Source organism: Puma concolor, chromosome A1 (genome assembly GCF_028749965.1).
Source record: "Puma concolor isolate L17-30 chromosome A1, mPumCon1.1.hap2, whole genome shotgun sequence".
Taxonomy (NCBI): domain Eukaryota; kingdom Metazoa; phylum Chordata; class Mammalia; order Carnivora; family Felidae; genus Puma; species Puma concolor.
This window is the reverse complement of record NC_141667.1, coordinates 33,149,604-33,284,955: the sequence shown is the minus strand read 5'-3', so window position 1 is coordinate 33,284,955 and position 135,352 is coordinate 33,149,604. Positions and strand designations below refer to the sequence as shown.

The window sequence follows — 135,352 nt, the reverse complement described above, 5'->3', positions numbered from 1 at the left end:
GGGAAAATCACTTTCAATACATAGTAAAAAAAAAAAAGCCCTGGGGTAACGTCTTCCACAAACGTTCAAAGGCTGTCTAGTGAATGGGGAATGAGATTTTCTAGGGCTAAGGTGCAAACCAAATAATGCTTGCCTAAGTGAAAGCTATAGGGGAAAGGAGTGCATCTCTACTAGAAAGAAATTGCTAGCAGTCAGAGCTGCTTGTACAGAGGTTTCCTCAGTAAGCTTCCTCTCCCTGAAGAGATAGCCAGAGTGAGGCTGGAGGACTTCTGCTCGCTCAAGTCTTTGGTGGGGGCCTGAAATAGGACACTTGTAGGATGTTTTCTATTTGGGATACCATGACCCAAAGTGATTATTTCAGTCTAAATTAACAGACATATGCATATATGCCCCATACAAGCCATGTGATTAATCTCTTCTTCATTTATGCCATTACACATATGTTTGTATTATCTAAGCACTGACTTTGAATTCTCTTGTTTCATTTTATGTGTAAAGCCACAGTCACCCTTTCTATATATATAAGTTTGAACATGCAAGCACAGTTTAGCAGCTATGAAATTTGCGCTAACTCCTCATGTGTTTATTAATATTACTTTCTATTTCCTCAGTGTCATTTCTGAACTATCATTTGATTGTGAGAATGAATGGACGCTGGATGCTTCAAACACACACACACACACACACACACACACACACACACACAGTTCTCATGAAAAATAACCTATAAATTACTTATTTTTAAAAACATACAGAACTTAATTTTCTTAATGACTTTGCATCTTTTTCCTGAGACCTGTCTTGATTTCATTTAGTTCCTGGTAGTATGGCCTATGTTAATTTACATAATTCTATAAAATATTGCCAGAGATTGTTGAAGAAACCAACTAGATTATAACATAGCAGTCTTTTGATTCCTAGATTATATAGCGCTTGAAAATGAAAAAGGTGATTGACATGGTATCTTTTACTTCCTACATATTTTCTGGGATCTGGCTGGCCATCTTGGCTTTAAGAAGACTGAACTTGATCTTAAATGGTTAGGAATCAGGGGTAAAGTTTATTAGGTTTGCCTTAATTAAACTGGTGCCATGCAGGAGGGAGCAAGGATATCACTGCCCTGTTGTTACTCTTGGCAGTCTTCCAATTTCTCTTTTGTGATAAATTACCCACCCTTTGGCCTGTGATCAACCACCAGGGAAACAGGTTATTGCTTTGTGGAGCAGAGGGGGAAGTATATTATCGTTTAATTTTCAACGACAAGGGCTGACATATTGTGTCAGGAACAAATAAATCTTAACAGTTACTCATCTAATGTTTAAACAATTCTAGGATTCTTTTATTAGGACTTGATAGAAGCCTTTCTGTAAAGGTTGACATTCTTCTCTGGCTGGCAGATACCCAGGTTATGAAGCCATGGCTGGGTCTCTGTCTCTAGAAACGAAGGAGGAGGTATCTTTCTGGGCCGAGAGTGAGACATCTTGCAGAAGAGTCTGTGGAGAAATCTGTAGAGTATTGCAAATGTGATTTTAAAAAAGCCGCCCTATTTAAAGCAGTTTTACACACCATGTTGTCAACAGTGGGTATTTCTTTGGAGAAGGATTTGTTCAGCAAATAGGAGTTGTTTCCATTTTCAACTTTATATACGCTCATATTGTTTGATTTTTAAAAACATAATTAATATAAATTACATTTGTAATAAAAATGATTCGTACAAAACTAGTAGCTTCCCAAATGCTTTTAGTTTTGGAGAGACACTCTGACCTAGTATACCGTTCTTGTTGAAAACAAAAAAGCTGTCGGCATTTCTGCCCGTGGTTCAGAAGTGATCCTCTTACCAGAACTATAGCTTGTATTTTAAAATTAGGCATGACTGAGTAAAGAAGTGGAGAGGAAGCATGACATGGAGGGAAGGCAGAGCCCGAGGTGATACGGACAAAGCAGAACACATGAAGTTGACTCTAAGGAACTGACTTGGGAAAGGAGAGTACGCTCCTCCGTGGGTGTAGGAGTTTGCTAGGCTGCCATCCAAAATACCACAGTCTCGGGGGCTTAAACAGAAATTATTTCCTCCCAGTTCTGGAGGCTGCAAGTCTAAGATCAAGGTGCTGGCAGGTTCATTTACTGGTGAGAGCTCTCTGCCTGGCTTGCAGATGGCCGCCTTCTCACTGTGTCCTCCCCCGGTCTTTCCTCTGTGGGTGCTCTTCCGGGTGTGTCCTGATTTCCTCTTATAAGGACACCAATCAGATTGGATTAGGGCAGCCCTAAATTGCCTCATTTTAGCTTAATTATCTCTTCGCAGATCTTCTCTCCAAATACAGTCAGACCCTGAGGTTTAGGTTTTAGCATGAATTTGGCGGAGGGGTGGGTGGTGGTATACAATTCAGTCTGTATCACTGGATACATTTTCTTAGAGCTTTTTATTCTTACAGACTAAAGTGAAAATGAGTTGGGAATGAAAATGACTATAAACATTCAGACTCAAAGTAACCATAGTTCACTGAAGAATAACACGTTAATCATGAACCCACTGTGCAAAATAAAATTAAAACTGAATATCATCTTGAGATGTAAGCAAAGTTATGTGACACATTTAATGCATGAAGAATAATCAAGAAATTGTACATTTACAGAGGAAGGAAGGTAACTTGTTAAGAATCCTGGCATTTTTGGTGTTTGTGTGATTTATTTGGAAATATATATATATATATATATATATATATATATATATATTTTTTTTTTTTTTTTTTTTTAATTTTTAAAAGTTTTTATTTTCAAGAGAGAAAGTGTGTGAGTAGCAGAGAGGGGCAGGGGGGGAGGGGGAGAGAGAGAGAAAGAGAATCCCAAGCAGGCTCCACACTCAGTACAGAGCCCGACATGGTGCTCAATCCCATGACCCTGGTACCATGACCTGAGCTGAAATTGAGTCAGACGCTCAACAGATGGAGCCATCCAGGCGCCCCATCTTTATTATATTTTAAAGAAAAGCAGACATGGCAAGAAGGTATAAACATTAAACACACCGAAGCTTTTATAGAATATGTTGTTCAGTTACAAAGGAAATATTTACCTGGTATCCAATTCAAAATCTTTTTAAAAGCATAATCCAACTATTTAAATCAGAGTATATATTTAATAAAATGTTTATTTGATTATACCAAGATTTGAAAAGTAATAGCACCACAATTATAATAGAAAATACAAAACTTTCCACAATTTTATAAATTTGAGTTATTCCAAGAGGTTTTTATATTTCTTAGTGTTTAGAATGCTCAATGCCCAGATTATTTCTAGAAGAATTTCTTTTTTACACTTACTGTCAGCCTCCCAATTTGACACGTACCATGCATTGCCTGTGTTGTTGCCTTTTTTTCCCCCCCTATGTTCAAATATTGTCTTCACCAGGAAGACAGTGAGCATCTTGGGAAAGGCCATGACTAATTTATGATTATTGCTCCAGAGCCTGACACATAGTAGGTAGCTAGTGAAATATTTAAAGTATCAAGGTCAAGTAGTATACAAAATTTCTTATACATATGATTATTTTGTAAAACTGAAAATGTGAACTAAATTATGATTAAAACAAAAGTCAGATAAATGCATGGTTGAGTCTTTAGCTGTTGGGTCAGTTGTCCAAATAATTATCTCAGATCCCCATGTACTTTTAACTTGAAATGCTTAGAAAATGGAGATTGAAAGGTTTTCATTTCTTTTTTCAAATTACCTCCGGTAGGTGTGGCATAATGGTAAAAATAGGAACTGCTGAGTTCATAATCCTGGCCTTGACACTTACTAGCTGTGTGACGAGGGGCAAGTTACCTACTTTATCTGTGCCTGAGTTTCCCATCTATAAAATGGCATGGTATTAATACTTGCCTGTCAGGGGTTTTCTTCAAGATTTAATGAGTTAATCAGTGAAAAGCTCTTAGAAGAGTGTCTGATGCATCATAAGTGCTCCAAGGGTCTGCTTTTTAAGGTGTCTTTATCAGTTCACTGAAATAGGTGTAGACCCCTGACTGCCAAGCCAGCTACTTTATTGGTGTCCTATACTTGTGATGTTACTCAGTTAAGCAAACAAAACAAAATCATTTCACTGGTAAATGCGTTCCATAAGCAAAGTAGATTTTAACCTGTGAAATTAAGACATGCTTCCCACACCAAATTTGAGACTGTTTACCAGCTGAGCACTAATGGCACAATCCTTCTTCAGAAACGGTGGCTCCCTCGGATCTTGTACAGTGAGTGCTATGCAGTGAGTGCATGCCCCCAAAACGAGCTGATTAAAATGAAGTACAGACAGTATTGATCATAGTTCCCTACAAAGGAGTCACTTCAGAAATTTGAATAGAACACAGAATGAGCTTTTCTCAGAACTCCACAGATGTGGATTCAATGTGGTGAGTTACTTAACAGAATGATGAAGGACACAGTAGACCAAGAACACTCACTTGACAGCCTTTGTAGGGCCATCAGGTTAATGCCCAGCAGTTGGGAATTTAGCTCTAGCAAATAAGTCAGGATGGAATCACAAGGAAGCTGTGTGTGTGGTGCTTGGTTTGTAGCAACTGAGAGCTACTGCTAGCCTGTTGGAGGTTGCCTCCTCCAACAACTAGGATACCTTTGGTTACACTCCTAAAATTAACTTAACCATCACGATGTTATGAGAGGTTCTAACGCTACCTGGCTATATGGCTTCCGGCTTGTCACTTAACTTCTTTGGATCTTAGTTCCCTCATGTGTGAGGGAATAGAACAAGGTGTTCTTTAATTTCCCATCTAAATTCAGTGGTCTGTGATGATTCTGCAGTGCAAGTAGAAGTACAGTCAATAAAGATCTACTTCATTAACTCATTACATGTCTTCATAAGGGCAAAATCTAAGTGTTTGCAATAATACAGTTAATCCTATATTTGAAAAAAAGCCCCTCTGTTTTGTGATTATAAAATGATGACTGGAAATGCACTAATTTGGACTTCTAATTTAATGAACTGTTTAAGCATTGGACTTTTAGGAGAAACAAGCAAATCTAAAGAAGACAGTTTATTATAAAAACCAAATATCCCCAAGTCAATTGTCATCAGCAATTCAGTTCTATCTCCTACAATTTTTACATCTTTAATATGCTGCTGACATAATTGATGCTCAGTAATATTTCCCTAAAATATCAAAGACAGATTAAATTACTTAAATAGGCTATACTTAGAAGTAATATGCCCCAATATTTTTTTATATCCTTGCAGATATATTTTAGAAAGCTTTTTTGATCACAGCTACAAATCAAATGGATGTCTTGTACAACTTTAATGAGAAAATTCAATTTACTAGACAAGAGTTTGATCAGCAGTATTTCATTATATTTCACTAATAATCTGTGTGCATTTAGGCAAGTCACTTCACTTTGTAATCCTCACTTTTCTCAGATAAACGCAGGGTAAGAGAAGAGGCAACGTCTAGGATACTTCTTTATTTCTAGAATTCCATGTGAAGTCACGTTCTCTACTTTTTTCTCCTATTTAAAAGATCCTTCCAGTTATTTTTATTTTGATTCTCCCAAAAAACTCCCTTGGCACCCACTGTACTCTCTGTATTACCAGGAGATACTGGATGCTTTCACTGACAGTAATGGGCAAAGGAAATGTTTGACTACTTTTTTCCTTTGCTGCTTGCAGAGACTTGGGTGTGGGTGGTTTCTTGGGCGGTTTCATCATCCTTGCAAGCCCTGGCCAGAGAACAGATGTAGAGATTAACAGATAAGAGGTGCAGATGACTGAAACCTGAGTTTGTTGCCTAACACAAAGCAAAAAATGTTTCCTAAATTTAATCAGCCAAATACCTAATAAATGTGTGACAGATGAGGTCTCAGTGATAGCCTTGGCCTTGAGAAATGTAAACTCTTACCCAAACAAGTTAGTGCTGCTATATCTGAAATATTCAGATAATTCTGAAATGCTAACCTGTATGAAACTAACTGTAATTGTATTAGAAGTTCACAGAAGGGAGAGTTTTGGGTTTGGAGTGGTCAGCAGAGTCTGATGGAGGAAATTTGACTTGCAGAGCATCTTTAGGGAAGAATAGTATGCATGATACTTCAATATATCAGTTCATTCAACAAATATTTGTTTAGTGGCCATGATGCTTTGAACTTCTCTAAGTGCTGGAAGTATACAGCAGTGAACAAAATGGGAAGAAGTCTTTGCCCACACAACTTGCATTCTAATGGAGGGATGTAAGAAAAAAATGAGTAAAATATATATTATGTCAAATGATAAGTACTACGGAATTAAACGAATATTTAGGTTAAATTAGAGAAAGCTCTAAGAAGTGACATAGTCAGACAATATCAAGCTAACCCTCTCATCTTATAAATGAAGAAACCGAGACTCAGGAAGGTTAAACAACATAGCTAAGGTCACCCAGTTTATTAGCAAGAAAGGAATAAGATCCGGGCTTACTATCTCCTAATCTGGTGTCTTTCCCATATGCACACACCCCCTGGATGGTCAAGTCACCCTGTGCCAAAGGTGCGGGGGAGGGGCTGGCACTTTGCGTTGGGGGGAAACGAAAGGTCTATGTAAAGGGTAAGTGCCAAATCTGCTAAACCAGAGAGAAGTTGACGTTAGGTGTGCTGTCAGGAAAGACATGCATGAAATGATCCCCAGAAAATTCTGAAACTAGTTGTACTAATTCGTCAGATTAAAAAATGCTTCTGTGATTGCCTTCCTCTCTCTTTCCTTCTCACCCCCTCAGTTCCCTGAGAAGGAATTCCTTTGCCTCACGCTGTTTACCGTCAGGTAGAGCGCTAATGTTCTCTGTGAATATCAAAGGCCTCTGCTGTGGTTTGTCTTGAAACTAGAAATAGGGGTTTTAGCTAAACCCAGATATTCTACAGTAGCTCCACTTTTAGGGATTCAGCTGCTGGCGAAATGCGTGCTGAGAACTAAATCTAGACATTCGATTTGGATAAAATGAGCAAGTTGAATCAAATTGAGAGCTGCTGTTACTCATACTTTCTTCATAAATTAGGAGTTAAATACATTCCTTCGGGAGTCGGTGCATAAATTATAAAGCAGATCATACATTTCCTTAAGTGCAGCATTCGCTGTTGCTGATTCATTTTCATGTTAAGTTTCCAACAATTAGGTGGGAGGGAGGGGCAGAAAGAGAGAGAGAGAGAGAAACCAACCAAATGCGCACAGGAAGATTTATTTGCAGGTATAAAGATGCCATAACAACAATGTAGGTACAGAAATAGCTTTAGTTTTCACTTTTCTTTAAGAAAAGCAGGAGCTTAAAGTAGGAAGAAAATATATGCATTAAAATACTACTATAAGTTCAGTAGCCAGAGAGTTATCAATAGGGCAAAATCTTACCACGGTAGCTGCTGATGACATGATAGATATGAGTGCTTACTTTGTCCTAAATCTTATGTTAGACATGAGAAGTAGTTTGGAAAGGCTTCAGATGCTTTTGTATAAGGTTATAATCAGGAGATTGTGAGCCTTTATTGTTAGGGGGGTCATGGAATACATTCAAGGACCTAACTACATTTTGAGGCCCAAGTAAACTTTTAGGAAATGGTCTAAGTCCATGACTGTCTAATTCCAAACATATATTTAATGCAATACAAAGGCTACTTAGGTTTTTACGTCTTATGATTGGGATGGGGATGGGGATATTAACTCTTAACACTCACCTATAGGTCATTCATTGCCTATTGCAATCTTCCCACCAAAAGACCAGAATCACTTGCATAAGTAATACAGAGTTACTCAACAAGAGGGTCTCTCCTACATACTTTATCTCAAGCTTCTGGCCGCCTTGGGGTTAATGATCCGTGGCACTAATAGACCTCTAAGTAGTGAGAAAAATATCCATCACTGAATTTTGAATATGCTGTTGGAGGTCAGGAGAGGAGTCACCCTCAGGTCTTCATCCAGAATACACAGAATACATACAGCAAGAGTGCAAGGTAGAAGAAGGTCTCAAAAGTTGAAGCACTAGATTATGTATCTTGAGCACAATAGGTACTTAAGATTTGTGGGATAAATGTATGGAAAGGGCTAAGGGAGAAAAGTGCCAAAGAGGACATCAAAATATGAGGGTCAGCAAAATAATACCATGACAAGAAATGGGGAAAACAGGAGGGGAAGGGTCACTTTTGCAGAAAGATAGATTCCATTTTGGATATGTGACATTTGTGGGGAGAATAATCATGTCAACAGCTAACCTTTTGCACCTCGTCTACCTGCATGATGGAACCCCTCCTGCACTCAGGATCTCCCGTCATGGCCGCTCCTTCCAGCTCTAGGGTTTTCTCATAAGCCCTTCCTTAACCTTGCTTGGGATCTTGTTCCTACTCTTTCCTTGACCCCATTTTACTCAGACCGAGTTTCCTCATGGAAGATTTTTTTGCCGTGCCACCACCAAAATTAACTTCCCTGTTACAATCCTCAGTATCCTATCTCCAGATGGTTCCTTCATAACAGACCACTCTTGTACTTTTGCAGTGATTTGTTCAAGAGCTTGTTCCCCCGCTATATAACCTCTCTATGGTGCGGCATTCCCCGGTTCTAGGACTGTGCCTGTCACATGGTCAGTGCTTGAATCATTGAATGAAAATGTGTCAAGCATATATATACACATAAGTAATTGACATATAGCATAATAGTGTCGGGTGTACAACATAATGATTATCGAATAATGATTCGATATTTATACATACTGTGAAATGATCACCACAGTAAGTCTACATGTCAAGCACTTTGCATGCTGTATCTCATTTAATCCTCACAACAAGCCCATGAGGTAGATACTATTATTAATCTCATTTTACAGATAAGGCACAATAACTTACCCAAAGTCGCACAGCTGGTGTGTCGTAGGATTGGACCTTGAATTCTGATTTCTCTGCTGCCAGAGCTCTGTACTTTTTAATCTCTGGTCTCTCCTGCCTCTGCCAGTTGATTAAATATATAGGAGCTCAGGAGCACAAGCACAACTGTAAGAAGTCAGAAGGGAGGGGGTGGAAAGAAACAGGAGTGAGGAGTTTTAGGAAATTGCAGATATTTGAGTAGGAGGAGATCTTAAATTTCATGGAGCCCATGCCCTTGATTGCACGGGTGAAGAAAATCAGTCTAGGGAGTTAAGTTCCTGTGCCAGGGCCACACCACTGGTTGTTGTTTGGAGCGTGCTGGATGCCAGGTTTCCAAAGTCTAGCTGTGTGCCCTTTCTATGGGCAGGACAGATGGGGATAATGAGAATGCCAGTCATTTTGACTAAGTTAAAGACAGAGGGAAAAGAAAGTAGGAAGGAAGTGAGATGAGTATCTGATTATGCTCTAACCATCCTTTGTTATAGCAACAGAATTGGCTTTCCTTTGCTGTTGGTGCCTCAGGTTCCTTTCACTTCGGTCCCCACACTTGGCCAGCATGACTGGGGAAGGGAGATGATAGCTATGCCTTTGCCTCTTGAAGGAATATGGGGGTTTCTCTAATACTCTGGGATTGTCATTGCCTAAATGTAATCCATACCCGCTCCCAACTGCCCCGCCAATTTTGGTGATGAGGAAACTAAAATACAGGGAGGTTAAATGATTTGTCACTTTTAGGTACGAAAGTGGGGGTAACCAAGAAGTAACAGGGAAAGAGGAAGAAGGGGAGGTAAGTTAATCTGTTACCAGAATTAAATTTGGGCTATGTGTCCTGTCTTATACATGTCCAGGGTGACATAAACCAGTCAAGTCAACATACATTTCTAATTTTCTTGTCCTCAAGAATACCTGAGTGGGTACCTACCTTCAGACTTCCCCTTGCATCAGACCCAGAACTCTTTTCTCTAATTTGAACTTCTAGGACTGGGCAGGAATTAACCTCACCTTGGAAAGAAGGGCAATGGTGCTCCCTTTCTAGGACCTTCTCAGAGTGTCCAGTATGGTGCTGTGGCTGCCACAGAACTGCCTTTATCACTGCCAGGCCCAGGACAGAGGGGGATTAGAAATCAGAAGGCAATGGCTCGGCGCCCCGATCTGAGCTTTATTTATATTAATACAAATGATGCAGACTGCTTTTACTTTATTTCTTTTCAAGGCTATTCTCTTCGTTCAAAGCTTGGCTACTCAATGTAGGCATTTCCCTGACATAAACGTTGGCTGCTGTATTCCCCACGGTGTTACCTCCCCATCTACTTTCACAGGGTTTTTGTGTGAGAGCAGGTAGGTAAGAGTCAAATAGATGCTGCTGTATTCTTCTTCTTCTTCTTCTTCTTCTTCTTCTTCTTCTTCTTCTTCTTCCTATGCATGTTTGATGAAAGCTGAAGTTTGGTTAAGATAATTTCCCTGAAGTTATGACTAGTGAAAATTTCTACAGTCTGGCCTTTGTAACGTTCTTCTAACAATGCCAGGAATTTATCTGGCATCCGTTTATATGGACCTCAAAGTGATTACCAGATGTGATCCAGTTATCCTCCTAAATCCCCGGGTGTAGCAGGCAGCAGGGCATATCCGCCGAATAGCAATGTTGGATCACCAGGATTGAGGTGAAAGGTTCTTTCAGCCAGGCCTTGTCTTCATAGAGCAAGGTGTGCTTGTGGTTTAGCTCAGTTTCCCAAAGATAGACCTTTCCCCTGAGGGACTGTACTTCTCCATACCGTAATGAAAGAGGAACAGAAATACAGTTCTCAAGATCTGCACTTACTCTGCTTGCTCATAGAGTAGAATAAAATCAGAACCTGAGCCAGAATGTTCTAGATAGAGTTCTTTACCTTAAAAACAACTGAAAAACAGGATGCATGTGATTGAGGCTTATGATTAGAGCAAGCATATGATTATCTTGCTAAACCCGACACTGTTACCTTACAGCAGCAGGCTTGAACTGCGGCTGGCCTGGCTAAATTAGTGTCATGTATTCACCCTAACAATGGTGATGGCAGCATGTTGTAATTTCCCAGAGTTGAGTGTTTGGCATGTTTCGTTCCTGAAGCTAATATGTAATAAAGTCCTATTGTAGGTGCTGTGAGAGAAATAGATGTACATCTCCTACCGTCAAGGAGTTTACAGTGTTGAGAAAGAGATGGCTATTACTGAGTCAAAACAATGCTGGTATGTTCTTATTTATTTTAGTCTCTATTCTCCTGATGTTAATCTCACAGATTACCTCTACTTCCTTATTTGAAAGGAAATGCCATATTAATAGCATTTCTTCGTTAACATCATTAAGTGAGATATATTTTACAGAAATTCATTTCTCCTTATAAAATGTTTCTCTTTTCTAGTTGATTTTAGAGATTTTTTTTTCAACTATATTCTTATGGACCATAACAAATACGAGGTCTGACAAAATATTTTAACAATAAAATAAGGAGTTATTTTTTACAAAATTGTATTCACTTACGTAAGCAAACATATTGTCTTGTGTAGTGCTTTCAAGGTTACAAATTACTTTAACATGAATAGTCACTCAAATATCTACCACATAGGGAACTTCTCTGTCTTGTTCACAAGGAAAACTCTAGCACCTAGAACAATGTCTGGTACATAGTCCCTACTCAACAAATGCTTGACATGAATAAATTTCCTAGAATATTTTTATTTATTTTGTCCAGGGAATTATTTATTCAAATAAAATCTTACTTAGATTTAGAAAAGAAAACTGATTATAGTAAAATTTTTATGGCTAAAAGGAGGGCATGGTTGTGAGGTCCATACTCCCATCTTTTATATACCCCATTCTTTGGAGCAGATATGAAGACAACTCATCAAAGATATGGAACCATGGAGAATAGAACATTAGATCACATAAAGGCAGGGAACTCATTTTTGTCTATAGATGAAGAAAATGAAGCTCAGTGAATCTAAATAAAATACTGCAGGTTCTTTGTTATATGACATGACCAGGATAGGCACTCAAATCAGCTGGCCCCAGGGCAGAGATTTTCCTGTTATAGCCAGAGCTAGATTAAGAGGAGTAAAAGGTAGGTTAGTCAGGCAGCTCTGGAGGAAGCCAGTTTGCCTAGGAACTGGACATTACTGAGAAAGTAACAGAAAGTAACAGGGAAGAAATGATATGTACCAGAACTCTTCCCTGAAAGACTACTGACTTTGTTGGAAGATATATTTTGATAAGTCATGTGCATGAGATGTGAGGTACCCTCAAGTATTGTGTTTGAGAAGCTCAAATAAATTAGTCCTGGAACTGCTTTCAAGGGCTGGTGGATCAGGTCTTTGTATCTATCATTGGTTTGAGTTTGCAGATTTGGGGCCAGTCTTGCTGATCAAATTGCCTCTTTAGGACTCAAAAGTCTAGATCCAGTCCAGATGACTGAACTCTGATTTTCTCATTTGCAAGTTGGAATTGAGACTCTTACCTTTAGAAACAGAAATATGTTAGTTTGTGATATTGTAATCATAAAGATAAACAGAGAGATTGAAAGGGTATTCTAATATTCCTTTAAAGAAGATAAAAGTATATCAACCTGATAATAACTTTTAAGGAAATAAACCAAAATTTTGGACCACTCAAAAACGTTTAAAATAGGCTTCAGTCTGCAAAAATCAATTAATCAATATTATTGAATGCTTCTTATGCTATTATAGTAATATTTTTCAAACATTTTTTATTATGGCATACTATAAGAAATATATTAGATATCACAACCAGTATACACATTATAAATATAATTGAAAAAACCCAAAAGTATTATGTAATGGTTCTTACCTTTATTATGTATTGCACCTATCACTCTAGAGTGATATCATAACTCTCAAATGGGTCATTACACAAAATGTAAAAAGTAATGATGCAAACAGTATGAGAGGAATAAAAAAGGTAAAGTTCCTGAGGGAGACAGACTTGTATAGTCTACTTGGGGAGAGAAAACTAACTTACAAACTATTGGACCATATTTTTTCTCTTTATTAAGTTTTTAATTTTAATTCTAGTATAGTTAACGTACAGCATTATATTAGTTTCAGGTGTGCAATAGAGTGATTCAACATTTTTATACATTGCTCAGTGCTCACCATGATAAGTGTACTCTTAATCCCCTTTTCCTATTTCACCCATCCTCCCACCCCCCCTCCAGCCCCCCCCCCCTCTGGTAACCATCAGTTAATTCTCTATAGTTAAGAGTCTGTTTCTTGGTTTGTCTCCTTTTGTTTTTCCTTTGCTTGTTTGTTTTGTTTCTTACATTCCACATATGAGTGAAATCATACGGTATTTGTCTTTCTCTGACTGAACTATTTTGCTTAGTATTATACTCTCCAGCTTCATCTGTCTTGTTGCAAATGGCAAGATTTCATTCTTTTTATGGCTGAATAATATTCCAAGTTGTGTGTGTGTGCGCGTGTGTGTGTGTGTACACACACCACATCTTCTTTATCCATCCATCTATTGATGGACCCATGGACTGCTTCCACAGTTCGGCTACTGCAAATAATGCTGTAATAAACATAGGGGTGCATATATCCTTTCAAATTGGTATTCTTTGGGTAAATACCCAGTAGTGCAATTACTGGATCATACAAAATTAATTTTTTGAAGAACCTCTATATTACTTTCCAGAGTGGCTGCACCAGTTTGCATTCCCATCAACAGTGCACGAGGGTTCCTTTTTCTCCATATCCTTGCTAACACTTGTTTCTTGTGTTTTTTATTTTAGCCATTCTGATGGGTATGAGGTGATACCTCATTTAGTTTTTGTTTGCATTTCTCTGATAATGAGTGATGTTGAGCATCTTCTCATGTGTCTGTTGGCCATCTGTATGTCTTCTTTGGAGAAGTGTCTGCTCATATCTTCTGCCCTATTTAATTGGATTATTTATTTTTTTGGTGTTGAGTTGTATCAGTTCTTTATATATTTTGGATACTAACCCTTTATCAGACAAGTCATTTGCAAGTATCTTCTTCCATTCAGTAGGTTGCCTTTTAGTTTTGTTGTTTCCTTCACTGTGCAGAAGCTTTTTATTTTGATATAGTCCCAAAAGTTTATTGTTGCTTTTATTTCCCTTGCCCCAGGAGACATATCTAGAAAAATGTTGCTATGGCCGATGTCAGAGAAATTACTGCCATTGGAGTATATTTTAAGACAGTGATTAATTGGTTGCTAAATTGCATGATGTAGTTTAAGAATGATAGACGTTCAGCTTTTATTTGTATATTTTTTGTATTGAAATAGACAAATCTAAGATAAAGAAGACCACTTTTAAAAAGTATGTTTGCTTTATACCGTATTTTGTGTTTCCTAGATGCACCTATTTATATATTTTTACATCTCTAAAAGTGGGGTGTATCTTATAATTGATGACATTTTACAATAACTACTTTTGGGCAGTTAATTCAGCAAACAAAAAGTTGATGGTATCTTAGATTTTATGAAATATGGATTTTTCTTTAAGACAATATTTAAAATGTAGAAAATAACAAAAACAGAAAGAGGGAGCAATTACTTATATTTGCACCACACAAAAATAATCATTTAAAAATGTTAGATATTTTCCTCCTTTAGTCTTTTTCATTTCCCCTTATGTATGGTTGTATCACAAATGGCATTCCTAACTACCTTCCTTGTGGAGTTGATGTTAGAAACTATACAAACTGAATGAGAGATTTCATGGTGTTCCTGGTTGTTGATCTTGTTTATGCTGATGTATCCAAAAAGTTCATGTTTGGGTTCTGTAACATCTCTATGCAGTGTGAATCAAAGAATTGGAAATATTTATAGTAATTATTTTAAATCATGTGTCCCTTGGCACCTGGGTGGCTCAGTCGGTTAAGTGTCCAACTTTGGCTCAGGTCATGATGTCACTGTTCGTGGATTCAAGCCCCGTGTTGGGCTCTGTGCTGACAGCTCAGAGCCTGGAGCCTGCTTCAGATTCTGTGTCTTCCTTTCTCTGTGCCCCTTCCCCGCTCATCTTCTGTCTCTCTCTCTCTCTTAAAAATAAATAAACATTAAATCATGTGTTCCAAAGACATTGGATTTCATCACTGAGAAGAACTCTAGTACAGAACTAAACTATATTATTTAGAGGAAATGTTAGAACCAAGCCCTAAAGATAGGAATCGTTAGATACTGAGATATATATAATACTTGGTAATGTGAGTGAACCTTGTTGAGGTGCAGATTAATTTTTTTATAGGCTTAGAAAATGTGCATAAGTGATTCTGTAAGCTTTCCTCAGTAATAAAGGGATTTGTATTGACATAAACTGAACCATTCCCCATGTGCCTACTTTATAAAGTTAGATAAGGGGAGATGGGTTAGCATGTCTGCTTATTGCTTTGTGGTTATAAACTCAAGCTTAGCAGTGGTTGGGGTGAGGAGGTTTTAAGGGAGAAGGTCTAGACCCTAGCCTTGGGACATAGACTATTCTGACACTGAAGTTTTCATGCACCTTGCTTTGTTTTTTTATATTTTATTTATTCTCAAGTTAGATAACATACAGTGTATGCTATGAGGGAGGCAAACCATAAGAGACTCTTAAATACAGAGAACAAACTGAGGGTTGATGAGGGGAATGGGTGATGAGCATTAAGTAGGGCACTTGTTGAGATGAGCACTGTGTGTTATATGTAAGAGATGAATCACTGGTTCCACTCCTAAAGCCAAGATGACAAGATATCATTCTTTTTCATCTCTGAGTAGTATTCCAGTGTGTGTGTGTGTGTGTGTGTGTGTGTGTGTGTGTGTATACTGCATCTTCTTAATCCATTCATCAATTGATGGACATTTGGGCTCTTTCTGTAATTTGACTATGGTTGATAGCGCTGCTGTAAACGTTGCGGTGCGCGTGCCCCTTTGAATCAGCACTCCTGTATCCTTTGGATAAATTACTAGTAGTTTTTTGCTGGGTCATAGGGTAATTCTATTTTTTTTTTTTTTTTTTTTAAATTTTTTTTTTCAACGTTTATTTATTTTTGGGACAGAGAGAGACAGAGCATGAACGGGGGAGGGGCAGAGAGAGAGGGAGACACAGAATCGGAAACAGGCTCCAGGCTCTGAGCCATCAGCCCAGAGCCTGACGTGGGGCTCGAACTCACGGACCGCGAGATCGTGACCTGGCTGAAGTCGGACGCTTAACCGACTGCGCCACCCAGGCGCCCCTCTATTTTTAATTTTTTGAGGAACCTCCACACCATTTTCCAGATCAGCTGCACCAGTTTGCATTCCCACCAACAGATACAACTTGCTTTGTATAATAAACTGTGTTTCACAGATGTCCTTGTGGCTGTGAATGGAGTGAAAGGAAGACCTCCTTGGAATCAGGTGACCTGTCCTAAGAGCCAGGTGGAGGCCAGTGTTCCTGAGGGCAGGGTAGCGGTAGGAGATAGTGGCTTCCACATATGATCCCCTTCTGATGCTGACAGAGGCCAGTATTTTCTGAATATAGAGACACTTACTCCAAGTCTACCAACTTCTGAACTCCATTTCCTGAACCCTGGGTCTTTATGTCTTCCAGTGAGAACTTAGTGTAAGTTTCTTTCTTGAGTGATTACTACATACCAGGGGCTTTTCATAGGTCACCTCATTTAACCCATACAGCTACCACAAGAGGCAAGTCTTTCTCATTTCCATTTCTCAGTCCATCCTAAGGAGGCTGAGGATCTTGCCTAAGGCCACACAGCTAGTCGGTGAAACTTGGGCTCCCTTTACCATCACATGGGGAATTTCTTTCTGTTTGGATTTGAGAAAACAAGCCAGTACTTTTGAACTCGGATATGAGAAAGGAATCTGATATCACCCATGCTTCCATGTAAATTTATATTGTCAGCCTCATTTTCTTTAAAATTTTAAAGAGTTCTAGTCCCTTATGGGTATTCTTATGGTATTAGACCTTGGACAAGTTCCCCTTTTCCCTTTTCTTGTAAGAAAGAAAAAAGTTACCCAAAGAAATTTTAGCAAGTTGCTTTACTTCTCTAAGCCTTAGTTTCTTTATCTGTAAAGTGCAGATAACAACCATACTGATCTCATATGGCTGTGATGGAAGTTGGGTGGAGATAGTGTGTGTAAAGCTGTGAACAAAGTCAGAATTCCAGATTGTTGTTATTATCACTACTGTTTTCAGATAGTTTTTTTTTTTTTTCACATGCAAAGGGAAGTGGGGACAGAAGCCTGTATGTGGAAATATTTTCCCCTTCTTGTACTTAACCTAGATGAACAGAGAACTTAAGGTATGATATTTCTGACCTGAGAAATTCTAACTCCCTTGCTTTCTGTTTTGAGAGTGGGGAAATGAATTTAGAGAAAATTCAGTGGCCATGAAGATGATTGACTGAAGATGCTGTAGGAGATATGTTCATTTTTTTCTCAATCTGGTTTGGTTAAACTGTAAGGAAAACCTTTTTCTGTCATTCAGTGGTAGAATAGAAAATATAACCAGGGTTTTGGGGCACCCAGTTGGCTCAGTCAGTTAAACATTTGACTTCAGCTCAGGTCATGATCTCGCGGTTCGTGGGGTCAAGCCCTGCATTGGGCTCTGTGCTAACAGCTCGGAGCCTGGAACCTGCTTTGGATTCTGTGTCTCCCTCTCTCTCTGCCCCTCCCCTGCTCACGCTCTATCTTTCTGTCTCTCAAAAAAATAAACACTAAAAAAATTAAAAAGAGAAAATATAACCAGGGTTTTCAAATATGAAACATGTTAATATTTCTATGTATCTAATTTAATTTTGTGTGTGTGTGTGTGTGTGTGTGTAGAAGAGGCCTAAATTCCCTCTTGTCCCTCGTTTTTTATTTTGTTTTGTTTTTTCTTGTATTAGGATAAAAAGGAAAGAAAGGCTGTGACAGTTAAATGTCACCGCATAGAATATAACAAGTTTAAACTTTTTTTTGAACGTTTATTCCTTTTTGAGAGACAGAGACAGAGAACAAGCAGGGGTGGGGCAGAGAAAGAGGGAGACACAGAATCTAAAGCAGGCTCCAGGCTCTGAGCTGTCAGCAGCCTGATGCAGGCCTTGAACCCATGAACTGTGAGATCATGACCTGAGCCGAAGTCGACTGCTCAATCGACTGAGCCACCCAGATACCCCATAAAATACAAGTTTAAAGACTAATATTCAAAATATTGACAACTGGTATTTGAATGCTATATACAAAACGTTATGCTTAAGACATGGCATCCTGATGATCAATTTGACACAGGAAATCCTTCATAGTAGTCATGGAGAACTGGTCTGTATGTATAGAAATAGATCTTCCCATTGGTGCACTTGTAATTAAAAGACCTGCATTAATAGCACAACCTCAATTTGGAAGTTTTTAATTCAACAAGAATTTATTGCAGAGCATTGTATTGCTGGGAAAAGAAGATGACTAAAGCCCCAGTCTCTGCAAAGCAGTAATTTAAGGAAGGAAAATGGGAAAGGAAGAACACCATGTGTGTACAACAGACAGGAAGATCTGCCTTGTCTGCTGGGCAAAGAGCTTTTGTATGCTATGGAATGCTGATGGCAGGAGCTCTGCTCTGCCTCTTCTGGGTAGTAATGGGTGTATGACCATTGATACCCTCATGTGAGATGCCTTCTGGCCTGGCCTCCGTTCCAAAAATACTTTCCTTTCAATGAACCGAACTTAGAAGACTTCTCCTCTCTTGGTAGTGTTTTTGTCCGACGGGGGGTTTGGTGGTTTTACTGTAGCAACTTGTTTTATGGTTTGAGTTCCGCCTTTGATTATGTAATCTTTGAACTATTTTATCATCCTCCACTTCCCTTTTTCTTTCACTTTGAAATGCAGAATATGACACAGAGTATATAGTGATGAGAAGTGTAGAGAGTGAAAATGGGAAGAAGTGGAATTTACAGCTACTGTGTAATGTGACAGCCTGTGTCCCCAACAGGGAAGACCTCTGTGTCTCCTCTAGACATCCCTGCCCAAGGAAGGCCTTTATCTTTTTCAGAGCAGCCCTCATAAGCTGGCCTATGGAGAAGCTCCAATCTTACATCTGATGAATTAGAAAGGCCCTTCCACCTTCCAAAAGGGTCCTTCCAGGTAATTCAGGAGATCCAGAGAGTAAGCTTTCTTGCGAGAGGGTAGTAGGTTAGTCCTAAAGATAGCTCATGGAAGTTTCTAGATAATGCTATTTTCTTACTTCCAGAGCAATTCAGACACTGTCACAAGAGCCAAAATGAAGCCAAATGAAACCTCCAATTAGAACCTTGAAGTTTTGATGCCAATTAAAAATAAATGATGCTGTTTATGATAGAGTCATACATGGATCTGAGGGAGGAGGAACAAACCACAGAGAGGGACATTAAAAGCTTGATATTTAAAAATATGAGCAAACTTCATTAATAAATGAATGAATATTTCAGAGAGTATAGTTGCTGAGCTTGAGCCTAAAATGCTAATAGGGAATTCAAGGTTTTCAAGGGAGAAGATCATTAATGTAAAAAGGAGATAGAATGAGAAATGTGTAAAGGTTATGATTTTTGAGTTTACACAGTTAAAGTGTTTTAGGGACAGAAGAAAAATTCAACTGTGTTTCCAGTTGGCGATATATTGCAAATTGTTGTTCAGGTAAATTGACTTTGGTTATACCCAAACACAGAGTTTCTCAAAAGATCTAGTTTCTGGTTTCCCCAAGAAATCACAGAGCGGTTAATGTGCTTAAGTTTATATTGATATTACTGTATGCTAATAGGATGGTTTCCCATTTTCCTTCTTAAGAAAGCTAAGTTTTTCTTTTAGCAATTGAGGGCTTCTACTTACCCTTAAGCAGAGAGATACTACCTAAAATGTCCTCAATTTTACTTTTTTTTTTTTTTTTTAACAAATTTACTGTTTTGAGTGGCTGGTTCTCTTGTAGTTCCCAGTGTAAAGTCATCCAAAGCAGTGTTTTAATGTCAATCACAATCTTTAACACATGAGTGTGAGAAACCCTCCTCAGTTTACTAATTTCTTATTTCTACGGACATATAATCCTGCTGTTCTACATAATACATGGCATCAGGTAGAGTGGAAACATTTCTTTTCAGACAAGCTTTGAAAGGATGAAAGGAAAAATTTTCCTTAAATTGAACAGAGAAACAATAGATGGTGAACAATTTCCCCTAAATTATAAAGCAATTATATTTCCTATTTCAAAACAGACTGCACTGGGGCATGGTTTCTTTCTTATTATATTTCTAATAAAGTCCTATGTGAGAAGAGACAGAGCAATAGAAATTATTTTCCAGAAACACCAGATGTTGACCCACCTGTCTGATTACTGTTAAGAGGTCTAATCTTGTAGTTAGGTAAATACCTTAATTAAATCACATGCCATTTCTGCATCGTTAGAATAAGTCAAAAGCTGAAGCTCTGTTCAGAAATTTGAGCTTGTGTTGGTTTGTATACTGTATACTGTTTGTATACTGCTCATATACATGTAGGCATCCACCAGGAAGAACTACTATGTCATTTTTGTAAAGCCAGATTCCAGCTTTGCTGTTCATCAACACTGAATCCCCGTAGGCCTCCATTCCCTAATTTGGGATAACAATGTCCACTTAATAGGCTGGTTCTAAGTATGAACCAGCCTGATACGTAGGGAACACTCAGTGGATGTTAGCTGTTGTCTATCTCTTCTTTCTTCTGTTATAATATTGAAGCAATCTCCCTTAACCATTATCATCATCTCTATTGACTGAATTGCCTAAGGTAATTATTCATTCATTTATTCAACGTTTCATTCAAAAATACAAATTTGATATTATGTTTATTTTAAAATGAACAAAAACATGATTTCTGCTTCTAAGAAGTTCACAGTCTAACACACCAAATTAATTCCAGAATTTAAAGCTGTCTTTTAACTAAGTTGCAAATATCTGTTTCCCATTTCAAGTACATCATCTTTCCTTACTGAGTTACATGGTCCGTTTACTCAGGGATTCTCAACATTGGTGAACACCAGAACCACGTGGGGAATTCTCTTTTTTTTTTTTTTTTTAAATTTTTTTTTTAACGTTTATTTATTTTTGGGACAGAGAGAGACAGAGTATGAACGGGGGAGGGGCAGAGAGAGAGGGAGACACAGAATCGGAAACAGGCTCCAGGCTCTGAGCCAGCAGCCCAGAGCCTGACGCGGGGCTCGAACTCACGGACCGCGAGATCGTGACCTGGCTGAAGTCGGACGCTTAACCGACTGCGCCACCCAGGCGCCCCAAGGAATTCTCTTAAAAATACTCATGCCTGGGCACTACATGGATCAGTGAAGTTAGAACTCTGGGTGTGGGTGTGTTTAAAAAGTTTGCAGGTGCAATTAAAGACAGAAATCATTGATAGCCCAAGCCAAACTTGACCTCCAGGCCTTATTCTGCATAACACTCTTTTGTTCCCCTTCCATTGAGTGCGCCATTCCTTTCTCTTTTCTCTGTCAGTGTCCCCATGACCTTCAGAATACAACTTCAGTGAGCAATTGCACTTCTAGGAATTTATCCAAAGGATACAAAAATGCTGATTCAAAGGGGACATGTACCCCAATGTTTGACTATCAACAATAGTCAAATTATGGAAAGACACACACACACACACACACACACACACACACACACACACACACACACTGGAATACTACTCAGAGATGAAAAAGAATGAAATCTTGCCATTTGCAACAATGTGGATGAAACTAGAGGGTATTATACTAAGGGAAACAAGTTAGTCAGAGAAAGACAGATACCATATGATTTCACTCATATGTGGTATTTGGGAAACTTGACAAATGAACGTAAGGGAAAGGAAGGAAAAATAAGATAAAAACAGAGAGGGAGGCAAACCATAAGAGACTCTTAAATACAGAGAATAAACTGAGGGTCACTCAAGAGGTGTTGGGTAGAGGGTAGGTTAAATGGGTAATGGGCATTAAGGAGGGCACCTTTGGGATGGGCACTGGGCGTCATATGTAAGAGCCAAGTCACTGGGTTCTACTCCTGAAGCCAAGACTACATTGTATGTTAACTAACTTGAACTAAAAAAAACCCAAAAACCAAAAAACAACTTCAAATACTTTGTACTACAATTTTCACCCTAGATTATGGTCCCTGTTCCTGTGGTGCCCTCTTTACTTCTATGCACTATTTTTCCCTTTTGGATGTATTGACAAATGAAATTTATAAAATTTTTCTTTGACTATTTCTTTTGTGTTTTGTTACCCAGGTCAGCATGGAAGCTTCTTGTGGAAGAGATAGAATGTTCTATTTTTTGGACACTGTTTCACAGTATCTTTACACTGCTTGAGGCTGCTGTGGCACTCAACAAATGGTTTTGGCCAACTGACTCACTTCTGGTAAGCTGACTTCTTCCTCCAGCCTATTTTGGTGTTAGCAGCTGTGGAATCACAACATGAATTATTGGACTTTTAGCCTGATTTTCTAACTCCAAATTTTAATGTCTTTCATCAGTCAGTTCTTTGGAATTTAATCTTCCTTCTTTCCCACCAGTGGAAATAAAGTATTCAAAAATTTCTTATCTTTGGTCAGTTTTTGGGAAGCTACCTGCATTAATTAAGTCCAAATATAATAAAAGCTATAGCATTGAGGGGCGCCTGGGTGGCGCAGTCGGTTAAGCGTCCGACTTCAGCCAGGTCACGATCTCGCGGTCCGTGAGTTCGAGCCCCGCGTCGGGCTCTGGGCTGATGGCTCAGAGCCTGGAGCCTGTTTCCGATTCTGTGTCTCCCTCTCTCTCTGCCCCTCCCCCGTTCATGCTCTGTCTCCCTCTGTCCCAAAAATAAATAAACGTTGAAAAAAAAATTAAAAAAAAAGCTATAGCATTGAACTATGTTCTGCTAAGCGTCTTGAATGCAGGGACGATGTCATATTTATCTTTGTGTCCCAGACACATGGACAAGTGCCTGGCATACATCAGGTTCTCAGTAAAGATTTGTTGAATTAATTGAATTAGTTTTTTGGTCAAATTTAACTTCATTACCAGAGACATTCTGAATTCATTTGTCTTGCAGATTATTTGGAAAATCAGATGCATTTCTAATAGCAATTTTTCTCTGTATTTATCTTCTTATTACTCATAAGTTCTGGGAATCTAACTTTCCTGTTTTATATTACTGTGTCTCCTTTAGCTTTTCAGTTTGCTGACATTCTTTCAGATTTTGTGTTTGTTCATGTTGGTCATTGGTCTGTCTGGCTGTCTGTGGATCTATGAATATGTAATACCATACCTAAACAGGGCTATTCTGAGTTCTTGCATTTAATGCACTTAATTTATTTCTTGAAGCTTATTAGAGAAAACAGGGAAAATATGAAAAAGTAAAATAATATGTCAGTCAGTTATTTCACTCAAAGACCATCATTGAGGATCTTTTTTTTTTTTTTTTTTTTTTTTTTTAAATTTTTTTTTTTCAACGTTTATTTATTTTTGGGACAGAGAGAGACAGAGCATGAACGGGGGAGGGGCAGAGAGAGAGGGAGACAGAATCAGAAACAGGCTCCAGGCTCTGAGCCATCAGCCCAGAGCCTGACGCGGGGCTCGAACTCACGGACCGCGAGATCGTGACCTGGCTGAAGTCGGACGCTTAACCGACTGCGCCACCCAGGCGCCCCAGAGGATCTTTTGATATATTTCTTGTGTCTGTGCCTTTTTAAAGCAGGGTTGTGATCTAAACTCCAACTGTTTACTTGATTTTATATTTTGGTTTATTTCTTAATATTTTAAATTAAGTGATTTTCAAGGGTTTATAAACTTTTTGTTAAGTTCTACTTAATGGATCTATTGTATACTAATACATAGATGTATAATCCTTTAAAAAAATCATTGTCTTGTTGAACTTCTGGATTGTACCGTTTTTTAATTACTGTAAATAATCCTGTGATGACCACCTTCATACATAAAGAATTTTCTCTAAATAGCATTATGTTCTAGAAGCTGGGTCCAAAGATATGAACATTTTCAAGTTCTTGATACAGGTGAATAAATTGCTTCCCAAAAGATTATAATCTCCCACAGCCCTGACTATGTGCATCAATATTTCCCTTTTTAATGAACTCTTGTCAGACTTGAGGACCTATTTTTATTTTTGTTAAAAAAAATTTTTATTAATGTTTCTGAGAGAGAAAGAGAGAGAATGCATAGGAGGGGGAGAGAGAGAGAGAGACACAGACTCTGAAGCAAGCTCCAGGCTCTGAGCTGTCAGCACAGAGCCCGACGTGGGACTCAAACTCACGAACTGTGAGATCGTGACCTGAGCCGAAGTTGAATGCTTAACCTACTGAGCCACCCAAGGCGCACCTTGAGGACTTATTTTTAATATAAAAATGATAATTTTTATTATATTTAAGATCCCCCTACAGAGTCCCACTGTGCACATGTCTTTATGATTTTACTCCATTCACTATGGTATATTGCCTCACCTATGTGTGAATCTTTCCACACCAATACTGTCCTGATGCAGTTGCTGATAGGAAGAAACAGGTTACTTGGGTTGGTTTGAAAGAGCTGCTCTGTGTGTGTGATAGAGGCTGGTTGGAGTGTGCAGCTGTGGATGTCCTAATAGAGATGTGTGCGTGAGCCAGCATGTCATGTGTGATAGTATATGTCTTTGTAGGTTGAGGATATCCCCAAAGAGAAATTGAAGCTTAATTCTTTGGCTGGAATTCTTGATACAGGAGTTTGGGTATTTAAGCTAGAGAAAGCTATGATACAGTCACAGGGCATCTACAGACCTCTAAAAATGGAGTTGAATGTTTTCTAATGATAAAAGGCAATGTGGGCTCTTTGGAAGGCTTCAGTTGACTCCGTCTATATCCTCAGGCCACTTCCATATTTCATTGTAATTTTTTGGGTCCATTATCACACCAAAAGAGATGAAATGTGGTCTTTATTTTGGCAATGGGGTTGCCCATCCCCCCTTATCAGAAAGAAATTTTATTTAGGACCATGTTCAAGTTGGCTGGAGCACTGTGTCTTTTTTTTTAATGTTTATTTTTATTTTTGAAAGAGAGAGCACATGAGCAGGGGAGGGGCAGAGAGAGGGGGAGACAGAGGATCCAAAGCAGGCTCCGCACTATCAGTGCAGAGTCTGATGTAGGGCTCGAACCCACGACCCGTGAGGATCATTATCTGTGCTGAAGTCAAACACTTAACTGAGCCAACCAGGTACCCCTGGAGCACTGGTTTTTAACGTGTCATGAAAGTAGACCAAAGTCTACTAAAGTCTATTTAAATGGTGCTACATGGAGAGAGAGATTTTATAGAAAAATCTGAAATATTCATTTTTCAAGGTACTAATCAAATGTCACATCTTCTCTGAAGTGTTACCTGAATACCCTAACTCGTTTGCTCTCTTATAGCACTGGGACCGTACCTCTTTTGTAGCAGTAACACTGAATTAGAGTTATTTGTTTACATGACTATTCCCCTCTACCCAATTATGGTCTTGTAGAAGGCAAAGATAATGTTTTACATATTGTATCCCTAAAACATTATAGACCCATGTAGTACCTCATAGGGTCTGACATATGGGTCTGACATATGATCATTGGTTAGTGGATGATGGAAACATGGAGATGTAGGAAGAAATGCAAACTATTCTTAAATGGATGTATCCTAAACAGCATGTATCTTAAATTAGCTTCTTTCAGTCAAAACAGACAATATGGAAATGTGCTCTTCAGTTTATAGATGAGGAAGTGGGTCATAGGAGAGGTGAAGTGACTTCCTCAAGTGGCACAGCTGACTGAGACACAAAGCCAGGTTCAACATGCACATGTTCCAGTTCTCAGTTCCATGTTCTTTTCAGTCTATCTCAGTGTAATTCACTTTCAAACAGTGGATGAATAGAAGTTATTTTCTGATTATGTGGAGGAAAACATCCAGCAAAATAAGCTTCCTTCATTATGGTGCAAGTTGATTCCTTCTGGTGTATTTGAGACTAATGCAAATGGAGGAACACTCTTAGTCAACATAAGGTTCATGGTATTTTTGGACTTCATAAAGAAGATTAAAGAACTGAATCTTCTCAGTGGAAGAATTTATAAAAATTGTAGGGGTGCCTCAGTGGCTCAGTTGGTTGAGCGTCTGACTTTGGCTCAGGTCATGATCTCAGGGCTCATGAGTTCGAGCCCTGCATTGGGCTGTCTGCTGACAGCTCAGAGCCTGGAGCCTGCTTCGGATTCTGTGTGTGTGTCTCTCTCTCTCTGGCCCTCCCTGCTCATGCTCTGTCTCTCTCTGTCTCTCAAAAGAAATAAACATTAAAACATTTTTAAAAAATTTTCATGTTTTAGTAGTCACATACTGATGACTTCTAACTAAGCTTTATATTTGAGTAATTGTCATACCTGTATTTATACTTCATAACTTTTTGTGAGTTGAATAGTTGAGTAAACTTACATAATATAAATAAAACTGTGTTTGGCCCCTAGTGCAGCAAGTGCTCAATATTTTTGTTCTTCTTTTGCTTTATTTTTGAGAGAGAGAGAATGAGGAAGAGAGCGTGCATAAGTTGGGGAGGGGCAGAGAGAGGGAGACAGAGGATCTGAAGCAGGCTCTTCGCTGACAGCAGAGAGCCCGATTTGGGGCTCGACCTCACGAACTGTGAGGTCATGAATATAGCCGAAGTTGGACACTTACCCAACTGAGCCACCCAGGTGCCCTTCTTCTTTTTCTTAATATAACGTTTTTTTTTAAACATATTTCCAAGCTTATCTGTAGTTCTTTCTTCTTTTAATTTAATTTAATTTAATTTAATTTAATTTAATTTAATTTGTAAATTTACATCCAAGTTAGTTAGCATATAGTGCAACAATGATTTTAGGAGTAGATTCCTTAATGCCCCTACCCATTTAGCCCATCCCCCCCTTCCATAATCCCTCCAGTAACCCTTTGTTTGTTCTCCATATTTAAGTCTCTTATGTTTTGTCCCCCTCCCTGTTTTTATATTATTTTTGCTTCCCTTCCCTTGTGTTCATTTGTTCTGTATCTTTAATGTAATATTCTTTAACCAGATTTTTTTTTCTGTCCTGAGACATTCAGGAGAAGCTCTGAGAAGCTTTTTTTATGGTAGCTAGAAGAAGCAGTTGACAATTTAAAAGAGGTTATTTTGGGCAAAGGGAGGTTCCAGAAGAGACAGTTGACCTAATATACACCAGTCAGTTCATACTCTTGACAGGTTGCCATGTCAGTCTTTGATAATTAGGATTCTACTGGACCTTAGAGGGGGCCAATCCATGAAGTAAATCATTCTCTTTCTTTCTCTCTTTTCCTTTCAAAAGTGGACACTGGAGGAAGCTGGTGGAGGAGGGTCATATGAGAACCAGGCAGTGTCCTGGTTTTCTAAGAACACAAAGGCATCGGGTAGACACCATGAAAGTAAAAAAAAGACAAAATCAAAACAACAAAAATAAACTTTGTATCTTCTGAAAACTGGAAAGTGACATCTGAGAATGGTAGAGAAGAGGGACAAAGGGACAGAGCATGGGGGTTGTGAGGGAGCACAGGCCCATAAGTAAAGTCAGTGTTCCACATGGGTTTCTGTCTGGTCTTTCTGCCATGCTTTCCAGCCAGGTGGCCTCCATGTCCTTCGATTTCTCCATTAGTGAAAACAAGATGGATGACAAAAGGTTTTTTGCTGGGTCTTTTGGAATAAGATAAGGGAATGTACCATTAGCTAGGATGTCCATTTAATCTAACCATCACCATAGTCTAGCTTACGGTTTTAATTAGCACTATTTTCTTTGATTATATTTAATTACCCTTATAAGCCCTAAGCATTTTGGCAGGGATGCAGTAGAGAAAGTTACTATAAACCAAATTATGAATTTTATTGCTATAATTGCAGTTGAAACCCATGGCATCAATTAAATCCTCATTTCTTATTTACTTGGTTCATGCGATCATCATTCTAGGTATGTATAAAATCTCCATGTGACATAATTATGTAATTCCTTAAGCAAAGGAGCTCCAGCACATTAGTAATACCCTGCTTAGGAGAGGCAGGAGTCTAAAACCTTGCTGGTAATAAAACTGGGAGCGTTGTGAGAGCCTAAACCATGTCTTTTTCTTTCTTTTCACTCCACATCATGTAGCTCAGATCAAGGAACATAGAAGAAGTTTAATAAGTGGTTCCTATGGAGACACTGATGCTTCATCTCCCCAGTTACCTCCATGTTCAATTGCTTATGGTCTGTCACAACTTGACAGGTAGGTTTAAGTCTATGTTCAAGTTTCAAATAGCATTGAAGTCCCAAAATCTTCTGCAGAATCAGAGTTCCAAGATATATTATGTTAACTACTCTTAGTTGCCACAACAAATAAAACCTTGAAATCTCCCGGGCTTACCAAATAAATGCTTAGTTCTTACTTATTTCCTATTTTGCTGGTATGGAATTTGGAACGTGTGGTTTTCTGGGGTGGTTGTGGGTGGGAAAATGGAGACAGTTGAGGTGCATTGGCTCTCGCCTGCCTTGGCCTGGATGTGACATGCATCCGCTCAGAGTCCTTGGGCTAGAATTAGTTACATGATCCCAAATGTACTGTGAAATATAGGGGAGTTCATGGAATATTCATTCGATGAGCACTGTCTATGACACATCAGGATTTCTGTAGAGCCCTGGGGATTCTACCTGTAGCTTTAGATATTGACCTCTGAATGCCAAATAATGTAAACATACAGATGAGTTCACCTGTCAGTTCTATGGGAAATTTTTTTTTTTTTAACTTAAAAAAGTAATTTATTTTTTATCAAAGTATAATTGACATGTAACAGTATATTAGTTTCAGATGTACACATGATTTGATATTTGTATATGTTGTGAAATGACCACCACAGTAAGTCTAATTAGTATCTGTCATCATAGTCATATTTATTTCCAATGAGAACTTTTAAGATTGCTCGATATGCAATACTGTAATTCTTACTGTAGTCACCATGTTGTACATTATATCCCCATGACTTATTTATTTATAACTGGAAGTTTGTACCTTTTGATGCCTTTCACCTGTTTTGTCTACCCACACCCTCAGCCTCTGGCAACCACCAATTTGTTGTCTGTATCTATAAGTTCAATTTTTTTTTTTTTTTTTTTTTAGATTCTACATGTGAGTGAGATCATCTAGTATTTGTCTTTCTCTGTTTGACTAGTTTCACTAACATAATGCCCTCAGTGCCTGTCCCAGTTGTGGTAAATGACAAGATTTCATTCTTTTAGTGGCTGACTAGTCCTCTATCTCGTGTGTGTATGTGTATGTGAGTGTGCATGTATATACATTTTCATCATCCATTCATTCATCAGTGGACACTTAGGCTACTTCCATATCTTGGCTATTGTAAATAATGCTACAATGTAATGAAGCTGTATATCCATTTGAGTTATTGTTTTCATTTTCTTTGAGTAATATGCAGAAGTGTAATTGCTAGATCATGTGGTAGTTCTATTTTTAATTTTTTGAGGAACCTCCATACTGTTTTCCACAGTAGCTGCACCTATTTACATTCCCACCAGTAGTGCACAAGGGTTCTCTGCACATCCTTGACCACGCTTGTTATTTTTGTCTTTTTTTAAATATTTATTTTTGAGAGAGAGAGAGAGAGAGAGAGAGAGTGAGCAAGAGAGAGAGAGAGCATGTGCACCCATGTACATGGGGAAGGAGCCTACTGAGGAAGACAGAAAAATCTAAAGTAGGCTTCGCATGGGCAGTACAAAGCCCAACATGGGGCTTGAACCCTGAACCATGAGATCATGACCTGAGCTGAAGTTGGACACTCAACACACTGAGCCACCCACGTACCCCCTTGTCTTTTTGATGATAGCCATTCTGACTGGTGTGAGGTGATATTCTCATTGTGGTTTTTTGTTTTTGTTTTGAGAGAGAGAGAGAGAGAGAGAGAGAGAGAGAGAGAGAGAGAGAGAGAAAGAAAGTGCCGGCAAGGGAGGGTCAGAGGGGGAGGGAGAGAATCTTTTTTTTTTTTTTTTTTTAGGGAATTTCTTTTTTTTATTTTTAAAATTTATTTATTTATTTTGAGAGAGACAGCTAGCATGAGTGGGGGAGGGACAGAGAGAGAATCCCAAGCAGGCTCTGTGCTGCCTGCTGTGGAGCCCAACTCAGGGCTCAAACCCATGAACCGTGAGATCATGACCTGAGCTGAAATCAAGAGTCAGTCGCTTAACCAACTGAGGCACCCAGGCACCCCTCATTGTGGTTTTGATTTGCATTTTCCTCATGATTAGTGATGTTGAGCATCTTTTCATGCACCTGTTGGCCATTTGTATGTCTTCAATTTTTAAATGGATTTTTTGTTGTTGTTGTTATTGACTTTTTGCTTTTGAGGTCTTTGACCTCTTTGCTTAAATTTATTTCTAGGTATTTTATTCTCGTTGTTGCAGAAATTCTTTTATTAAAATAAGGTAAACATGCAAGATAATTAAAGTCAGGTTATCCTTTTACCATGCCCTGGTTCTGCAAGATGTTTAACTGGACTCTTCCGTGGAAGCCCAACTGAAAAAAATTATACAAGCAAGTTCCATTATAGATTTTCAGTTGCAAATATTCTTTTGTTATATAGTTCTCATCCAACCTGTAGAATATTTTCTTTTTAATTGGTATCTGTATTAGTCTGCTAGGGCTGTCATAACAAAATACTGTAAACCGGGGGCTTAAGTAACAGAGATTTATTATGTCCACAATTTTGGAGGCTGGGAACTCCAAAATCGAGGTGCTGGCCAATTTGGTTCCTATGAAAGCAGACAGCCACCTTCTCACTGTGTCTGCACATGAGAGAGAGAATGAGCTGAACTCTGTTGTTTCTTCTTATAAGGACTCTATTGCTATCAGATCAAGGCTCTACATTTATGATCTCATTTAATCTTCATTACTTCCATAAAGGCCCTTTCTCCAAATATAGTCACATTGAGGGTTAGGCATTCAGCATGTGCATTTTGAGGGGACATAAACATTAAGCCTATAATAGTGTTTAAGGATTTCTTATAAGAGATGAGTTCCTCTTGCCTAAGGGAACAAAAAGAATGCAGGAAACTTTGCCAAAATACCAAGCATCCTCCTTAAACCAAAAGAGAACCAAGGTTTCATATTAAAGATTAATCTGGATTTTTTTGGTTGTTGTTCAGGATATTGAAATAAGCCTTAAGGAAGCTGGTTTAGGTTGTTGTTTTTGCAATTTTTTAAAGCTCATCTGTCAAGAATTTTGTCTCTTTTTTCCTTACTGACCCCAAGAGCTGGTTTCTTGAATGTTGCATGTGGTCACATTTCTGTACAGAATAGTTTGAATTACAGTTGTGTATCTTGCAGCTCTAGGAACCCAAGAAGGGTCCCATGTATTTCTCTAGATTTAGTTTTGAAGTTGTGCTCCTGAGAGACCCATGTTTCCATGTAAATAATTGTTATTTGGGAATCCTTAAAGAAAGTCTTTAAATAATATAAAAAATTAATAGAAAAGTGTTATGTTATTTAACTATTACAACAAATTACAATAAAATAGTAGATGAAACTGGCCACAGTTCTATAGAACAACTCCAGTGTCCATATATAGATGAATGGATAAAGATGTGGCACACACAGACACACACACACACACACACACACACACACACACACACACACACACACAGTGGAATAGTACTCAACCATAAAAAGAATGAAATCTTGCCATTTGCAACAACATGAATGGATGTAGAGGATATAATCGTAAATGAAATAAGTCAGAGAAAGACAAATACCAAATGATTTCATTCATATGTGGAATTTAAGAAACACAACAGGGATGCCTGTGTGGCTCAGTCCGTTAGTCTTCCAACTTTGGCTCTGATCATGATCTCACCACTTGTGGGTTTGAGCCCTGTGTCGGGCTCTGTGCTGACAGCTCAGAGCCTGGAGCCTGCTTCAGATTCTGTGTCACCCTCTCTCCCTGCCCCTCCCCCACTCATGCTCTGTCTCTCTCTGTCTCTCTCTCTCTCAAAAATGAATAAACATTAAAAAAAAGAAAGAAAGAAACAGAACAAAGAAAAAAAAGAGATGTGCAAAAAAAACCCAGACTCTTAAATACAGGGAACTGGTTGTTGCCAGAGGAAATGTGGGTGAGGGGATGAAGAACACATTGTAGAATCATTATATTGGACACCTGAAACTTTTATAACACTGTATGTTAATTATACTTGAATAAAAATATATAAAAATAAATTAAAACTAAGAAAGCAATAAACTGTATATTAATATTTTTAAAAGCCAGTACAGAACCAGGGAAGTATTATTTGATCTTCTGAATAATATTCTGAGGTGGCAAAGGGTTGTTTGACAGCAACCTCATGTGTGTTCATTCTTAACTCAGTCTTAGCCAGTGTGAGGTCAGCTATTGTATAATATAGTTCACTGGGATTTCAACTTTTTCCTTACATCATATACCACATTATCATAATTGATGGAAGCCACCTTTTAAAATACTAAATTATATGGCTGAAGGAACATCTTATCTAAACAAGTGCCTTGTGAGCTGCGTGGCTAATAGATGGGAAGATTTCCATTAATTTCCAGCCTTTGTTCTCACTACTTTCTGCTCTGTCTTCCTCATGTTCAAGAGGCTGTACTCCCCAAAATGAGAGTCAGAACCCCCTGTGCTGTCAGGCAAGAGTCAGAATTGCTTTACCCTAAGACACTTTTGCTTCCGTGGGTTAAAAGATATTTCGTATTATATTAAAGCACCAATTAGTTGATAGTTGTAAAGTTCTTTGAAAAGAAAGAGCACCCATTGTATGAATTTAAGGAGATACTATCTTTTTATTATTTATAAAACACCTTGAAGAGTAATTATCCTTGTTTTTAAAAAAACATTTTGTTTGAACTCAACAGGATGTTGTGATTATTGTCTGAATTAGCAAATCTTCTAAGAGCTATAATTAGACTAGAGAAACCACAGGGGGATGGGACAGATTGGAGGCTTGGCTAAGGACTAGAACTTGAGAAGAGGCCCACACGGAAGGACTGGATTGTGAGTGATTGCAATGGCTTTCTTTCTGCCACTGGCTCTGGATGGCAACAATATGGCAGAGAAAAGGAATTTTTCATCACAAATAGCTAACTCTAAAAATTTGTCATAGCTATAGCATTCTCTTGCCTTCAAGTATTATAAAGCACAGTATATAGAAGGAACATGGGCTTTGGCATCAGACAGTTCTGGTTGGAATCTTGACTTTGTTTCTTTTTTAAAAAATATTAAATATTTAATGGGCACCTGAGTGGCTCAGTTGGTTAAGCATCCGACTTTAGCTCAAGTCATGATCTCACAGCTTGTGAGTTCAAGCTCCTTGTTGGGCTCTGTGCTGACAGCTCAGAGCCTGGAGCCTTCTTCGAATTCTGTGTCTTCTTCTTTCTCTGACTCTTCCTCTGCTCACGCTCTGTCTCTCTCTCCTTCAAAAATAAATAAATATTAAAAAATATTTTAAATATTTAATATATAAATATTAAACAACACACTACTGCACAAGCAGTGGGCCAAATAAAAAATCAAATGGCAAATCAAAATATGTCTCAAAACAAACAGAAAAAAGAAACCACAATATTCCAAAACGTATGGGATGCAGCAAAACCAAATGTTAGAATGAAGTTTATGCTATAAATGCTTGTATTAAGAAAAAAATTTCAAGTAAACAACTTAACATTACACAACAAGGAACTAGAAAAAGAAGAAACTTAGCTGAAATTTATTAGAGGAAAAACATAACAAAGAAATTTCAAAAATAAAATAGACTAGAAGAAACAATAACATAACATTGAAAGTAATGACCAGGTTTTCCAAAAAATAAACAAAATTGGTAATGTTTTAAACTACATTAACTAAGGAAAAAAAGAGAGAAAACTCAAAAATCAAAATGAGAAATGGAAGAGAAAACAATATAATAGATAACCACAGTAATAGTGTGATAACAGATAACAATAAACAATTATATACTAACAAATCAGATAACTTAGAAAAAAACACAGATAATTCCTAAAAATGCACAAGTTACCAAGATTGAGTCATGAATCTTGTATCCAAGAAATAGGAAGTCTTCTTAGACCAATAACAAGAAGGAAAGTTGAATTAGGAATAAAAAAAATATCTAATACAGAAAAGCCCAAAACCATTCATAAATGGTTTCATTGATGAATTGTACAAAACATTAAAAAAAATTAATGACAGTCTTTATCAAAATCTTATAAATAATGAAATAGAGGGAACATATTTAAAATCATTCCTTCAGGCTAGTAGTATCCTGATCAAAGCAGGATAAAAACAAGAACAAAAAAGTCTAGTTTGTCTAGTGTAAGTATTGCCACTATGACTTTCTTTTGACATCCATTTGCATAATAAATTTCACTTTAAATTTGCAGGTGTCTTTTGGTCTGAAAGGAGTCTCTTGTAGGCAGCATATAGGTTGGTCTTGTTTTTTATCCATTCTGATACCCTATGTCTTTTGATTGGAATGTTTAGTCCATTTACATTCAAAGTAATTATTAATAGATATGTATTTATTGCCATTTTATTACTTGTTTTGTCATTGTTTCTGGGGATTTTCTCCTGATCCTTTCTTATTTTTGTCTCCCCTTTGCCCTAGAAGAGTCCCCTTTAATATTCCTTGTGGGGCTGGTTTAGCGTTCACGAACTCCTTTAGTTTTTGTTTGTTTGGGGAACTCTATCTTTCCTTCTATTCTGAGTGATAGTCTTGCTGGGTAGAGCATTCTTGGCTGCAGATTTTTCCCATTCAGCACTTTGAATATATTACGCCACTTCTTCTGGCTTGCCAAGTTTCTGTTGAGAAATCTCCAGCTAGCCTTATGGGTTTTTCCTTGTAAGTTAAGGACTTCTTTTGTCTTACTGCTTTTAAGATTATTCCTTTATCACTATATGTTGCAAACTTAATTATAATATGTCTTGGTGTTGGCCTGCTTTTGTTGATTTTAGTGGGAGTTCTCTGTGCCTCCTGGATCTGGATGTCTGTTTCCTTCCCCAGATTATGGAAACTTTCTGCTATTATTTTTTGAAGTATATTTTCTGCTCCCCTTTCTCTCTCTTCTGGGATCCCTGTAATATGAATGTTACTATGTTTGATGGAGTCACTGAATTCCCTAAGTCTATCCTCTTATTCCATAATACTTCTTTCTCTTTTTTTCAGCTTCATTATTTTCCATTACTTTGTGTTCTATATCACTAATTCATTGTTCTGCTTCTTCCAACCTGCTGTTCATTGCATCAAACCTGTTTCCAATCTCATTTGTTGTATTCTTCATCTCTGACTGATTCTTTTTTAACTCTTTTATCTCTGTGGTAAGGGTCTCTTTGATGTTTTCCATTCTTTTCTCAAGGCCAGTGAGTATTCTTATGATTGTTGCTTTAAATTTTTCATCAGGCATGTTATTTATACCTATTTTGCTTATATCTCTGGCTGTGGCCTTATCTTCTTTCATTTGGGATAAATTCCTCTGTCTTGGCATTTTATCTGAGTCTCTGCCTTCGTCTGTGTGCTATAAAAGCCAAAAATGTCTCCTGTTCCTGAAAGTAATGGTCTTATCAAGAAGAGGTGCTGTAGTGCCCAAGGCCTGGCACTTCAAGGAGTGTCTCCAGGGTGTGCTGTGTGTGCTATGCTGTTGTCTATGCTGCTCTATCCTTCAGTCCAGTCATCTGCAGAGGTTCACCTTGCCTGCTGTGGACAGTGTTTGGTCCCAGGCACGATGTAGCAAGTTTTAACCAGGTGTGCTCTGGTCTGCTTGTGAAATGAGACCTGACACCAACTCCACCCGAACTGAGGCTCTGCAGAACTCTCTGGTCAGGAGATATGGTGTGAGTAGGGGTTTGTGCTGGTCTTCTGGGGAGTGGGAGGTGCTGCATTAGGACTGAAGCAAGCATGACTGAGAAGGGCAGTTCCACTGAAGTGCAGGAGAAGTGGGGCTTGATGTTAAACAAGTTAGACAGCCAGCGTTGGTGCTGTGCTGCTTCCCACATAAACACAGGTGGCTCTGTGTTTATGCTAAGGGGTGGGGGAAGGAAGTGCTGCTGGCCAGCTCCTTTGTTCTTGGAGAGGAGTCTCCAAGAATGCTGCCTCTCAGGGCTGCACTCAGAGAAGAGTGAATAATCTCCTTGTGTGCCACAGGCCCTCTTCAGATCACTGTTTCCACACTGTCTGTCCTTGATTTGTTTGCCTTCCTTCTCTCCAGGAGCTGGGCAGTGTCCTCCAGGCTCTATCACAGCCAAACCTGCTGACCTTTAAAATTCTAGACTTTAAGCCCCACTAGTTGCAAGAACTTACAAAATTCAGCCCTCTTCTTTTCCAAACCAGTGGCTTTAGGGAAGTGTTCTGTTTGTGCATTCTCCTGTATACTCCTCCCTCTCTCTCTCTCACTTGCCCTTCTCCATAACCACAGCTCCCTCCCCTCCTCAGCAGCCACAATCTGTTTCTCCCCTAAACCATGTCCCTGCACTTGCTACTTTCTTTGATGTGGCCTCTTCTCTCCCTTTAGTTGTGAAATTTGTTCTGTCAGTCCTCAGGCTGATTTCTGGGGGGTATTTAGGATGATTTGATAGTTAGCTAGATGTATTTATGGGATGAATAAATAGGGTCCTCCTACTCTGCCATCATCTTGGGGATTCCAACTTTGTTTCTTAGGGGCTGTTTGATCCTGACTGATCACCTAATTTCATTGATCTCAGTTTCCTAATCCATGAAATGGGAAAAGTAGTACGTAATATGTGGCAAGTACTAACTACTGGGCCCAATTCATTATGGGTGCTCAATAAATTGTACTGATAATAATGATCATTTTTATTAATATAACATGAGAAAAAGATGAAGAAGTTAAACCCAATCACCAATCAACAATGGATTTTTTTTTTTTCTGAGTTGAGCCTTGCATTGGTTTCATCATCTAAAACTTTTGGTTCTAACAGGTTAATTGGTTACTCCTTTAAGAAAACTACTACAGTATTTGTATTTTGAGAGATATTCTGTAGGCATTACAACAATCTAACCCAAAGAATGGGTTTAGTAGGAATTTCAAGCATAGAGTTAGGCTGGTGGAGAAAGATTTAGGGAGTATGACCTACTCTGGACTTTTATATGAGGACAGTTTACATAACAAACAGCCAGTGGCAGTTTACATTATTCAGAGTTTAAGAGTTTGGTGTGTGATATGGGGATTAATGCAGTGGACAGGAAAGGGCATAGTGCATTATAAGTCAATTGTTGCTACATTAAGATAAAGGATGACAATATTAGTCCTTTGTTGACGTATAAAATGGGCTTTTCTGCCTCTATTATTGCACCTCATAGTTTCCAGACTTATGCTATGACTATGCCAAAAAGAATGCAAAAAAAATTTATATGAATATTTCAGACACAATTTGATTGCCCTAGTATACTTATTTTTTAATTACTGAAATAATTCATATTTATTCAAAAAACATCTTAGCAATTCAGAAGTTTATAGAATAAAAATCGAATATTCTTAACCTTAAAGAAGTTTTAACTCTGAAAGTTTTTTGAAAAAATACTTCATCAGGGCACCTGGGCGGCTCAGTCGGTTAAGCGGCTGACTCTTGATCTTGGCTCAGGTCATGATCTCACGGTTCGTGGGTTTGAGCCCCACATCAGGCTCCACACCGACAGTGTGGAGCCTGCTTAGAATTCTTTCTCTTTCCCTCTCTCTCTGCCCCTCCCCCCCAAATAAATAAATAAAATTAAAAAAAAAGAAAAAAATATTTCATCAACATTTCAGTTTTCATTGTCATTTGAAACATGATGAGGGGCCCGGTTTTATTCTGGTAGAGGTTTACAAACTGTAAGCATTTTATGTGAGCACACTGTAGCCTCTTTTATTCACAGTTTCTTTCAGGATGACTCCTAGGCATAGTGGCAAGACAAGAACACAAGCTTCTGGCCTGGGTGCCTCCATACAAGTGTTAGGGGTTTGTCACACATGAATGCATGGCAGAGAGATATAAAATTTCCCTTTAGGAATAACCAACCTTATAACCACTGATTAAAATAATACACCTGACTCAGTTGGTTAAGCTTCTGACCCTTGATTTCAGCTCAGGTCATGATCTCATGGTTCATGAGATCGAGCCGTGCATCAGGCTCCATGCTGACAGTGCAGAGCCTGCTTGGAATTCTGTCTCTCCCCCTCTCTCTCTCTGCCCCTCCTTGACTCATGCTCGCTCGCTCTCTCTCAAAATAAATAAACTTAAAAAAAATACTCCTGTAGAATAAGCCTGTGGTCACCGTGTAATGTATTTTGTTGGTGGGAGGAGTGCAGGAGAGGGTCTTATGGTTTCAGTGTCAAAAGGATGGCATTAGGCTTTCAAAATGGAGTTTCTGTTTGAGGTTCCATTTCTAGACTTATCAGTATGGAGAAGTAGCAAGACTTCTAGGACATAGTGTTGATCATTGCTGAAGTCCTCTGAGGAAATTATTATTGCTAAAAAGCCTTTATAAAAGACCTGTTAAAATTCTTGGTTTCTGACCAGCAGGAGCTTACAAGTTCTCTCTGTTTGGATGGCAGCAGATATTGGGGACATATGTATAGCTGAGAAAGTATTGAATGAATTTATGGATATGCCATTGTATATGGGAAGGAGTAAGTCTGTGCTGGATGGTGGAATAACTGATAATAATTTAGGACTTCATTTAAAAAATTCTCTTATTTGTTACCCATTCCTTCTTTGTTCAAAGGAAAGATGAGGCCAGCTTTTAGGAATGTGTTTCAGTCATCTACTGCAGCATAACAAACCATTCTGAAACTTAATGGCTTAAAATAAGAATAGCTGTCTATGGACTGAACTCAATTCAGTGGTTCTTCTCCTGGTCTCATCTGGGGTTATGCATCTTCAGTTATCTGGAGCTGATCTAGGGCTGGAAGTCCAAAGTGGCTTTACTCATATGTCTGGTACCTCAGCTGAGATGTCTGGACCAGATAGGGACTGGCTGGGAATCAATTTCTCTCTCTACACAGTGTCTGCAGCAGAATAGCTGGACCTCTTTGCATTGGTTTAAGGCTCCAAAGAGGATGAAAGCAGAAGAAGCTTCCATACCTCTTATGGCCTAGGCTAGAACTGGCAAAATGTCACTTTCCTCAAATTCCCTTGATTAGAGAGAGTTACAAGACCAGCCTGGATTCCATGTCAGAGGGAAAGACTAATTTCTTGATGAGAGGAAAGCCAAGACTTTAGGTCATCTTCAGTTCACTAATATACAAGATGTACAATAATAATGTCTAAAAATTGCCATTAAACTTTTTGATTGAAGGGCAGCTATCAGATATGACGTGTTTACAACAACACAAATGGTCTAATTTCAAGGGCCTTAAAAGGTCAATTTGCCAACTAGTGGGGCCCAAGGTTTAAGAGTTTTTTTTTTTTGACCAGAGTCACTCATAAAATTTTACAATATTAGAGTTAGGAGAGAATATGAAGCTTACCTAGCCCAACTGAATGTCTTTTGATAAAAAACAAGATTAGACACATTAATCTGTGGCACATCAGTGTAGCATATGGGCTAGCTAATTTGTTTATATGACTAATTCACTGTGACTTCGATTAAGGACAGGATCTAAGGAGATTGAACATAGGACAAACACATTTTATATGGAAGAGAAAAGGTAGGAAAATGTTAAGAGTATGGGGTGTACCCTTACCCCAGCAAGGCCCTAGGAGTGGAGATGTGCATGATAGTCCTAGATAGCACAAAGTACTTAGAATGGAGGAGGGATCAGAAAATCTGTCAGATGTATTTTACTAAGCTTACAATTTTGCTCCGAGGAGGAACTCTAAAGTGATTTACTACAACCCTCTTCCCATTAGTCAGAGAGAAGACTTCTTGGAAGAAGTGTTTCAACATCATTGGAAATGAGAAGCAGCTTTCTCATGAACTGCTTGGTTAGTATAGAGAAATGCATAATTTTCCTCCCAGAGATTGTCATTTTTTCATATCCTTGTATGAGCTCAAGGTTTATCGAAAGCTAAATCTTGGCTGATTCTCATCTTTGTCTTTTTATAATTCCTCTTCCTTATCTTCTTAGAGGAGGAGGGTGTTCAATCAAGTGACCTGGGATTGTGTTGCTCGCTGGCCTGCTCTGATATTTTCAGAACATATGTTTCTGGTGTGGGCTAGTATCCTAGAGTGTGTGTTTATCCAAATAGAGCTAAGTGAAGCCCGGCCTGCTGGCCTTTGCCCCTGCGCTTATTGAAACACATTTCCATTTCATTTTGTAGTTTTCCTTGCTAGTTGGGCTTAGCAGCTTAGGTCTTCTCATTTTCTCAAAATACGGGGGTGCTTTGAGGTGTCAACATGCCTTAACATGTTCTCAAGGAAGCTTTAAGAGGACCTTTACAGTGAAGCTGATACATCTCAGCTGGAAAAGGACAACTCTGTAAAAGAGAAAAATGACAGGCAAGGGATTTCCCCCTGACAGTGGTAAGCCAGGGATTCCCTCCATCCCCCTTTCCCGCCCCTGAGCTGGCTGATGGCATTGCTATTTCCTCTTCCCAGCTTCTGGCCTCTGTTTCCTCACTGACCAGCCCCGTGTCCATAACAGGAGCTGTTCCCGTCTGCACTTTCTGAAAGGGGTAGAACTCCTTTTTGTAACACTTGTGAGGTTCTTTTTGGGTCTGAGTAGGTTTTTTTTTTTTTTTTTTTTTTCTCATCAGTGTACAAGCACTGCGATTCCCGAACTCTTTCAGAGAGAATCTGTGCATGTAAAAAACCTGATTCAATAAAATATTTTTTTCTTAGACACAGAATAATTTCATATGATTCTGAAGTACTTAAAATGTCTTAGTATTTTGGAACAAAATACTCAGGTCCTAGCCTGTTTCTCAACATGAAAGATTTATGGAACTTGGAACTAATTCATACCTCTAGGTTCTGCTTAACTTGGTGCCCTTATGATTGAATTAACTAAAATACTATTTAATGAGTTGAAAAGACAGATTTCCTGGTCCCACATGTAATATTTATAAAAACTTTAGATATCTTTCTTTAAAAAGCTTAAACAGAAATTCTTTCTTTTAAATTACAAAACATTTTTTGTAGCACCTGGGTGGCTCACGGTGATCTCGCGGTTCCTGAATTTGAGCCCTGCATCAGACTGTCTGCTCTCAGCGCAGAGCCTGCTTCAGATCCTCTGTCTCCCTCTTTCTGTCTCTCTCTCTCTCTCTCTCTCTCTCAAAAAGAAATAAACATTTAAAAATTAAATAAATAAAATTAAATTAAAACTTTTTTTAGAGAGAAAGAGAGCATGCCTGAGCAGGGGAGGGAGGAGGGGAAGAGAGAGAGAGAGAATCTTAAGCAGGCAGCACACTCAGTGAGGAGCCTGGCACGGGGCTCCATCCAACGACCCTGGGATCATCAAGACCCCAGCTGAAATCAAGAGTCAGATGTTTAACCGACTGAGCCACCCAGGTCCCCTAAACAGAAATTCTATGCAATTAATTCTGTGCAATTAATTTATAGGACTCTTGATTGATCAGGAAAGCTGGCCACTGTTGATGTGTGCCTCTGCTGGAGTATGATTTTTCTTTTGAAACTTCATTAAAGTATAGCAGGGGTAAATCAGTGTCTACTGATTCACAATTTTGTTTTCTCATTTGTTCTGCTGACCTGATGTGATGGCTTCTTGACTCATTTAGCAGTATTAGAAAGACGCTTGTGGCTGGAAAGGTCCCTGGCTGTTTGGAGTGCCACATTTGTCCTTCTGTCTTTACTCTCCCTTTTCCTGTGTGATTCCTGAAGGACAGGTTTTCTCGGAGACTTTCTAATCTGGTCAATATCAGAATATCTAGGTGGTCATCAGAAAAACAGTGTCTTAGGAGTCTGAGGCTGAGAGAGACGTCAGTGAGTCTAAGACAATTTAGCTGAAGGGGGAAACATCTGCTAAAGTCTGCCTTTCAGGTTCCTTGGGAATCTGTGCTAGCATGGGCCTGCTGTGAGTGTTTTCTGATGTTGCTTCACTTGCAGGAACCTATATAAGGCTTGGAAGGCAGGTGGGTGTGGCATTCATAAAATGACTGGGACCTCCCACACCTTTCCATGAGGGGAAACTGAGAGAAGAGGTAACCCCCACCTTGGCCTCCAGACCCAGAGTTTCTGCCCCATGTTAGCAGAAATCAGATTTCAGACAGCAGCCATCTTCCCATGGTTATGGAGTCTCTTGAAACAGGCTACAACAAGAAGAGAACAAGCTGTCAACCAATTTTGTGCAAAGTCAGGCTAGTTTAGCCTCAGAGAAAAAGAACAATTTTGCCTGAAGGCATTTCTGGAACTGATCACAGGCTGAGGGGTTCTGAGGGCCATGCAGCTCCTGACTTGGAATAGCTTGTTAGCTTCTGGGTGGTGGTTTGCAGAAGAGGGTGGGTGGTAAGGAGATATGCGATCAATCCTGTAATCAGAGGGCCTAGCTGAAGATACAGATAGGAGAGGAGGAAGGAGAAAGACTTGGGTTACAGAGGTTTTCCAAGGGAGTAGAAGTAGAAGGGATTGGGAGGCCAAAGACAAATCCTTGAGGGACTCCTGTCCCTAATGGCCTCTTTGTCAATCCACCTAGTAAGGTGTTATCTCCATAGGACAATCTGTAGAACAGTCTTCCCTTTTTTCAAAGTCATGAGACACATCTAGGTTTCTGGCATGCAGCATATTTTATTTCTTCTTGGAGATTTATTTTTTTGAGTAAACTCCTCAAAAGAATTAGCTGTATTGCCACCTCAACTCCTCATTTCCCAGCCTCTTTTGAACTCACTTCAGTTAGGCTTTCTTCCTTTCCATGCAGGTGAAACTCCTGTCAAGATCTCTAGAGTGCTCCAAACACCCACCCCAACCTCATCATCTACCAGTCTCCCCTCTATCCCACATTGGCCTTACTGTTCTTTCAATATCTGAAGAAATCTTGCACCCCAGGACTTTGTACTTGCTCTTTTCTCCTCTGGAATGCTTCTATTCTAGCTAGACTCAGTTTCATGTTTCATTCTGTTTCTCAGAGAGGCTTCCAAGATTACTCTGTCTTTTCTCTGTTTCCGTGTCTTGCATTCTTCATATTATTGCTCATGACATGACAATATCTACAATATTAGAATTTAAGCTTCATGAAGGCAGGTACTTTGCCATTTGCTGCGTTATCCTCAGAATCTAGAACAGAGCCTGGGACATAGTTGGTGCTGCTTCATGGATGACAAACCTGGATCAACCAGCTACAGTACCATATGACATTCACATAGCTCTCAGGATGAGACGGCTTGTTTTCTAATTCTCTTCTTCACGTAAAAAACTGCAGAAAGGCAGAGAACTATCAGACTTGGCATATGATGGCTGCAGCAGAAAATGCAAACACAAACGAATGAACAAAAGAACAACAACAACAGCCCACAACAACCCAGTAAAACTCAGGTCTCCTATTGAAAAACAATTCAGTTCAGCTAAATATTGACCATGTGTTTTGATGTAAGAAGTATGATAAGGCATTTGTTTTCATCTAGACTTAAACACAGAATTGTTGCACACTATGTATAGGTATTTAAATTTTATTTTTACTTTTTATACTTTTTCTGGTTTTATCTTAGTTTTGTCTTCAAGTGTACAGAATTGGACAAACCTCAGTCAATGTCTCATGATACAGTTTTATCATTGGCCTATGTATAGCCTGCATCTATCTATCTATCTATCTATCTATCTATCTATCTATCTATCATCTATCATTAATAATGTAATCATTCGTGAACCCATCACTAAAAAGAAGAGCTAATTCTTGTTAATAACTTACATCAAATTATATGGTTCCCCTCACCCTAGCCACCCCTTGCCTTTCACTTCCTGAAGAAGCATCACCCTTAACGCTGTGGTTTTCTTTTACTTGCTTTCTCACTTCTTTTAATATAGCTTTATTGCATCGATAGCTAAGATTTACCCATATTGGTGCGTATTGCTGTAGTTATTCCATGTTGACTTTAGGATAGTGTTTCATTGTATGGATAGACCACAGGGGTTTCCATCCGTTCTCCTGTTGATGGGCTTTTTAGTTATTCCTAGGTTTTGGCTTTTCTGCTGCTTTAGCCATTCTTGAGCGGGTCTCTTGGAGTAATAGCATAAGGGTTTCTTTTGGGTCTATACGTAGGAGTGAAAAAGAATATGTGAATATTCAACTACATGAGATAGTGCCAAATTATTTTCCAAAGTGATTGAGCCAATTTACACTTTCTTCAGCAGTGAATAAAAGATTCTGTGGATCCACATCCTCTCCAGCACTTGGCTTGGTCAGACTTTTTTTTTCTTTTCTTTTCTTTTCCCAATTCAGTGGGTTTAAGGTGGTATCTCATATGGTCGTTCCCTGATTACTAATGACGTTGAGCAGCTCTTCATATTGTTATTGACTATATTTGGTATATCCAGTGAAATACCTGCTTATGTTTGTTTTTCTACTAAGAATTTTAATTCCTTTTCTGTTTGCAAATAATAGTCATTCAACTTACAAAATGCCAGTAACTTCAGAAAGAGGTCAGTAGAAAGCAAAAAAAGCCTTTGTTATAAGCCAATCTAACTTAACATTAGTCATGCAAAACTTTTAGGTTCTTTCTTTTTGGTACATTTCAATAATTGCAAAAGGTATTTGAGGTGGTGATGATTGACTTCACAACCTCACTACCAGGTTATAAAGAATACTAAGATATGTGTATATCTCAGACGAAGTTCTCCTGTATATTCAAATGCATATTCAACAAACATTCATTAACAATTCATTAGCAGGCACAGAACCATTCACAGGTTTGATCTGTAGCCTCCTTGAAACCTCTGTAATCTGTTCTTTCAGAGCATCAGAGTACATATTGTCAAGCTTTAGTGTCTTCTAGTCAGTCAGATCAATGGCTGGATATCGGATGTATTAGGAATTAGGTTCCATCCCTTAAGGGGACAAGATATTCATATTCCTTGTGTGTGAAAGTGTGGACAGATTTTTAACAATGCTAGACAATCCACATTCTTTGAATGCTTTTAATTGTACCAATGGGAGAACATTTATAGCTTGCATTGTGCAAATAAATAACTCGTTAGTTTCACCAGTACCATCCATTTTAACATAATATGCTACTTAACAAACAATCAGTTGTCAATCAAGATATGGAGAGTAGAGAGACTTAGAATAATCACCCCTGGAAAGTGACCCTTCCTGATTTAATGCTAGCTGGCATCCCTGGACTATGCATTCTTGAAAGAATGTTGCTGAATACCCTGAGAATTAAAGTTTGAGCTAATCAGTACTTATATAATATCACAATATTGATACAGAAATATTTTAAGTAAAGTAATAGTCACTGTATTCTCTCTTGGTATAAGGGAGAGAATGTGGATCAAATATCCCTTTATTTGAATCCCACCTCTGCCTTTTATGTCTCTGTGACCTTGGGCAGGTTACTTAACTTGTCTAGGCCTCAGTTTTATTGTCTATTAAGTGGGGATATATATTAACAATTACATTGTAGGGTTCTTGTAAGAATTAAAGGTGTCTAAAAAAAGAAATAAAGGGGCACCTGGGTGGCTTAGTCAGTTAAACGTCTGACTTCAGCTCAGGTCATGACTTCACGGTTCGGTTTGTGGGTTCGAGCCCCACATCGAGCTCTGTGCTGATATGATAGCTCAGAGCCTGGAGTCTGCTTTAGATTCTGGGTCTCTCTCTCTCTCTCTGCCCCTCCCCCACTCATGCTCTGTCTCTCTCCTTCAAAAAGTAAAAATAAAACATTAAACAAAATATTTTTTTAAATAATTGAAGGGGTCTAGCACAGTGCTTGACCATACATACACATATATATCCCACAGATTTGCTTCTAAGCCCTGGACGGTTTTCAAGAATCGAGTACTTCTTTAAAAAAAAAGATACCATGATTTTTACAGAAGAGAATTACAGAATCTGAAGGTTGGAATGAACCTTCTAGATCACTGATTGAAGATTTCCAAAACTATCTATGTGTCAGTATAACTTGAAGAACTTTAGAACATGCACTTTCCCAAACTCTAATGCCAGAAGGTACTGATTTATTGGGTCTAAAGTGGAGAGAAGGAGGTCTAATCTTTAAAAAGTTCCATTGATAATGATGGATACGTGTCATTACACATTTGTCAAAACCCACAGAGAGTACAGTACTGAGGGTTAACTCTATGTGTTGAACTATGGACTTCAGGTGACAGTGATGTTTCAATGTAGGTTCAGTGACTGTAACAAATGTACCAATGTGGTTCAAATTGTTAACAGTAGGGGAGGCTTTGTATATGAGGAGACAAGGAGTATATGGATATTTTCTGTACTTACTGCTCAGTTTTGTGGTGAGCAGTGAATAAAGTCTATTAAAAATAGTTCTGTTGAGGATTCAGATAAACAGTCAGGTTTGGGAACCAGTGGTCTCGCTAGTTCACCATTCGGAGCAGAAACACCTGCAGCTGCAATGATCTCAGTCATGACTTCCTTCCTGTGCTGCCCCTGGAAGCTCGCTGTTCTCCCAAAGCCACCGTGGTTGGGTGGCACCAGGATTCGAAAGTTCTTCCTTATATGGAACTGACGTCAGCCTGCCTCATTGTTACTTCCAATCATTGTGTGTGATTCCTCCCACCCAAACTACAGAGACCAAATCTAACGTTTCTCACATGAGGCCATGCACGTATTTGAAGGCAACACTCCCATTCCTCCTGTCCCCACCCCATCTCATGTGTTCTCCTTTCAAGGCTAAAGATGCCAGAACTCTTCCTTGGATATAATTTCCAGGCAACTCCCTCTCCTGGTTAGTTGCTTTTCTAGGTATTTCCATTTTGAAAATATTAACAATGCATCTGGCAGCAGGTAACACCCAATCAGAGTGGAGACCTGTGTATGCCTCTCATTAACCTTTACATTGTTGGGGAGGGGCGAGGTCCTGGGAGAAGGGCTGAAATGACCTGGGGGCTCTAAGCAGCAGCTATTCACCAACTGGTACTGAAGCATTTCAGTGTTATAACAGTCACTCTGGCCATCCTGGTGCACACTTGCCAAATATCAGCCTAGTCAACCTCGCTCTTAAAACAACTCCAGAGGCGCCTGGGTGGCTCAGTCGGTTGAGCATCTGACTCTTGATTTTGGCATAAGTCACGACCTCAGGGTTGTGGGATCAAGCCCCACTTTGGGCTCTACACTGAGAAGCCTGCTTAAGATTCCCTCTCTCTCCCTCTGCCTCTCTCCCCTCCTCTCTCTCTCTCTCTCAAAACAAAAAGCCAAAAACCTCTCTAGTTTGGAACATGATGCCGTAGAGGTGGTCTGAGGCACAGAGTTGAGTGGGAAGGTGTCAGCTTGCAGACATCTGCATCACCCAGTAGGCTGTGTGTCTGGTGGTAAAACAAACCTAGGAAATATTTTCAACTGAAGAGCTGTGAAACATTTTTTATGGCACCTGTTTATTGCAATTTTACATTTGACTTCTGAATCTGAATGAAGGTTCATTTGTCATGAGATTTACAGTTTATTTTTTCCTGCATTTTTGGACTCTTGGGCTGGTCAGGCAGCATGTTGTCCTGTCTCATGACTTTGTCCTATCTGCAGTTGATAGCTTTTGACATCATTAAGGACAATAAGGTTGCAGAGGTGGGGCTGAACAGACCACACAGCCACACACCTCTAGAGATCTCTCTGTAGCAGTGTTCAGTCCATTCATTCTGACTGGTTGTAGTTGGAAATTACTGGGAGAATTTTTAAAAAATCAAAATGCCAGACTTTACCTCAGACTTTTTGAGTCATCTCCTCCAGGGTATCGATTTTTACAAAAGCTCCCCAGGTTAAGTGTGACACATGGTCAGGTTTAGGGATTGCCACTTTAATGCTCGCTAGGTATTATTTTTAAACTTTATGAATGCACTTGCTGGATAGGTTTTTAGTACTTTTCGTGAAATTTTTTCAAGCCTAATACCTTTAAAAATCCTCTTTATTCACGACTCCAAAAATAGTATTACTGTTAATATCTTTTCTAACTTGGAGTCATTACTTCCCCTGAGGAAAAATTTTCTCATGATAAAATGGAAGCAGTTACGTGACTGGTTCTCTTTAACATGTTCTAGAATTCCCCCCCACCCCCGCCCCGTCTCCCCCCTGCCCTCCTTCACGCTCTCTGTTCACCAGTTTACTTTATTTGGGGATATTCTGAATCCACAGCTTTCTTCTTTGAAAAATTCACTAACATAATCCCCTCCCCCCAAATTGTCTTCAGCATACATTGTCTTCCACTGCTCCAACTGAATGGAGCGGGCTGATAATATATTGATTTTGTTTATCTCATGTAGTTAGCAGAACTTAGAACTTCTCATGTGATAGACATTCTTCTGAGAGGTCTACACATATTCATTTATTTAATTTTTATAACATGTTATGAGGTAATATTATTGTCTTTATTTCTCAGATGAAATTGAAGCAAAAGAGGTGAAGTAATTTGCTGAATGTCATACATCTAGAGAGAACGGACCTGGTTCCAGATTCCATGCCCTTAGCTCTTAGCAAATACAAAAAAGGGTAGCAGTAAATTGCAAGCAGTTTTTAATTTGATGTTTTTCTGCTTTTGGCAGTGGTGGTGGTGGTGGGGAGTTTGATGTAAGTATGACAGGTGTCACATAAATGAACCCACACCAGAAGTGGCAGTGGTTGCCATCTGGACTGTTCGTTTTTCATTTACATACATTTATGAGTTCTATACATTGAATTCCACGTAGAAAATTCTCCTATTTTTTTAAAAATACCCTAGCTCTATAATGTTGAAAATGTGTTTTGGGGCGCCTGGGTGGCTTAGTCAGTTAAGCACCTGCCTTCAGCTCAGGTCATGATCTCATGGCTTGTGGGTTCAACACCCATGTTGGGCTCTGTGCTGCCAACTCAGAGCTTGGAGCCTGCTTCAGATTCTGTGGCTCCCACACTCTCTGTCTCTCTCTCTCTCTCTCTCTCTCTCTCAAAATTAGATAAACATTAAAGGGGCTCCTGGGTGGCTCAGTCAGTTAAGCATCTGCCTTTGGCTCAGGTCATGATCTCACGGTTGGTGAATCCTCAAATTGTCTGCCCTCAGCATAGAGCCTGCTTCGGATCCACTGTCCCCCCGCTCTCTCTGTCCTCTCCCACTTGCACTCTCTCTCAGTCTCTCTCAAAATAAATAAATACACTAAAAAAAAAAAAAGCCCATAATAAATAAATAAATAAATAAATAAATAATAAAATGTGTTTTGAAATGAATAAGAGGAATGCAACTGTACAAATTTTGTTCTTTCTATCTCCAATATAATGAAAAAACAACTGACAATGAATAATGTGGACCTTCAGGATGTAGCCTCTAACTTTGCCCTTAACTATACTGTTCTAGCAGACTTAGGTTCATTTCTTTTATGTCCCTGTGACTTGGCCATTCATTCATTCCTTTGTTAACTCGACAAATATTTTTTGAGAACTAATCATATGCCAGATTTTGGGGGAACAATGACCAGAAAAATATAAGTTCTTATCCTCATGGAGCTTAGACTCTAGTGGAAGAAAAGACATAATCAAACAATCAAAATGTCCTCCATAACTGTACTGTGTATAATTTGTTCCATCCTAGCAATTATCATAGTGAATTATAAACGTGGAGTTAACAGCCTGTCCCTGTTCTGATTCTAATAGGTTTGAGGGAATGCCCTAGGTTTGTTTCTTCTCTGTACTCCCTGTGTTTGCTAATTCACTTAGTACTTAATTATGTGTTAAATCAATATGTAGATTCATGTTTTTCTAAATATGGATCTGAAATAATTGGCCTATAGTGATTCCAATTTTATCTTTATAGTTCAGAATGTGGAAAGATAATGTCATTTTGGGAGCGGTTCAGGAGCGTTTTAGGGGCTTAGTTAATGAATGGGAAGATGATTTGGCTGACATCTTTGCTGAACCACTATTAGAAATTTCACCATTTTCTTAACATAAAGAATATAGAAGATAGATAATTTCTTAATAATCAGTCATTGAAGTATTTGGACTCATAGAGACATTAAAGATCACCTGACTCAACCTCCACATATTGTCAAAGAGGAACTTGAGGGCAGGGGCTAATGAATTTAACCAAGGCCACATAAATGTTAACAGAGCCACAGCTGGACACTGAGCTCTGCACAGTCATCTTTTTTTTTTTTTTAATGTTTTTATTTATTTTTGAGACAGAGAGAGACAGAGCATGAATGGGGAGGGGCGGAGAGAGAGGGAGACACAGAATCAGAAGCAGGCTCCAGGCTCTGAGCCATCAGCCCAGAGCCCGACGCGGGGCTTGAACTCAGATCGTGACCTGAGCTGAAGTCGGACGCTTAACCGACTGAGCCACCCAGGCGCCCCTGCACAGTTATCTTTAAAGCAAAACAAAATGAATACTAGATGGTGCTTGGTTTTTCATTTCATTTCATTTATTTATTTAAAAGTAGTTGCCTTTTTTTTTTTTTTAAATAGAATCAGTTCTCTGTGTGGTTGTATTTATTTTTGAGAGTAAGAGAAAGAGAGAGAGAGAGAACATGAGCTAGGGAGGGGTAGAGAGAGAGGGGGACAGAGGATCAGAAGCAGGTTCTGTTCTGACAACAGAGAGCCTGATGTGGGGCTCAAAGTCACAAACCATGAGATTATGACCTGAGCTGAAATCAAGAGTTGGATGCTTAACCGACTGAGCCACCCAGGTGCCCTGGTTTTTCATTAAAAAAAAAAAAAAAAAAAAGAGTATGTGAATTTATTTTCCCATCACGGTTTACTGAAATTTTAGAATTTATTGATTAATTGACTGAAATGGCCCCATATTGTTATTTACTGACAAAAGCAGATCTTGCTAGAACACACGTTATTCATGAAGATTAATTATCTTGTTCATTCTAGTCTTCTTTTTTTTTAAAAAAAACCTTTTTTTCAATGTTTATTTTTGAGAGAGGGAGAGAGACAGAGTACAAACTGAGGAGAGGCAGAGAGAGAGAGGAAGACGCAGAATCCAAAGCAGGCTCCAGGCTCTGAGCTGTCAGCGCAGAGCCTGACGCAGGGCTCCAGTTTATGAACTGCAAGGTCATGACCTGAGCTGAAGTCAGGCTCTTAACTGACTGAGCTTCCCAGGCACCACCCCTAGTCTTCCCTCTCGAATGGGTAGTGCAGAAGCTTATAGAGTAAGATATGGAGATTGTGGTCATAGGGAGGTTGCTGGATTCAAAGGCAGCTTGCACAGGGAAATTAAATATAGGCAGGTTCAGATCTGCTTAAAAAGGAACAGCAAAATAGCTAACTGACTGGGTTTTCCTAGAAAATACATTGATTGGGATTATACATATGCAAATTCCAAAATACATTTTTCTAGTCAATGGAAAAGTGAAACTAAACCATTCTGTTTCATTTTCTCTAATCTGTAGTTTCTATCTTTGCTGGAAATCCAGACAGGATCGATTCTTAGAACCCTGCAAGTAGCGATTTCTATACTTTAAATTATTTGTAGGATAGTGAAATTATTGAGCCCTGGACTTGGGTTTCTTTTCTTCCAGTTTCCATCTTTTCCATTCGTTGATTCATTGATTGATTGATTCATTTTTTATCCAAGAATATTTTAAATCTATGTGTTCCTCTGTATTATGCCTGATCAGAATACGACTGTGAGAATTAACATTGACAAGACTTACAGTTTATTTGGCTCAGCAGCACCAAGAAGTGTCAAGGCACAGAGACCTGTTATACTCTCTGATGTCACCCAAAAGCTTATGGCCTCTGCAGACACAATTCTTCTTTAAAACTTACTACAGAAATATCATCTAGTGACTTATGTAAACATTTTGGAAACCATTTCTGTATTTCATTTTATATTATTTAAGATGTTTATAAATCTTCCAAAAGACTACTGTGTTCTAGATACATGTCTTTCAAGTTTCGTGTTTTAATTGTAGTATTTGGATATTAGGCGATGAGATGCGTATTCATTCAATTCAGGGTTTTATAAACTAGGGACAGTGTTTCTCAGATATGTTCTGAGGGTCCTGGGCATGTGCAGGATGGTGGTTGATAGTTCAGAATTATCACAAGGGAGGTGCAATTTCATGTGTGCCCAAACATTGTCTCTGGGAGGATAAATACATAATGTCACACATAAATACACACATACCAAAAATGTGTAGGTAGTGCTGAGATTAATAAAATGCAAGTTAATTAAAAAATGATTCAATTTGTGAATGTTTTTTGTCATAATGTCTTTTCCCAGTCAATAATTATTAAGTGTTTAAACACTATCATGTGTATTCTCAAACTATTTTGGTATTTAAAAAAGGTTTTTATACTCAGAAAGACCAGAAGCCACTAACATAACATATGTCCCATAATAGGCTTTGTTTTTTTCTTGGTGAAAAGTTCACATCTTGTTCATTCTCCTGCGATCCACTTCAACACTTTAGTTTCTGTCTTCTATACTTTTTCTAATAGTTTTTTTATGTCTTTCCTTAGACGAGGTCATAGAAATTTCACACATATTTTTTGTCATACAGAGGTGAGATAACAATGTGTTGTTTTGTTTATACCACATTTTCTGATGATACTAAATATTTTCTGGGTTCTCCTGGTGGCACCTACTCACTGGGCCTATATTCTAAGAAAGTGCCTTCCAAGGAATGACTTTGTCATTTGAAGCTAAGGGATGATTTCCTGTGATGTCACCTGGCCCAACTGCAGGGTCCTCAGGCCTCCACTCCTGTTCTGGATTCCCCTTGCTTCCCCCACGTAGGAATATCAAACTGGCATCCACATCCTGTCATTCCTTTTCTTTCTTCTTCTTCTTTTTTTTTTTTTTTTTGTAAGTCAACCTCTCCTTTTATGTTGGCTCTTTCTCCTATTAACACCCTTCAGCTCTCCCATCTTAGAAAATAGAACCTTCTCTATAGCCCCATATCGAATCCCATGGCTCCTCTCTTTTCAGGGTTAGAACAGCACTTCCTGAATTAGTGCTCACCTTCACCCCCGCTTCCTTACCTCCTGTTCATTCCTTAGCCTGCGCTCATCTCTCTGGCTTCTGCCTTCACCTATTCCCTGACACTGTGCAGACTTAGGTCAAAATGGAACCCCCCCATTTCAAAATCTAGCAGGCACCTTTAGTTCTTATTTCAGTTGCCCTCTCCGGAGCCTGTGAACTACTTACTTTGACTGGGTCATGCTGTCACATTCCTCCAAGGCTTTCCCTCATTTTAGAGTGCTCTTTCTCTTTTCTTTAACTGGCTGACTGCCATGTAGCCTGGAAGATTTCGTGTTAGTGGCACTAATACGGGAGGCTGTCCCCAGTCTTCCTGTCAGCTTCAGACTATTAAGGGCGCCTAGAGCACCCTCAATTTATCTTTTTTTTAATTTTTTATTTGTATTTTTTAAATGTTTTTATTTATTTTTGAAAGAAAGAGAGAGACAGAGAGAGCACGAATGGGGGAGGGGCAGAGAGAGAGGGAGACCCAGAATCCGAAGCAGGCTCCAGGCTCTGAGCTGTGAGCACAGAGCCCGACGTGGGGCTTGAACTCACGAGCCCTGAGATCGTGACCTGAGCCGAAGTCAGATGCTCAACCGACTGAGCTACCCAGGTGCCCCATATATATATGTATATAATATATATATATATATATTATATATATATATATAAAATATTTATAAATATAAAATATTGCCATATATATATATATATATATATATATATATATATATATATAAGCGTTTTTCTATTGAGAGAGAGACAAGTCCTGGCAGTGTGGAGCATGCTTCAGATTCTCTCTTTCCCCCTCTGTCTCTGCCACTCTCTGCCTAGCTCTCTCTCCCTCTCTCTCTTTCAAAGTAAATAAAAAATCATAAGAAAAAAATGTTCATGTCAGTTTCTCCTTTGGGTAAGTAGTGTGTGTTCATTATATCTAAATTAGAAAATCTGGTGAACATGAAGGAGAGCCTCTAAGAAACTTGTAACCCAGAGAGAACCACTACTAGTATTTTGAGTTTTATCTTTCTGTTGCACACATACACACATGTTGATGTAGCCTATTTTTTATTTTTATTTATATTTATGTATTTATTTTTTTAATGTTTATTTACTTTTTAGAGAGAGAGAGAGAGAGAGTGAGCAGAGGAGGGGAAGAGAGGGAAGGAGACACAGAATCGGAAGCAGGCTCCAGGCTCAGCTCAGCACAGAGCCTGATGTGGTGCTCAAACTCACAAGTTATGAAATCATGACCTGAGCCAAAGTCAGACGCTTAACCAACTGGGCCACCCAGGCACTCCTTGATGTAGCCTGTTTTTTAAAAACATAATCATATATCTTGAATATTGTTCCATAATCTGTATCAACATTAAAAAAATTTTTTTTTAATGTTTATTTCTTTTTGAGACGCAGAGAGACAGAGTGTGAGCTGGGGAAGGGTCAGAGAGAGGGAGACACAGAATCCGAAGTAGGCTCCAGGCTGTGAGCACGGAGCCCGACGCAGGGCTTGAACTCAAGAACTGCGAGATCGTGACCTGAGCCAAAGTCAGACGTCCAGCCCACTGAGCCAGGCAGGCGCCCCTGCATCATCATTTTTAAGGCTTCTGTGTATTTGCTTTGATTATATCCTAATTTATTTAAACTGTTCTCTTTTCCCCTCTTTCTCGCTATTGTTTAACATATTGTCTTGTATAGACGTCTTTGAAACTTATCTCATTATAAACTAAGGATACATTTCTAGGAGGGGAGTTGTTGGGGCAAATGGTATTTACAGTTTTAGGAATTTTTTATATGTTCAGCCAAATTAATCTCTAGAAAAATCTTGTTTCAATTGGTAAGAGTGGCTGACCACACACCGTTGTAGTTGCTGGCTTATTTGATGTCCCTTCCTAAATTTTTGGTGCTTGAGTGTGCTGATGCTGTCTTTCATGGAGATTCCTATCAGAGTGGCAATTATTTGTTGAAGGAATCAATCTATATTGATTTTTTTTTTTCAAGGAAGCATATTCATGCCTGGCTTTGGGGAAGAGATTTTCAAACACAAGTAAGTTAGGATAGATTTATAAGTGGAGTACATTACAGCCATTGCACATGTTGATGTAGATGTATGGAAATTGTTTATAAATAGGCTGCCATTCAAAAAGAATAGGCTATAAACAGTATATGTAGCATGAATCCCTGTTTGTAATAAACACCTATATTCATAAATTCCATTTACAATATTGAAATTGGGGTGTACTATGTTTTATTATCTGTGTTAAAAGAGTGCCCGTGAACCATTCTATAACCTATAAATAAGCAATTTAAGTCATCCATTATACCAGTGCTTTTTCCTCATCATCCTGACTTTTCCCTTAGCAAGAGATAACAGTGCAGTTTAGCACCATGTTGTAGGATAGTTCACTCAGCTTTCCTGTGAAACTTTTCTAACCAGTGACTTAGGAGCAATGATGGCCATCTGCATCCTCTTCCAAGGTGTGTTGTGAAATTAGCAAGATTACTTGGTGTTTGGGAGGAAAATTCATGTAGAAATCCTGGGTGTTTCTATTTATTATTAATATGTACCCTTGAGTTTTGAAATGACTCAGGACTTAATGTGGCTTAATGTGTGTAATGGGAGGCTACTTGGGAGGAGGGAAGGAATCTGATGAAATGTAACACAATATTACTAGCAACATAATTACATTTATCACTGTAAGAGACTATAGCATCTTGTTCCTTAGCATCCCTGATGATGTAATGATACATTTGTGTCTTCTGTCCTTTCCTTTCTTCCTTTCTGATAATTTTGCCTGTTGAAAAACTTTTAAGTCATCTGGGTACTGACTCTGTTAAGAGAGAAACTTTGCAAGTTTCAATTTGTGTACATTTGTTTACCATCCTTATGTCAACACTAAAAAAAAAACAAAACAAAAAACAAAAAACCCCAAACAACTGCCTGGCAATACTTGAGGTAACACTATTTCTGTTTTTCATTCTATCCACAATAACATTCTTGCCTTTTCTTTGATAAGGTGCCAAAATAGGAAGGATGGAAAATTCTGCTGCAATTGTTAGATAAATCACTTTCCAGACAGAACCCATAATAATTGCTACAGATTGCTGGCCTCAAGGAATATTTCTTTTAATTAAATGTTAAGGAGATGAATTATAATTTTTATTTTATTTTATGCCTTTTAACTTTTTAGGAACTGTCTCATCCATGGCCATAGAAAGGTTTGGGCAATTCTAGCATGAAACCTAATGATAATAATTACTATTAATTATCAAGAGCTTATAGAGTTCTAAAATTATTCAGTGCGCCTCACATGTCTTACTTTGTTTATTATTCTTGCTGTTATTTACTATCGGGTAGTTATTTAATCATTTTATGGGGGCTCCTGGCTAGCTCAGTCGGTAGAGCATGCAACTCTTGATCTTGGGGTTGTGAGTTTGAGCCCACATTGGGAGTAGAGATTACTTAAAAACAGAATCATGAAAACTTGCAACAAAACAAAACAAAATAATTTTATGGACTTTCTAGCTTTCTCATATGCTCCATGCCTTCTAGTCTTATAAGATATGCTATGTAATCTGTCCCTTACTTTGATCAATTTTGGAAAAAATAATAAGTACAATTGTCATTTATGGAGCACCTATTAGTTGCCAGTTGCTGTTCAGACAGTCTTGTTCCTACTTCCCTATTCCTGTCTTTCATATGAGGAGGGTGGAAAGGTTAAAGTTTTTCTCCATGTCCCACAGAGAGTAAATGTTAGAGCTGGAATGAGAATGCCGCTCAGAGTGACTCCAAAAAAACAGGCCACTTTACACTCTGCCACCTGTTCTGTGTGACATATGATGTAAAAAGAACATATTCTGTGAGTTATGTGAGTAATTAAAAAGCAGTAACAATAAGGAGCTCTAAGTGGACGTTAACAATATGAGCCTAAAGTCATACAATTAATTAAGAGGTGCCCTAACTTCTTTCTTTCTTTCTTTCTTTCTTTCTTTCTTTCTTTCTTTCTTTCTTTCTTTCTTTCTTTCTTTCTTTCTTTCTCTCTCTCTCTTTCTTCTTTCTTTCTTTCTTTCTTTCTCTCTCTCTCTTTCTTCTTTCTTTCTCTTTCTTTCTTTCTTTCTTTCTCTCTCTCTCTCTCTCTCTCTCTCTTCTTTCTTTCTTTCTTTCTTTCTTTCTTTCTTTCTTTCTTTCTTTCTTTCTGTTTGTTTATTTTAAGAGAGAGAGCAAGCAGGGAAAGAGCAGAGAGATGGGAGAGAGAATCCTAAGCAGGCTCTGCACAGTCAATGTGGAGCCTGACATGAGATCTCATCTTACAAACTGTGAAATCATGACCTGAACCAAAACCAAGTCAGACACTTAACTGACTGAGCCACTCAGGTGCCCCAGAGGTGTCCTAATTTAAGAAATTGACTTATAATTTGGTTTTATTTGCTAAAAAATGAATAAGTCAGGACCTAGAAACATCTGCTCTTATAAAAGCTTTTCTAGGTCATTGGGCAACTGATAGAGCTTCAAGTTCAATTTGCTTCACATCCATGGAGCACCTGCCATGTACTGGGTGCCAGTGTAGAGGTAAAAAATATAAGTAAAGGATGTTGTAGTAGGAAGGGGCCTTAGAAATCACATAGCCTCTTGGTTGTCACTCTGGATTCCACAGGGCCTTTGGGTTCTACCCTGGCTTATCTACAGCCATCGCTGGGCACAGGGAAGAAAGGAAGAGACAGGGGAGACAGTAATAGAATTCTGGTTCTCTCCTGTCCCCTTCCACTGGAGCGGCTCCAAACTTTTACTTATTGGCCCTTTTGAAGTTTCTTCCTTTTACAGAGGAAGAAACTTAGGGACAGTCAGCATCTGAGGTGAACAAATGGTGGGTTAAGAAGGCACAAAAATAGGATCCTTCCATTTGCCAAACCAGTGAGCTGCATAGTATTCTTTATGCTCTCCATACTCTTGATAGAGGAGAAGATTCTGGGTTAGGGGAAATGACTCTATTAATTCTATTTGTGCTCTCAGACTATAATTCTGTAGTCTTTGGACATAATATTCAAAGAAAAGATACATCTCATTCTAGGTTTCTAACAATCCAGCTTCTATTGCTTTTATCCATTAAGATAATTAGAGAGCAAGGAGACTCAAGTATTCTATATCAAGTCAGAGGTAAGAACTGTTTAGCTAGTATTATGAAAATTATATTAAATTATTGGGTACGGGGCGCCTGGGTAGCTCAGTCGGTCACACATTCGACTTCAGCTCAGATCATGATCTCGCAGTTTGTGAGTTCAAGCCCTGCGTCAGGCTCTGTGTTGATAGCTCAGAGCCTGGAGCCTGCTTTGGATTCTGTGTCTTCTTTTCTTCTCCCCTCCCCTGCTCATGTTATCTTTCTCTCTCTCTCTCTCTCTCTCTCTCTCCCTCCCTCCCTCCCTCCCCCTCAAAAATAAACAGTAAAATTTTTTTTAATATTAATTATTGGCTAGAATGACAAAAATGTGTTCTAGTTGAGCTTTAGAGCCCAAGACATGGGCTTTTCTGCTGTTGGACTGGAGGACAGAGGCAAGGAGGCAGACTTGGACTTTAAGACTGGGAGGCCTTTGCTGAAGCGGAGGAGACAGGGGAAGCGACGAAATTCAATTAGTGGCTGGTAGGAGCAGATGACATCTGCAGCTGGAGGAGATCATCTAGCAGCTGTGGCTGGATCATCATGGTGACTGTAACCCAGACAAGAAAAACAGACCGTGGGAGGCAACCTGCCTGCAACTGCCTTATGCCAGTGTTAAAACAATGTTAGGGCTTACTGATTTTTTTAATGAAGGAGAAAAAGTAGATGGATTTTTTTAGATGGATATGAATATGACGTCCATTAATAAAAATCTTTCCTTCCTAGACTTTCCAGGTAGTTTCCTTTTTAATTTTGCTTTGAAAGATAATACAGTGATAAGAATCCTTGTTTGCTCATTTCTTAATGGACACATTCCATTTTTTTCCTGAAGATAAAAACCTAGAATATAAATTTCTGTGGTGAAGGGTGTATATATAATTAAGGTTTTGGTAGGTAAACAAATTATCTTTTCAAAAGCTGTTGCACTTTTTAAAATGTTCATCTATTTGTGTGTGTGAGAGAGAGAGAGAGAGAGAGAGAGAGAGAGAGCATGTGCATAAGTGGGGGAGGGGCAGAGAGATGAGGACAGATTCTGAAGCAGTCTGTGTGCCCACAGCAGTGACCCTGATGGGGGGCTTGAAGTCACAAACCATGAGATTATGACCTGAGCCGAAGTCAGATGCTCAACCGACTTAGCTGCTCAGGCACCCCAAAAGTCGTTGCATTCTTATGTGGATTTCTTACCATTTGTTGGGGAATAACAGAAATTAAGGATGCATTGTTGCTTCACAGACTCCTGAAGTTAGATAAACTCTCAGGGGCCGGATGGATCATTTTTATTGTATTAGATTTTCTGAGTAATCTCCTTGCCAAAGCCATAACCTTTTCCGAGGTCAGTTCCAGCCTTCTCTTCTGTCCTGTCTGCCTTGTTAATACCCAGGGCCCCTAGCTAGATGAACCACTGAGCCAAACTTGGACACACTTTTTTCTCTTAAGAATTTTAGCCAAAAGGCATAAAGTCTAGGAACTTAGAGAATGTAGCTAGATGTAATAGATCCTGGATCTCTATGGTCATACAGAGTTAAGGAGAAGAGTGGACATATAGCAAACTACATGTTTTGAAAAAAGGTGAAGTAGAAAACTTTTTCTATAGAGGGGATGTAGGGAAAGAAATGGGTGCTGAACATCAGAGACCACGTAGCCTGAGCGAGTCAAAGGTGCAGTCCCTGTGAATCAGTATATTCTGTGGTTCCTTCCATAAGGAGCCTCCTCTGCTTTCTGAAGTTTGATCTATTTCGATCCCCATTCAAGACACCTGACTCCAGGTAAAATGCATAGCATTTACTTCAGAAACATCAGGCTCCAAACATAAACAGAGAACCGTATTTTCTGAAATACAAATTAGAACATGCCTGGCAAAATGACTTTTCAGAATGGTACATTTACATAAAAACTTCTCAGACCAGACCTTGTGGAATTTCATTTACCTAACTTCACCTTGATTTATCTAGTACAATAGTCCTCAAACTTTAGCACACATCACAATTACTTGGGAGGCTTGTTATAACTCAGATTGTGGGACCCCATCCTAAGTTTCTGATTCAGCGTCCTGGGGTAGGTCCCAAGAATTTATATTTCTGACAAGTTCTCAGGTAATGATGCTTCTAGTCTTGGGGCCACATGTTGAGAACCATTGAGCAAGTAAGAATGTGGGAAAGTCCCTCAGAGAAGAAAATGATACAATTTCTCATGTTCTTACTAGTCACTCTTAGGAGGATCTTCTTAGCATTAACTCTTCCCCTTATCCTCTCCTCCCCTCTACTTCCCTACATCTCCCAACCTCCACCCTGGGAAACCCTTTGTCTCAGCTGCTGTATTCTACCATGGGTGGCAGTTATCACACTGCTTGGCAACTGTTGTATGCCCAATTAACTGCTACATCCTGAGGGCAAGGACCAGTGTCTTTCACTGTGTGTCTTCACTCACTAGCACCACATCTCAACATGACAGGCATGAAATACAAAAGTATTGACTGAATGATAGAATGAATGAGAATTCCTTTCTTTTTGTACTGACTCTTTAGGTCCTTGACAAAGTCCATCTCTGGTGGACTTGACCCCTCCATTTCTCTCTGGTAAAACAGTCTGTTGCTTATCTATTTCTTCACCAGTATTCTTAGGATGTAAGTGGCTTGTCAGGGTGGAATAAAGTAGGGTAAAGGAGAGAGCATGTGTGTATATGCACATGCATGTGTGTTCTGTTTTCCTTTTTTTTTATTTTAAAGTAAGCTCTAGGCCCAACATGGGCTTGAACTCATAGCCCTGAGGTCAAGGGTCACATGCTCCACTGACTGAAGCAGCCAGATATCTGTTTTCTTTTTATTTCCTTCTTGTTCATGTACATACAACAGCTGTGTGAGTTGGTGGAGTTGGGCATTTTCACCAGACCATGTACCTCTTTGAAGAATGTCCCATTCATAGATCAGAAATTTTTATTTTTACCTCTTGTGGCTTACAACTCTTGGCTTTGCTTGAGTAGCGATGCATAACCCACAAAACTGGATTGTAATTCGTTCATATAATTTCTTGTGAGTCAAGACATTTTGAGATAGCACAAAAAAGTATTAGACTAAGAATCAGCAATTCTGGATTCTAGTCTTAACTTAACCTTTAATTAGTTACATGCCCTTAGCCGAGTCTCCTAATTTGATTTTTCAATGAAGGCTTTAATAAAAATAATCTAAATATTCTTTCCAAATCTTAACACTCTCAGCATCTGTGAGTTGAGAGGAACGTGTTCTCAAAAGTGTGACATGCTTTAGGCATATATTTATTTTGCATGTTCAGGTGTGGCCCATATGTCCTTTTAGATGGTAAAGAGATCATTTGGTGAAATAAAGACATTCCAAAGGGCTATACATAAAGTTGTGTTGCAGTGTCTTTGGCTATTCTAGGAGTAAATGAAAAAGAGGATAAAGAAAGAGGAACCAATTAGAAGAGATACTTTGCATTTATTCCCATGAAGAAGGAAGCTTGAGTTCTTGCCCAGGTCTGAGTATTTAATTTTTCAGTAAGCAAGAACCAGATCCATCAAGACATCCTCTTCTTTGAATATTTATGGTTTGCTCTATATCTTGTCCCTGTGGAATTTCCTGAGCAAAGAGATTGTATGTTTGACTCTTGAAGAAGATAATGTGATCTCAGAAATATGCTATTTGGCATCCGAATAAAGTCCAGATTTAAAGTATCAGCTTGGTCACTTGCTAACTTCTTCCAAATGTCCAGCTGTTATCATTACAATATATCATGTCTTAGTCTTGGGAAGTATAGTTTACAGCCATGTCACAATGGCAGAATAGTTGGTAAGAATGTTTTTTCTGAGTATTTGACTTGTTAAAGAAAAACAATTTGGGGGAAGTGATGGTGAGGGTGGAGAAACATATTTTCATGGTGATGAAGCCACAGCAAATTTCCAGAGGAAGACAAGCTGTCACTTTCTTGACCTTTTGAGATTCCCCATGAAGTTTAATTCTCCATCATTTTTCTACTTCATAGGAATTAGATCTGATTTAAAAAACTGGGCTGGTATATTGTAAGTACTTCCTTTTATGGGAACTGTGTTGAAGGTGATTCTTAAACTACTTGGTGCAACTGAGATATTAACTTACCTTCATTCCCAATGTTCTAATTGTCTTTTCTTAAAAAAAAAAAAAAAAAAAAAAAAGACAGAAACAAAAAAACCCTAAGTCAACTAGATTGAATTTTGGCTGAGTTGTGCCTCCTTTGAATAACATTTCCATTTGGTCTTACTGGGATACTCAGAAAACCTTAAAATCTTTAAAAGTTCATTTCCCTTTGTAGATGTAGAAAAGTGCTTTTGACTTCCTGGGTTCCTTTAAAAAAACTTTACCAAAATAAGATATACACATATCAGGAAAGTACACATAGCATCAGTGTAAAAAGCATTAAGTTTTCGATACTGAACACAACTGTGTAACCAGCACTTAGATCAAGAAACAAAACACTGGGGCACCTGGGTGGCTCAGTGGGTAAAGCATCTAACTCTTGATTTCGGGTTAGTTCATGACCTCATAGCCATGAGATTGAGTTCTACAGTCGTGAGATTGAGCCCCGCATTGGGCTGTGCACTGAGTGTAGAGCCTGTTTAAGATTCTCTCTCACTCTCCCTCTGCCCGTTTCCCCTGTTTGTTTGCTCTCTCTCTCTCTCTCTCTCTCTCTCTCAAGTAAAAACAACAACATTGTCAGCATCGCATAAGCCCCCTTGTGCTCTGTTCAGGCTCCTATCTGCTCTCCCCACCAACGATAACTGTGATGTTGACTTCAACAGCATAGACTTCTTTTGCCTGTTTGTATACTTTGATCTTGTTTTGGTCATACTAAAGACATTATTTGCCTATCCAAAAGTACCCTTTTGGATAGGACTTATTTCATTCAATATTACGTTAGTGAGAATCATTGGGTTATATGTACATGCCAATCATTCTCATTTCTAAATAATGTGTAAAAATGCAGTATTTACTTATCAGTTTTACTGTTGATGGAATTTGGGCATTTCTGTTTCTGGCCTTTATGAATAGTTTGGCTATGAACATGACAGGACATGTCTTTGTTGAATAGATGTGTATGTGTTTGAGTCGGATATATTCCTAGGCATGGAATTGCTAGGTTATAAGATATGCATAAGTTCAGCTTTACTAGATACTGCCAGCTTTCAAAAGTCATACTAATTTACTGTCTCATCCTTGGGTTCTTTTGACTCGTGTTTGTGGGAGATGCAGGAGAGAAGCACCAAAGGAAAAAGCTTCAAAAGGGAAGGGATGGAGAGGGTGCAAGGCCTTAGGACATGTTTACACAGCTGAAAGCGGCTGCGGCTGGTAAGGAACACCTTAGAGCCGTTAACGTTCCTCCTTCACACCTGACCCTTCCTAGTGTTCTAGAAATCAATTAATTCGAAATTCAGCCTTGAAATGCTAAACCATTAGACTGATTAACACACTTGCTTAGCTGACTTTATGTAGATAGTCTTTAGCAATTATCCTAATAAAAAGAAGCTTCATTCTGGAGTCGGGGCCTCGGTTCGACTTGAGTATGAGGACCTTCACTTAACTGCACTTTGTCTGCAGACTCATCTTTTGCGACTCCGGCCATACTCCCTGCAACAGATGTTCCCGGAGGTGTAAAGGTAAAAGGGTAGTTGAACAAGTGGCTCTGATATTAAAGCTGAATTGTGGTAAGCTTTCATCGCTAAGGTTCTGATCTTTCCCTAACTCTTACTTAATGAAATCATAAAGGCCTATGGCTCTTTTGTTCGACTAAAGGTACAAGTAATGTTTTGAGCTTCCGTTATGAGATAGGAGATGGCTTAAAATAATTTTTTAAATTGTCTATACTAAAGAAAAATGTAAATATATGAGTCTTTAAAGATTACTCCTCCCTGACTAGTATCAAAAAATGGCGAATGGAACCCATTTTTAAAAAAAAATTTTGTGGTGTTTATTCAATTTGCTTCCAGCTTCCACTAAACTAAGAAAGACACATTGAAATGTGGAAATGTTGGAACCATCCTTTTTAAAGAAAAAAAAAAGCTTTTCAGCAGGGGAAACAACAACTACGAAAATATATGGACATGTCAAAATATTTCTAAAGGAACTAGAATGAATTTGTTATTTAAATTTTTTTAAATGTTTGTTTCTGAGAGAGACAGAGCGTGAGTGGGGAGGGACAGAGAGAAAGGAAGACACAGAAGCTGAGCTGTCAGCACAGAGCCTGAAGTGGGACTCGAACCCTCTAACTGCAAGATCATGACCTGAGCTGAAGTTGGACACTTAACTGACTGAGCCACCCAGGCGCCTGTAAAAAATATTTCTAGGGGCGCCTGGGTGGCGCAGTCGGTTAAGTGTCCGACTTCAGCCAGGTCACGATCTCGCGGTCCGTGAGTTTGAGCCCCGCGTCAGGCTCTGGGCTGATGGCTCGGAGCCTGGAGCCTGTTTCCGATTCTGTGTCTCCCTCTCTCTCTGCCCCTCCCCCGTTCATGCTCTGTCTCTCTCTGTCCCAAAAATAAATAAATAAAAAAAAAAACGTTGAAAATATTTCTAAAGGAACTAGAATGAATTTGAATACTACCGACAATAAGGACATTTACTGTAAAAAGAAAAAGACACCCACTAAGTTTTCTTTGGACAGCTTTCTTAGAGAGACTGGAGCACTCCAAATTACTCAACTGAATATTTCTAAATTCTTAGATAAACATTATTATTATGAATTAAGCAATTATAAACAATGTATAAATTAAAGCATTTCAGTGTTTGTTATAGTCTGCATATTAATTTTAGACAAAATATTATGGACTAGAGTGCTCATATGTGCTATATTTGCATCAGTCTCTGAGGTGATCTACAATTACAGTATTTGATCATATTTCGTATTTGACCTGAAGGATAATTTTATTATATCCAGAAGTCCTTAGGATATGTATTTTTAGCTTTATTTTCTCACCTATTACTATGGGCATGTAGTTTATTTCATATAAGTTTCTTGGTTCAGAATGAAGTATATAATTAAACATGGGTTCTTTGCAAAAATAAATCATATAGATTCCAGGAATGTATTGTATTATGAATGACAATACCCCATCGAATGTGTATTGTGTGATATGACTCTGTGTACACACACACACACACACACACACACACACACACACACGCATATCAATCCTTGTGGTGTGAAGTAAGGAAAGTTTATTTTTGTAAAAGCAATGCACTATAACATAGCTCAAAGGACCCCTGGGAACTCTGCTCAGATGTTTGGATTTTGTGCAACAAATAATAGTGAGCCAATTAAAGTTTTTCATCAAGGAATGAGATCAGAGGTGTTTTAAGAAGAATGATTCTGGGAGGAATTGGAAGCAGGAAGAAGATTTAGAAGCCCAAACTGGCTCACATGAGAGAACTCTTGAAAGTCCTAATCATCTTTGTAAAACATTATGAACAATTGTTCTATTAAGCTTAAGAATATCATTTCATGCTATAAATACCATCTCAAACCAAATTCTAGTATAGATGAACTACAGATATGTCAACCTTTTAAGGAAAAGGTTTAGAACAAACACATTACACTGAGAAAAATGAATCTGTGAATTCTCCCCACTCCTGAAAGTCGTAAAACAAAGCCACCCAGATTGGATTTAAAAGCTGTCTCTGTCCATCTCTTGGAGCCTCAGTGTTCTACAGGAGTAAACCTTGAGAATGGTCCATTCTACTGTTTCTCTTGGCAACGAGGGTTTAAATGGAAAGGAGGCAACAAGAGCAAGAAAATAAGGGCTATTGTGAAGGAGCTGAGGAGTGGTTGGTGGTAAAGGATGGCAGGAGAGGAGCACTAAAATGTTAATAGCTGTCATGTGGAAATCCTTCTCAACAAAACCAAAGCTTCCATTCTGATTTCAGTTTGGTGCTAGATGTTTCTCGTTTGATAATCTTCCTTTTAGCATTCTTTTTTTTTAGGGGTGCCTGGGTGGTTCAGTTGGTTGGGCGTCAGACTCTTGACTTTGGCTCAGGTCACGATCTCACAGTTCATGAGTTCGAGCCCTACATCAGGGTCTGTGCTGACAGTGCAGAGCCTGCTTGGGATTCTCCTTCTTCCTTTCTCTGCCCCTCCCCTGCTTATGCTCTCTCTCTCTCTCTCTCTCTCAAAATAAAGAAATAAAACTTAAAAAAATAAAATTTTTTATTTTTTTCAAGCAACTAAGTGTTTAGAGACAGAAACAGAGAAAGTACTCTTAGAAATGATGTTTGTCTTATCTCTCAGTGTTCATGCTAGATTGCTAGTGTTCAGAATCATGGAAGCATATGAATTAGGCTTTTGGAAAAACCAACCTCCTCACTTAAGGCAAAATGTTCTGTAAAGTGTACACTCCACACTCCTGCATGACATTAATAAATAGGTCCTTAATTATGCTTATGTGCCTCTATTCTTGCGAGGCAACCAACTATATACAGCAGAGCTGGAAAATCCCAGGTGGCTTATGGTTAATGACAAAGGAGCATCAGCAGCACTGACTAATGAGGTATTGAAAGAATGATACAGCCTAATTTTTGTTAAGCCACTGCACAGATAAATGACTTGCTTGATAGTTACCCGTTGACCTTAATGATACTTGTGCACAAAACAAATAAAAAAAAAACCCAACAGAAAGTTTTTGGCACAACCTTGGCCAGCATTCTTGAGCACAAAGCCAGCTTAAGAAAAGGGTGGAGCAAACAGTCTTGTAGTGTCTGCAAAGTAAAAGAAAGTAGCACATAAGCTTTGACACAGCACAGAAGCTGTAATTTTGTGCACAAGGTATACATTGGAAAAGGACAGAGGCAGTGTGTTTTGATGAGTGAGGAATCAGAGAGACTTTGGTCTGAGTCCTACCAAAGATTGACTCACCTGAGGCAAACCCTTGGTTTTGCTTTCCTCCAAAGTTAACCATGTCAACCATGTCATGGTTTGGAAGTTTTGGGTTTTTTTGAACTTTTTTTAAAATGTTTTTTTTAAAGTTATTTTTGAGAGAGAGAGACAGAGCACGAGTGGGAGAGGGGCAGAGAGGGAGGGAGACACAGAATCTGAAGTAGGCCCCAAACTCAGCTTTCAACACAGAGCCTGACATGCGGCTCGAACTCACGAACCTCTAGATCATGACTTGAGCCGAAGTCAAATGCTTAACTGACTGAGCCACCGGGTGCCCTGGTTTGGAAGTTATTGTAACACAGCTTTTAAATATAGCTATTAAAGTTTATCTCCCGACTTTTAAGGGGTTTGTATCTTAAATTCCTTTACCTGATCACGTAAACTTTTGTGGGCATAAGTAGGAGGCAAAAATGCACTGAAAACAAGAATGTTAAATATAACTGAAATATTATTGCTGGAAATGTTAAGTCATCTCTTGAAACTTTGAGCATACCAAGAATTGGTTTTGGTCCACCTCAAAAAGCAGGAGGTTATAACCTTCAAAGGAAACTCTCCTAGGAGAGGTTAGGATAGAAAGGGCCAAGCTATGTGCATAATTATCAATGGGGGCCAGTTTGTTTTATTGAAAGTCTTGCTCTGCAACTCCGAACTCGGTTCCCACACAGCCTGAAACTGCATAAATGATGGTGAAGGTAAAGGAAATAAATATACTCCTCCTTACTTGAGAAAAGTGAATTTAAAATCATATATATGGGGTGCAATGGAAGAGTCAGGATGTGTCTCATAGTACGTAACTCTAAGGAAACCATATCTAGAGTTAACATTTTTAGCTTGACCCACAAAGACATCATGAAAGGGATTGAGGAAAAATAACTTTTGATATTTGTAAGACATAGAGATGAGATTTGAGGCAAGATTAAAGGGCTTTTTATTTACATATATGTGTGTCATATATATAACCACATACGTATATATTTGTATATATAACATATAACACATGCAAAGTTTTATACATAGGTAGGCATGTGTATATGTTTATATATGTGTGCATGTTTATATGGTATAATAAATACATCACAATGGCAGTAATCATATTTGAAAGCAAAATGAGAAAACTGACAGAAATGTTGGGAGTGATTTTTGAGGAACCAGTGACATTTTAAATATATTCATATAGACCTTTAAGTTTTCCTTGAAAACCAGAGTAATCTAAGCAAGACTTCAAGATATTTCCCTGTGTGAAATAAAGACAAGCAGTGGTGTCTTAGAAGAGACTTAGTGCACTCTTAACCTCACATTAAACTTGTATTTTAGGATAATTTTTTGAAAGAATACATCAAAGCATGTGAAACTGGTGCCTAATTATATTGTCATTAGTATACAGTAGATAGTGTTATCATTCTGCATAAAGCACTATGAAATGAGTACGTTAAGAATATTTAATTATGTGGGTGAGCGAAATAATAAAGGAAAATTGCTAGTTAATTGCTTTTCTTAGAAATGCTGTTAAGGGTGGTAGTTGCCCAGCAACATGATTCATCCTAAAGAAATATGCTGTTGGGCTGCTTTCTGCAGAATTATTCTGGGGAAACTAGGAGGGAGAACTAGGACTTGTTGGTACAGATTTCATTCTTTATTCTCTGTAATGTGCCACTGCCTCTGGGAAGCCTTCCCTGACTTCAGCTGAAAGAACTTTCTATGAGCCCTGAATACTTTGCCTGTACCTCTATCTAGTATGCTTCTCAGCACATGGTATTTTAATTATTATTCCATGTGTTTCTTTCTCCTTCCAAACTGGGAAATTATTAGACACATGACTGTGTATTATTCTTCCCAAGCCCTAGCTCAGGGTCTGGCACAGAATAGGTGCTTGATGCAGGTTGTAGGGTTGAAAAGTCTCTTCTCACAGAATCAAAGGCAGTGGCTGGGGAAAGTGGGTGTGAGCCAAAGGTTCTCTCATTTTGTCCTTTCGGGAGTATCTGAAACAGTCTCATTACCTTTAAAAAGAATCTCCTGAAGAAATTCAGTCTGTTGACAAACTTTGCTTCCTTCTTTTTCTTTTTCTTTTTTTTTTTTTTCAATATATGAAGTTTATTGTCAAATTGGTTTCCATACAACACCCGGTGCTCATCCCAAAAGGTGCCCTCCTCAATACCCATCACCCACTTTTCCCTCCCTCCCACCCCCCCATCAACCCTCAGTCTGTTCTCAGTTTTTAAGAGTCTCTTATGCTTTGGCTCTCTTCCACTCTAACCCCCCCTTTTTTTTCCTTCCCCTCCCCCATGGGTTTCTGTTAAGTTTCTCAGGATCCACCTACCCTATGACCCAGCAATAGCACTGCTAGGAATTTATCCAAGGGATACAGGAGTGCTGATGCATAGGGGCACTTGTACCCCAATGTTTATAACAGCACTCTCAACAATAGCCAAATTATGGAAAGAGCCTAAATGTCCATCAACTGATGAATGGATAAAAAAATTGTGGTTTATATACACAATGGAGTTCTACGTGGCTTCCTTCTTTTTCTAAATGAAGAAGAGAGAGAGGGAGGGAGGGAGGGAGGGTGGGGGGAAGAAATGCATTTTCTCTTCTTTACATTTCATCTCATTAGAAAAACATCACTTGGAGGGTATGACTATTTAGAACAATAGAACCATCTATAATTCAGGATCAGTTGTCTTTTGTGGATGATTTACATTATCTTAAATACTCTAAACATGTCTTTTGATCTTCCCCATTTACTCTAATGTGTTATAGATTTGGGTGTGTGTGACAGGAGGAAAGGAAAGTGTAAGTGTTCTACAAGGTAGTTGAACCTATTGCCTTCTTAATATAAAGTCCTAGGATCCTAAGAAAAAGTATATAAAAACTTTCTCTCGAATCATTTTTCTTGTATGCATTGCAGACTTGGGCACCCATCTATTCTCAAGGGTGCATATCTAATGGGGACATGCCTCATAAAAAAATCTAATTTGGAGTCAACAGGGAAGAGGTAGCCCTACATAATATTTAAGAATGTGAATGTACACATAATGTTTAAGAATGAGAATGAGAGGGGCGTCGGGGTGGCTCAGTTGGTTAAGCGTCTGACTTCGGCTCAGGTCATGATCTCATACTTTGTGAGTTCAAGTCCCGTGTTGGGCTCTGTGCTGACGGCTCAGAGCCTGGAGTCTGCTTCAGATTCAGTGTTTTCTTGTCTCTCTGCCCCTCCCCCAATCGTGCTCTCTCTCCTTCTCAAAAATAAATAAACATTTAAAACATTTTTGGAATGAGAAAATGAATTTTATTAAGGAACTCATGCCTTTTATCAGGAAAAAAGCAGAAGGTTGAAAAAAAAAGTCAAAAAAGTAGAACCACAGGTGGTTTATCATTAAAAATAGAGGAAAATAAAAGTTAGATTCTGAAAGTATCTGTTAAGGATCAGTTGCAGATAATAAGAAGTGAAATAGTTGCTTAGAAAACACGTATCAGTCCTTCCCTCTCTGCCTGTCTCTTGCAGACTAAAATGAACACTTGGGGTAACACTTAAGGAGGAAAGGAGGAAAATGAGAGCATATAGCTGACACACATACATGTACATGTGACGAGGCTTTAACGGTAGAGAGGTAATTGTCGATGGATTGCTTTGGAGCTCACCTCTGTTAGTGTTGATCTGGATCCCAGCCTTCCTTCTCTCTCTCTCTTTTTTTTTAAGTAATCTCTACACCCAGTGTGGGGCTCAAACCTACAACCCCTAGATCAAAAGTCACACATTCTACTGACTGAGCCAGCTAGGCACTCCCCTGGCCTTCCCTCTCTAAATCAGTGCCTGGCTCCTTAGCCCAGATATATGTGTGTGTGTGTGTGTGTGTGTGTGTGTGTGTGGTTGTGTGTTAACAGAGACAAAAATTGAGATAAAGACAAAGTTAGAAAGTAACAGTGGCATAGAAGATGGGAAGAGATATTTGTTCATTTTTTCCTACCATGTATCGATTATATCCTGGTTGATATTATATGAAAAGGACAAGAAAATGAAATGCCAAATGGTTTAATGTATAAATTCCTAAGCATTTTTTTAAATTTCAGAGATTTATTTTGAACCAGGCTTAATGTCAAAACTTTTCTAACCACATTTGGCTTTAGACTTGCATTGGGATTTCATGTCATTTTCACTTTTCAGTTTCTTAAAATATATGAAATATCTATAATTTGTAGCTAACAGCTCCTATGGAATACTGTGATAGTCTGGATTAAAACCACTACATTGGAAAAAATAAATTGGCACAACAGTGTGTCAAACGAAGATCCTTCTCTGGGCTTTTCGTTCCCCATATATTTGTTTTTTTTTTAAATTTTAATGTTTTATTTAATTTTGCGTGGGGGAAGGGCAGAGAGAGACAACACACACAGAATTTGAAGCAGCCTCCAGGCTCTGAGCTGTCAGCACAGAGACTGACACGGGCTCAAACCCACGAGCCATGAGATCATGACCTGAGCTGAAGTCAGACACTTAACCACTGAGCCACCCAGACACCCCTCCCATGTATTTGTTTTATTTAGTGACCCATATATTTAAGATGTTTCTAAAAAGAACGTAACTTGATATATCAGTATGATAATAAATGAGCATCCTTTGTTTAATTTGGCTTGTTTCCATTCCATCCCTGTAGCACAGACTTTATTTTTTATAATTTTATAGATAAGGAAACCAAGACCCATAAAGTTTAAGCAGCTTTCCTAAAGGCTCACTGCTGGCCACCTCAGTTAATGACCTGTCTCCTTCCACTACAAGGCACTGCTGAGTATCAGTCCTAAGTCGTTTGAAGCTTGGATCAGTCCTAAGTCATTTGAAGCTTGGAGTCATGCAGTCCAGGACTTTTGCTAATTCAGCTGATGATGGGAATGGCAATCATGAACAGATACTATTGTTTCCACTTAAGCTGATTATGGCTTTAATTTCATATTTTGTTTTTTTCCCTCTTTAGTACATTCTGATTGCAAATCTGGAAAGTTCTTTCTTAATAAGCTAAATTGCCAGGCTTATGCTCCAAAGTAGTTTTTTAAAGTTTATTTATTTATTTTTGAGAGAGAGAAAGAAAGAGCACACAAGAGAGGATCAGAGAGAGAGGGAGAGAGAGAATCCCAAGCAGGCTCCAAGCTGTCAGCCCAGAGCTTGATGCGGGGCTCAAACTCACGAACCGTGAGATCATGACCTGAGCCAAAACCAAGAGTTGGATGCTCAACAGAGTGAGCCATGCAGGTGTCCCTAAAGCAGTTTTTGAATTATTTTGCAGTACATGTATAATTAGTAGGGGTCATTGTTTAACCCACAAATTTGACCCCTTACTTCCTATTTTAAAAGAGACGTAATGTCACAAAGATGATTTATGGTGATGAGGGTAGTCGTTGTTCCTAAGCTCCTTCATCTTGGAGTTGAAGCAGTGTTCTGACCCTTACTTCAAAGCTCCTATAGTTTTCCCAGCAGGTTAGTAGAAGAAAATGTTATCTGGGTTTCTTGGCAAAACTTTTAGACCTAAGGCTTCATATTTTTTTTTAGTTTCCATCTGCAGACATGAAGATGCTCCCACTCCTTGTCTCTTTGTTTCCCCTCTCATCCTTGCCGGATCCCAGCTGGGGATAGTAGACAGTGGCACTTGTTTCTTACTATTGACATTAGAGGCGGTGTCTGTCCATTCAGGAGAGGACCTGTGGACTTAGAGGTAATTCAGTGGGGGATGATCCAATGCCAAAGCCAATAAGCATATTTTCTCTTCAGCTTTGACTCTAGTGTGCAAGACTCAGAATATCGCCATTTACTTACCTGGTAGGATCTCCATTACATGCTTGGCTTCAGAGGTGTCATACATGGGACGGACTCTATTGCTGGCTTACTTCCATGCCAGTGTACCTGGCTCCGGGTATAAATCACGTTTGGTGTAAAAGCACTTATGACAGTCTTGTTGCTCCTTGCCAGTGATTTGTTTGGATGAGCATATGAACCTGTTCTGGAAAATAATCTTTAGGTAATACACTAGGAAAATCCTATTGTCATTGAAAACAGGGTGCTGTGATACTTATCTTAGACCTTGAGGAAAAATATTAAATACATACTGAGGATGGTGGAGCAGAAAATTTGAAGGAGCCTGTATCCTGATGACATCATTGAGCCACTGATTCAGTGTTGGGATGGCTTTTCTCTGGTCTTTTTGTTAAGTAATGTCCCTGTGGCTTAAGCCCACCAGTCAGGTTTTCTGTTACTTGCAGCTAAAACTACTCCTAAGTGATAGAATATCCTAAAAGGGAATTGTATATTACATTTTGCTTTTCATAACTTAATTTCACGCTACAGAAGTTCTTACACTATAATTAAAAGTACAGTTTAGTTCTCGCCCGCCCCCACCCCTCACCCCCTGCCCCCTTGCTGAGCCAGCCAGCCTGACCTCTCCCCTGAGGCCAAACTTCTGCACTGTCCCCACTGCACGAGGGAGAGTGCTCAGTGAGACCTGGCTTTCTCCAGGTTCCCGCGGGATGCTTCCAGATGCCAGAAGTGGGTGGAGAATTGCAGGACAGCAGACTTAGAAGATAAAACACCTGGTCCACTAAATAGACATTATTGATTACGTGTGAAACACTTTGAGACCTCTGTGATCTGTAGAACTGTGCATTTTGCAGAGGCATCGGCAAACTCAAGAATGATTGGGTTATCTTATTTGTCAAAATTAATTGAAGCAGATACTTGTGAAGTCATTGGGAGAGGCCTTACAGGACAGTTCTTTGAGATAATGCGATATCAACAATATTTGATCTTACCAGTCATTTGACCAGTCATTTGACAGTCATTTGTGTCTATCATAGTAGACAGAGAAAATGAATGAAAGAATTGAGTGAAGACTCAATTGGGTCCTGAGACTCTGAAACAGAAAAAAATGGATGAAACTTCTGAACAGGAACAAAAACATAAAAAAATAAACAACAGCAATGCTCAGAACCCCAGTGCAGAAGAAGGGGGTAAAGACCAGGATGAAGACATTTTACCTTTAACCCTTGAAGAGAAAGAAAACAAAGAGTACTTCAAATCTTTAGGTGAAATTTTGATTCTTGTAGGAAAACAAGACATACCTGTGGACAGACATGAAACTGATGAGCCCCCAGAGGGTCTCTTTACTCCTGGTAACTTTCAAGCACTGCTGGCATGCGGTGTAAATTCCGGAGAAGAGGTTCAAGAAAGCTCTTTGAGACAACAGCAGTTAACGCATTGTTCCGCTCGGAAACACAGCAGAGGCAGATGCTAGAGGTCTGTGAGAGCTGCGTTCGGGAGGAAACCCTCAGGGAAGTGAGAGACTCCCACTTCTTTCCATCATCACTGATGATGTAGCGGACATAGCAGAGGAAGAACACTTGCCTGTGTTGGTGAGCTTGGTTGAGGAGTCTCATAACCTGAGAGAGGACTCTGTGGCCTTCGTGCCTCACGAAGCTGATCCAGAAAGTTTGGCTGTGAAATTTCACACCGCGGTAATTGAGAAGTGGGGACTGAACGTGGAATGTTGTCATGGCCAGGCTTAACGCTGTGTCCAATGGATTTTCTTCCAAAATGAAAGTTGTTGCTTCTGGACTTTAGAGAAATATCCCCAAGCTGTCTACACACTTTGCTGTGCCTGTCCCTTAAATACATGGTTGGCAAAATCCGTGCCTGTTGTGGGAGTATCTGTTGTATTAGGAACAATTGAGGAAGTCTGTTCTTCCTTCCATCGAACTGTACAACTGCTTTTAGAGCTTGACAGTCTCGTTTCTGTCCTCTTCCAGAGCAGTGAGGAAAAAGGTAAAGAAATGAGGGAAATTTGCCATTCTTAGTGGACAGGCAGGCACAATGGTTTTGAAATTTTAAAAGACCTCCTACAAGCACTTGTTTTATGGTATAGTTTAGATGGTATAGTGATACAAACATTAGATGGAATAACTATTTAGCTGGTTGAGCATTTGTACTCTGTAGCACAGTAACAGATTTTGATTTCATTGTTACCATTGTTGTTCTTAAAAATGTTCTATCTTTTACAAGAGCCTTTGGGAAAAATCTCGAGGGCAAACCTCCAATGTCTTCTTTGCCACCGGTAGCTTGGTTGCAGTGCTGTATTCACTAAATGAAGTGATGGAAAATATTGAAGTTGATCATGAATTTTGGTCTGCCGAAGCCACAAATTTGGCAACTAAACTTGATATTCAGCTGAAACTCCCTGGGAAGTTCCGCAGAGCCCAGCAAGTTAATGTGGAATCGCAGCTAACCTCTGAGAGAGTTACTATAAAGTAACTCTACTTTACTATAAGAAACTCTACATGTCCCAACAGTGGAACACATTATTCAGGAACTGAAAGGTACATTCTCAGAACAGCACTTCAGAGCTCTTAAATGCTTATCTCTGGTACCCTCTGTCATGGGACAGCTCAAATTTAATACATCAGAGGGGCACCATGCTGACATATACAGGAGTGACTTACCCAACCCCGACACACTCTCAGCTGAGCTGCTTTGTTGGAGAATCAGGTGGAAACACAGAGGGAAAGATACGGAGCTTCCATCCACCATTTATGGTGCCCTGCATCTGCAAGACATCAAGTTTTTTCCTAATGTTTATGCATTGCCGAAAGTCCTATATATTCTTCCTGTGATGAAGGCTGAGAATGAATGCTATAAAAATGGGCAAAAGCATCTCAAAGCATACCTGAGGAACATTTTGACAGATCAAATATCAAGTATCTTGGCTTTGCTTAACATAAATTTTGATATAAAACATGACCTGGATTTAATGGTGGACACCTATATCAAACTCTATACAACTAAGTCAGAGCTTCCTACAGATAACTCAGACACCATTGAAAATACCTAGGAGACTTTTAAAGTAGGCTCTCTCTTATGTTTGATATTTGGAAAAATCTGTAAGAAATTTGAAAACATCTTATGAAAAGCTGTCACATGTATGTAGGCCACTTAATCACTGAATATCTTGACCCGTCAACCTCTCATTGAGTCCATTAGTCATTGGTGATCTGCCTACTTAAATGGCCCCTGTTGGAACTCTTATGCTTTGGAGACATAACTGTTCTTCCAGAAGATAGCATTGAAAGTGCCACATTACACTTCTGTGTGATCTCTGCTAATCGTGCTTTGGAATTGTTTTAGTGAGGTCATTTTAGACACAACATTTATTATCACTGGATCCAGTTGTCAGGTATTGAGTTATCAGTTCTTGGAAGAAATAGATTTTGAAGAGGTGTGGGAGAAAGGAATACATTGTATAAAATGTTACGATGAAGCTCACAAGTGACCTGGAGTGTGAAGTTTGTTAAAAATCTGTAATGGACAGTTAAGAGAGTTACCGGACAGCCAGAGAGAGATATATATATAGAGAGAATGGAGAACAGGTGAGCTTGCCAAGCAAGGATTTCAGTGTAGATTTTGTCTTTATCAAATGAACCTAAAGGAACAAGTTACAGTTACAGTTTGAATGGGCGAGCCTGCCATTGTTGGTGCACATTAGGTTGTTGCTGTTTGTAGTCCTTTGTTGAGCCTACATCTTCATAAGCTTTTTATCAGGTGTTTGTTGAACACCTCTATTTCATGGTCAAGATCAGAGGCCATGGATACTGACAACTGATTTGTCTGTTTTCCTCTATCTTTTTCACGACTATATCTACTGCCTCATCTTGATTTATAAGCAAAACCTGGAAAACCTACAAAAACAAGTGTTTTTTGGTGTATCTAGGAATAATACAGAAAATATTGCTGTTATTTTTGGTGAAGAAAATCAATTTTGTAGAGTTTATTTCAATAAAATGTGAATTTTACTTAAAAAAATAGAAGTACAGTTTGTTCACACGACAAGTGGCATAATCTCATAACAAAATCAATAGACAGGGCACTTGAATATTATGTTAAGAAAGTAGGCAAGAAATTAATTTAGCAAATACATAATGCATAAATGTGCCTTATTGGTTCAATGCCAATTATCTTTAATTCATAAAATTATCCAAGCTTAATTATCATCCTCCTATATCATATTAACATCAGTATTTATAATAGCAAATTTTTATATGCCGACATTTGTAGGTCAGTTGAAATATTGATGCATACATAAAGCAAGGCTATAAGTTGAATGTATTTAAAATAATATGGCACCGGTGCAAGCAGATGTGAGGGTTAATTCTGGAAAAGCAGGCCCCAAATTTAACAGATTACTTACAGTGCTAGTGTGGGTGACCCAGGGTATTTTTCCTTTCTCTGCCCAACTTTGCTCTGGTGAAGAGCCAGGGAATCAGAAAATACTTAGAGACCCTAGGATGAGGAGAATTAGGAAAAAATGTGGGAGGATTGAATATGCCATTAACTAGATACTGGTATGTAAGTATTTGAACCTCCACTATATGTATATTTTCTCAAGGTCAGCTCACATATTACTTAGGAATGCCTGGCATCGGTACAGTAAATAGAACATCTAGGTCCCTGATGTTCAAGTGCTGAAACAACAGTTGTTCTTAGGCCAGCACATTCTCATCGTGCACAAAAGCAAACCCAAGTCTTTAAGGGATTATTAGAGGAAGGATATTATTTTCTCAGTGACTCAAAGCCAGCTGTGAGGGCCTTTAGTGCAGTTTATGCGTCTTCTGCCTCCCTCTCTTCCACCTTTGGCATGTCTACAATTGGATGAAGTGCTTTTCCTGCAATGGCAATCACTATTAAATCCATTAGCTGGAAACCAAAATGTTTCCCTAATTGTTTAAAGTCTCATTGCGAAAAGGAAGTTTCTATTGATTGCAGTATGAGGGGAAACAATCCCAAGTTCATCATTTTTTTCCCCTTTTTATAAACACAGCCAGATGAGATGGACATATTCAAAATCATCAGATTTACTTCTCCAAAGATTCTCGTTCACCCCTAGAAGTTTCTAGTCTGGGTTTCTTTGTGCCCATTCTTTATTTTGTATTTGCTGACCACTTTCTCTCAGTTTTCTTTTTGGCCTTATCTTGTGTGCTGTACATCTTTGCCTTGTCTTCAGTTTTGTAATTAATTTACAATTATTTTTAATGGCAGTTCTTTTAAAAAATTAGTTGGCTGGACCGTACTCCTGGAATACGGCACTTTTTCTCTTTTCTTCAACAGACATTTCAGCTACTCTCAAGCACTCACTTTTAGCCATTGCCCAACATTTGGAATCCTGATGATGCCTTTCTTTGGACGTGTCCCTTAGGTACGTATACCCAGTTCTTAGAACAGTGCCTGACACTTAAAGGGTGACGCTTAATTCCTTCTTAATGAATGCAGAAATTCAGGTGTGATTTATTTATTTATTTTTTAATCTTACCAAAAACTCACTTTGACCGAATAAATGGACCCAAATTAAAAGAAAAAAATAAAACAGTCAGCATGAGGACTTCTACTGTGGTCACATAGCATCTTGTTTGGTTTAGATTCTCAGCCTCTTTGACAAAACTTTTCTTCTCTCCTCACTGAACCAGAGATGTTGGACAATTTCTGAGCAAAGAGAAAAGAATGTTGTTCACTTAGAAGTGCTTATAATCTGATTAACCTAAATCCCAATAAATGTGACATTACCAGCCAAAATGCTTTATAACTTTGATATTTGTAAATGGGAGCTACAGACAAATCTTACTAAACCTTTTTAGATTCTGGTTGTATAGATTCTGGCTGTATTATTCCCACTGAACGAAATTTCATCTTGCATATAGAAAACTTAAAAGGCTGCTAGTCCAGAACGTTTCCATAGGGGTAATGAAAATTATGGAATGGCTGAAGACTGGATTTAATTGTATACTTAGCAGGCTAGTGTTTAATTTCTCCTGAGGTCATTAATTATATAGCTTATCACATTGAGAGAAATTGCCATCTTTGATAATATAAAATTGAATTTCATTTGATAATCACGATGAAGTACAGACTATCAAGTGTGCATTCCTTTTCCATGGTGTTGACATTCAGGTATCGTCAGTTTTCTTAGCGCTTTAAATTATATGGTGGAGTGGCTGCCAAAATACTTGAAAGGAGAATAAATAGATTTACTGACTCAAATTTGGCAGTAATTTTGCAGGAATGAGGATAGGCCGTTACAACATTCTAATCACAAAACTCCAAAGGGTTTTCAGTGTAATCTTTATGTTTTAAGTACTGTTTAGTTGTTGGACTAAGATACCGTGTGCTCCTGTAATTGTCTTTGAGCTTTGTGCACTGGGTAATCCTTTAGCATGGTCAATCCAGAGGGGTGAAGAGGGATGAATTAGCTATCTTTTTAGCTATTTCCCAGAAACAATCCCTAGAAACTAGAGGAAAAGTTTTCTAAAGGATTGGTGATAGGTAGTTTGGTCCCACCGAGTGGCTATAGTTCCAAAGTTGGTACCTTAAATGACACGTGTGTTCTATTTCCTTGGTGTTAGCTATGAGAATTGCTATACAGAGTTTTCAGACTTGGGACATTGGGAGCAAACAGAACAAAATGGAGAGCCACTTCCTTCGCTTTATTAGATCCGAGTTTTCTGAGGCTGTAGAAATGTATCTTTTTGTTAAATTTGTTTAATTATGCTCTGTCTTTGTAGTGCCTACCCATTGCGTGGCAATTTCCTTAAGGTCAAAGACTGTCTCAATCCATATAACCCATAGCAGAAAACCAGTAGGCTTACCAGGTTCTTACCTGATGTTTTTCTGGATAGGCTGTTATTTTAACTTTCAGTTTGGTAAGTCAAAAGTGAAAAACTAGATGGCAGTGGATTTTAAAGGTGGATTTTAAAATATTATCAATATTTTCTTCTCAATGCTCCTAGGACAGAGATAGGATTTGGGGCTGACCATTTCTGTGTCCTGGGAGGGATTCTTTTGTGGGCACTCTGAGTCATGCAGGTGTGAATCAAGTCAAACTAAGTCGCATGTATTGATTTCTTATTATGTGCGGCACTTTTCTAAATGGTAGTAACTCATTTAAGCCTCATAACAACCTTGTGATATAGGTACTAAATACTAACTTCATTCTATGAATGAGGAAACTGAGGTACAAGTCATACAGTGTAAGGGGTAGACCTGGGATTTGAGACCAGGAAGTCAGGCTGCAGAGCATATATTTACAGACTGTCACAACTACTTCCTTATATGTCTTGGAATGGTTCCCAACAGTGCCAAAGGAATCCAAAAGCACTTATTTCAGACAAGGATTTTGAATGTTATGTTTTCTAATGTAAAAAGCCATCCTATGGAAGAAGCCATATCTCTTCAGAACCTCTATGTATGTAATGTATGGATGTATGTACATATCTATGTAATCTACTTACTGTGGTAGGCAGAATAGTGCCCACCCAGAGATGTTTATGCCCTAATCTTGAAGGCTGTGGGTATGTTATGTTACATGGCAAGGGTGAATTAAGGTTGCAGGTGGAATCAAGATTTCTAATGCGCTGACCTTAACATTCGGAGACTATCCTGAGTTATTTGGGAGGACCCAGTGTGAAAGTGGAATTGGGAGTCAGAAGGGCATTAGAATCTTAAAATAGGAGAAAGATTTGACCAGCCATTGCAGTCTTTACAGATGGAAAGAACCACAAGCCTAGAATTGTGACTACCTTTTAGAAGCTGTAAAAGGCAAAGAAATGGATTCTTCTTCTATAACCTCAAGAAAGAATTGCAGCCCTGCTACATTTTGATTTTAGCTCTGTGAGACCCATGCCAGACTTCTGACCTCCAGAACTATAAGAAAAGAAATTTGTGTTGTTTTAAGACATGAAGTTTGTGGTAATTTTTTATATTGGCAATAGGAAAGTAATATACTTACTTATTTACCATAAGTGAGGAATTGGTAATTTCTTTCGTGGGTTGGGAGATAGGGCTTGGGGGTTTTTGTTAATGATAGGAGACAAAAAAAATCTAAGAATCTCTAGGTCAACTAAGAGCTGACCTCAGAATTTTTTATTCAAAAGTTAATTATAAATTTACTAAGATTAGGTCAGTGTTGTGCAATATTTATGATTTTTCTGAATTCTCAACACATGAACATCGTTCAAGATTGAAAAAGTGTAGAAGAACATAAAACGGTAAGCATGTGTTTGCTTTTCAAAATTTGCTTCTTCAGGGTCCCAGGACAGAAACAGGATTTTACGTTGTTTTTGTCTCATCACCTAGGATTTTACCTTATCGCTAAGCTACCTACCTTCTCTCCTCAGAGGCATCACTAACATCAGTTTCTTCTAGAAATGTTTCATGTCTCTATGAGCATATATTTATGTATAGTCTTTTCCTCTTAAATAACAGTAACATACAGGCCTTTGCATTTATTTCTATCTTAAATTCAGAAAAAAAAATTTATGATAATTAAAAATAAGCAAAACAGAATGTTAACGAAGTTGGTGGGAGGGGAACTGTGCATGATTTTCCACATTTATGTATTCCATGAATTGAAATATATCCAGGAGAGGCAATAGTGAAGGGTATATTATGGCTTATGTAAAACAGGTACTCAAAATGTTATATGATGAACTAATGAATACGTATGAGATGACTGGGTAGCCAAGCTAAGATTTCATTCGCAGGCTTCTTGCAGAAATTCCTGGGGAAGAGAACATGAATACCCAGGATATAAGTTCTGACTGAAACATGACTCTTCTGTCTTAGGGTTTAGATCTTTGAAACCTGAATGGCAAAGGTAGAAGGTGAGGGCAAAAGCAACCTGTCATTTCAAAGCTGCAGGTGTATCTGCATGAGCTGGAGACTCGAACACACCTTCAGCAGAAAGAGTTCTTTAGTTAGGGAAACCACAGGACTGGGGTAGTTGGTTTTATAATTACAGAGCTTTGCTCATAATTAGAAAAGTGTATGTTTGACAGCCATAGCTCTCAGTAGCTAAACTGCTCTATGTCACATTGTTGGAAGGTGTTTATGTTCTAGTCAGAGCTGGATCTCTGAAGACACCATGCCCTTTAGGTAATTTCTAAATTTACTGATACAGAAATAGTTACTTACTCTTGTGAAAATATTTTGTGTGTACTCATTTTTTCCAAGTGAAGTTAGTAGCTGAGCTTTGGAAAGGTTGGAGATGGGAAGATGACACCCTACCCAGCATCTTGGATTGGCTTAGATGAATGACGGATTTTGTAGGGCTCTGGATATAGCATATTGCTTCCAGCTCCAAGTGATATTGTACAGCCTAAGAGTGGGTGGAGGGCTTTTCATCTCACCTATGGCACAGAGCCCAGGAGCTTTCTGGCATCAAAGGACTACAGACCGCATCTTTCGCATGGGCATTCGCATTCTCACGGTGGGCATCATCTGCAGTGGCAGCTAGGGAGTCCTTCAAGAAGCTCTGTAAGCATAGTTACACAAACTCATACACATCATCATACATATGTGTAGGATTCTTTATATTTTGTATAAACCAAAGTGTACTAGACATAACGTTTTGCTCACTTGTACATTGTTTATCTTAAAAGAAGGAATTGTCAGGGTGCCTGGGTGGCTCAGTCGGTTAAGCGTCCGACTTGATTTCAGCTCAAGTCATGATCTCACAGTTTGTGGGATCGAGCCCCACGTCAGGCTCTGCACTGACAGCATGGAGCCTGCTTGGGATTCTCTCTCCTCTCTCTTGGCCCCTCCCCCACTCACTCTCTTTCTCTCTCTCAAAATAAATTAAAAAACTTAAAAAAAAGAAGGAATTGTCAGCCAAAAAAAAAAACCCAAGGATTTGAAAGTTGATAATGATTAAAAATGTCAGTAACTCAAATTGCTTGAACAATTACTTTGTACCAGGTACTATGTGCTTTATGTGTCTTTGCTCATTAATCTGCATAGTTGCTCAGCAGAGGTTCATAGGTACCTCACAGAGTAAGGAGCTTCCTGGCTGTAGATGTTTTTAAGCAGATATTGGTGACCATTTGCTCCAAATGTAATAGAGAAGGTTCCTCCTTTGGGGGTAAGTCAGAAGAGGTGATTGCTAGACCCTTTCCAAGTGTCAGTGCTTAGGACTCTACCAGTTAATGATTGAATGCAGGGCGGGGTTATTTGGAGTGCTCAGTAATGTTTGCCAAGGACCAATGAAGACTTGAGTTTCTCTCTTGCCTCTGGGTAATGATTGGTGCAGGTTAGAGGTGATGAGGGCAGTCCCTGCATGCTGCTCTCATTGAACTGAATCCAGTGCAGGGTGGCTCGCTCTGTCTTCTAGACTGAGTGCGTGACCTTGATTAAATCAGGTTATAGAGCAAATTGGAGGTCTGTAGAGAAACTGTCTTATTTTTTCTACGACCTCTGAGGCTTCTTCAAGTAACAGATACGCATCCAGACTTTTATCCTTTACGTGAGCTTCATCGCTGAGCTACAAGGATGGCTTAAAATGGCAAGTTTAGGTCATCCGACTACTCAATTGGTGCTTTCTGAAAAACAGTTCTATCAGAGGAGTAGACTATTAATTGCTTCATTAATCCATCAGTGATTTCTTTGTCAGGAACCATTCTAAATGCTTGAAAAATAACTTCCTCTTTGGACGGATAATCACATAAAGAAACAGCTGGGTGCTATATTAGCACTGCAATGGAGATGGGGGCAGGTGTGGTAACATCGAGGAGGAATGACGTTTAGTGACCGAGGTGTCACGGTGGCAGTCATGCCTCAGCTGGGATGTGAAGGATGAATAGGATTTCACCAGGCAAAGAAGAGAAAGAAGATAATTCTGTTCGGGGAGGTGATAGCTCTGTGGCTTGAAGCTCTGAGAGGGAAGGGCACGCTGCCGTCGGGGGGATGGTCACAGCTTCAGCAACGCGGGGGTGGGGAAGGTGGGGTGTGTTCATGCTGGAACAGTGTGTGATACTGTGTGCTAGTAGAATAAGAGGTGAAGCTGTGTAACTGAAAAGCTGAACGTCGAGAAAGAAGGAGCCTACATAAAAGCCAGGCAGAGAATTAAAACAAAACAAAACAAACAAAAAACCCCCACATGTTAAAAAAAATACATCTTGACTCATAATTTTATTTTTTACTTTATAAGTTTTTATTTAAATTCCAGTAGTTCACATATGGTGAATATTAATTTCAGGTGTACAATTTAAGTGATTCAACACTTGCATACAACGCCCAGTGCTCATCACAACGAGTGCACTCTTTAATCGTCATCACTGGGGCCGCCTGGGTGGCTCAGTCGGTAAAGCGTCTGACTTTGGCTCAGGACATGATCTCAGGGTTCAGGAGTTTGAGCCCCGCATTGGACTCTGTGCTGGCTCAGAGCCTGGAACCTGCTTTGGATTCTGTGTCTCCCTCTGTCATTGCCCCTCCCCTACTCATGCCTTCTCTCTCTCTCTCTCTCTTTCTCAAAAATTCATTAAATTCTCTCTCATTCTTAAAAAAACATTAAAAAAATTAATTGTCATCACCTATTTTACGCATATCCTCACCCACCTCCCCTCTGGCAACCATTAGTTTGTTCTCGATAGTTAACAGTCTGTTTCTTGAGGGGCGCCTGGGTGGCTCAGTTGGTTTCATCTGACTCTTGATTTTGGTTCAGGTCATGATCTCACACTTGGTGGGTTCGAGCCCTACATCAGGCTCTGCACTGACAGTGCGGTGCAGAACCTACGTGGGGTTCTCTCTCCCTCTCTCTCTGTTCCTCCCTCCCTGACCCCCCCCCGCCCTTGTGCTCTCTCTCTCAAAACAAATAAACTTTTTTTTTAAAGAGTCTGTTTCTCAGTTTGACCCATAATTTTAAATGATAGACCATGGTTATTGACTTTAGGCATTCCCAGGGGTAAGTAAAGATGGGCCGCAACAGTTGCCTAGAAAATTGACGTTTGAAAAAATCGTTTTAATGTTTATTTATTTTTGAGAGAGAGAGAGAGAGAGAGAGAGAGTGAGCTGGGGAGGGGCAGAGAGAGAGGGAGACACGAATCCGAAGTAGGCTCCAAGCTCTGAGTTGTCAGCACAGAGCCCAATGCAGGGTTTGAACTCACGAACCGTGAGACCACGACCTGAGCTAATTTCTGACACTTAACTGAGCCACCCAGGCACCCCCAAAATTGACAGTTTTGTGTGAACAAGTTAGGAGCCCAGCTCAGAATGTGAACTGGAACCCCCAGACATCTGAAACAGCAAGCAATTTTTGCACCTGCAAACCAAATTTCAGTCTTCACATACAGGCAATGAAAAGGAGATTTTTTATATATTTATTTATTTATTTTTGTTAGCCACATCCGCACACACAAGATAGTGATTTCCATCTGTGGTGTTACTTTAAATGAAAATGAAGCTTCCTGCTCAGAGCTCAGAGGTGTGCTTTTGGTGAGCGTCATCTGCCATGCTCTGTGACATCTCACTCACAGAGACTAACCCAAGCTCTGTCAGTGTCTGTGAGTGGTCCAAGCATTTCATTCCCATGCCAGATGGTGAGCACCTTCAGGAGAAGGATCACATCTTAGGGTTCTCTGTAGCTTGAATACATTTGCTTACATGTTAACTGAATAGCTGAATGAATTCTATTCACAGGCCATCCCGGAGAACCTATGAATAGTCTGATCTTTGGTTTTGCCACTGACCAGAACCACCCTCCTTGTCCAGGCTGACATTGACAGGCCCTAATTTTGCCTCTGTGACCTGTTTTTTTTTAATGTTTATTTATTTTTGAGAGAGAGACAGAACACAAGCAGGGGAGGGACAGAGAGAGAGAGAGAGAGGGAGACACAGAATCCGAAGCAGGCTCCAAGCTCTGAGCTGTCAGCACAGAGCCCAATGCAGGGCTCAAACCCACAAACCACGAGATCATGACCTAAGCTGAAGTCAGATGCTTAACTGACTGAGCCACCTCTGTGGCCCATCAAAAAAAAAATTCACCTAGAGACTAATGTTCAAAGTTCCCTTGTTTCAAGCCATGGAACAGTAGTCATTTGATTAAAAAGCCAGTGGTTAATTAAAGTGCTAAAGACTTTCTTTGGGAGGGCTCATCTCCTTTGTAGACCTCTGTAGGGTCCTCCTATCTCTTTCCTGAAGAGCACCCTTTACCTCACCCTTCTCTAGTAGAATCTGCAAACTTTGCATCCCATCTAATTTTACCCATCTCTTTGTCCATTCCCTTAGGGTCTTGCTCTCTGAAGTTGGCTAATGGCTAAAGTCATCTGTGCCCAGCGCTAGAGTCTGGAAGTTCAACTTGAATTTTGATAGGGACTTGGCAGAAACAGGGAATTGACTCAAAAGAAAGAGAGAACATTCTGGGACTTTTGACCTTTCTCAGATCAAGTACCCATCCGGACCTGGATTCAGAGGCAGCTCAGAGTAACTCAAACTCTCTTTAGGTGCCTCAAGTGAGAAATAGCCAGATGGTGAGCAATTCTCTGAAACCAGATAGAAATTGAGAACAGTGAAATGATTCTTTCTCCTCCCACTACTGGCTGGGAGTTTATTTAAACACACACATACATACACACACACACACACACACACACACACACACACACACGTAAGAGCAGGAGACTAATTGTGAATGAAATAAAGAACATCAAAAGAATCTTCCTAATTAGCTTAAATACTGATTGTTACCATTAAAAAATGAGTCAGCCTAAAAACACATGTAATTGCAGTCTTCCTGTGTTGTGGGAAGCCTAGAGACCGAAGAACTACATTATTAGCAGGAAAGGACAGGCCATGGTGACATCCATCATAAAGAAGAGATGGTTTTTCCAGCACTGACTGTGGCATGTGACATTTGCTTGACTGAATGCAAAGCATTTGATGCCCAGGAGGCTGGTAGTCGTCCCTACACAGCCAGTACATGAGTGGCAAGCACATATTACCACTCCTGCTTGGCAAATGGGAAACCGAGGAACTGGAAATTGTAATAACTAGAATTGAAGTGAATCATCAAAGTTTAGGGCAAAGTTGTGAGAGAGACTTTGGTGCCCTATTTCTCTTGCTGTGCTCTTTTCCCTCCCTTCTCAATGCTTCTTTCTTATTGCACAGTTCTCCTATTTAAATTTTTCTTGGAGGTGAGCCTGGGTGGCTTAGTCTGTTAAGCATCCAATTCAGCTCAGGTCATGATCTCATGGTTCTTGAGTTCAAGCCCTGCGTTGAGCCCTGTGCTGACATTTCAGAGCCTGGAGCCTGCTTCAGATTCTGTGTCTCCCTCTCTCTCTCTACCCCTCCCCTTTTCACGCTCTCTCTCTAAAATAAACATATATTTTTTTAAATTTTCCTTGGAGAAACTGTGTGCTTTTTATACCTCTGTGTGAATGTTAATCATCATCCCCCTTGGAGAGGGCACTTGACTATTAACTCTTATCCCTAATAATGATACAAAACTTTTTCAAGGGGCCCTCCTAAACCCTAAATTCATAAAGAAATTACAAGCATCCATAATTAGCATGAATCTGGTAGAGGAGGAAGGTAGAAGAAACAAACTCTTTCCTGGTGCCCCTGACATCCTATTGCAGACCTGCCCTGTGTAAGGTGAGATATCTAGGAACAGGTGGAGTAGCAGAGAACAATTTGATTTCTTCTGATGATGCAAGTGTGAGTGGCTGACTTGCTAAGTTAATGAAAAGAGTATGTATTATGAGAAATTACTTGAGAAGTATGTGATGCCCAGATTGGGGATTATTGATTAGTAGAATTGTCTTAGTTCAATCAAAATACAATAAACAAAACCAATTTGTATGTCATTGCTTCTTCAAATATTTCTAATTATATGGCCCTGGGTAGGTATTTTAATCTTAGTAGTGCTGTGAACTTTTGGGCAGTCTTGTGAAGTCTATGGGCCCCTTTATAGAGTAGTACTTTTTTTTTTTTTTTGAGAGGGCGAGAGAGAGTGTGCACGTGTACCTGAGCAGAAGGGAGAAGGGCAGAGAGAAAGGGAGAGGGAGAGGATCTTAAGCAGGCTCCATGCCTAGTGTGGAGCTGGTTGCCAAACTCCATCTCATGATCGTGAGATATGACCTGAGCCAAAATCCAGAGATGGATGCTTAACTAACTGAGCCACCCAGGCACCCTGAAAATAGCATTTTTAAAAAAAAATTTTTTTTTTCAATGTTTATTTATTTTTGGGACAGAGAGAGACAGAGCATGAACGGGGGAGGGGCAGAGAGAGAGGGAGACACAGAATCGGAAACAGGCTCCAGGCTCTGAGCCATCAGCCCAGAGCCCGACGCGGGGCTCGAACTCACGGACCGCGAGATTGTGACCTGGCTGAAGTCGGACGCTTAACCGACTGCGCCACCCAGGCGCCCCGAAAATAGCATTTTTAATACATAAAATCAAACACTTAAAAAACTTCAAAGAAACCAATACTACTGGAAGACATTAATCAAAATTGTTGAAAATTTGTGATATATGTTTTAGTAATGAATTAAAAACAAGATCTAGGGGCGCCTGGGTGGCGCAGTCGGTTAAGCGTCGGACTTCAGCCAGGTCACGATCTCGCGGTCCGTGAGTTCGAGCCCCGCGTCAGGCTCTGGGCTGATGGCTCGGAGCCTGGAGCCTGTTTCCGATTCTGTGTCTCCCTCTCTGCCCCTCCCCCGTTCATCCTCTGTCTCTCTCTGTCCCAAAAATAAATAAACGTTGAAAAAAAAAAATTAAAAAAAAAAAAAAACAAGATCTAGTGCACAGACATAATGGTTTCATAACTTCATAGTAGTGATGAATACAAATAATATTTTAAGATACCTACAACAACTATACTGTGATATTAAAATATTTGAGGTTTCTTTGGAGGTGAAGTTACAAATACCTGAATACCTGTGGCTATTAGTGACTACTGGTCCATATTTATAATGGAATGAAATGCTATATTTAATTCAAGGTTGATAAAAGGTTTGCAGTAGGCTTCTTGGCTTGACAGTCTATCTACCTCTTTGAGCTGTGGGCGGTGTTGGAGGGAGAACATGGCCTTTGAATCTCAGCTCTGAGTTCAAGTCTCCATGAAGACTTTACTTCCAGTATGTCTCAGCTATTTTAGTTAACCTTTTGGAATTCAGTTTGCTTTGATTACAATGGGAAAATAGTGAATTCTGCATGAAGTTATTGAACAGACTAAATGATATAATGTATATTTAACATCTAGCACAATGCCCGTCATGAAGAGGGAGCTCAGCAAGTAACAACTCCGTCTGGACACCTTTTCCCCCACAGCCGAAGGAAAAGCGAAGTAGGTAATATATTTGTAAAGATAAGTCTCTCACTAACATCCTAGTCCTGGATAATTCGCTGTCTGAGACAGGGTACATACAGTCTTTTAGTTTCAAGAGAATTTGGGAAGGAAGATACTCTGGAAAATATATTCCATTTTATGCATCTCTAAGCCAAGCCATAAATGTAGCTGTCTAAAATTTCAAGTCTGTAAAATTCAAACAAGTTTTCAGGAGTTAATTGTTAAAAGGTAATTAAAATTCCAGTGAAATAAGATACCATTTTAGGATTGGGAATGCTGGCTTCTCTGTTTTATGATGATATTAAGGTTTTGGTAGAGTCCTCATCTTGTCCCATGCAGAACCAAGAGAGGGCTGACCTACCACTGAGTTCTGCAGGATCCACGTGGAAGAGGAGGACAAAACCCTGGTCTGCTCAGGAACCTGAGCTGCTCCCTCAAGCCATAGGTCAGACACAAAGCAGCTAATGGACCCAGTGGCCAATTTCAGGTGCTTTGTGGACATCCCTAAACTGAGTTGATCCACAAGGTATTTCCTGAGTAAAAACTTCTTGAATTTTAGCTTCTTAAGCTGTCAAGAAGTTATTGGATTTTTGGAATTTTTATTGTTACGTATTCCAAATATCTTAGAATCTAAAAAAATTTATTTGAATTTTAAACGTAAAAAAATAGAACTTACTTATATAAGGCATAAATATTCAATTTAATGAAACTTATTTAAATTTTTGTTTTCAGATTTGGGAAGCTACAATCAAGGTCATTTGGGAAGTAGGACCCAGTGTATTAGCATTACCTATGGGTGTCCACATAGAGATTTATAGACACAGGAAAGGCTAGATAATGAGAATGCCCCGTAAAGAGGCACCACGTTTCACCAGGGAGAAATGCATCCAAGTAACCTCTCAAATGTTAAGAAATATGCCTACTTAATTGTATGGTGCATTTTCCATGGTATTTGCTTTATTCATTTCATGTGCATTTTGATTAAAAATTTTACATTTTATTATCTCTTATGTTTTTCAATAAATACAAACCAGGACTGATTTTTTTCCCTCTTTTTTTCATTCTTCTCAGAGGTGTGGTGAGCATCGAATAAGACAATAATTTTGCAATGCTTACATCTTGTCCATTTGGGCTGCTGTAACAAAATACCACACACTGAGTAGCTTATGGATAACAGAAACTTATCTCTCACAGTTCTAGAGGATGGCAGTCCAAAATCACGGTGCCAACATGTTGGGTGAGGGTTCGCTTTCAGGTTATAACTTCTTATATCCTCTAGTGGCAGAAGGGGCTCCTGGAGCCTTTGTTACAAGGCACTAATCACCTTCCAAAGGCTCCACCTCCTAATACCATCACCTTTGGGGGTAAGAATTCGACATATGAATTTTGGGAGGACACACTCTGTGATACTGTGATTTATAAGAAATAGATAGTTGGCCGTTTAGATGCCCAAAATATACAGTAGTTCCCCCTTTCTGCAGTTTCGCTTTCTGCAGTTCGTTACCTGAGGTCAACCTCGGTCCAGAAGCAGGTGATCCCCCTTCTGACATTATCAGAAGGTCAACGGGAGCCTAAGGCTACATCACAATGCCTACATCCTTCACCTCACCTCATCATGTAGGCATTTTATCATCTCACATCATCCCAAGAATAAAGGTGAGTACAGTACAATAAGAAATTTTGAGAGAGAGAAACCACATTCATGTAACTTTTATCACAGTGTATTGTTATAATTGTTCTATTTTATTATTGTTGCTAATCTCTTTGTGTGCCTATCGTATAAATTAAACTTTATCATAGATATGTATATATAAGAAAAAACATAGTATATATCGGATTCTGTACTATCTGCAGTTTTAGGCATCCACTAGGGATCTTGGAATGTATCCTCTCGAATAAAAGAGGACTACTGTATCTCTCATATATATTTAGTCTTTTTCCGCAGTCCCTGGCTCGCAGTTCCCCAAACCCTTGGAATTTCCTAAGTGTTGAGAATGACAAAGGTGTCGTATGTCATGTTAATGAGATGACCTCTGGAAAGCACCTAAGGCTGGGGGGTGCTTTCCAGGAGAACCAACCTTGTGATCCGGTTGGGGAGGGGAGAAGCCCTGGAGGTTGAATTCATCATCAAAGGCCAATGATTTGATCAACCATGCCTATATAATGAAGCCTTCAGGAAAACCACAAGGACAGGGTTTGGAGAGCTTCTGGGTCGGTGAATGCATGGAAGTGCTGGAAGACTGGTGTCTTGGATAGAGCATGGGAGCTCTTTCCCCAAGCCTTGTCCCGTGCAGCTCTTCCGTCTGGTTGTTCTTCAGTTATATCTTCTTATGATAAACAGGAAATCTAGTAAGTAAAATGTTCTTCCGAGTCTGTGAGCTGCTCTAGCAAATTAATCCAACCCAAGGGAGTGAGACTTGGGAACCTGTAATTTACATCTGGTTGGTCAGAAGTACAGATAACAGCCTCAGCTTGCAACTGGCATCTGAAGTTGAGGGTGGCACTCTTGAAGGACTGAACTCTTAACTTGTAGAACCTAATGCTGTCTCTGGCTAGATGGTGTCAGAGAACACCGATGGTGTCCGAGAATTGTTTGTTGGTATGAAGGGACTCCCCCTCACACACATTGAAATTGAGTCCAAGAATCCCAAAAGACACTCAGACATAGCAACTTAATAAACAGAATTATCTGATTGCTATTGACATTATGTTATAAATAGGTGTTCTCTCTTAAGATGGCTCATTTAAAAAAAAAAAGATGAATTATTTTATTACATGATTTTCCAGCTATGGCATTCAAATTGGTGTTGCTTTGAATGAGTCTATAAGATACTCTTTTTGCTTTTTTAAAAACAGATTTCTTATTTTAGAATAATTTTAGTTTTATAAAAATATTGGGAAGATAGTACAGGGAGTACCCATACTCAGTTTCCCATCTTGACATCTTACATTAATATAGTGTATCTGGGGGCGCCTGGGTGGCGCAGTCGGTTAAGCGTCCGACTTCAGCCAGGTCACGATCTCGCGGTCCGTGAGTTTGAGCCCCGCGTCAGGCTCTGAGCTGATGGCTCGGAGCCTGGAGCCTGTTTCCGATTCTGTGTCTCCCTCTCTCTCTGCCCCTCCCCCGTTCATGCTCTGTCTCTCTCTGTCCCAAAAATAAATAAACGTTGAAAAAAAAAATTAAAAAAAAAAAATATATAGTGTATCTGTCATAATTAATGAACTAATATTGATGCATTTTTATTAATTAAAGTTCATAGTTTATTTAAATTTCCTTAGTTTTTATCTTATGTCCTTTTTCTGTACCAGAATCTCATCAAGGATACCGCATTGCATTTAGTTGTCATGTTTCCATAGGCAGTACTTGGCTATGACAGCCTCAGCTTTCTTTGTTTTTGAACACCTTGCTAGTTTTTTGGAATACTGGTCAGGTATTTCATAGAATGCCATCTGTTGGATTTGTGTGATGTTTTTCTTGTGATTAGATTGGAATTGTGGGTTTTGGGAGGAAGGTCACAGAGATAAAACCAATTTTTAAATCATATTATATCAAAGGTCCATACTATCAACATGATTTATCACTATTGATACTGACCTTGATCATCTGGCTGAGGTAATGTAGGTTAGATTTCTCCACTGTAATTTTGGTGCTACTTGTGCTTTTCATTACTGGTGTATTGCTTTTAGGTCGTCTCTGCCAATGGAGTAAGGAAAGATATGCTTATGTGTGTGTGTGTTTGTGTGTGTGTGTGTGTTTATATATTATATATTGTGCATATTTATAACATGTGTAACTATTTCTATGTGTAACCATTATGTGTCTGTATTAAGCTAAACATGAGTGCATGCTGGTATCTCCAATTCTTTTTTTTTCTTTTAATTAATTAATTTAAGAGAGAGAGAGAAAGAGAGAGAGAGAGAGCACGCACGCAAGTGGGGGAGGGGCAGAGAGAGGAGAAAGAGAGAATCCCAGGCAGGCTTCATGCTGTTAGCAGCAGAGCCTGACTCAGGGCTTGAACTCACCAATGGTGAGATCGTGACCTGAGCCAAGATCAAGAGTTGGACGCTTAACTGACTGAGCCACCCAGGTGCCTCTGGTATCTCCAGTTCTAACCAGTTATTAAATAGATCATTCTAGGCTTTTCCTCTTGCTCTTCCAAAACTTCCCACACCAACATTGGGAAACCTGGTTCCCACTATTCATCCATTTATTTATTGTTCCATTACAGTACACATGTATGGCAGTATCTGAATGATTATCCCTTACTCTTATACTCCTATGGGAAATAACTTTGTCACTTACAGTGCTTATAAGCCATTTGTTTTGCCTTTAGTCTTATAGACTCCACTCATTTCTATATTTACTTAAGTCAGCACTTCTTCCCCTTGACTCCCTTCCAGTGAGGTTGTTTCATACATTTGTAATACAGTAAGATTTTCTTGTCATGGTCTGATTCTTTCCTGATACCTCCAAGTCTTCTAAATGATTTTTAAAAAATTTTATATACACTAAAGTTTATTCTTTGTTCTATACAGTTCTATGGGTTTTGACAAACTCATAATGTCAACATATCTACCGTTACAGTGTTAGAATAGTTTTACTGCCTGACCAGATCCCCAGGTGCATCAATATTCAGTCCTTCTCTTCTCCCTCTGAATACCCTGGCAGCCATTAGCTTTTTACTATTTACTCACCAGAATGTCTCATAGTTGAAATCATATAGTATGACTCTCTACTTTTTAAAAATTAGTAAATAAAGGTCCCAAAGCCACACTTTTTTAAAACAGGAGAAAAGGATACATATTGATTTAATACAAGTTTTATATGGCACGGGAGCCTTCACAAGGAAATGAAGACCTGAAAAAACAGAGTTGAATATTGCTATGGTGGTTTGATGAAGAATGGACAGTTGTGGAGAAATATGATAGGTTAAAGAGTATGAGGTAAGTGTCATACTCTGGGGGAAACTTAGCAAACCTATTTGGATTCCTTTCAGTGTCCCTTTGTCTTCAAAGATAAGGATGCTCCTTTCTTCCAAGTATAGGGAGGCACCTCTCACATGAGGGTTTTAGGACCTGAGTGACCTTCCTGCTTCTGCCATTTTTTTTCAAAATGTCTTCACCTTAAAATATTTAATATGCCAAGGTACCACATTTGGAGTAGCATGTCCTGAACCCCATCAGCTGCCGTAACAAAGTATCACAGCCTTGGTGGTTTAAACAACATAAATGTATTTCCTCACAGTTCTGGAGGCTACAAGTCTGAGATCAAGGTGTCGACAGTGTTGGTTTCTTCTAAAGCCTCTCTGCTTGGCTTGTACGTGGCCGTGTTCTTGCTGTGTCCTCGTATGACTTTTTCTCTGTGCATGTGCATTGTTGATGTCTCTTTGTGTGTCTTAACCTATCTATTCTTTTAGTTATGTACACCAATCAATCATATTGGATTAGGGTCCAGCCTAATGACCTCATTTAACTTAATCACCTCTTTAAGGACCCTATCTCCAGCAGGTGCCTGGGTGGTTCAGTCGGTTAAGCATTGGACCCTTGATTTTGGCTCAGGTTATGATCTGCAGTCGTGGGATTGATCCCCTCCTCAGACTCTGTGCTGACAGAGTAGAGCCTACTTGGGATTCTCCCTCTCTCTCTCTCTCTCTCTCTCTCTCTCTCCCCCCCCACTCATGTCCAAGTTTTCTCACCAACCCCCCATAAATAAACTTAAAAGAAAAAGATTCCAAGACCCTATCTCCAAATACAGTCCCATTCTGAGGTATGAAGGGGTTAGGGCTTCAACATTTGAATTTTATTTATTTTTTTGGTGGGGAGAGGCACAATTCAGCCTGTAACATATGCCTTACCACCTGGTCAGAATTTCTTCATTAGAGATAATTTCTATTTCTCTTACCTTACTTTAAGCCCTGTCTCACCTTCTGTGGAGATGAAGACTAGAACAGTATTCCCCAAACAGTAACCTTTCATTGGTCTATGTGAGATGATTCAATCTCTTTCTCAGCAAACTGTTTTATTCCTTTCACTTAAAAATAATTTTATTTTATTTGACTGTAGTTGAAACACAATTTTATGTTAGCCTCAGGTACAACATAGTTTCAACGGTTAATATTATGCTGTACTCACAAGTATAGCTACCATGTAACTGGAAACCTGTATCTCCCACTCCCTTTCACGCATTTTGACCATCCTCCTACCTCTCCCCTAACTCTGGCAACCATCCAGTTTATTCTTTGTGCCAAACCCACGCTTTTAAAAATATACCTTCAGGGGCGCCTGGGTGGCTCAGTCAGTTAAGCATCCGACTCTTGATTTCAGCTCAGGTCGTGATCTCACAGTTTGTGAGATCCAGCCGTGTTGGGTTCTGTGCTTACAGCACAGAGCCTACTTGGGGTTCTCTGACTCTCTCTCTCTTCCACCCCCCCACCCCTTCCCACATGTGTGCACACACACGTGCTCCCTCCCTCTCAAAATAAATAAAGTAAAAAATATATATACCTTCAACCACAATTTTCTAAAGAGCATCTTGTCATTTAGAGACACTTGGTGTGAAGAAATATAAAAAATTTAAAGCACATTTTATTATAAATTTTTATGAGTCAAGAGAAATAACTAGAATTATATTGCTGATTATTTTCCTTAAAACTGTTGAGATAGGGGTGCCTGGGTAGCTCGGTCGGTTGTGCGTCCGACTTTCCTCAGGTCATGATCTCACAGTAAGTGAGTTCGAGTCCCGCATCGGGCTCTGTGCTGACAGCTGAGGTCCTGGACCCTGCTTCGGATTCTGTGTCTCCTTCTCTCTCTGCCCCTACCCCACTTGTGCTCTGTCTCTCTCTCTCTCTCAAAAAAATAAACATTAAAAAAAAAAAAAACAAAACAAAACTGGTGAGATAGATTTTTAAGGTTAAATATGTATTTTCTCTAGTTTAGCTTTTCAAACTCTGTTCTCCTTGTCCCCACAGCCCCAAAGCACTGAGGCTTAAATGGAACTTAAAATTGTGAGTTGTAAGATTGATCCAAGAAAGGATTTCCAGGTTATTTCCAAGTTACCACCAAACACAACAGGAGGTATAATTTCTTGGCAGAGCACAAGCGAGGTGGTCTTGTGCTCTTGGAATGAAGTGGACAGCGACAAGCATCACTGTCCCTGGTGACACCCGTACTGCCAACTACAGCAGGCAACTTTTTTCTTTTCATCCTCCCTGGTTTCTCAGCAGTGATTGATCAGATGAGCACTCCTCACCTCTGCAAAGCTTTTCCTCTCTTCCCTTCGAGTCCTTATATTGTCCTGTTGTCCTTCTATCTTCCTGCCTCTCCTTCGCTCCTTCGCAAGAGCGTCTTGAGGCCCTTAAAGTTCCATCCTAGGCCGCGCTCTCTTTTGTGGTTGCCCTCTCTCTCTCTTCCTTTTTTTAAAAAACATTTTTTTAAGTTTATTTATTTTGAGAGAGAGAGAAAAGGAGCGAGCAGGGAAGGGGCAGAGAAAGGGAGAGAGAATCCCAAGCAGGCTCCACACCATCAGTGCAGAGCCTAATGCGGGGCTCAAACTCCTGAACGGTGAGATCATGACCTGAGCTGAAATCAAGAGTCCTGACACTTAAATGACCCAGCCACCCAGGTGGCCCTCTGGTTGTCCTCTCTTGGTGATGTTTTCATTCCCAGTCTTCAAGCTCTACATGCTTGTTACAAGACTCCAGTTTGACCTCTCTCTTAATCTTATCCTCTACATTTCTTAAAGCTTTAGATACTGAATTATTCTGAAAAGTAGAGAGGCCTTATTGCCAAGGGAAGGGGCAAATTTTAAAATCTGTTTTCTTGCAGTGGCCTTTCAAGTGAATTCTTAGACCTCAATTAACTTAGATATTTCCTCTGGGAAATATCTATACAATTGTAAGTTTTTGTCAGGAAGTTATTTCTACTTATCATTGTTTTTCAGCTTCCTTTTTGGGCTATGAATTAGCTTATAAGCATGCTGAAAGGAATCATCTGCAGTTATGCTTCTGGCCAAAAATATTTGTTTTGGCCACTTACAGGAACTCTATCAATAGGTATCAGAAATATTGGTTACTTTGTGTCCTGGACAGGCGGCCTTAAACTGCCTATTAGTTCATGGCATTTAGGTAGCCTTCTACTAGCAAAGTATCTCCAACCTTGGCTAGACACTGTGATGACACAGAAAGCTTTTTTTAAAATTTTATTTATTTTTAACAATTTTTTTTTCAAGTTTTCTTAGTAATCTCTACATCCAATGTGGGGCTCAAACTGACAACCCCAAGATCAAGAGTTGCATGCTCTACTGACTGAGCCAGCCAGGCGACCCCTCCCCCAACCCTTTTTTAACAAATTTTTAAGACGATTTTAATACAGGAAGCTTTTTATTTTTTTTAATAATTTTTTTTAATGGTTATTTATTTTCGAGAGAGCCAGAGACAGAGCACAAGCTGGGAGGGGCAGAGAAAGAGGGAGACACAGAATCCGAAGCAGGCTCCAGGCTCTGAGCTGTCAGCACGGAGCCTGACATGGAGCTCAAACTAGTGAACTGTGAGATCATGACCTGAGCCAGTCAGACGCTTAACAAACTGAGCCACCCAGGCACCCTTAAAATGAGAAGCTTTTTAAAAGTATTCATGTATGGCTCCCTTTAAAAAGTACTTTTTAAAAGTACTCATGTAGCAGATGTTCATCTGACCTTGCATGGTGCCCAAGCAAAGATCCTTCGGTGACAGCAGCATGAGGCTAAGTCTGAGAACCACTGACATCTGTATGGTAACCAACAATTGTTGCCTCAGTTGAATGTGGCATTCATTTCTGCCTCATAGGTCTCACCTGAGTGGGCATATTGCTTTCGTGTTCAGAGCCCAATTCCTCCTCTGTAACGTAGGGGAAATTATGTCAACACCAAAAAGCTTGTTCTGAAGAGTATAATTTAACCTGACATGTCTAGCACTTTAAAGGATCTAATAGGGGTTTAAATCCATGTCTTATTTTTCTTCCCTGGTGACATTTTCTTTTAAAAAACCAATAGTGACATTTTCTTTTGTCCTCTTAAAACGTAGATCTATCCCCATAATAGCACTTTATATCCTGTTCTTGATGATAATAGCTGGGAAAAAGCAGCAGATCAAAAGTCAAAAAATGGGATCTTGGATCAGCTCTGCTCTTCTCACTTCGTTCTCAGTATCTCAGTATCTCAGTATCAATTTATCAAAAAAATTGTGAAAAATCAATAGCTCTCAGTATCACCACGACAGTGCTGGTGGTGATGATATGATGAGGATGGTAACTGATATTGTTTCCAGGACACTTAACTACCACTACAGTATGAAAAGGAATTTGTTGTAGTTTAAGTGGGAGGACATGAGTTCAAAAAGCACTTTTCTTTACTGGCTGCAAGAAATTTTATGGATGTTTCCTCTTTTCGGTTGAATCAAGAACTAACGCTTAGAGCCAGGCTGAAATCCTTTTCCTCAGCTATTTGCCACAGCTCATGAAATAGATACTTTTCCAATGAGATTGTTCTGAGTTCATGAAAAAGTCCATGACAGGCTATTGACACCAAATTATTTTGAAAATGCCACATTAGCTTTCGTTTTCAGACCAGTTTTACCTGAAACAAAGAATACTTTTTATGTTTAAATTTTAATTGGCAACATTTCTAGGCTGTCATCAGTGTGGATATAATGCCATCTCACTACGTAAAAACTGAAATACTAGATGTCAAGTTCAAATTAATGGGGAGAAGAAAGATCTAGTCAATATTTTACTCATATACTGGTGATTTATTTTGTTGTTATAGATAATGTACTGTTGAGAAGTATTTTAATCCATAAAGGGCCATCTTGAATCCATTTGTAAGGTGTTCAATTCAAAAAGACGTAGTAATTCAACAGTTATATATGCCCCCAAATCAAACATCATTAGAGAAAAATCAATAGCTCATCTTCCGCATAGAGAATGCAGCACAGTGCACTTTACTCAGCAAAACAGGATTCTTTTCTGAGAAAAGCTGCAGATTAAACACTTCAGTGACTGGTAGATTTTAAAACAACTAAATAATACCAGGGAAATGAAGGGAAAAGTGTTTCTTTAAAAAGATAGCCAAAGACCCAAAGATGACCTCATTGACTGTTTTCCTGTTGTGATTTAGAAATGACTAATGAGAAAATAGTGTGGGCATCCATATTAACACCAGGTTTCGTTTTGCAGGGAATTAAAAAGAGAAGTAGGTAAGGAGATCTTGGAGCAGATCGCCAAATTCCATGATATCCATAAAATCAGGATGGCTGTACACGATGTACCTAATAGTATCCCGGGCAAGATAAGTAGGCCTTGCTAAACTGGGCAGGCATTTATTACTTGAAGGAAGGATGCAGACAAATTGGGGAGACACCAACAAATTCATTCTGAACATAAAGGAAACATATGAACATATGAATATATAAATAATGCCAAAGTCTTATTTAGGACAAAGTTTCAACCTCCTTTTTCTATCAGTATTGTTCCAGAGATTTTGGGGGAAACAAAAATGGTTTGCATTTTAGGGTATTTGGATAAGCTAAGTCAGTCTTGGTAATGAAATAATTTAAGACAGGTAGTTAGAAGGAAGCTGATAAAGTAAGAAGGGGCGATCATGTATGTGTATACTTTCTGGTGACTCCATAAAAGCTTGATGTCAGAAGATTTGTTCACACCAGTGGGTCTCTACGAGAGGCAGGCTTACTTGGGAACCACTCCTCTAAATCATCTCATACAAAGTTCTGAATTGTTGAGTCCATTCAGAGAGAGTTATTTCCTCTGAATTTATTTGTAAACCTTTTTTTCTGCTTTGTATTAAAAGTATAACTCACTTTGAGCAAGGTCAATATAATAAAATATGGATTCATACAAAAGCTTAATAATTTGGGGATGTCCTGTCTGGGTTCTGAGAGGAGGATGAGAATGGTCAGGTGAAGTTCAGGATTGTAAGTCCAGGCAAACTGACATGAAATGAGTCTGAAGGAAGGTTCAGAACTGGATGCCAGGCCAACAGGGAGGAAGGACAGATCGCGTACATCTACCTTTGGTCCAAGTCTAGCACAAAATCTGGAGCAGGTGACTCATAGAGATTCAGAGGTCGGGCATTTAACCCAGGTACAGTTGGAAGGCAGCCAGCAGGGAGCAGAGACCTAGTCTCCAAAAGATGAGGATAAACGGAGGAATACCTGGACTTTGGAGGAACTAGAATATCAAGCAGAGACACGAAAAAGAAGTCGTAACTAATACCAGGGACATGGAAAACTATAACCCAGTAGGTTGGGATCTGTGGTGCCGTGGACCATCAGTGAGAAGTGTACCACACTGACTCAGAGGGCGGTGGGTAACCAGGACACCTTCGAGTACTAGGCCTCAGGCCAGGACGATGCTTGCGTCAGAGCAGTTTAATCACTCGGCAACAGGTGTTTGAATGTCACACGGGTAGGGAGTCAGACATACGATTGCAGGAGTGATCTGTCTACCCTAACAAAGAAACTTAAATAATGTGGGATTTGGTTTTGTCAAAAGCAGTTCTGTTTAAATTTCTAGATTTGTTAGAGTTAAGTGTCATGTATTTTCTCCTTTAATTTTCTTTCTCAAAAAATTTATTCAATGTAGGTTATGACACATGTAATAAGCCATGCACCGGGGATATATGGATGCCTATGACATGATACTTGCCATTAGAAGCAAACAGATGGTGACTTGATACTTAAAATATCCAGTAGTTAGTGCAGGGGAGATGCGCACAGGGTACTGTGGGGTCCAGTTTGGGAAGAGGAAGCTATGTGAGGCTTCTTGCAGTTGGACACCTACAGTCTGAAGTGTAACGGGAGAGTAAAGCTTATTCAGGTAGATAGGCAGGGGTGCAGGGTAGTGGAAAATGGGGAAAAGAGGTCATTCCAGCCGGGGGGTCTGCAAAGCCAGTGTAGGAGGGGGAAAGATAGTAAGTAGTGAGGCCAGAACTGCCAAGGAGTGGCAGAAAATGAGGTTAGAAAGGTCAGCAGAGGTTGGATCCCAGAAAGCCTTGTGAAAGAGGGTAAGAAACGTGAGGGTCATCTTTTAGGTAATGAAGAGCCACTGAAGAATTTTAAGCAGGAGACAAGGTCAGATTTGCCATTGAGATAGCTTACTCTGGTGGCAGTGAGAGACTGACATAAGGAAGTTAACACTGGAGGAAGCCTGTTGTAGTGAGAGATACTGAAGACCTGAGCTAGAGCAGTGGTATTCATTTATAGAAAGAAGAGAATAGATCCACATGTAATGAAGCACCTGTTGGAGACAGGAGTTTGAATTTGAGAGTATTTATCTTTAAAGTTTGCTGACAAGAAGGATATAAAGACATAAAATTGCCAGAAGCCTGGTTTTTAGCAAAGGAGAGGCTAACTACGTTTGGAGCAAATTTAGTTTTTTCCAGCAAACTATTAGTACAGGACCTCTCCTACTTAGATTTCTCCAGAAAGCGGAGTCTGAGTACTTCTGGGCAGTACTTTACTGGGGAGTGTTATTGCAGGGTATAGGAGTGAGGGAAAGGACAAGTGGAGCAAAGAAGGAAGGAGAGCCCAAACTAGGAAGTGTTAACCAAGTTGGAAACATGGAGAAACGGGTTGTTCAATCGCAAGGAAGCTTATGAGGAACAGCATGAAATGCACTTTAGGGGAAATGTTTTTCCATTAGCTCCCATCCCTATTGGTCAGAGGTTTGCCCCACAAGGAATAACTCTCCGGCACTTCTGAGTTAGGTTCCCATAGTGTCTCTCGCTTTGTCATCAAAAGAGAAGCCCCAGTGTGAGAGGCAAGAGGCACAAATTCCACAAATGGAACCCTGGGGCTGATTGTGAGAAGAGCCAATCTCATTTCAACTCCTTGGTCCTGAGACTGATACATTGCAGCTGTTGAGGAGATAGCATCATTTTTCAGCTGTTAGTTCAGTACATACATCACATCATGGAGGTCAGTATCTCAATCCTGCACAGTGTTTGCCTTAAGTTGGTGCCTTAGCAGAGTCTCTGACAAGCCCCCCACTCTTATTGGGTCTGCTCCTTCTAGTTCAGTGTGTGGTAAGGGCCAAGGGATTCTGTGGTCTTGTGCCCACTGTCACACATACTTTGCAATAAAACAGGCCCCTTGACCTAAGGCAGGGTTGTATGTGATACCATGTGATAGATCAGGCATTCTGTCACTCTCAGATGGTACTATTGCAAGAGGCACTTAGGACAGGAAAGACAAACTCTTCTGAAAGTAGATGTAAATTCTGGAAAGGACAAAATTCTGCTACTTCTCATCACATCAGTACTGGCTTGGACTGGCCTATCAGTACTGGCCTATCACATCAGTACTGGCTTGACCGAGGAAAGAGGCCTGCTGATGTTTACTGAACAGGTCATCGTGAGTGCCTAGTTTTGGTTGCAATGGGTGGAGGAGGGTATTGTGAAACAAGGAAATCTGCCTGCCTTGGCCATCTCCCATGGGCCATCCACATACCTCTTTACGAGGGTTTTTTTTTTTTTTTTTGGTTCCCCAATCTTTTAGTACAATTACTTCCTGACCTCTAATAACCATCCAAGCCATTCATCTGCTCATAAATCCATGTATATTTGTATCTTGGACCACTTCTCTCTTCATACAAAATAAATAACCAAACAGACTACTTGCAGAAGTGCTTACTGGGAAGATTTATCATTTCCCACTAGGACCACTCCTGAGTAGGACTGTGTTACAACAGAAGTCCGTTTTTTGCCAGCACCAACCTTGAACTGGTTTCTCTGTACACCAGGACTCTTTTTCCTCCTCTGCCATTTGGTCAGAAGGGACCACCTCTTCCTTCCCCATGGGACTGTATATGTAAGTTGAGGGATTGGTGTTAGTACGACCAAGGTCTGTGACATGGGAGTCTGGGCTGCCTTTTCATATAATTTGCTGGTGCCAATGGGATCTGACCCAGAATGTATTATTTCTATCATTCTGTCAGTAAATCAGCCAATTACTGTGACTTGCTTTTAACAATTAAATGTCAGTAACTGATTCCTATTAATCTGGAGTATTCATCCCCTTGACAGTAGGGAACACAGCTATATGGTGCCATGTTCTACTGTCAATACTATATGTCAGAGGACATCCTTCACTGAGTTTCTTAGTGATATTTCTTAAAGATCTCTGTCATGCCTTACCTATGCATTCTGTATCCTCTGTGCCCTCATACGAAACATAGACATGAGTTGGATTCTTACATAATAATTCCACTTTAATATTCCAACCTCCCTGAGTCTTCTGATCCCTATCTTAGTATTACGCTAAGAAAGTTTTGGCATGGTCCGCTTCATTTACAATGGACCCATCATGTCTAAGCTTCAAGAAAGCATCTTAGCAGCATATTAGCACTGGTTCCTTTTGTCAATAAATTCTCCCTGTCTGATTTTGTATCCTTAGACCAAATATGCAAATTACTTGGGAGTATATTTCCAAAGAACAGAATTTCAGGACAGCAAAGAGAGAAAGAGGGAGAACCTCTACAAAGAAGTATTATCAGGATGGTCACCACTTCATGGGATTACCCTAGAAACCTTGTGAAATGCATCTCAGGACCATCTCTCCTGAGGAAAAGAGGGGGAAACACTTATCCATCAGCTCGCACCCCCTATTTGTCAAAGGTTCACCTCATGGGACAAATTATCTGCCCTTCTGGCTTGTATGAGATTTAGCATGAAACAGGTTCCTGTAGCGTCTCACTCTGTGCCGTCAACAGAGAAGCCTGAGGGTGGAAGGCAAGGTGTGCTTGGCACAGGACTGACGCAAAGCACCATCAGGTTAAGTATTGTGTTTGATAATATAGATTGAAAGTACTGTGGAAACCGTATCATTATAGAATTAGAGAAATAGAGAATTATTAATCTGGCTCTGTGTTTCTGTGGCTTCTTTTTGATCAGTGTAGTATTTTCAGGAGACCCTAACATTGGAAACCAGCAGGAGGAACCTACAGGTCTGTTGTTTTCCCCACTCGTCTTAGGGGAATGGCCATCCAAAGGAATTAGCCTGGGTTTGGTGCTGAGCTATCTGGACTAGATTTCTGGGAAATTTAATGCAGGCTACCGAGGTGCCCCAGATGATGAATTTAGGGATGAACCAGAGCCTCAGAGCAAAAAGCATGTTAGCTAAGTTGGTACCAATGAGTGCTAGCTGGAGTACCTACCCATTAGCCTTCTATGGTCTACATAGAGGACTTCAAACTTTTGCTTGCACGTCCATTAAAATAATACTGAAAAATCTATGTATTTCTTCCACATTTATAGCTAAAATATTTTACTCGAAGTTGTTGAAAGTAGTGTAATTTCTGCCCAGTTGCCAATATTAACATCAAAACAAACGATTAAATCACCTTAAACATTTTCCAGTGGTATCCTAACACAATAACAATCAATAGCTATAATGTCTCACTTAAAAATATGTGAAGGTCATTTTAATAGTCAAATTTTATACCATTTCTTCTCCTTTTGAATTCATTTCCATCTAACCTCCCCCTGTATATTTTTAATCTAATGTAATCAATGTTTAAATGTTTATGTATTTTTAAAAGAGAGAGAGAGAGACAGAGAGAGAGCAGGGGAGGGGCAGAGAGAGAGAGGGAGACAAAGAATCCCAAGCAGGCTCCAGGCTCTGAGCTGTCAGCACAGAGCCCCACACGGGCCTCTGAACCCATGAACCATGAGATCATGACTTGAGCCCAAGTTCAATAGTTAACCTACTAAGCCACCCACGCACCCCTCTACTGTAATTTTTTAATGCTTGAATGTCTTACACTGGTCCTGAATACTTTGCAAAAATTGTGTAAATAAATTGAAATGTGAAATTATCATTTTTCTGTGATAAGTCTCGAAGTAATAAAAATTTTATTCTGAATAAATTTAACTTTAGTGCCATTGTGACACAAAGTAGCTTACTTTACAGTTATATAATTATATATTCACAAACATAAAAGTAGACTTCATAGGAGAAAGGCTCGTGCGAACATATACTGTCCCACGGGACCACAAGCGGAAGCCGGGCCCGCCGCTAGTGGAGAGGTGTCCTCCGTGCGCGGTCGCAAAACCTGGGGCTGCAGTGTCGTAAAAGCTCCCTTCTGGGAAGTACTGGCGCTGCCCTGGAGCTGGCAGAGGGAGAGCGAGCGTGACGATCGCGGCTGCCCGTCGCCCTCCGGAGAGCTCCCCTACGGGCCTCAAAATGTGTGTAAATCAGATGCCTGTCTCTCAGGCCAAAGCTCCAAGACCAGCAAGTGAGCCTCTTCTGCACAAAATCCTGACTCCCCTCCATGGGCGGCTTCTAAGTGGAACCCAGGGCCGGGTGAGTCCTAGCGCGCCAGCCCTTTTAGTTGTCTAAGCTATATGCTTTGGGGACTCCTTTCAGGTGCAGATCTTAAAAGTCAGGGATGCCCGTGTGGGCTTCAAACTCTTCACTCCTCAAGGAGAAGCACCAGGTTTTGAGTTCCCTCCGGACTGGGTTGCCCCAAGTAGAATGGTATTTATGACAAGATTGTGACCCAGGCTTTCCTACCCACTTTGGTGTGGGTCTTCTCTCTTTGGCTCACTGCAGACAAGTCAGTTTTTAGGGTTTTTTTTTCTCAGAGGACATTGTTCCACGTGTAGCTGTAGATTTGATGTATTAATAGGAGGAGGGCCATTCAGGATCCTCTTACATAGCCGTCTTGAACCGAACCCTCCTAAAGGCTCATAATGAGGTACATTAGCTCATTACCTGCATCTGAGTATTACTGATTATTGGAATGGGAGAGGATTCAGTGGGATTCAACAGCCAAAACTGTGGAGGATACTAAATGTATAAAAGATATATTAATCACACCATATTCTCATTAATGTAAATCTACCAGGTATATGATAAGAATGAATGAGAAATCAGAGAAGTGGTTGATGAATGACAATTGTTAGAAGACTTGGTGCCCAAATAAAATATGCATGTGATTGTCATTGTATGGTTGTGGAAGGAAATGTTCAGCAAGATATCTCTGCTGTAGCTGTAGTCTAAGAGTACAGCTGAGGATCTGGAAATTCATTGCTTGGCAATTACCCATGCTTGCCTACTCTGTTATGTAACTCAGGGCTACTTGAAACCCAGTTCAGAGACCCCTGATTATTTGCCATATTTTATAAATATCATTAATTATGTCATGAACCAATAGAGCAAAAGCAGTAAGAAAAATAGAGTGCCTGTACGTAGGGATGTGCATTGACACTAGAAATGAAAGTAGAAATCAAGGTAGAGCTAATTTTTTTTTAAAGAAGGAGAAAACGAATAAAATTTAGGGCTGTATGCAGTATAGGAATGATTTTGAAAAAAGAAAAGGCAAATCAAACAAATGTGGGAAGTGCTGATTGGATTCTATCAGCATATCAGAAACCCCCAAACCAAAAAACCAAAACAACAAAAAAGACCAAACCCCAGAAAACAACGCAACCTTATAAGTATGTGGCTAGAGGTTACCATCACCACTGCAAGTCAGTTATGGTTATCATGAATTCAGGGAAGACACTCATGTGCTGGACAATTTAAAGCCTAAGCTTGGTGTCGGTACTCTGAAGAACCCTTTCTCAATAGATTCCAGGCCTGGTGCCCTCTGTACAAATAGCAAAGTGAAGGATGAGGCAGCCTGTGCAAGCACCTGCACACCCTTGGGGATCATCATAAAAGGTGTTGCTGGCCACATTGGACTTTCAAAGTAGCTGTGAGTGGCCACCCCTACTAACAACAGTGTAGGTTCCTCTGGGACGTGCTCATGCTACAGGGATGAGATCAGATTCATCTGTATATAAACATTTAGTGCATATCACCATGCCCTAGGATTTAGAACATATTCTGTTGACTGAATAAATGTATATGGCAACTGTTATATGATGCCATTTAAGGTGGGATTTTCTCAGGAGACTCAAAACTTTGACAGTGGATTCTGAGCTCCTCCGTTGAGTTTGAAAGTGAAGAAAATTAAAAGAAAAAATTGGAGCTATAGTCTCATCAAACTGCCCCTTCATCCAAGGGGAAGAGAAAAATAGGTCCTATGTTCTATTTACTGCTTTGGTATAGAAAACCTTAACCTTAGGAAGTGGAATGTACAATCTTAGTGAACTCTTCTGGGCAAACAATAGTTAAAAATACATTTAACCAATGGATTTTCAAATAATTAGCTCATCTAAAATATTTTGAATTGATTCTCTTGGGTTTTACAGACAAAAAAAACCCCACACTACACGTAAATAATAGTAATGATTCTGTCTCTGCTGCTTTTAAATTTATAATTTATTTTATGTTATTAGTTTTGGTCAGACTACCAGAACAGTGATAAATAATTGTGCCTTCAGGCACACTTGTCAATGGAAAATTTTCTTATGTTTTGACAGTAAGCATGAAATTGTTGGTTGTTGGATTGGGAACATTTTTCTCTATTTTATTAATATTTCTTCAGATTACCAAGAATGAATGTTTAATTATTTACAAATGTTGTTCCAGCATCTGTTGAGATGGTTGCTTTATCTCCTGGTTTCCTGATCTGATAAATTGCAGTAAAGATTTTCTTTTATGTATTAAAGAAGCATCCACCTAGAATTCTTGGAATGTTTTCTACTGGCACTGACCATGGGGTCTTTTTTTCTTTTTTTTAATGTTTATATTACATTAAAAGGTTTGTTTTTGCTAATATTTATAAATCTTATATTAATATTTTTAAGTTAGATGGGCTTGTGGTTTCTTTTATCTGCTATGTCAGATTTCTGTATAAGGATTATTTCAGATTGACTAAATTAATTATGAGGCATCTCATCTTTTTTCTTTACTTTTTAACAACTTAACTAGAAAAGAAATTATTCGTTACTTGAAAGAACAGAAACATTACCCATCCATTTGCATGAATGTGGGCCATACACTATCTTTTGATGGATTTTCTTTTGGCAACTTTCCCCAATTTATCCTATGGTTATTTATTAAAAAATTTTTTTTAATGTTTATTTATTTTTGAGAGAGATAGAGTGTGAGTTGGGAAGGGGCAGAGAGAGAGGTAGACAGAATCTGAAGTAGGCTCCAGGCTCCCAATTGTCAGCACAGAGCCCAGTGCGGGGCTCAAATTCACAATCCGTGAGATCCTGACCTGAGCCAAAGTAGGAAGCTTAACCATTTGAGCCATTCAGGCACCCCATCCTATGATTATTAATCTTTTACTTTTTTCCCAAATTAAAATACTTTTCATTTTTTGTTGTTTGATCTTTTTTCTTTTTCCTTTTCTTTTTAAAAATTTATTTATTGGGGTGCTGGGTGGCTCAGTCGGTTGGGCATCTGACTTTGGCTCAGGTCTTGATCTCAGGGTTTGTGGGTCTGAGCCCTGCCTCAGGCTCTGTGCTGACAGCTCAGAGCCTGGAGCCTGCTTCGGATTCTATGTCTCCCTCTCTCTCTTCACCTCCCCCACTCACGCTCTGTCTCTCTCAAAAATGAACATTAAAAATAAAAAAAAAATGCTATTTATTTTTAGAGAAAGTGTGTGTGCACAAGTGTGAGTGGGAGAGGGGCAGAGAGAGAGTGAGAGAGCATTCCAAGTGGGCTCCATGCGGGGCTTGATCCCACAAACTGTGAGATCGTGACCTGAGCTGAAATCCAGAGTCAGATGCTTAACTGACTAAGCCACCCAGGTGCCCCTGATCTTTTTCTGATATTAGATAATGCGTCTGTGTTTTTTTTTCCCCCTTCACTTTTCTGTTTTTAAATTATATTTGACCAAACTGGTTTATTCTATTGTTCTTTAAAAATAATTAGCTTTTAAATTTATTTATAATTCTAATTTATCTCTATTTTACTATTTCTTAATTTATCGATTTGTATTTTATTAATTTCTGCTTGCTTTCCTAAGTTCTGTTTTACTCTTTCTAACGTGAGCTACTTTGCCCATTTATTTTATTTTTCAGAAATTAATAATAAAATATTTAAAGTAACTCTTTGGGGGCACCTGGGTGGCTCAGTCGGTTGAGCCTCCGACTTCGGCTCAGGTCATGATCTCACAGCTTGTGGGTTCGAGCCCTGTGTCGGGCTTTGTGCTGACAGCTTGGAGCCCGGAGCCTGCTTCTGATTCTGTGTCTTCCTCTCTCTCTCTGCCCCTTCCCCGCTCATGCTCTGTCTCTCTCTCTCTGTCAAAAATAAATAAACATTAAAAAAATTTTTTTTAAAGTAACTTTCTTTGACTATATAGCAGTATTTTCCAACTTTTTATATGTAGTATTCTCATTTTTGTTATTTTCCAAATGTTCTGTAGTTGTAATGGTTTTTTGTTTTATCCAAGTGTTATTTTTTATTTTTATTTTTATTTTTATTTTTATTTTTTGAGAGAGAGAGAGAGAGAGAGAGAGAGAGAGAGAATCTTAAGCAGGCTCCACACTCAACATGGAGCCTGACAAGGGGCTGGATCCCATGACCTTGGGAACATGATCTGAGCTGAAATCAAGAGTTGGATATTTAACTGACTGAGCCACCAAGGTGCCCCTATATAAGGGTTATTTAAAAGTAACTTTCCTCTTTTAATTTCCAAATGGTACCTAAATTAAAAAAAATAAGTATTATAATCTGCTTTGTGGTGAGAAAGTGTAACTTGAACAATTCTTGCTCTTTGAATTAAGGGAATTTTATTTTGTTTCATTTTGTTTTTCTTTTTGTTTTTGTAGCTGAATAGAATATCTGATTTTGGGGAGGGTAAATGGGTATAGTTACTCCTTCTTTAAGGAATAGAATAGAGAAAGTGAAAAGTCACACTGACCTTGTTCTTCATTTGTAATACCTTGGGTCTTTGAGTCTGGAAATATATGAAGAGAAATAAGAAAAAAACATTCCTACCTTCTTGTTTCTTGTGGTTCCTATTTCATGGTATCAAATTGGAATGTGCTATGAGTAGAATCCTTTGTAGGTTGATTTTCATCTAGTTTCTTCTGTTGTGGGATAACCTAGTAGTCTTAGCCTATCAGGTTGACTTATAAAAACTAATTTTTATTGTTTTTTTTAATTGTATTTTAGTTTGATGTTTGTCTAATGTGTTGTGGATTACTATCCAGATGGCAGTATGACCCCAAACTTAATGTTTGTAATAACTTTGCTTTCTCAAAATTAGTGTTAATATGCTATTTTGTTAATCTTGAAACATACAGAAAAGCAAAAATAAGTAGGTTACTATCACCCATAATACAAACATCCTTAGATAACCAAACTGTTAATATTTTGCTGCATAGCTTTCCAATTTTGTCCTGTTATTTAAAACAAATGCTGTTGAGCATACATGAAGGCTTTTACTTCTTTGAACCGTTGAAGGAAAGTCACTTGAAGGAAAAATACAGTCTAGGATAAGTAGATCTAAATTTTCACCTACTTTCTACAGGAAGGCAAACCTATTTCTTCTTGACAGATGTCCACAGTATATTCTGAATCACCACAGAGATCAGTGAACACACGGGGGTAGGAGGGATCAGGAACAGTGAACATGTGAAGGCACAAAATCATCTGAATTAAAACTCAGTAATAAAACTAAGGGATAGCTGGTATCTGTATAGATACTATTGCAGAGGAGATGAAGTTGGGGATTATCATGTTAGATCTCTACTGCTGATTACATAGTAAAGATTAATAAAATGCCTAACATTTAAAAAAGAATCCTAGTCATCCTCAACAGTTCATGTTAGTAAAGAAGAGACTTTTGGGGAAAAAAAGAATTTCGAGCAATTTGAAGAAAGAATAAAATAGCTTACTGAAAGAATAATTTGAATATGTTTTGCATGATTATCTTGGGAGAAGTTGAAATAAGAGGAGAAAGGGAGATGGCAGGAAGAAAATAAAATTTGGCTGGACTGATTGGAAGATAGTTATTTACAAAATGGACTCCTGTGTATGTGGGGAAGAATATAATGTAATTTAGAGAGGCTCACAGCATTGTCACCCTTAAAAAAATGTTATATGAAGATGGATAGAATGATAAGGATTAATGTTGGATGGAAAAGCAGGATTGTTCGTGAAGGCTCGTTACACTATTGCCCAAAGTTTAGCATGTTACACAACACCAATTTTGCATCAGTGCTCTGGCCAAATGCCAGGAAAACACCCATGAGAAAATCTATGGAGCCAGTAAACAACTGGTTTCTGAAGAAACACATTATGAAGATATTTTGTATTCATAGACATTAGAAGTAGCCTCTGTGGTCGGCAGAGCACTTTAAACAGTAATGTGAAACCACTTGCATCTGCTAATTGTTTACTTATTCAATTGTCTTTTTTGACCTGTGCAGTCATAGCAGGGAATAAGGAGAAGCCAGTAATAATTGCATGATTGCAGATCTAACTGTGAGGCCCGAGTTGGAATCCTTGCTATGCCCCTAATTTACTTGTTGACCTTGACCATATTAGTTTACCTCTCTCTCTTAGCATCAGTTTCCATAGAAACAAAGTAAGATATTTGAATTGTTAGCTCTTCATGTTCCCTTTTAGTGTTGAAGTTCTAGAAATCTGTGATTTAAATTCCTGTCATTTCAGCTCTTTGGTGTTTTGATTGTTTTGTTTTTAGTGCAAGCCATATGTGTGTGTGTGTATGTAGGTAGGTGTGTGTGTGTGCATGTATATATGTATATATTTCTTTTACCTCTAAGTAGAACTGTGCGTAAATCAGCCCTAAAATGTTATAATGATAACCAATATTTATAACAGGGTATGCATGCATACCCTTTACATGCATTCTCTAATGCAAGGAAGCAGTGCAGTACAAGTTGTGGAGTGAGACCTGTAGAGTTCAAACCCCCTCCACCACTTATAATCAGGTGGTTTTAGTCATGTGCTTCTGAAAGTTTAATCATCTGTTGATCTTATTAGAAAGCAGGTTTTGATTCGGTAATCTGAGGTGGGGCTTGACATTCTGCATTTTTTAACAAGTTCCCAAGTGATGCCTCTGCTGCTTGTCTCTGGAACACAATTCTGTGCCTCAGTTTCTTATTCCACAAAATAAGGACAATAGTAATATCTATCTACCTCTTATTTACTCTAGGGCTCATGTGAATTTATACTACTAAACTACTTTAATAGTGCCTGGCACATAGTAAACATTTAATAAGTGTTGGCTATTATTCTTATCGACATTCAAATCAGCCTCATGGGGCAGGTGCTATTATTATGCATTTTCCAGGGAAGAAAACTGAAGGTAGAGAAGCTAAGTAACTTGTTCAAGGTCACGTAATTAGTCACATAGGGCAGAACTTTGACTTTAAGTGGTAGCTTTTCATGATTTCTTCAGGAGGCAACTGCACGAACTCCTTTGTTCATTAAATTTTTTGTCACAAATGACTCCCAAGAAGCTAAGTTCCCAACACTGTGTTCCAATGTCCAGTAAAGGACACCACAGGTTTTGCTTAAAAGCTTTCTTCAGAATCTGTTTACTATCAGGAATTTCTTCCTGAAGTTAAAAAGTGTGCTTCATCTAACATGTTGAGTCATGTGTTCAGTAGACACAGATGATCCTCTACCATTTCCATCCTCTTGAACTGAAAGTTGCTGTTCTTTTTCAAGTCATTTGCTTCTTTTCAGCAGCTTTCTGTATCTTTCCATTTGCATTAGCTTTGTCATACTGCAGATGGAAAACCTAAGAAATGACTAGCTTTATTACCGAGGTGAGAGGGTTTTCAAAATAATCTATAAACTTCCTGTCAAGACTGTATGTGTTATGAAATGATGTTCCAGCAGTGGTACATAGAACGTGCTTTCTACTCTCCAGTTGTCCTTGTGACCTGTGGGTACCTCTGTGGGAGGCCTTGTCAAGATGAACTGTCTCCTGACTGACTTGTCAGTGTGGGGAATGAATTTACAACCTGGGCCTCAGACAACATTTTATGAAAGTGTATTATTTATACACTTGTCATCTGGTAAGTTCTTTCTAAATTTGAAGGAACTTAAAAGGGATGTGGATGATGGTCAGTAAACCTAAGATGCTCATGGGTATGTGAGACAACCCAATATTTTGCTCCTTTGTTGAAAAAGCAATGACAGCCATTTTTGTAGGCAGTCATGTACTTTGTGTACAGGAGAAAAGTGAATTGATGTTTCTCACTCCTAAAAACATTGTTTACATTTTTAATTAAATTCGGGATTGAAAAGCAAAAACAATGTATTTGATTACAATATTAAGTTCAGGAAAACACCTTATTTATTCCACCCTCAGAATGTGTTCCCAAGAGATAATGTGATATGGCTCATTATCTTCCTGCCCTGGTACACCGAAGCTATTGCTCCTTTCATCTAGGAAGTTAGTTTAATTAGTCTTGTTCTCCAGGTTTTCACCTGAGCAGTTGCAAAGTCAATGGCTGGAAATCAGTATTTTACAGAAATTTAGGGATTTATTTTATTTGGAGAGCAAAGATTTAAAAATGCATCATGTCAGAAATTGTTTAAACTAGGTTAACAGAAATCAGACCTTCCAAAATGGCAACACTGGACACGTTATGCCAGTAATTTAAGGGGAAGTGAGGACTGTTGCTATAAATCTCAGCATCTTTATTACAGGTTTCATTTCCTCATAAGTTTTTAGAAAGGCGTGTTAAGAATGAATGCTGTTGGTTGCATCTTTGAAGTGTAAGGGGTAGTTTTTTAATGATTTCTACTCCTGGCACAAAGCAGTTCCACACACTTGCTTGTTATTCATCCATTCATTCATTCTGTACACTATTCATTCATTCTATACACATTCATTCTATACTTCAAATCAGCCTTACTTATGTCTATATGACATTGTCATATAGTCTATTCATATAGACAGAATATTTAGCTAGGTGACTAGAATAGAGTACCTGGGGCATAGGGGTAGTCTTAGATAAGGTCTAGAACTGAGCCCTAGTCACCCTGCCACAGTGGGGTTGAGAAGAGAAGGAGGGTTCTGTGAAGTAGATAGCAAAGGAACAGTCTGTGTTAGCTGTGTTCAGCACTGTTGAAAGTTGGTATAGGCTGGGGACCAAACACTGATGGTTGGGTTTGGCAATGTGGGTAAGCTTAGTGAAATGATGAGTTAACATTCTGATCGTAGAGATTGAGAGCATAAAGACAAGTATCATAAGGTCTCTTTGGGGGGAGTTTTTCTATAAATGAGAGTTAAAAAATGGTCCAGGTGCTGGAGGGAGATTGTGGGATCGGGGGTATTTTTAAGACAGGAGATAGTACAGCATCATTGTATACTGATGAGAAAACTGTATTACAGATGAGAAAACTGGTGCAACAGATAGGAGAGGGGATAATTGTAGGAGCAAAGTCTTTGGGTTAGGGGTAAAGGGGTGGCATCCAGATAATTAAAGGAGAGGTTAGCTTCAGATAGGAGTAGGAACAGTTTCATCCTTGTGACAGGAGGGAAGATAGAGGGTATGGGTGCAGATGGAGGTAGGCTGGTAAACTTGGTGTAAGAAGGATATAGGAATATTTCCTAAGTGATTCTATTAGGAAAATAAGAGGCAAATCTTTTAGCTATGAGTAAATGTAGAGTTAGTGTGGAGGTTTGGGGATAGAAAAGATATGAAAAGGGGTGTCCTGCAGAGTGGAGAAATGAGACGAATATAGAAGATTGCTGTACAGTATTAGCCTTTTTGAGATTTGAGGCCATCCTTGAAAGACCAGTGAGCAGTGATTCAAATTTTTTTTTTAGCCACGTTCAGTTGCTCAGTTGCAGATGTGTAGTGGGCATAGAGTTAGTTTTAGCAGGTTGCAGTTTTGTTGGACAAATCTAAAAGATGCAGAATAGATGAGGATGTAGGCAAAGAGTGATTAAAATCATGGGTCTTGGACCTAGATTTTGTGCAAGTGAAGGAGGGAATTGAGAAAAGTAGGTGGTAGGACCAGTGGATTAGATGTCCCAGTAGGGCCAACAGAGTTTTGGAATAAGTGTGGCAGAGAGTGTAAACTGGAAAGATAGAAGTTAGAGAATAGAGAATGGTATCTTTGAAATTGAAATTAGTGATCTCTGTCAGTAGTGACAAGATCTAGGGTAAAGCCAATGAAGTGTGTACTTGAGGTAAGGTTGAGAGCAAGATCAATTCTAACCAATAGGTCAGGAAATTGATACGCCTCCTCTTCCTCCCTTCTATTCCACTGCCAGACTTTGAGGTGCAGAGAGGCAGAAGAAGAAGAGATCCTTCCTTCAAGAGGGCTCAAGGAGACTGTGTTACCAGATGGCAGCAGGGGAAGGGAGTGTTCAGAGAAGAATTATATTAGCTTGTTGGTACTGCATCACAAAGCACCATAAACTGGTGACTTAGAACAGCAGAATGTTGTTGTCTCACAGTTTTGAAGGCTAGATAGAAGTCTGAAATCAAGTTGTTGGCAAAGTCATATTTCCTCTGAAGACACTAGGGAGGGATCTGTTATAGGTCCTTACTAGCTTTTAGTAGTTCCCTGATTTATGCAGCACAACTCCAATATCATATCCTCCCTATGTGTATGCCTGTCTCTAAATATCCCCTTTTTATAAGGATATTAGTCCTATTGGATTAGAAGACCACCGTACTCTAGTACCGCCTTATTCTAAATTGAATAATTACACCTGCAATGACCCTGTTTCCAAATAAGATCACACTCTGAGGTACTTGGGGTTACGACTTCAATACATGAACTTGAGTAAAGAGGGGAACCCACTTGAACCCATAATAAGAGTGTTTGCTGATGACAGACAAGAAGACATATGGAAGGGTTTTGGAGGGTAGAGGATGGTTGGGAAAGTGGGTCAGAGTACTAGATGTACACAATGCTTGGGATGATGGATGATATGGGAGTTCAGGTTTCTGACTGACAGGTAACAGGGATGTTGGGCATGATGGTATTAGACCTGGTGGCTAACCAGGGTGACATGGGCCCCTGGACAGGTGTTTTCTCCTGCAGCTGTCAGCAGGATCATGGCTGAAGGAGTAGTGAAAAAGCCGTCGGTATGCTAGTATGCTGACCTTGGGAACAGAGGAACTCTGGAAACTTCTTTTCTTGAGTTCTGAGGTGGTGTCGCCGACTCAGGGAAGGCCAGTCTCCCTTGGTACATGAGGCTGGGAACACCCCTCTTTTTGGGGGATTGTGTTGTGTTGGCTGAGACATGAGTTGTGGAGAAGTGTCTTTACCATCTGATAGCTTCATGTTGTGGAACTTATTAATCAGGTGACCTCTCAAAATTATAAGTATTTTGTTAGCTGTAGAATACAGTGTGGGGTATCGTATTAAGAACGTTTCTTAACATGTTTCAGCAATACAATTTAAAATTTGAGTAAAAATTCAAATTTCAAGGGGACATGTTTATTCTTTTAAAAATTTTTTTAATGTTTATTTTTGAGAGAGAGTGTGAGTGGGGGAGGGGCATAGAGAGAGGGAGACACAGAATCTGAAGCAGCCTCCAGGCTCTGAGCTGTCAGCCCAGAGCTCAACGTGGGGCTCAAACCTATGAACCATGAGATAATGACCTGATCTGAAGTCAGATGCTTTACTGACTGAGCCACTTAGGCACCCCTATTCTTTTTTTTAATGTTTATTTTTGAGAGAGAGTGCAAGCGAGGAGGGGGACAGAGAGAGGGGGCAGAGGATCTGAAGCAGGTTCTGCACGGACAGCCCCCAGCCCGATGTGGGGCTTGAGCCATTGACTCGAACTCACAGAACTGTGAGATCACAACCTGAGCAGAAGTCAGAAGTCAGACACTCAGCCGCTGAGACACCCAGGTGCCCCAAGGGACATGTTTATTCTTAAAGGAAGAAACTTACGGATATGAGTACTTGGAATTATTTAATATATTCATTATTATATGCTGCTGCTAAGTGAGTTTTCTATGTTCATCAAGACAGGCATGGTGGGACCTCTATCAAAATGAACTTCACAGATTTGTCAAATAGAAGAATTTTGGTTTGGGTGTCCATCTGTTTTTCTCTTCTCTCTACATATATTCTACTTGCTGATACTTGCTTTTCTTTCTGCTCTGTGGGGGTTCCCTACTTGCCCGCTTTATTCTTCTTGATTTTCTTCCTGAGCTGTCTCAGTTGTATTTTAGAAAAATATATTTATAGAACTAAGTGATATTCCAAAAAAAAAAAAAGGTGAAGAGCAAAAGCTTGTTAGCTAAGATGTTAGATGCTTTCACAGTCTTACCTTTTTCTTTTCTTTTCTTTTTTTTTTTTTTTTAGAGACAAAGAGCATGTGCCGGGGAGAGGGGCAGAGTGAGAGGGGCAGAGTGAGAGGGGGAGAGAGAGACAGAGACAGAGACAGAGAATCCTAAGCAGACTCCACACTCAGTGCAGAGCTTGACTTAAGACTTGATGTAGTGCTTGATCCCATGACACTGGGATCATGACCTGAGCCAAAATCAAGAGCTGGATGTTTAATCGACCGAGCCACCAGGTGCCCTAATTGTTACCTCGTAATTTCAGTTACTCCTCATAGGGAGGGAATAGATGGTATTCTCTTTCATAGATGGGGAAACAGCCACAGAGAGATTAAGAGACTTGGCTCAAGGTTATACATTTAGTTAGAGAGATGCATTTTTGATTCAAATTCAGTCCAGTGGACTTGAAAGTACTCTTTTCCCCATTACATCATTTATTCCCTAGTGTGACAAACATGTGGCCTCCTTCAAGTGTATTGCCTTTGAAAGAAGATGCTGCCTGATATAATAAAGGCAGCTTCTTGATCTGGAGGTTCGACACCTGTTATCATAGCTGGTGTTATCATCTAATAGCTTTGTGATCCCCTATCTTCAGCTTTAAGGTAGGGCTAATATTATCTACCTCCAAGGTTATGATCATGATGAATAAATGATATGATAAAGAACTGGGAAAATCATTGCATTGGTTGTGTTCTTTTCTGTGTGTTTTAATATCAGTTATTTCCTTCTCTTTTCCATTAGTTATTTAAATTCAGAACAAGAATGCTTGTTAAACCAGAGGAAAAAAATCCCTAACAATTGGTAATGATGGACCAGGGCATAGGTGATTGGGAGATTTTACAGTACATCTCAACCCATATCAAAGCCAAAAGCCTGGATCTAAAAATTGGCCTTAATTTGTGATTAGAATATATTATTATTGCACAGGGGAAAAATATCTCTATTAAAAAGGTCCAGTGAATCTGACCCCTCCCAAATTAATGCAATCTCTCTTTTTTACAGGTCCAAATTAATCATGCATTACTATATTCAGCTCTTTAAGTGTGGCTGAGCTATTAGTAAGGATAATTCAGGAACATTGAGCAATTTCCTCTCAAACACAAGAGCCAAAGAAATTCCTTTAGGATGTGAACTTGAGTTCACTTGGTAACTCTTAGTAAATTTAACCCCATGTAAGTCTCTTAGTAAAATTTAACCCTGTGTGGGGCACCTGGGTGGCTCAGTTGGGTGAGCATCTGACTTCGGCTCAGGTCATGATCTCATGGTTTGTGAGTTTGTGGAGCCTGGGCCTGCTTCAGATTCTGTGTCCTGTTCTCTCTCCGCCCCACCCCTGCTTGTGCTCTGTCTCTCTCTGTCTTTCAAAAATGAATAAACATAAAAAAAAAATTAAAAAAAAGATTAACCCCATGTAACTGAGTCATTCTCTCACTTAGGCCTGCATTGGAATCTCCTGAAATATAAAGAGGAGATGGTTCGTATGGCAGCAGTCTCAAACTTTAGTATTTTAGAATCTCTAGGGAACCTTGTGAAAACGCCCTTTGCTCAGAGATTCTACACTGCTAGATGTTAGGTGAGACCCAGGCCTCTGCATTTCTGCAAAGCTCTTGTGGTCATTCTGATGCCAAGGATCAATAGGCAATTTGAGAAACACTGACCAATTGATACAAGGCTATCATTTGAAAAATGCAGTCATTTTAAGTCAATGACCAGTTTCTTACTGTTGTCCTTTGTTCTTGTTGTGTTTGTTTATTTTGAGAGAGAGAGAGAGAGAGAGAGAGAGAGAGAGAGCAGAGGTGGCAGAAAGAGGGAGATAGAATCCCAAGCAGGCTCTGCACCATCAGTGCAGAGCCTGATGTGGGGCTCGAAGTCATGAACCATGAGATCATGACATGAGCTGAAGTTGGATGCCTGCCTAGCCAACTGAGCCATCCAGGCACCTCTATTGTCCTTTGTTCTTGACTTGCTGTACTTGGTATCTTGTGGTGCGTGTGAATGGAGCTTAATATATTTTAGTAGGTGAAATAATCTTGGGAAAATTTACCTGTAAACTATTAGAATTTCAAGGAAAGAGTCAACCTTCAGCAGATGTTGGCCACATTTTTGTCCACCTGTTTCTCCTGGTTTCTTGCATCACAGTTATCCATTTTCTTCACAATAGAATGCTCAGTAAAGGAAGTTAAGTGCATCACTCCTGTGGCTGTATTTTCTACAAAATTCAATAATGCTGATCCCTTTAATTTCAGATCTCTCAGGGGCAAAGAGTCAAGAATCAGATTTATAAGGCTACAAAAACTCATCAAATGCTATCTAGTATGTTCCTTGCCTTTGGCAGGATCACATTTAAGTCAATCTATTGCAGTTGTACTTCCTAGGGGACCAGGAGTACCTGCACCTGCGCTGTGGAGGGGGGCGAGGACACCTCCCTGCACACGTGTTCCCTCACCTCTGCATCCTAGATTACAAAAATCATTTCTCTGTGCACTGGCCATTTATTTGTAGAGGATTGTTAAGGCAGGAAAAGGCACCAGGTCTTTTTTGACGTGGTCAGCAGACATGGTCCTTATGAAAATGAAAGGATCATTCGAAGGAAGAAACATCAGCACCTGTTCTTTAAGAAGAAGCACTGAGACCCAAAGTGTGGATTAGAAACCAGTAGCAAGTGTGTTCTCTTTCCTTGGGAAGTACTGTTGTACTGCCACAGGGGATGTTCTGTGATGGTACCAACCCCTCAAAACCAAGCCAGTGGGAGTAATGAGGGATTCAAAGAGCAAGAGTCAGTGATATCCAGGTGTAGTTTGTGATTTTCATATTAGCAAAGGATTCTTTTGAATTGCCTTGCTTTATCTAAAAATTTCCATATTACCTTCTTTGAGAGGTATTAGAACAGGGAGCAAAGCCATCAGGAATGGAGACAAGAAGGCTGTTAGTTGAATGAGCAACTAAAATTGGAATTAAAACAGTTTTATGTTCAGGTGTAATTGCCATTCACTCTCCCCCAGCCGTGCCTGTGCAACCCCTAATAGGGTGCCCTGTGCATAGTAGGTATTCAATAAGTGCTTATAACCTGTTTATTCATTTTAGTGTATTTGTGAGACAAGAGTCCTTGGATTGAGATTCTTTCAGTTCTGAGATCAGAATCATGGGAATTTTCAGTGTTGTCTATAAGGGATGGACAGGGTTTGGACTAAAGATGATGACACAGCCCATCACCTCCTTGGGGAGTAGGATGACATCCTGGGCCATGGCTGAATGGGGCTGAGTGGCTTGCAACACCTCACAGAAATGACCTGTAATGTAGCATAGAAACTTCCTCTATTGGGGCCTTCCAGGCATCAGGACCAGTCTCTTCTGAGACATAAGAATGAGTAGGTCTTGGGACTTCTGGTTGATGTGGGAATTGCATTTGCCACTACGGGTGGGTGCATTTGTGGCAGGCAACCTGTGTCTGGAATTTGCTTGAGTGGGACAAATTCTGCAGCACCGTGTCTCTGTGGTCCCATTCCCTGTGGGCAATTGGACTTAGAAGGTGACCAAAGTGGTTAGGGTCAGTCATCCAGCCTGACTCTGTGTGTCCACCCTGGGCTGACAGTCCCAAGGACTTGGGGAGAATGGTTCACTGACAGAAAGTAAAATCACCCCAAGACTTTCTTTAGTGTCCTGTTTGAGTATTACGATAAATATTTATTATTTTGGTGAAAAGAATCTTCCTTGCATGTCATATTCCATCTTGTGGGAAGAAAATATTAAGACAAGAGGGCATTTATCATTCTAGAGTTTATTGGCTTGTACTGTTTATTTATTTCTGAAAGGAAAACAGTCCCCATATCAGGAAGTGGTAACATGACAGAGCCAAGCCTACAGATGCAGGGTGGAGAATGGGCTGGCAAAGTCTCAGGCTGTTCTAGCAGTGTCATTTTTCAGAAAATGATTCTGCTCTCATGTTGGTGGCACTGACACTCTGCTCTCCCTGATCTAGTTCGTGGCCACCCCCTTTCCAGGCTTTAAGACCTCTCACCTCAGCATCAAGCCTCAGTTTCTCCATTTGCACATGAGAGATTACAGATGTTACTTTAGATGTGTTTTTCATCTCTAATGGCTGTAGTTATTATCTTTCAAACATTTAAGGCTTTTTTGGTATACTGTATTAAGAGAGTGAAAATCCTTGGGGCGCCCTGGTGGCTCAGTCAGTTAAGTGTCCCACTCTTGGTTTTGGATCTGGTTATGATCTCACGGTTTCATGGTTTTGAGCCTGCTTGGGATTCTCTGTCTTCCTCTCTCTCTGCCCCTCCCCCACTCGCCTAGTCTCTACCTCTCTCACAATAAATAAATAAACTTAAATCCCATGAAACCTAGAAATCCTAAAAGTATAAACTAAAATGTGTCAGCATTCCTTGTATGGTGGGTGACCAGACCAGAGGAAGGTTAAGTGTTGGTATGGATACTTCCCTGCAGGCATGGGAAGGGCAGTGATTTTGTCTGGGAGGGCTGGTTCTCACTAATAAGAACCTCTGGAATGTAGTGCCCAGGAAATCAAGATTCTGTTCTTGGACTTGTGTAGAGAAACAAAATTACATCCCATTTGTGCTTCACGGAATCCCCCCCATCTCCTTCCACTCCCTCTCCATCCTCAGCTTTACCACTTTCTTTCTCTTCCTCTCTTGCTTCTCTGTAGGAATTTTTGTACCTCTGATTGCCTTCTCTCTCCATTTCATTTTCCCCCCCATGTTTCCCTCTTTTTGTTTGTCCCGGATCCTTTAGACCAAACATATTATAGCTCTTATTTTACTTTTAAAAATTTCTTTGATTTTTAAAACCTTCTTCTTAATTGTTAATGAACAGAGTCTTATTCTTTTTACACTAAATGAAAGTGGAGTTAAATTGATTTCCATGCATATGGCCCCTGATTTTCCTTTTTCCTGCATGAAACTGATTTGCAAAGCCAAAAACAAAACACCAAAATGAAGAAACAAGTAAACAAAAAAAGTTCCACCACCTTACTGTTAACAAGATATGAGTGAACAGTGAAGTGTTGGTATAATACCCAAGATGGGGAAATGTAAATTATTTTACTACCTGGTGCTTTTTAGAGGCAAGTAACACTCAAGGTAGAAAGATTTTCATTTTCCAGAGAACCGTTGGGGTTGGGCTTTCAGATGAAGGATCTTAGCCTAAGTGAAATATCTGAGAAGCCTAAAGGTGGAGATTGTGGTAAGGGGGTGCTCAAGTAGGCACACATCCAACCTCCCTCATCGTATCCAAACCCTTACTTTAATATTTTTTTTAAAACTTTAAAATTTTATTGAGGTGTAATTGACATATAATATTGTATTAGTTTCAGATGTACAACGTAGTGATTTGATATGTGTACATATTGCATAATGATCACCACAATAAGTCTATTAATGTCCATCACCATACATAGTTATAAAGTTATTTCCCATGAAATGAGAATTTTTAGGGTTTACTCCCTTAGCAACTTTCAAATATACAATACAGTATTATTGACTATAGTTATCATGCTGTAATTATACCCCCATGACTTACTTACTTAATAACTGGAAGTTTGTACCTTTTGACTCTCTTCACTCATTTTGCCCCCTCCACTCGTGGCTGCCTTTGGCTGCCACTAATGTGTTCTCTGTGACTAAGGCTCTATTTTGTTTTTGTTTTTAGGTTCTACATACAGTGAATCAAACTATGTCTTTTCTCTGTCTGACTTAGCTCACTTAGTATAATGCCCTCAAGCTTCATCCATATTGTTACAAATTCATTCCTCCCTCCCTCCCTCTGTATCTCTTCCTTTCTCCCATTCCTTCTTCCTTCCTTCCTTCCTTCCTTCTTCCCTCCCTCCCTCGCTCCCTCCCTCCCTCTCTCCCTCTTTCTTTTCTTTTCTTTTCTGCTCTTTCTTTTCTTTTCTTTTCTTTTCTTTTCTTTTCTTTTCTTTTTTTTTTTCTTTCTTGTTAAGGTCTACACCCAACATGGGGCTCGAACTCACAACCCCAGTGTCAATAGTTGCACCTCTACCAACTCAGCCAGTGAGGTGCCCCCAAGATTTTCTTTTTTATGGCTGAATGATATTCATTTGTGTGTGTGTGTGTGTGTGTGTGTGTGTGTGTGACATTTTCTTTATCCATTCATCCATTGATGGACACTTAGGTTGTTTCTATGCCTTGGCTATTGTAAATAATGCTTCAGTGAATATGGGGAGAGGTGCATGTATCTTTTCAAGTTAATGTTTTCATTTTCTTCAGATAAATACCAGAAGTAGAATGGCTGGATCATATGGTAGTTCTTTTTAAAATTAAAAAAAATCAGGGGCGCCTGGGTGGCGCAGTCGGTTAAGCGTCCGACTTCAGCCAGGTCACGATCTCGCGGTCCGTGAGTTCGAGCCCCGCGTCAGGCTCTGGGTTGATGGCTCAGAGCCTGGAGCCTGTTTCCGATTCTGTGTCTCCCTCTCTCTCTGCCCCTCCCCCGTTCATACTCTGTCTCTCTCTGTCCCAAAAATAAATAAACATTGAAAAAAAAAAATTTAAAATTAAAAAAAATCAAGGGACCTCCATACTGTTTTCTATAGTGGTTGCATCAATTTACGTTCTTACCAGTAGTACACAAGGGTTTCCTTTTCTCGACACCCTTGCCTTTTCTTGTCTTTTTGATAATAGCTATTTTAACAGGTGTGAGATGGTATCTCATTGTGGTTTTGATTTGCATTTCCCTGATGGTAGTGATGTTGTGCATCTTTTCAGGTACCCGTTGACCATATGTTGGCTGTAGCTTGCCACTTATGTTTTCTTCTAGGAGTTTCGTGGTTTAAGTTCATGTTCAAGTCTTTAATCCATCCTGAGCTAGTTTTTGTGTACAGTGTTAGATAGTAGTTCAGTTTTATTCTTTTACCTGTAATGATCCAGTTTTTCCAGCACCATTTACTGAGGAGAATGTCCTTTTTCCAAATGTCTGTTTGCTCCTTTGTTGTAAATTAATTGACCATATATGCACAGGTTTATTTCTGGGCTCTATTGTTTCATTGATCTGTGTGTCTGTTTGTATGCCAGTACCATACTGTTTTGACTACTAAAGCTTTGTAATCTAGTTTGAAATCTGGAAGTGTAATGCATTCAGCTTTGTTTTTTCTCAAGATTGTTTTGGCTGTTTGGGGTCTTCTGTAGTTCCAAACAAATTTTAGGATTGTTTATTCTAGTTTTGTGAAAAATGCCATTGAAATTTTAATAGAGATTGCATTGGGTCTCTAGATTACTTTGCATACTCTCATTTTTAACAAGGACGTTCCCTGCCTGGCTTTTTAGCATATTGGTCTTAACATGATATTTTAATTGATGAAACATACCCCTGTTGATTTCATGCAACTTCTTCACTTTACAGATGAGGAAATTTCCTCTTTGAAAGAAAGTTCTCTTTAAGGAATGTATCCCTGACATGGTAAATAATAATAATAATACCATCAATACCACAATAATAGAAGCATACTGTTCATTTCAAGGTAGGGACTCCGTGCCAGTTGGGTATACTGCTGTCGTTGTGTTCTGCTCTAGGTATACAGAATGCAAAAGTCACTATTGATTTAGAGGAGGGTGGCCAGGATGAAAACAGGCTGAAAATCTAGTCACATAAGTACTAGTTCAAGGGGAAAGAGGTGTTTAATATGAAAAAGAGAAAACCAAAGCAGGGACATGATTGAAGTTTTTATAGACACAGGGCAGATGTGTAGAAGGAAGAGAAGATATTTTGTATCCTTGAGGGCAGAACCTGTTCTAGGGGATGGAAATCTATGAGAACAGATCCAGGCTCAGTCATCAGAAGGGGTCGCCAGTGATTGGAATTGTTTCACAGTGGTGCAATTTTGTCTTGTGCTGTAGGTTGCTAGATGCAGACTGTTTGCTAGAGCAGCCCAGCAAGGGGGCTATAGGGATTTTCAGTGTCAGCTTGAAGGTTGCATCTGATGTCCACTAAGGTCCTTGATCTCTAAAATTCTAAGAGGGAATGGATTGGGAATCATATTATACTTACTTCAAGAATCACTTTATATTTCAAATTATAACTTTAAATTTACACAGCTTTAAGAGCTGGTGAATTCCCACAGATGCATTTCTGCCATACAATTCAAATTGCCTTTTACCAAATAAAAGGGTTGCAGGAAAATTCAATACACACATAAACTCACTACAGTTTTTAGTACATGAAGAGGCTCTTATGAAACTACAATTTTGTGACATAAGTGAACATAAAGAGTATGTGAGCTGACATTTTTTAATACTCCAAAGCTTTTCAGTGGTATTAAAATTTAATACTCTTTTTATTTGGTGTCCAGTGTTATTTGGTTTACAATTTGGAGCAAATATATGACACTAAAGATTTTAAAAATTAAAACAAAATTTAAAAAATTTTAATGTTTATTTATTTTTAATGTTTTACTTTAGAGAGAGAAAGTGACACAGAGACTGAGCGGGGGAGGTGCAGAGAGAGAGAGGGAGACAGAGTCTGAAGCAGGTTCCAGGCTCCAAGCTGTCAGCACAGAGCCCGACACAGGGCTCAAACCCGTGAACTGTGAGATCATGACTGAGCCGAAGTCAGATGCTTAACTGACTGAGCCACCCAGGCACCCCCTATTGATTTTTGAGAGAGAGAGAGAGAGAGAGAGAGAGAGAGACTGAGTGTGAGGAGGGGAGGAACAAAGAGAGAGGGAGACAGAATCTGAAGCAGGCTCCAGGCTCTGAACTGTCAGCCCAAAGCCTGACATGGGGCTCCAACTCAAGAACTGTGATATTGTGGCCTGAGCTACAGTCAGAAGCTTAACTGACTGAGCCCACCCAGGCACCCCGAAAATTAAAACAAAATTTAAGAGAGATAGCCTTTTCCACAGTTCCCTTTAATGTTCTTTGAACTCCCTCCCTGGTACCAGCAAGATACTGATTTGTTAGAGCATTTCCCCTTAATGTCCTTTAGGGATTCCTGAGTCCTATATAAAGTGATCTTTTTGTTTCCTCTGTTCCACAGGAATTTCTCAATTAGAAATGGAGATAAAAATTTTAAGGGACATTCCAATATACCTGAAATAGCAATGTTTTCTGTTCTGGAATTTCAGTATGAAGCTATGAGCAGCTTGATTGCTTTTAGATTGAATACACACCCACTTGAATAACTTCAAATCTCTTAATGGCATAAATAAAGTCCCTTCTTCATTATCCATTTTATCTCTAATGTAGAGTGGCAAAACCAAAATGCTAAGTCTTAGTTATAGGTAGAGAGAGTCATGATTTTCTTTTCTTGTCCTTTAATTTGTATGTCTTGTTTTGAGCAAGATGGGAAGAAGGGATTTAAATTTTTACATGGCATTAGCTAGTGGGTCCTTTGTGTGACTGAATGCCTAAGAAAGCTTATTGAGCTTGAAGTTCATCTTTTTTTTTCTTCCTCCTCCTCCTCCTTCTTCTTCCCTCTTCCCCTCCCCCTCCTCCCTCCCTCCCCCTCCCCCTCCCCCCTCTTCCTCCCCTTCCTCCTCCTCCCCCCTCCTCCTCCTCCTTCTTTTTCTTTTTCCCCCTCTCCCTCCCCCCTCCTTCTCCCCCTCACCCTTCTTCTTCTTCTTCTTCTTCTTCTTCTTCTTCTTCTTCTTCTTCTTTTTCTTCTTTTCCTCTGGTAGGGAAAGACTTCTCCCTTTACTTCTTCTTTCGAGAGCATTTTAAATTAGGAAGTACCCTCATTTAATGTCTGTCCATTCCAACTCCCACCCTTAGCTAATTTTAGTCTTTGCTAGAGTTTAAGGCAAACAATTCGGGGAATTCCGTATGATGCAAGATCCTAGCCTCAGAATTTTAGAGCTGCGTCAGATACGTTTTAGAGACTTAGTTCATGGCTCTGTCATTGATTAGAACACTGAAACCTTGAATTCAGTGATTTACCAAAGTGCATGCATCAAGATGAAAGGAATGGGGTCAAGAAGCCATATTTTCTAACTTCTTGTGCAGTAAGTTTTCTGTGTCCTATGCCATAAATGGATATGTGGAGAAACTTTTTTTCTTTTCATGAACATTCTTTATGAATGAATTTATTCGATTTTAAAAATTATCACACAGTAAAAGCAGCTCTTTCCTTGTTATAAAATTCTATTAATTTCATTTAATTTTATTTTTTTAATGTTTACTTTGGGAGAGAGAGAGAGAGAGAATCTTTTAGTGTTTATTTTTGAGAGAGAGAGAGAGACTCCAAGTTGAGGAGGGGCAGAGAGAGGGAGACACAGAATTGAAGCAGGCTTCAGGCTCTGAGCTGTTAGCACAGAGCCTGATGTGGGGCTCGAACTCACAAACTGCGAGATCATGACCTGAGCCAAAATCGGACGCTTAACCGCCTGAGCCACCCAGGTGCCCCAAAGAACCTTAAGCAGGCTCCACACCCAGTGCAGAACTTGACTCGGGGTTTGAACCCACAAACTATGAGTTCATGACCTGAGCTGAAATCAAGAGTTCGATGCTCAGCCAACTGAGCCATCCAGGTACCCCCAAATTCTATGAATTTTAATGCATGTATAGATTTGTATAATCATCGCCAGGAATGAGAATAATATTACCTTGAAAAACTTTCTCATGTCGTTTTATATTAATGCGCTTTCCTACTTCCTATCCCTTGACAACCACTGATATGTTAGCTACCACTATTTTTTTTTTTTAAGGATGTCTTTTAAATTGGTTTATGCAGCATGTAGTCTTTTGAAACTGGCTTCTTTCACTCAGCATAACGCCTTTGAGATTCATCTGAGTTGTTGCATGCATCAATAATTTGCTACTTTTTATTGCTGGTATTATTCTATTTTATGGATGTTCCATAGTTTGTTTAGCCATTAATCCATTGAGGGATAGTTAGATTGGTTTCAGAATATTGATAATTGAGAAATTTTCTTGGGCATTAGACAGATGGATAGACCTGAATCAGTGATAGGATGACCAGTCCTATGATTGGCTCCCAATCATATGATGATCCCAATTTGCAGTGGCTGATTTTAACATTGAAAATCTCATGTCCTGGTAACTCTTGAGGCCTGTTAGTCTCCAGTAACCAGAGCTGATCTTAGCTTGAAGTGTAAAGCAGTGAAAGTTTGTCTGCTTCCTTGTTTTCTCCACACAGAAATACTACTTTCCTCCTTTTCTCCTTTATCAAATCTAGCTTTCATTTGATCATTATCAAAATGATCTGACAGACTCATTCATATCAAGTGATCACATCTCAGGTAGAGAATGCCGAGTTACCTGGTAAAGGACAGTGAGAATGCTTAAGATAGAGGGATATAGCAATTTGGGAAGTTTTTGTGACCTTCTGATCACCTGTGAAGAGCTTATTCCCTTCAGAAGAATCAGAAGGTGAATAATCTTATTGGATCCTTGTTGCAAAGGAGCAGCCGGGGGTAGCTCATCTTCCACCCATGAGTTCCCATGAGTTTAGCCATCCTTGTTGTACCCTAGTTCAAGTGCTAATAGAACTTATAGGCATCAAAACAGTCAGGGTGAAAGCAAGGCCTTTAGCAGCCCTTCCGGGAATCCCATTTCAGCTCCTGCTTTCATCTGTGTGGTGGGTAGTCTGAAGAACAGTCAGCTCTGTGCTCGATGGTTGGGTACCACATGGCTAGGAGTCCAAGATCAGAGGATTGTGTCCTATTTTGAGAATACCCACCTATGAATTGCCCTCTGAAGTAGCCTGCTTAGAGGTAATCACTGAAATGTTTCACATATGTGGTTGCTCCATGACATAGTGGTTTAGCTTCCTGACTCCAGAACTAAACTCTGTAGGTCTAAATTTAAATTCTAGATTTTCCACCGGTGTACCCTTGACAAGTTACTTGACATTCTAGGTTCTAGTTTTTTAACTGGTCAAATGAGACTATCAGTAGTACCTGCCTCATAGGAGTTTTATGAGATTTAGATGGAATAATACATAGAAAATGTTAATAAATGTTAGCTATTATATAATGGAATTAAGATAAAGGTTGTGAGGAAACTTGTAGTGTATCAGTGGATGCCTTTTCTGTTACTTGAAAGCCGTCTTAGCTTAGGTAGGAACGTAGACACATTATGTCCTATTCCTGATTTCTTCATGAGTAAAGGAGAGATTATAGAAGTTACATGCAGTATTTACCTGCAGGGTAACCCCAGGTAGTCATTATAGCCACAATTCATCATTTTGATGACAGCCTTCTCTTGTCTTTCCCTTGGAGAGATGTAAGCACATACTGAAATTCTGGACCTGTCCTTTTGCAGTCCTTTCTCTTTGTTTGTAGATATGGAAAAACGTATCTTTCTTTTCTATATATCTGAGCCTACACCCTCTAGAAACATATATAAAGACAATTTCTATATGCTGAAGCTCAACAACCACATTAGGAATGACAGCATGGTAGAGTTGATACTTTTAATTAACTTTGTTAATCAATACCTATGACTAAAGCTATAGGTGAAGAAGTGTACAAGTAATTTACAGTATCTGATATTTGCCCATTGCACTTAAAATGTTACTCTAATTGCAAATCTTTGAAATGTATGCATCATATTAAACACAGAGCCATCTGATTCAACTAGCTTGGGGTACTCTTCATAGAAAGAAACAAATATTATCTCATGCTAAATTTAATTAAAATAAATTGAAATCTAGTGGTTTTTTCCCCCCAAATGAGAAATAATCCAGTCTCTTCATAAAGATCTAAATGGTAAATTCTTTTTTATTCAATATTTTTTCAGAAGCAAGATGAAAAATGAGTAGTATATGAATGAAATGCACAAAATAGGAGTAAAATCAGCAAGGTCAAGAGAGGCTTGACTTGAAGTTGGGTTAGATCATTGAATGCATTTGGTATCAAGAGATTAAGTCAAGTTTGCTTCAATTTTGGCCTTGGGTTTCATGAGATTTCCCTGACTAGTTAGGAATGGGCTTAGCAGCAAGAAAAATTAAAAAAAAAAAAACAACAAACCCTAAGTTATGGAGACTTAAATAAACTTTGACTTTGCCTTCAAAATAGGTAGTCTGGAGTTAGTTGGCTGAAGGCATGGATTCAGGGACTCAGTGATGGCAGACTGGCATCTCTGTGGTTCTCTTTCTCATACATTAACCCCTCATAATTGCATGATGCATGCTGTAGCTCCACACATCTTGTCATTGTTCAAGGAGGAAGGGATTGCACTAACTTTATCTGCCCTATTTATGAGGAAAGGAAAACTTTCCCAGAAGCTTCCCTAGCAGACTTCCCCTTTTATCGTACTGGATAAAACTGGATCACATGGCTATCACATGGCTACTGCTAGCAGAAAAGGAAGTTGAGAAAGTGGGGGAAAGTATGCCTTGGCAATCATCTATTACCTAATGCTGGGATAAGGGAATGGGTAATTGGGTAGGTGAGGAACAGAGTCTACCTCATATATCATAGCACTTCCCCCTGTTTTTGTTGCATTAGGTAGGCCCAGTGAGTTTCTGTTTCTGTTTCTTGAAGTCATGAAGGTATTAGTAGAATTCTTTTTTAATGATTTTAGGATTGTGCTGAATGACCTATATAAGATGGAGGTGAATATTTTTGCAGATAATCTACGAAATTTAGTCTGTTAGCCTGTTTAATGAATGATTACATTAGAGTGATGTTCCTTTTTTTCCTTACAGTTGGTAATTTTGTAGTCCTCAAAGCACATGATGTTCTTTAGACGTTGTGATAGTATCAGTTGCTTGGACTCTGGGACTCCTGCCTAGACCATGAAGGGCTTTTGTACCTCTGCCTCCCAGGGTAAAATGGAAGTGAAAGGCCTTTGAGGCAATGCTAAATCCCCTCATTTGCTACTACACATCCCAGGAATTTAGCCCAGAATAGGCAGAGCAAGGGTTCAAAGCCCAAGGTGGCTTATACTAAGGCCTCAGAAAAGCTGCAAACTCAAGGTATGTGCAACCTATTCCAAACCTTGTTTCTGCTTCTTTCCATGTTAGATAGTTGTCTTATTACCCATGTAGTACTCCTGTGACTCAGGGCCCATATATCCCCCTACAAAGACCTGTTTCCCATTTAAGTTCTCTTATGTCTAAACTTTAAGTTTTCGTAAGTGGATCAATCACCAAAAGACTCACTAGATGTTAAGAAGAAACATCTTAATTGTTTGCTTAAATTGATTAAACATAAACATGAAGGATTTCAGATGTAACCTTTTATCACTATTTACATCAATATTTATGCATCCCTTGAACTTTTACATTCCAATAGGTAAAATGTTGGAAGAGATAAGAAAGAGAGTAGGTCTGAATGGACGAGAGCCAAAACCTCTTGGCTCATAATGAAGGCAAAAACTAAATTTGAGGGAATACCTCTATTTTATTTTTAGAACATGGAATAGAATTTAGTCCTAGAAGGGAAATTAGAGATCATGTAGGCCAAATATCTCGCTTTTTCTATTTTTAAATTGAGATTTAATTGACATATAACATTAGTTTCAGTTGTACAACATAAAGATTTAATATTTGTATATATTTCAAAATGATCACCACAATAGATGAATGTGGTTAACATTCATCACCACACATAGTTCACACTTTTTTTTTGTGATAGCTTTTGAGATCTAATCCTTTAGCAACTTTCAAATATACAATACAGTATTATTAATCATAGTCACCATGCTATACATACATCTCTAGGAGTTATTTGTTTGATAACTTGAAGTTGTGTGTTTTGACCACCTTCACCCATTTCAGATACCTCATTTTATAGATGAGAAAATCAAGTCCCACATTGGTATACTAACACTCCCAGTACATATAACTTAGTGGCAGAAGAAAGAGATCAACATCTTTTGAATTCAGTGCTTTAAATGTGACCTGAGTTTTTTGAAAGCTCTGACTCACTGTCCATGTGACCCTGTGTTCATTTATACTTATATACATCCTTTTATAATTACAAACAGGTAAAAATAACAGTGTGGTTGATCACTTACGCATTTCTCTGGAGGTCAGGTCACTATTATCATCCTCCCTTTGGCAATGATTCTGTGGCTTTATATTAATGATTTCATTAGACATCAGTTTTTAGTGTACTTAAGACTGGGGGCTAGTTAAGAGAAGACTATAATGAAAACATATATAAAATGAAGTCATGTTGAGTCCAGGGAAGGGTTAGTAAGAAGAGATTCAGGGAATCCCCTGGGACTTTGTGGAGGCATCAGAGCAGAAGTGAGAGTTGGGAGGGATGCCATAGATTTAGTGACACCACGTCAAAGCCCTGAGTTAGGAGTCAGGAGATCTGCGTTTACCTTTGGTGAGTAATTTCACCTTTCTGAACCTTGGTAGATCTTTCTGTATCTTGAGAGGGTTAGACTAGGTGATTTCAGCTGTTTACTATGGATTTTATGACTAGAAGGAGCTTGGCTAGGAAAGGAGGCCACCTTTGAAGTGATCTCTGCCACCTGGAGCTGACGTAATATATCTCTGTACCAGGTACACTGATCATTCACCCCCATTTGAGAAGCTGCACTATGATTTTTGAACTTGTCCTGTGGCTCTCAGCAGAATGTGTGCTCTCGGGTACTGGGGGTGAGGAGAAGTCTTTCTGGATGTGAATGAAAAGATGCTAGGGACTCCCACAGTTAGGAGGAAAAATTCTTTACTCATTCCAACCTACAATAGCTATAGCTGTTCAAAAAAACACAATTTGAAAATAATGATATGCTAAATTGGGACTCAGTCATAATGAGCATAATTTTCCATTAGATAGCCATCAGAGTGATATTATGGGATGCTCTGTTGGTTTTTAGTGGTGGCACAGAAAGGGCAGTGACTTTAGTCAATATAAAGAAAATGGGGCTCCAAAGTAGCTAAAGCAAAAGGAATGAGGCCAGCCCCAAAATTATATTTTTCAGGAATATCTCTTAAATGGGGAGGGCAGTCAAAAAAAGGTATGATGACAGAAATGGTTGGCAGATGAAATTTTGTGACCTGAATTTTCAAGAATAATATGTTTGCATTTTAAATATTTCATCTCATTGTCAGTACAAATTTCCAGATTTTTTTTGGTTCAGAAAATATGATTGCTGAAAAGATAGGATTATTTGTCCATGAAATTGAGCATACTATGAATGAATAGGCCTAAAAGATACGGAGATGCACCTATAATAGTTGGCTTCTTTGTTTTCTTTTGCTTCACAAGGTGGTGAACTACATCCAGGGAGGCCAAACACATTTTTTCTCAAACTTGGTTTTTCCTTGACCAGATTCTATGTAACCGTGTTTCTTCTATTACCTGGAGTAGTGCTCAGGAAAAGGCTTCTGATTTTAATTATAATTAAATTATATATATTATATAATAATATATAATGTATAATATATAATTAACCTCACAAGTTATTTGCTGGGAAGATCAAAGAAAACAGAAGAGCTCTGACAAAGAAGAAATAGTGTCATACCAGTGCCCATAAGCTGAAGTTCAGATATGAGTTCCCTATACTGGCTTGGTGACTTGGACAAGTCCCTGAGTTGCTCTGGGCCTCAAATCCTCATCTAGAAAATAACAGTTGGGATGAGTGCTCTTTAAGTCCCTTCTTCAGCCTCCTACATTTTATGTGTCTATGCATTCCAAAGTCCCTTGTTAGTGACATTTAATTAGCCCCTGGTACAGGTTAGTCACACTGATGTTGCTTCCATTATTGTTATTGATATGGCCAACACTGATTGCTTCCTTGCGGTCAGCTTCTTTCTAAAATCCATGTGCATATCTCAGTTATTTCTATAACAGTTGTATGTGACCGGTGTTATTATCTCTACTTCGTAGATGATGAAATTGAGGCTAAGGATCAGGTAGTAAGTAGTGAAGCTGATATTCAAATCCAGGCTGTCCAACCCCAAGGCTCATACCTCAACTTAGATATGCTATACAATGCAAAGTTGACACCTTTATGAATTTTGAGGAACACCTTCTAGTGACAGAAGTTTAAGATACAGAATATAACTACAATGTAACTACACTAAACTGATTTCAACCTGGTATTTTTTTTTGTTCACTTAGATTGTTTCTGGTTAAGAGAGCAGGTGATTTATTATAGTTGTTAGTTTTTAAAGAGATCTATGTGGGTGAGACCATTTTTATCAGATTTGATAGTTTGTAAAAGCCCAGAGTGTCTCAGTTTGGGTGTCAGAGCTCATTCTCCCCGGAAATTGCCACCTCTCCCACCCCAGTATGAGAAGCCCAAGTTCGCAAGAAGTTTCTAGTGCTTAGTCAGAGACATTCACATAGCTTTGGTGAGAATTTAGAAGATAAAAATCGTGTAAAGCAACCATCCTCATCCCTATACATATGTCTAATTATGAAAGCGTAGATGAGGTCTGAGTTGGCATAAAGGTTTATGTCAGTTCTCTGGGTTAGGATAGAAGTTACCATTTTTACTTTTGAGGAATTGGGTGAATTATTCTTTTTTCCCCAGCTTTATTGGAGGATAATTGATAGATAGAAATAGTATATTTTAAGGTATATGACTTAATGTTTTGATATACATATACATTGTGAAGTGATCACAAGCTAGTTAACATATCCATCACCTTACATAGTTACCATTTTTTTGTTGATTCTTTCTATGCTACCTACCCTCTTGAAAAATTGCAAGTATACAGTATAGTATTGTTAACTGCCATCACCATGCTATTAATTAGCTCTTCTGAACCTGTTCATCTTGTACAACTATAATGTTGTACCACTTGACTGACATCTCCCCCATTTCCTCAACTTCCCTACCCCTGGTACACACCATTCTACTCTTTGCTTCTATAAGTTTGACACTTTGAGACTCTACATATAAGTGAGATAATTGTCTTTCTGTGTCTGGCTTATTTCACTTTGTATAACATCCTCCAGGTTTATCCATGTTGTTGCAAAAGGTGGGATTTTCTTATTTTTTTAAGGCTGAATAATATTCATATACATACAAACACCACTCTTCTATCCATCTGTCCGTGGACACTTAGATTGTTTCTATATCTTGGCTACTGTGAACAATGCTACAGTGAACATTCAGATATCTCTTAGATATGATTTAGATATCTTTTCAAGATATTATT

At 39.2% G+C, this 135,352-nt stretch overlaps 1 long non-coding RNA gene and 1 pseudogene across 4 annotated transcripts; both read left to right on the top strand.

The window, feature by feature from the left end:
* The first annotated feature begins 14,182 nt into the window (after positions 1-14,182).
* LOC147584086 (52 kDa repressor of the inhibitor of the protein kinase-like) lies at positions 14,183-78,087 on the top strand (annotated as a pseudogene). The gene is made up of 4 exons (XR_015240908.1): positions 14,183-14,202; positions 22,119-22,248; positions 27,998-28,112; positions 74,048-78,087. The product of XR_015240908.1 is annotated as a 52 kDa repressor of the inhibitor of the protein kinase-like (transcript).
* A 102-nt stretch (positions 78,088-78,189) lies between these two features.
* Positions 78,190-90,137, top strand: LOC147584085 (uncharacterized). 3 transcript variants are annotated; one of them, XR_015240923.1, is made up of 3 exons: positions 78,190-81,025; positions 89,011-89,098; positions 89,830-90,137. It is a non-coding gene; the product is annotated as an uncharacterized LOC147584085 (long non-coding RNA). The 3 variants fall into 3 exon arrangements; XR_015240917.1 differs by lacking the exon at positions 78,190-81,025 and adding an exon at positions 84,597-86,278; XR_015240914.1 differs by lacking the exon at positions 78,190-81,025 and having other exon boundaries at positions 88,541-89,098.
* Positions 90,138-135,352: the final 45,215 nt, after the last annotated feature.